Source organism: Macaca nemestrina, chromosome 9 (assembly GCF_043159975.1).
Source record: "Macaca nemestrina isolate mMacNem1 chromosome 9, mMacNem.hap1, whole genome shotgun sequence".
In the NCBI taxonomy this organism is placed as follows: Eukaryota; Metazoa; Chordata; class Mammalia; order Primates; family Cercopithecidae; genus Macaca; species Macaca nemestrina.
This window is the reverse complement of record NC_092133.1, coordinates 95916579-96060757: the sequence shown is the minus strand read 5'-3', so window position 1 is coordinate 96060757 and position 144179 is coordinate 95916579. Positions and strand designations below refer to the sequence as shown.

Genomic DNA, 144179 nt, shown 5'->3' with positions numbered 1-144179 from the left:
ATATTTATAAGAATCAACCATGAAGGAGATGACTGCTGTGTTCAGCATGTGAAGGTGAAGGAATTCCAACCCAGAAAGTGACTCCCCTAGATCCACTGACCTCAGTTACTCTCAGATGCAGTTGAGGTTGGTGAACACAGCCTGGCAGATTAGGAGGCCTTCGTGGAGAGGAGGGAACAGTGCTGCTTTAAGGCCCAGGCCCAACTGCTGGTGAAGGAACCAACAGGGCTCAGCTCATGCTATTTCTCCACTGTGGTGTAAACACAGTGGCCAAAAACAGAGTAGTGCTTTGCCTTGCCTTTGTCAGTGACTTTTCTCATGGGCAGCCTCAGGCATACTCTTTACCTGCACAGTATGTTAAAAACGTCTCCCTTGGAACATCTTTCTATTTTGAAAACTGATCTATCAAAATTAATTTTGTTTTCCTGTTGATTTTATCATAAAGTTGGAATCTCAGGAAAATATGCAAAAAGTGCATACATGAATGAGGAGAAGCCTCTGTAAATCTCCACAAACACAGGTCACCCTGTGGAAGTACTGGTGTCCAGCCCTTAGCCCTTGTCTTTTCACCTATACTTGTGGTCCTGGGGGAGAGTCTCAGGCCTGGCATTGCTATGTGCTGCTTTTCTGTATTTTAAATGTTAATATATACTGTCTGGTTGCCAACCCCTAAATGTGAAACACTTTATAATCCTGATATGCAATGTAGGAGAATTCTGTCCTTCATTCATCATCATGTGAAACATTTATTCACTTAAATTTTTATCAGTCTAAATAGTTTAAATGAGGTGTGTTTTCCCTGTTCACCATTGTTGAAATGTCTTCCCTTTTCATGCTATAAGGAAAGTTGATATTCCTCTATATCTATGCCTATATATCTATGTATGTCTATAGAGATATGTCTAACTGTTTAAACACTTCTCCGAGATTAATGTAATTGTGCTATACCTGTTTTGAAAGGTTTTATTAAGATTTTAAAATAAATTTTTCAAAAGAATTTCCTTTATAAAATATTTGACCCATATAACATACTAAGAAGTGAAAATTATGGGTCAATTTTTTTTTCTTATGAATCACCAGATATTGCTGCATTCTTTTCTTTTTTCTTTCTTCCTTTTTTTTTTTTTTTTTTTTTTTTTTTAAGACAGGGTCTTGTTCTGCAGTGGCAAGATCAAAGCTCACTGCAGCCTTGACCTGCTAGGCTCAAGTGATCCTCCCACCTCAGCCTCTTGAGTAGCTGTGACCAAGCCTCTCTGAGCTTTTAGTTGATTTACCAATCAAGACCACAGGCAATGATGATCCCAAATACCTGCTTTTTCTGTGGCTCCATCTGACACAGCACATACTAGGACACTGACCCTTGAATAAAGTCACAGATATCCCAATGACTTTCAAACACCTCTGGCAATTCTAGAATATCTATTTAAAGAATAGTTATCCAAATGCATATGAGGACCGCTTCCTTATACAAAGATGAATTAGATAAATTGATGAATAGGTGTGTTTGTGTATATCTATTTGCATTTGTCTGATGTGTGTTTTAGTGTTTGGAGAGATGTTGGGTTTTATATACACTTAGATATGAGGATACTGTGTCTGTCTTCTCTGTGAGTGGAGGATTTGGAGTCACAAACTTTTGTACTTGTAGAGAGTACAGAAAAATTTATTTGAAGAATGGAGGTTTGGGATCCTCTGTAATTGATGGAGTATTTTATAAAGACTTGTACACTCTTCCAGAAGAAATTTATTATTTTGTTTTTGGCTGCAGAATGTTTATAACTTAAAGTTTCCCTGGATTGTAGCATCTATTAATGACAAGTAGTCACTATTTCTTTAAAAAAAAAAAAAAAAAGTAGAGGTCTCTGCACAAAACAAACAGAAACTCATATAATTTCAAATGATATTACAAAAAGCAGAGTATAACCAATAAAAGGGAAACTAAATATGTGCAACAATTAACAATATGTTAAATACTGTGTTTTCTGGCCTTCATCCAATGGAATAAGAAGTTTCATGAATAATTGTTTTAAAAGTCAATTAACTACCTCATTTACACACCCATGTTTATAGCAGCATTTTTCACAATAGCTAAAATATGGAAACAATCCAAGCATCCATGAAGAGGGTAATGGATAATCCAAATGTGATCTATCCATGCGATGAAATAGTATTCAGCCTTCAAAGGAAGGAACACCGGCCCATATTGCAGACCGGATGAGCCTTGAGGGCCGGATGCTCAGTGAAATCAGCCAGACATGAAAAGGTCATCACTGTATAATTCCACTTCTCTAATGTAGTTAGAGTAGTGACCCTTATAGAGAGAGGAAGCCTCTGTGATGGTTGTCAGGGACCGTGGGAGTTATTGTTTAGTGGGTTCAGAGATTCCGTTTTACAAGATGAAAAGAGTTATGGAGATGCATGGTGGTGATGGTTTAACAACATTATGAATGCATTTCATACCATTGAATTGTACACTTGAAAATGTTCAAGATGGTCAATTTTATGTGTATTTTTCAACACTAAAAATAATAAATGAGAAAAAACAATTAACAAATAACGTTTTGTATATGAAAAGGTGTTGCTGTTGGAAGCTCAGAAACATTTAGATCTGAAAAATCACAATGTCATCACATTTCAAATTTTCTGTATTCTAACAAAAGAGTTTCCCAGAGAGACACTTATACAGTTTTTATATATATATATATATATATATATATATATATATATATATATATGCTAGGGAAAGGGGAATATTTGAAATAATCGTCCAGCCTTCAACTCAGAATTTCAAAAATATCAAACATAAATAACAAAAAAGCAAAAACTAAAACTACAGTAAAATTCATATATGTATATAAAACAAGAAAAAAAAATAAGAAAGTGAATTTTTTAAATACTTATAACCTGAAACACATGGGCACATCCATGGAAAAGAGAAATGGAACAAATCACAGGATTAAAACGGGTCACTAAAGATGGACAAGAGACTGGATATAATATTTAGTCATATGACTAATTATAAGCTCAAAATAAAACACAACTCAGAGCCAGAGAGAGATTTCAGTGTGTGTGTGTTGGGGGCGGGAGGGGGGTGGCAGGGCGTTGCAGGGAGGATTTAATTTCAGTGAGAAGAGAATTTTATATTTCATAAATGAGGTTGGGGCCTGGCAGGTGCAGTGGCTCACGCCTGTAATTCCAGCACTTTGGGAGGCTGAGGAGGGTGGATCACCTGAGGTCAGGAGTTCAAGACCACCCTGGCCAACATGGTGAAACCCTGTCTTTACTAAAAATACAAAAATTAGCCGGGCGTGGTGGCAAGCTCCTGTAGTCCCAGCTACTTCGGAGGTTGAGGCCCGAGAATCGCTTGAACCTGGAAGGCGGAGGTTGCAGTGAGTTGAGATCGCCCAATGCACTCCAGCCTGGGCGACAAGGTGAGACTCCATCTCAAAAAAGAAAAAAAAAAAAGAAAAAAAAAAAGGAAATGAGACTGGGCGCGGAGACTCACACCAGGAACCTCCGCACTTTGAAAGGCCAAGACGAGAGGATCGCTTAAGCTAAGAGTTTCAGACAAGCCTGGGTAACATTGGGAGACCCCGTCCCACAAAAAATAAAATTAAAAAAAATTAGCTGGGTGTGGTGGTGTGCACCTGTGCTCCCAGCTACTCAGGAGGCTGAGGTGGGAGGATCGCTTGAGCCTGGGAAGCTGAGGCTTCAGGAAGCCCAGATCGCCCACTGCACCCTAGCCTGGGTCACTCTAGCCTGGGTAACAGAGACAGACCCAGTCTCAAAACAAACGAATAATATAAAAAACAACCCACAGACTGGGGGAAGATTAAAAAAAAAAAAAAAAAAAAAAAAAGAAAGGAAGAAAAAGAAAAAAAAAGCTTATAAGTTTAAAGCTGAAAGTGTGGAGTAAACAAAGTCGGCAAGGGTGGACAGGCACAGCTGACAGGAAGGTCCCTCGCGGGCGGCATCTGGGGGCTGCCAGCCAGGTCTGGCCACGCCTGGTGACGCTGGGCCTGGGGAGGCGTGGGCGGGCAAGCTGCTCCCAAGGCCGCTCTGGGTCCGAGTCCGCGCCCTGAGTGAAGCCGGGAGCCTCCAGCGTCCCAGCGCCTCGGCACTCAGTGGCGCCACCGGCGTCTGAGAACCCAGCAGAGGCTCGGGCGGAGGCCACACCCGGACTCGCTAGAAGGACTAAGCCTGGAGCCCGCCCACAGCCAGGACGCCGAAGGAACCGAGAAGAACGCCGGAGGAGCCAGGAAGAACCTTGCGGCCCCGGAGCTAGAGCGCCGAGGTTCCCGGAACAGCGGCCGCCTCGCCATCGGCCCCGGCGCCCAGGTCTCAGTGGCTCGCCAGCTGCAAGGGGCCCGGGACTGGGGTGGCCTCCAGGCAGCACGGATCTGCCCGCACTACCGCAGCGCCGCCTCCAGGACCAGGTCTCTCAGAACCGGACGCGGCCACCCTGCAGCCACCTGCAGGACAAGAGTGAAGGCCCCCCTGTCCTCAGCGCGGTCCTCAGCGTCGCGTCCGCCCCGCAGCGTCTCTGTCCTTTAAACCCTGTCGCGGCTGGGCCCCTGTCCTGCTCCCGCTGCTTCTGTCAACGGAACCTTTCCCTGCCGCCTCCGCGCTCCTTCCCGGGCAGGTTTCCCCTTGACTACGTCTGGGTTTCCTCTCCTGATGGAAGGGCCTGGGCGTCGGGCTGGAGTGGGAGACCTGCCTCTGGCTCGCCGACTCCGTCCTCCCTTCACAGCCTCCCGCCCAGCTCCTCACACACCCGCACATCATGGGGCTGGGGGAGCCTGAGACTCCAGGACCCTCAGGCAGGGGTTCCACACAGTCCCCACAGTGGGAACCACTCCTTGTCCCTGGGTTGGGGACCTGGCTCCGCCATTGTAGGGACCGGTGCCAGAGGCTCTGTATCTCTTTCTCAGAGAGGAGGCTGCTGCCTGCCCCCGCCCTGCCCCCAGGGTTTTCCCTCCTCTAGGGCAACAACAGGAGCGTGATGTTCACGCTGCAGAGCCAACGCCTACCTCCTCTCCCCACGCGTTCCTGGCACACTGCGATTCTGCCTCCTGCCCAGCAGACCTGCAGTGGACAAAAGGAGCACCAAGAAGCACCTTTCTTAATTGTGGGACAGCCGCAGGAAGGAGGGGAACATGGAGTTCTCCCCTGCAGCCCCTTTTCCCAACGCCCACCTCCAGTCTCTAGGGACAAGTCCAGCCTAGGAGGAAGTCGTGGTCCGAGGGGAGGGCAAAGATGCCTCTCAGCCTGTGGATCTGCAGCTCGCCCAACTCCCAGGATCTGTGTCAGGTGGACCGCCCCTCTCTGCTCCTCCTGGGAAAATAACTCGGGCCGTCCATGGCCTCCCCTGCCCAACCCAATGCCAAGTGGACTTTGAGCTCCACAAAGCTGGCAGAGACCACTGTATCTCCAACAGGGGGTGTGCAGAGCAGGAGCATGTGTGTCTGCAGGTGTCTAAGAGATGGGGCAGGGACAATCTTTGGGCCTGTGTGCAGTGAGGTTATGTGAGAGTGTGCAGAGTGGTCTTCCCCCCATAGTTTCCCCAAAACCCACAGCAAGAGTGGAGGGCCCCTGGGGGAGAGAAGGGCCTTGTCTCCTTCCCCTTCACAAGGAGCTCTTCCTCCTCCTGAGGAAGAAGTTCTTCCTTCCCCCATCTCTAAGTGGAGGAAGCCCAGCTATCTGCCTTTGCAGTGTGCAGGGTAGAAGGTAAAGAGTTGGTGCGGGTAGGTCGGGGAGTCTTTGGGTCTACAGCTTGCTGGGATAAGGGCTGGGGGAAGGCTCTGTCCCTCCAGACATATTTTCTTCCCCCATCTCTGTCTGGGGCTGCAGAATGGGGTGCCAGAAAGACCCTGTGTCCCCCACACTGTGGGTGTCTTACTCTGGGGGCTCTTCCCCCTCATATAAAGCACGCTTGAAACAAGAAAGAGGGTCCCAGGGCTGCAAAACGTGGAAGCACAGCTTCTGCAATGTGTTGGGGAAAGATGGCACTGTATCTCTCTGCTGGTTGGTGGCTATGACAACCCTGGCCAACTTTATTTATCTCTGAGTTTTCTTGCCACCCCTCTGGGTGTCTCCCCAATCATCTTCACCCTGAATCCAACTGTTTCGGGGAGGGGAGGGTCCTTGCTCCCAGAACTCCCAAGATGGTGGTGGGCCACTTCCAAAATAGTGATAGGCCACTTCGAAGATGGTGGCAAGCCTGGTGTTCTCTGACCTCGGGTTCATGGCCTCATGGGTTCCAAGGAATGGAATCTTGGGCCATGCATGAGTGTTATAGCTCTATTAGAAGCCATGGGTCACGGATGAGAACCATAGAACCCAGTGACTAATGTTCAGCTCCCTTAGGACAAACCCAGGCACTTAGCTGTGCAGGAACAATGGCAAGCTTTTAGCCCCATGGGGAGTAGCAATGGGCACCTGGCTGGATCAGGAGCACAGCGGATGGATCCAGAGGGATGCAAGTCAGCAGTGGGTCTGCAAAGGCACAAACAGCAGTGGTGGACTGGAGCGAAAGCTCAGCTCAAGCCATAACAAATACAGACCGGAAGAGTGCAGTTGCAAGATTTAATAGAGTGAAATAGAGTGGAAACAGAGCTCCCAAACAAAGGGAGGGGACCCAAAGAGGGTAGCCATTGTCGGCTGGAATGCCTGGGTTTATATCCCTATTGTAATGTAATAGGGAGCCGAGTAAGAAGACACAAGGCAGATGAGAACTGAGGTAGCCTTTATTGGGCTTGCGGGTGAGGTTCACCGGTCCCCTAGGAGGAGGGCTGAGGAAGTTGCACTCAGGGTGGGTATCCAGGGCCTTTTATAGGGTGAGGTAGGCGGGGTTTGTAGGTTTCAGTTTTCCTGAGTTAGGTTTTGATTTCTGAGGAATGACGTGTCCAGGAGCTTGCGCAGAGCGGAGTTTTTGGGTGGGTGCGGGCTTTTTTCGCACACTGAGAGTCTTAGCAGGAAGTGAATGGTGGGAAGTCCTAACAAAGGGCCTGCGGGAAGACCTAACAAAGGGCCTGCCATGCCAGGTGATACTGCCATGTTGGGTCTAGATTCCTGCCTAACACCTATCATTGTCCCTTCTGCTGTGCTCTCAGGTAACAGATGATTGACTATTTCTTTACCTCCTGTATTTGCCTAATTAGCATTTTAGTGAGCTCTCCTTACTATCTGATTGGTTGGGTATGAGCTAAGTTGCAAGCCCCCTGTTTAAAGGTGGAAGCACTCATTTTCCTAGCTAGAGTTAGGGATTCTTAGTCGGCCTAGAACATCCAGCTAGTTCTGTCTCTCACAACCAAGCCCCACCATTGACCTCTTGTCCCTTTGCACACTTGTACTCCACAGGTGGGACAGGACCTGTTCAACCATCAGTTCATCATGGGTGTTTTTGTCAACTGCTTATTAATTGATTCAGGGATGCTTGCCCCAAATCAGAGGTGAGGAAATGACTGTGGGTGAGGAGTCCTTACCTGACCAATCCCTTTTCCTTTTGAGCCCCAGCCTAGGTGGGGGTGGGTGGAATATCTTATATTGGACAATTTGGGGGCTAGAAAGGCAGAGAATCTCTTGGGGGCAGTGCTGGTGTATTCTGTTTCCTCTTGCACTCAAAGCCCAATGAGGATTTGAGGACCAAAAGTCATGGAATCATCCCCTTAGAGGACATGTGTTTGAGAAAGTAGTGAGTGGAGGGTGGGGAACAGCAGGAAGTGGCTTGTTATGACTCAGCTTAGTTTTCCTTCCCAGTCAAGGCAAGACAGCCATGGAATCTTGCCGCAGGCCCTCCCCCTACTCTTTCTGGCCTCAAAATTGGTGCCATTTTCTGACACACCCCCAGAGAGTATGGACCATCACTGGTGCTGGGGGGCCCAGGGCTGCTGGGCATCTGTTCTTACCAGAACTGTCCATCCCTAGAAGAGCACAGAGCCGTGAGTGCTGAGCTGAGGCCCTGGTCTTCTCTACAGTTCAGAGGTCTTTCAGCAAGTCTACTCCCAAGAAGGAAGATGTCAGAACTAGAATACAAAAGTAATTTTTGTGGACCAACAATTAAATGCAAGAAGCCCGGGGGTGAGAAAAGTGAATTCTCCCAACACTGCTTCCTGTTTTCTCCCATTCATGTCCCTCCAGGGAAAACCACTTTGTTGCTTCATTTCTGCCTTTTGCCCCTGACATATGCACTTTGGGGCCTTTTCTTATAACTGGAAGAAAACAAAATCCCACCGCCACAAACCTGTATTTAAAAAGAAACAGGGCAGGGCATGGTGGCTCACGCCTATAATCTCAGCACTTTGGGAGGCTGAGTTGGATGGATAACCAGGTCAGGTGATCAAAACCTTCCTGGCCAAAACAATGAAAGCCCTTCTCTACTAAAACATAAATAAATAAATAAATAAATAAATAAATAAATAAATAAATAAACAATTTAGTGGGTGTGGTGGCACGCACCTGTAGTCAACTACTCCAGAGGCTGAGGCAGGATAATTGTTTGAACCCAGGAGGCAGAGGTTGCAGTGACTGCACTCCAGGCTGAGCGATAGAGTGAGACTCTTGTCTCAAAAATAAAGAGAGAAAGAAAAAAAGAAAGAGAGAGAGAGAGAAAGAAAGAAAGAGAGACAGAGAGAGAAATGACCATGTGAAATTTGCCTCTGTCTAAATATTTCATCCTTGCACACATGCACGTGCCCCTGTGTGTGTGTGTGTGTGCATGTGTGTGTGTGTTTGTAGCCACCCATTCATTTTTTAGATGGAGTATTGTCTTATTTCTGTCTGTTTTGGTCCCCACCTCATGAGCTTGTGCTCAGGATCAATCTTTCATGTCCTGTTATGATTCTGAACATTTGATTTGACCCACAAGGGAATCTTTCTCCTGGTAACTCAAATAAAATTGTAATTTAAAAATAATAATAATAAATAGGCCGGGCGTGGTGGCTCATGCCCATAACCCCAGCCCTTTGAGAGGCTGAGGTGGGCAGATCACAAAGTCAAGAGATCAAGACCATCCTGACCAACATGGTGAAACCTAGTATCTACTAAAAATACAAAAATTAACTGGGCGTGGTGGTGTGTGGCTGTGGTCCCAGGTACTCAGGAGGCTGAGGCAGGAGAATGGCTTGAACCCGGGAGGTGGTGGTTGCAATGAGCCAATATCTTACCACTGCACTCCAGCCTGGCAACAAAGCAATACTCCCTCTCAAAATAAATAAATAAAGTTTAATACAATAAGTATATAGACAATAAAATAGAAATTGCTGATGACATTAATAGATAAATAATACGATGCATTGTCTTGAGAAATGTAGTTTAATAATCTTTCAATATTAATAAAAGATGAGATTGTGAAGTACAGCATCTCTGTCACTGGTAATAAAAGAAAATCCAAACTTTCTGTGAAGAGTAGTAAACCTCGAATTCTTGGTGTGTTCCAGGAAGCTAAGCGTTCTTTAGATTTGGAAAAATCCACCGTGAAAAAGCTGACTCTTTTTTGTTTGCAAAAATGTGACTCTTCACATATTTGCAGCATGTGAAGGTGGAGGAAGGGGCTTCCAACTTGGTCCAGTGACCTTCAGAGAAAGTCCATGTGGGTGAACAGAGGCTGGCAGCTCAGAAGGCCTGAGTGGAGGGGAGGGAACAGCACTGCTTTAAGACCCAGGCACATTTCTGGAGGAGGGGACAGTAGAGCTCAGCTCTTGGCCTCCAGGGCAGGTTTGGAACAGCTGCTTGTGAGGGGGTGAATCTCATGGCCTATTCCAGGGACTCAGCACTTTTAGCATCTCTGCAAAATTCACCTCTTGTTCTTTGGAGACTTTAAGTCTCTTTTCTTTCAGTGCTTGAACCAGGGCAGTTAATTCTCCCATAAGCATCAAAATTGTCTCTCTTGACATTTACATAAGCATTTATAACGCTGTGTGTAATCAATGACTCTCTCTAGCCTTGCATTCTCTAAAGGTGACTCAATCTCTTCCTGCTCATTTTTGGGAGTACTAAGCTAGTCAGTGAGTGGGCATTCTTCTCCATTTGTGAATCGACTGTTTCCACAGTTTGTTTTTTATATCTTCCATAAAGTCAGCTCTTAACAGGTCTTTGCATTGTGGATGCCCTTCTTGGAATCCTGGCCCTAAACCCCAGATGGTGTTCTCCCTTCGCCCTTCAGGATTCTGCTTCAATGTTGCCTTGCCAAAGTCTTCTCACATTTCTTGTAGCAATTACCCAGTAGGAAAAGGGGTACCCTCTCCACCCCTCACCACCCAACCACCTTCCTGCCTCATCTCTCTTCCCAGCCTCCTCGCTCTCCATGCAAAGTACCATTGTTTGTGTATTGTCTCTCTTTTCTCATTGGATTTAAACTTCATTAAGGCAGAAATTTGTTCCAATTTTGTTCTTGCTGTATGTTTAATACCCATTATTGCCAGGTGCAGTGGCTCAGGCCTGTAATCCCAGCATTTTGGGAGGCCAAGGTGGGAGGACCACTTGAGTCTAGGAGTTTGACACCAGCCTGGGCAACATAGCAAAACTTCATCTCTACAAAAATACAAAAAACTAGCTGAGAGTGGTGATGCATGCCTGTGGTACCAGCTACTCGGGAGGCTGAGGTGGAAGGATTGCTTGAACCCAGGAGGCAGAGGCTGCAGTGACAGAGAGAGGCCCTGTCTCAAAACAAACAAAAAAGTACCTCATAATCACACACACAAAAATATGTGTTGAAAGAATTGCTGTTCCAAGGCTCCAAGGGGCTGCAGCGGGGAGCTGGAGTGGGGATGCCCAAGGGAGCACTGTGGCTCCGGAAAGTCAAGGGACTGAGGCAGCCTGGGTGCCCTTGGAGGCTGCAGCGCCCGCCCCCCCGCATCCTCTTGGCTGCCATGCTCTGGGAGTCCCAGACTTTGGTAGGGCGAGCCAATCCTCCACTGCCACCACCCAGTTCGGCCGTGCCACCCGGCTGCCATCGCCAGCACCCTGTCCGTGGCTGCCTGCAGGACTTCGTGGCTGCCCAGGTTCTGGTTTCCATTTGGAGCCGCGCTGTGAGTCAGAACACCTGGGAGCCGAGAGTAGGCAACTGCCTGAGGTGACCGACCGAGGAGGAGGGTAGTCTGGGACACCTGGAAGGGCCACAGCATGCCGATGACCCTCGCCAGGACCTCATTTGACCCGAACAAGCACCGACCCATCGAGACCTCCTCGGTGCACAGCGACAGCCCGAAAGGTCCTGATGAGGCCATAGGACCAGCAGTCACTTACGTGGCCGCCCAACCTGGGTCGAGCCCTTCCCGCAGCCCCAAGCGAGGCAGGGTCCTCGCAGCACCCAGTCTGCTCTACCACCCCTCATAGTAATGAGGGGCAAGGATTTAAGATCAAATATGAGGCAAAGAGTTTAGGTAAGTATTTTCACTGAGAATTATATCTACTTTTCCTGCAATTGCTTGGTCATCTTTGATTAAATAGATTTGAGAAAAAACATATAAAGTTTTCTTTTCTGAACTAACAGTAATAGAATTAATAAGAATGCCTACTCTTAAGTACTTATTATGTTTGATACATTCAATATCTCATTGTGACTACTTTTCAAGTAAAGTATCATTATTTCCATTTTAAAGATAAGTAAAATGAGGCTTGGACTTTTTCAAGGCCACATATCTAATTAGTGACCAAAGTGAAATTTTCCATGAGTATAAGATAAACTATTCTTCGTGATCCCTGAAATTCCTTAGACCTTTCCATTATAAGATGTCTAATTGTAAGTTAAATCTAGTTATAGAAACATTATAAGAATTACATTTGCCTTATTTTGTAATAATGTGTATGTTGTTTTTAAAGGAATACATAATCTTTTGATTCTGTTATTACTGATTGAATTATATGTCATCTAAGATCTTTACTTAATTGATTGTACTTAATTACACTTGATTATAATTGCATTTAATTCTACTGTAATGATTTGATTTTGGTGACTTTACTTTTTAGTAATGTTTAATTGAATAAATAAATAAGTAAATAAAATATGATAAATTTTTGCTTTTGTCCCACCAGAAGTTAGATAATACAGATTTCAAAATGATCCTACTACTTGTATCCCAGGTTCCTAAAATATATATATATATCTCTCTCAATGAAATCATATGTTTTATTGCACATTGTATGAGATTTAAAGTCAATATCATTTCTTCATTTTGGTAAAATAAGTGAGTAAGAGTGTTTACGAACTGACACACAGAAATAATCAAATAGCTGGAGTAAGGTCCAAAACACCAGGGAAGGGGCTTTGGTCACTTCCCAGTGCACAGAGCTCTGGCACAAGGAGGGAGCTTTAATGCAACTCTCTGGGCACCTGCACTATGGGTTTCTAGGCTGGGACCTTCTCATCCCTCTCTCTCTCCATGCTGAGCTCTGCAGCTGAGTCACAAATGGGAAGGTTTTCACCTGGTACCAAAGCATTTTGAGAGTAGCAGTGTCTTGAGTCTAGTGAGTAGACATCAGACCGTCCTATAGAACTCTACTTTTCTATTTTTATTTATGACAGACTCAGTCTTTTTTTCTTTCTTGAGACAGGTCTTGCTCTGTCACCCAGGCTAGAGTGCAGTGGTGGGATCTTAGCTCACTGCAACCTCCGCCTCCCAGGCTCAAGTGATTCTCCTTACTCAGCCTCCCTAGAAGCTGGGATTACAGGTATGTATCATCACACCCAGCTAATTTTTGTATTTTTGGTAGAGATGGGGTTTCACCATGTTGCCCGGGCTAGTCTTGAACTCCTGAGCTCAGGTGAGCCACCTGCCTCTGCCTCCCAAAGTGCTGGGATTACTGGAGTGAGCCACTGTGCCCAGCCAATAGACTCAGTCTTGATTTAAATTTTTAAAGTCAACATTTAATGGTAATTCAGATACACTGAGAGATACACTAAGGGTATATTTGACATTGCACTTCTTCTATTTCTTTATGGACTCGCTGTCCATGCAAGTATGGTTATGGCCATTGCTTTCTCCCTGTCTTTCTTAAAGCTTATTATGACTGTAGTTGACATCAGACTTAAACAAAAGTCTTTTGATTTCACAACCTATTGTTGGCAACCTGAAGCAATAGCATCACTCTTATTTCTCTCTACTTACCAACTCAACCATATTCCATAACTATAGCCAGCCTTCTACTTCCCACATCTATCTGGCTATCTTCCCACCATATCTACTCCCATGCCACTCCTATTTCTCAGCCTTTAACATAGGTCCTTTTGTGAACATCTTTCGATATTGAATCACCTAGTTTTGTACCATTTTTCTCCAGAGACACTCTTTCGCTGTGGTTGATTGAGATTTCTAGGATCCTGTGGTAGATGCCTTTTATTCTCACCTGATTAATCTCGTCTATTAATTAATTAATCAAACATTTACAAAGTGTTTCACATCATGAAAACTACCAAGTTCTGGCAAGGAGTTCACAGCGTTGTGCAGGAGACAGACAAGCAAGAGTGCAATTAGAACAATGTAGGGCTGGGCACAGTGGTTCATGCCTATAATCCCAGCACTTTGGGAAGCCAAGGCAGGAGGATCACTTAAGCTTAGGAGTTTGAGACCAACCTGTGCAGCACAGAAAGACCTCGTCTCTACCAAAAAAATTTTAAAGTAGCTGGGCATGGTGGCACACTTCTGTGGTCCCAGCTACTCAGTAAGCTAAGTTGGGTAGGTTGGGAGGATCACTTGAGCCCAGGCAATTGAGGCGGCAGTGAGCCATGATCATACCATTGCACTCCAGCCTGGGTGACAGAGCAAGACCTTATCTCAAAAAAAAAAAAAAAAAAAAAAAAAAAAGAACATGGTATATGGTATAATCAGTGCTAGAAAGAGGAATGTATAGAACAGAAACACCTACTTCAGCCCAGGACATCAGAGAGGGCTCCAGAGGAAGTAGATGAAGAGATTTGCCAATCAGTGATAAAAAGATGTGAGTGCATAGAAAGTCTCAATGTTACAAGTCATATTCAATAATTTGAAAGAATTCACCACCGCTTTAGAATAGAGTCAAAAGAGGTAAACATAATAGTGATGAAGCAGGCAGGAATCACTGTGCTCAGGGCCATGGATGCCACCATAAGTTAGTTACGTGTTCATCAAAAGGTAGTGGGAGGCATTGGAAGATTTTACTCCAAAGCCTGAACAGTATGATCAGATTAAAAACACTAATGTGGCTGCAACACGGAAAACATTGGCGGCAGGGAAGACTAAAGAGAGAGAGACCAGATGAAAGAGTAATTTAGGAAGAATATTACTCCCTGAACTAAGGCAATGCCAGTAAGAAAGTAGGAGAGAGGGCATATCAAAGATATTATCAGTATGGGATGGAGTGAATTTGGAGGTCAGCTGGATGTGAGGCAGGAGGGAAGGGATGGGAGAAGCCTTAGAAGCAGTTGTTGGGTTTTTGGCTGAGTGGATCCTTTCATCCCACAGACATTTATTAAGAACTTTCCATGGGACAGATACTGTATTAGGTCCCAGGGATATAGCAGTAAACAAACAAAATCCATGTCTTCATGGAGCCTAATTCTAGTGTTAAGACTCAGACAATAAATAAGTAAAATATGTAATATGTCATATGGTGAAAGGTATGAAGGAGAAAAATAAGGCAGTAAAGTGAATACAGAGTGTCCGTAGGAAGAGGGGCTGACGCTGTCATCAGCAGACTCAGGTATGGAACTCTGGGTGATGAACAAATGAGAGTCCTCATTTGAGACATGTTCAGTTTGAAACCTCTGAATTACCTCCACTGGAGATGCCCACTAAGTGGTCGGAACAGGAATCTGTAGGGCAGAACAGAGGTCTAGACTGAATCTGTGAATATGGGAATTGTTAAGAGACTACTTATAGTTGAAGTAATCAGGATGTATAACAGCAATTGGGGAATTATTTAGAGTGAGATGAAAGGCCTACAGGAGGATTCCTGAGGCCCTTCAGCAATGTCAGGGAAGCCCTGGAGAGAGGCGCCTAATACAGTATTCATTCCAAGAGGAAGAATGATGTGAGGAGTAAAAGGAGAAGAGCTTGGTGTCACAGAAGTCAAGGGACAAAAATGTAAAGAAGGACAATGTGATCATGTTAAAAGCTGTGGATATAAAATAAGAATTTAAAAAGTTATTTGGGCATATAACTGTGAGGTGACTTGGGAGAACATGAGTGCTTTCATAGGATTGAAGAAAGAAGGGTTAAAAGAGAGAAAGAGAGAGACAGACAGAGAGGGAGAGAGAGATTAAATAGGGCAAGATCCCAGAGGAGAAAATAGGATGGGAACTTGATCCAGAGATACAGGAAGATAATATACAGAGGGTAAAATAGAGCATAAAGATGTGGATGAATTTATTAAGGATAGTAACAAATGAAGGGTAACAAATGGAAGGGATTATCATGTAATTGTTTCACTTTCTTTGTAAAATGGAACCTAATGTAGTGTGCTGAGAACCAAGAGGAAATGGGGAAAGTCAAGGGTTTAGGGAATAAAGTTCCAAATGGCTGTTGTAGTTTATATGAAAAGAAATGGGTGAATTGCTTGGCGATGTTGAGATGGGAGAACATATATTTGCAGGGGCATCAATTTCCATGAATGAATGGCTTGAATCAAACACAACTATGGAGTTGGTATTTTGCAAGGGAAGTCTGAAGGAAAGACATGAAGCAAGGGAGTTGGAACTCATGAAAGGGATTTGCAATTTAGAGTTTCAGAGATGGGGGAGTTAGAGGTATTGACAGAATTCAGGATGTGACTATAAGTGGATGAGTGACAGTGGACATAAATGTTGCTAGAGTTGAGCAGATCAAGTATCTGTGTGGCTAAGTGATTGGACAGGTTAATTTCATTGGCATTGTAAGTACATTTACTCCTGTCTGGTTTGTTTGTTGAAAATGCCAAAGAATATTTATTGAAAATAGAAAAGTATTTTTTGATAATACTTTGTTTTTCTAGAAAAGAAGTATTAAAAAGCTCCTTTATCGTCTGGCAAAACATGGCTAATAAATTGTCTCATGCCATTGATCTTGTTTCTCAAATGCATCTAAATCCTGAAGAGATGTAATGAATGAATGCCTCCAGAGTTGTGCAAAGATACATCTGCTTAGTCTTTTGAATACACCACGATCATAGCTCTGCATCATTCTGCTGCACTGAACACTCAGTGGGAAGCTGTAACTGCTAGCATACTTACATGCTTATTGAAGTGGTGGATATTTATTCATGCTTCTGTGATGTTCTGCCCCATGCACCATGCGCCATAAGCATTTGGTTGGCTTTAGGAAAGAATGAAATTTCCAATGAGAATAGTTAGATGGTCTGGCAAATTAAAAAGTGTCACACCTGGTAGCTCCCTCGATAGCAAATTGAGAATTCGTTTGCTGGAAAAGAAAATGAGGATCATAACAGATGAAAGGAAATTGAGACAAATTACAGAGAAGCTGACTTTAAAAGATGATTTGTGTCCTTTGAATGCATCTCCTTCACCAGAGCATAGATTGATTTTAACTGTGTTTGCTGACAGCCTGTGGGGCCAAGGTCTACCTCCATGAAGCTGAGTCTGCTGGGAATGTGACCTCTCCCAACCACTCTGATAATTACCCCCCCGCACGCTGATTGCATTTGGATCTCAGTGGCTCCACTGTAAACATGCATACAGCTGCAATTTGAAGATCAATTTGATATTGAAGTGACACCCAAGTATGTCACTTACATTTTCATTTTTTTTCCTACCCAAAGTTAGTATGTTTTAACTGTCATGTCTCAGGGCAATTCATTTCTTTCAGTAGCACATACTGCAAGGAAATCTAGGGGAAAAGGGAAATGCTTAATAACTCAGGCCTGAAAACACAGTGTACCAGTCACTCTGCCATCAGCAGAGTGGGTTATGTACATGGATACTGTCCCTTGCTAGAAATAAGTAAGGAGTGTAAATGTTTAAAACCACAGTCATCAACTTTAATTTCTCTTTTAATTTTTATTTTAAAATGTAATCTTAGTAAACTTGAATATTTTATATTTTTTCTAACTTATTTGTGAAGAAATACGTGTAGTTGAATCAAACTCCTGTTTCTTCTGTGTACTATGAAATTCAGTAGTTCTCTCTTATCCATGGTTTCATGTTCCATGGTTTCAATGCCCTTGGTAAACAGAGGCCCCCAAAAATAGGTGAGTACAGTACACCAAGATATTTTGAGAGACCACATTTTCATAACTTTTCTTACAGTATACTGTTATGATTGTTCTATTTTATTATTAGTTATTGTTGTTAATCTCTTACTATGTTTAATACATAAAGTAAACTTTATCATAGATACATATATATAGAAAAAAATTGTCTATATGTCTTTATAGGGTTTGGTACTATCCGAGGTTTTAGGCACTCACTGTGGGGACTTGGAATGTATCCACTAAGGAAAAGGAAGAACTACTGTATGCTTATTACTTTAAGTAATAAAACTGTTTAAGAACCAGATAACTATACTTAGAACAATGTCTTTAAATTGCTCATCATATATAAAATAATTAAGCTTTTTTTTTTTCTCTGAGTCTCTAGTGCCAAATCAGTCACTGGATAAAAAGCAAATATGTCTCTTCAGGATTTTGATTTTCTTATTTAAAAATTGAGCAGTAATTTTGCTTGTTGAAGATTCACTATAGTATGGTCATGATAGCATATAACTTAGTATCTAATAGGTCTAGACACAAACCAGGCAAATATTTAATATAGCAAAAGTTCAGAAAGCCTAATTGTAACAATATTTAACTATACCATAGATCATGTTATATCCCGAGTCAAGCTGCACGTAATTCAATTAGCTATCACATCCAGCTAATAAGACATAATTGAACAGTAATTTTCAAGGCCCTGAGATATCAGTTACTGTAGTGAACAGTTTAGTTGATAGTAAAACTAGAAATGGCAGGCGTCCGCACAGTACTCCTTCCAGCTGAGCTTGGGTTCAGTCTTCAGAATCAACACAGGGTTCTAGGCAGGTCAGATGAGTCTACCAGTTTGTTCTTGAGATAAAACTTGCTTGCGACTAATAGCTCTAACGCAGTGTACCAAAAGAATTAATGTGACATTACAGAATATGCCATTTAGTGGTCATCTTGTTTCCCATTATTGGATTGGACTTGTGGTATCACTTCTGTTTACATCAACCCTAGAATTCAAATAATGAGGAAAGCACTAACCATTTTCAGAATTTTAAAAACTTCAATTCATAGTCACTTGGCACCTAAAAGTTTTCACATGTGCTGGCAAAATGAAAAAAACAAAATTTGACATAGAATCTTTCAAATCTTTCCTTCCTTCCTTCCTTCCTTCCTTCCTTCCTTCCTTCCTTCCTTCCTTCCTTCCTTCCTTCCTTCTTTCTTTCTTTCTTTCTTTTGCTCAATGTGGGGGAAGAGTAGCAGGGCAAAATTGTATTGTTGAAAGCATTGGCCATCTAATGCTTCCATATAGAGACAACTTATTCTGTGAGTGGCATCTCCAGGGGCTCTCCAGACACTATCTCACCATCTCTTTTGAAGATTTTAACCTTCAGAATTCCTCTAGCTGTGAAAAAGACTTCATGGAGATCTGGGACTATCATACTTCCGGTGAGTGAAATGTATCTGCTCTCTTTGGGGTGTTTATTTTCGCATGTACTTATTCAGCCTCTGAAGTTTCTTCACTTCCAAGAAAGGCACAAGCATGTCTATACTCTGCAAAGAAGTGCAGATTAATGAGCTTTGGGCAGTACCAGCGATTCTCTTCCTCAATTCTACCATTAACAATGGATGCCCAGAGCCCAGGTGTCATATAGTCTATCCTGGAGGTCACTTGGGGAGAGCAATGGTAGTGTGAAGGCAACCTGTTGCTGCTGAGACATCCCATTGCCACATGCTATTATTTGAGGGGTGTTCTATAGTTTGAGGCAGAGAGAAGGTCATGCATGTCTCCTGGCAGCAGCATAAGGCAGTTATTTGTCACTCTGTTGTCTCAGAGCACTTTTTCAACCAAATAAGCAAGCCTTCCTCATTGTCCCGAGATATCCTTCCCCTAACTGGTTGCATTTTTTTTCACTTCTTCATATATTTGAATATGTTAATTTTCACTCATGTTTTCCTGTTTTCTTGACAGAGATTAACGTTTCTTCATGGGCAAGGTCTTGTTTTTTATTATTTTCTTTGTACACGCAGGACACTTCGAATAGACACTAAAAGAAATCAATCACCTGGACGTATGTATTTAATTATTTGTCTCTCACAGGAGGCATCTTGGGCAGATGCTGTGCAAACACCACTCCTGACAGCATAGACACTTGTAGCAATACTGCCGTGGTCAGGTTTGTCACAGATGACTCTCTGTCTCAGGATTCAGACTGTGATTTGAATCCAGCATGGAAGGTGATTTCATTGATTCATTCAAAACAACATTGAGCACCTGCATTGGACAGACACTGTGCTAGGCACTGGTGTTACAACAGTTTGAAAAACAAAACAAAACATGACCCCTATCTTCTTGGACCTTAATCAAAAATCACAGTGATAAATGAGAAATTACAGCTGTGATCAATGCTATAAGGGAAAATAACTAGTATCACGAGAGATATAATAAAAGGATGAGAGTTATACTGCAGTGCCTGCCTTAAGAAAGTCCTGTAGTTACTCAGAATTTGCATTACTGCAAATCCAACAAACTCAGATGAAATAAAGATCTTGTTTGGAAGAACTGGATACTTACATTAACCTTCTGATTTTCCTGATTTTTTTTGTAAAGATGGGGTCTTGCCTTGGCCTCCCAAAGTGTTGGGATTACAGGCGTGAGCCACCACTCCTAGCTTATTTCTCTGATTCTTTTTTCTTGAGATGGAGTCTCGTTCTGTCACCCAGGCTGGAGTGCAATGGTGCGATGTTGGCTCACTGCAACCTCTTCCTCCCGGGTTCAAGCGATTCTCCTGCCTCAGCCTCCTGAGTAGCTGGGATTACAGGTGTCCACTACCACGCCCGGCTAATTTTTGTATTTTTAGTAGAGATGGGGTTTAACCATGTTGGTAAGGCTGGTCTCGAACTCCTGACCTCGTGATCTGCCCACTTTGGGCTCCCAAAATGCTGGGATTACAGGCGTGAGCTACTGCACCTGACCCATTTTTCCTGATTCTTAAGTTCATTGTATTCATTGGTCTCTCATATTTCTTGGGCCATGATGATAATTAAATTGCTGTCTGTGGACTATCATCCATGGAAGCCAGAGTTAAATATTAATAGAGATAGGAAATGCATGTATATATTCACTAAAATCGTCACCCACATAAATACGGAGAATAATTTTGTCTAGAAGGATAATTTTTAAATACCTGAATTTTGAGAGCTTCTCTGGTGGAAAGAGACACTTCGATTTGATTGGAAGTTTTCTTAGCTTTTTGCCCCTCACATCAGAGTGTGGTGGGGGTCTTCAGGGCTCTGCTGGAACATCTACTTCTCCCAACGAACAGAACCCAAATCCTCATGGCCGGATCTACGAGTGGAGAATCACCATCCCAGAGGGAAGGCGGATCACCCTAAACGTTTAACAACCTGAGGCCGGCCACGCATCCATCCTGCAACAACGAGCATGTGATAGTAAGTGTTCCCTGCGGCCTGAGATGTTATATTCCATCATTTAAGGAGTTTACTGACCCACAAATCGTAGTCAGAAAACTAGGTCAGGAAAATTGCCGTCTATGCAACTATAACTCAGACAAATTCTAAGTATTGTTGGGAGATCAAAACACGGTAAACTGTCAAACTAATTGTAAAAGTTGTTTTAAGAGGCTAACGGCTATCACTCCATGCATCGGGATCATAGAATAAATTTTAAGAGTGAATGATAATGACAAATGGCAAAACTGGGGAGGCTGTGGGAAGCTAAGCCTAAAGCAGCACATAGGTGAATGGGACCAGAGTCACAGCACAAGCCACCACCAAAAGTTCTGAGCAGATGGGTCGTCCTGCATAATGGTTGCTCTCTCCGGGGGTGCAGAGGGACTCCTGGTGGGAGAGCACTGCTACCTGACCTCTATGTCACCAACCTCCAGTGGTTTCAGATGTGCCCTCAGCACTCTCAGCTTCCTGCAGTGAAAGAAAGCAAATGAGATCCCTGAGTGTGAATAACAAATAGATTGTTAACTGTGAAGTGCTATACATACATATGTGTCTGTAGATAGGTAGACTGGATTAATATTAGCACATTTCTCCCCCCAACTTGCCCCTTCTGCAGTATATACTATCTCAGGAAATAATTCCAAACTTCTGGTTGCTAAGGTCAAAAATCTTGATGTCTATTTTGGAATACTTCCTCTCACACCCTATATGGCATCTCCAAGCAAGTCCCATTGGGTGTATCTTTAAAAATATCCACAATCAAACTACTTATTATCCCTACTACTACTACCCCCACTGTTCACTTGGATTATTTTAGCAAGTTCCACCTGGTCCCCCTGCCTCCATTCTCATCTCCCAACATTCTCAACACAGCAGCGTGTGATGGTTTTAAACCTCAATTACATCATATTGCTCCCTTTGAAAATCCTCTAATGGCTTCTCATCTCACTCAGAGGAAAATCCCAAATTGCACCTGTGGCCCACCTGGCTGATATTACCTGCTGCCCCTCCCTCTTCTACCTGTCTGCCTTATTTCAAACTCCCCTCTTCTCTGCTTGCTGGGGTCCAGCCACCTGGCCTCCGTTCCGTTCCTTGAATGTGCTGAGATTCTCCCTGTCCAGCTGTTGCCTTCATCTGGAATGCCCCTGCTCGGATGGTGGCCTGCTCCACACCCTCACTACATTCAGGTCTCTGCTTGAATGCTTTTTAATCCATATAGTGTAAGTACCTTATATTACAGACCCCACCCTGGCCTGACCCTTCTCTGCCATGTTGTTTTACAGCATTTCACACCTGCTGCCATATATCATTTTGATTTGTTCATCAGTTTATTGTCTGCTTCCCCCACTAGAATGTAAGCTCCTTGAGGTCAAGCTATAGTTTCATTCACTGCTGGGGATTCACTGAATCCCCAATGCCTGTACATAATAGAGATAAATACTTGTTGAATGAATGGATAGTAGAGGTACTATCATTATCCCTTTAATAAGAAGCCACTCCTGCTTTCAGTTTAATTGTCTCCTGTTGGGTAGTGAATTTCAAAAATATGAAATATATTTGTATCTTATGACCACTTTGTATTGCCCTAAAATGATCTCATTCAACCTTCAGATTTTATTTCCAAGTTCTAATATCTGAAGGACTGAACTGTTGTCTTTCAGATCTTGAAAATAAGAAACCAAGTGTGTTTTCTTTTGTTTGAGAGCCAGGAAATTTTGGACTAAGGTTGTTTATTATAAAGAAACTTTGTTTCCTATTATTGATTGAATATATATAAACAAAGATGAAGTAGAAAAAAATACTAACCACTCCCACTATACCATATTTTGATGCGTTTTCTCATCTCTTCTTGGCAAAGCATATTTTATATACTTGTAATCATGTGATATAAATCCACTTGAATTCTAATTTTAGTCTGTTTTTCTGGTTATAAATATAATGGATGCTTATTGAGTAATATTTGGAGAGTTCAAAAAATAAATAACAGTTGTTTTTTATCTTTGAAATTATTTTCGTAGTTTAAATCATACGAATATAATGGTTATTAGGAATTTTACAGGCGGAGTATTCACATGTCCTTTAGGAAAGAGAATATGAACATTCATAGTTTTAGAACTCAAATAAAAATAACAGTTGTAGCCACAACCACAAATTCCAAAGCAGATCTTACTTGTTATCTCCTTATCCCTTAATTATCAACTTATAACTCTTGCAGCTACTGCTGGTGGATTTTATGTCATTATTTCTAAATAATATTCCTATTCTACTACTCTTTGCTTTTTTTGGACATTATCTATCCACATCCTACTCTGGAAGATGAGCATTAGCCCTCTGCCACCACAAATGCACATGAAGTACGTACAGTTTATATAATCTCCCAAATGTCTCCCAAAATACATATGTCACAGCTTTTGCTTAAATTGTCATTCAGTTGACATTACCATGATCATGTAAATACCATTCATGACTGAGCCAAGTAGTGTACTATGGCAACACTTGCTTTTGTTTTCCCAAGGAGTAATAATAATTGTGTCCTCTTTATATTTTCTTGGGTTTTACGCATTGATCACTAATTCTTCCACACCCTTTCCACCCTGGGTGTGCATCTTCACCTTCTGTAGTAAAACATATCAGTTCCATTTCTTTTCCTCAGTAATATCCTTCCTTCAGTCTTTGTCCATCAGCTGCAAACCTGATGCTGGCTGTCATTTCAGAATTTCCCTTTGTCTTCAGATTTGCAAGTTCCTTCATTCTGCTCCTGGGCTAGAAAGCTGGCTTTGTGATGCTATGCAAGTCCCTTTCTTGATTAATTTCCTCTTTTGGTGAGGCATACCCTCTTGTAGCTCCCCAAGGACAAGGGCAAGGGCAATACATTTTTTCAGAAATGATATACCTGAAATTATCTTTATTTTACCGTCGTTCTTTGAAAAATATATATTTAAATATTTTATATGTTCACTATATTAATATGTACATGAATATATTAATAGTAACTTTGAAGTTTTGTGTTGCTTATGTGGGGTCAGTTTTCTTCATGTTCCTATCTCCTGTTTACTCATATTGGTCTCTACCTTTTACAATAGTCAATTCCCTAAATGTCTGCTGATCCTTGGCTGTTCATTCATATTTAAGAATGAATTACCGACAGGATGACTGGCATCTCTGTATGCATGAGGGTGCCCTGACTCTTTAAGCAGGGAAACCTACAAATGTCATATCCACAGGTCTTTTCTCTTGGGGAGGTTAAAACTCCAGCAAGGAATCACTTTCAGAATTAATTTTTTTTCTGAATCTTTAGTATAATGTCCACATTCCTTTTTCTATAATATATTTTATCTGTTCAATGTTTATTTTGGTTCCTCTTTACTCTGCTCCAAACAAGGGCATGTGGGTTGGCCTTTGCCCCCACTCTATTTGATTGAGAACTTGCCAAAAAGGGGGAGAAGAAAGATGAAAGGGGGAGAAGAAGGAGAAGGAGGACGAGAAGGAGGAGGAGAAGGGGGAGAAGAACAAGAGGGAGAAGGAGAGGGAGAAGGAGACAGAGGGAGAAGGGGAAGGAGAAAAAAAGAAGAAGGAGAAGGAGAAAAGGAAGAAAAGGAGAAGAAGAAGGAGAAAGAGAAGGAGGAGGAGATTGAGAAGGAGAGGGAGAAAGAGAAAAGAAGAAGGAGAAGAAAAAAAAAGAGAAAAGAGTGAAGAAGAAAGAAGATCTGCCGGTGCAGGGGAGGCAGTTTTAACTTTTATTGCACTGCTTCCTGGCTAATGCCTTATCCAGCTGGTCTGAGACTAAAATTTCTCCAAACCCACCTGCCTATCTGACTCTTACAGACAGAGAAAATGAAAAGCTATGCCACCTGGTGCATCCTACAATACTACCTGTATCTGATTTTGTCCCTGCTTATAGCAAATTTTATAGCCTGTCCTAAATCTCACATGCCTACTTCATTTGTATTCTGAGAGTTGTAGTTTCTGAGTACAAAAGGGATTAGAGGAGAATGATGAGAATTGCATTCTGGTTGCTTCTAACAGCAGAACTCTGATAAATGGATGACGATAACATGTTCAGTCATTGTGATTCTATGCCAAAGGCAGACTCAGATGCAGGATAACGCTATTGATCATGGTTTCCAACATGTCCCGTTAACCTTATAGTTGGTTCTAATCCCTTTTGATTTTAGCAATGTGATGCCCATTCCTGTATTCAGCATTATAGAAATATTTGTCCTCATCTGTTTCTTTATACACTACTTCATGGTTTGGAATCAGAAGGATGGTTTGAATCCCAGTTCTATTATTGCTAGTTATTTGAACTTCAGCAAATTACATCATCTTTCTGAATTCTGGTATCTTAATCTGGAAAACAGGGATACTATTATCTGCCCGGGAGGGTATTGTGCTGATTGGATAAGACAGGCTGAGTAGATGATGAGCAAAGACTGGTATTTTTGTCTGCTCAGTAAATGATAGCAAACTCTTCTTCTGGTCCAGTGAGCCAGAAGACACTTTAGACCAGAAGCCCCAGAGAGCTAAATTTAATTAATTATAGTAAAATTTAAAAGCTGACATCTTTCGTTGTGGAGTGCATTCTCCTACTGCATAACTTTTAGTGCCATAGTCTGAGTCATTATTTCTAATCTCGAGTCATTCAAATCCTTTTAAACACTGGAATATTAATCACTTAATGAATTATTGTTTAGTTATTTCATGTAAATTTTTTTTATTTTGTACAGCATTGGAACAATAGTTTGCCAATTATTGTAACTATGTGAATGACTACAGTTATTATTTAATATTTTGGAGTCAATAATAATTCATTCTTAAAAATTCAAATAAGAAAATTGAAGCTTTGAATCCATAACTAACGAGGAAAGAACTATTATGTTTAATTGCATATGGAGATTGATTTTTCAAATTACTTTTCAAGGTATTAAAAAATATCTGCTTGCCAGGCATGGTGGCTCACACCTGTAATCCAAGCACTTTGGGAGGCCGAATCAGGTGGATCACCTGAGGTCAGGAGTTCGAGACCAGCCTGACCAACATGGTGAAACCCCGTCTCTACTAAAAATACAAAATTAGCTGGGCACAGTGGTGCATGCCTGTAATCCCAGCCACTTGGGAGGGTGAGGCAGGAGAATCGCTTGAACCTGGGAGGCAGAGGTTTCAGTGAGCTGAGCCGAGATCATGCCATTGCACTCCAGCCTGGGCAACAAGAGCAAAACCGCATCTCAAAAAATAAACAAAAATTAAAATATATAAAAATATCTGCTTCATTATATACATCGAATTATCAGAAACTAACATTTAAGCTTCCTTTCCAAATAACAAAAGTCCTGATGCATTGTTAAGAAAAACTGCCCATCAGTGAGCTCTGCACACCACATTGTAAGCATGATGGCTTATCTTCCTTTACATTGGGAGCTCAGCTTCTAGTTCCAAAGTGTACAGCAGCTTTTAATCTATCACCCCATGGCAGGAAGACATTACTGCAATACTTTCACTCTAGTGAAATCATCCTGAGGTCACAAAATGTGTTCAGGGTAACATAGTGGCTTGTGGCACTGGGATAGAAACCTGCATTGTTAGATCATTCATTTTAGGGCAGGGTTCCCATAGAAGGAAGTGGGTCTGGGCTGGGAATATCACCTCCTAGGAAATATGCAGTAAGATGGATTGTGCGTCTAAAGGTTAAACTCTTTCCCAAAGGTATTCAATGGCATTAGAAATAACTCACCCCAGCTAGAGAAACTGTGTAGTAGTGTGAATGTAAGCAGTGAGATTAAATCTTCAGGAAACACAATGAAAGTCATTTTTTTCACATGGATGGATCCAGACCATATGGAGGCTTCACTGCTTCTTATACCTCCAGTGAAGATGCAGATAATGTGGGATGTTGTAAATGTACCTCATTTTGATCAGGTGCATTGCAGATGCCCCCCAGCTACTGCCAATGGCAGCAGAGCCATCCATTTTCGCTTTAGTGATCAAAGTTCACTTGAAATATTTGACATAAGACAAACACATATAAGCAGATCAAAAACTTACTGCAGACAGAAAAAAGCCTTCTGATTTCAGGAAGAAACTGCTGTGGTGAATTTAAAACTTTTAATGCCATTAGATGAACTTCTAGCACAGTTTCAGTCGTGTTACCATGAGGATTGGTGACCTGTCCCATAGTCCTTGGTCAATTATTTGGTGCGGAAAGAGAGCATCTACCTCCTAGAAGGTAGCTTAGTCTCGGAGAGTAATTAATTTTGCTGGGGACAGAACAGGCTTTATTGTTTCTAGCCATCTATTCACACACGTATTTCCAGTGAAAATAAATGGGAGGTTTGATTTGATATAGAATATTTCAAAATTAAGCAAGATATGGTCTCTAATTATAAATATCCTCCTATTTCCTGGATTGGTGCTATTACCTAAGGGTTTTAAAATTTAGAAGTGGAAGTGAATATTAAAAAAAACCCACTAAATTATTTCATTGGTACAAGAAGCATCTATTACTTTATTAAAAGGGGGCAAATTCATTGGTAGGTCAATGTCCTATTATCTGTTTGATTTAAATTAAATTATTAGATCAAGTGGAGAATTGCTAATCAAGACATTAGGACCTGCCACCATTATATTTGGGTATTCCTCTAAATTAAATATTAATGAATAGTAGGCCTCAATATTTTAACTTATTGATACAGAGCCAAACCCCAGCCACCTAATCTACACCAACAGCAAGATAGAGAACTGATTTTTGCACATTTTTCCTTTATAAACTTGCAGAAACTTCCATAATTTGCATGCCTTTTACCCATAATCATAACCCTGACTGCATCTAGAAAAACAAATCAAAGCAGTAATGTTGATGTTTTAGTTACTATTCCTGTATTGTTTATCTCTTCTGTTGTGGCCTGAATCTTACTACTACTTTCTCTGTTGCCTTCTGTTTTCTTAGTGTGTGGTGGGTCTCTTCCAAACACTTCTGAAGGAAACTTTACTTCTCCTGGCTATGATGGAGTCAGGAATTACTCGACAAACCTAAACTGTGAATGAACTCTCAGCAATCCAAATCAGGAAAATTCATCTATTTATAATCATTTTGAAGATTTTTTTACCTAGAAAGTCACCAAGACTGTCAATTTGATGTCCTCGAGTTTCGAGTGGGTGAGTTCTAAGAACACATTCTCCCATTTATATATTCTTTTTACGTTTTTGTTGTTGTGGCTGTTGTTGTTTTGAGATAGGAGCTCACTGTCTTGCCCAGACTGGAGTGCAGTGGTGTGATCATAGCTCACTGAAGCCTCAACCTCCCAGGCTCAGGTGATCCTCCTGCCTCGGTCTCCCAAGTAGCTTGGACTACATGCATGCACCACCATGTACAACTAATTTTTAAAAATTTTTGTAGAGATGGGGTCTCTCTATGTTGTCCAGGCTGGTCTCGAACTCGTGGCCTCAGGTGATCCTTCCTCCTTGGCCTCCCAAAGAGCTGGGGTTGCAGACATGAGCCACCATGCCTGACCTATAATATTCTTCTTATGCTTGGAGACCACCAACAATGAAGGGAGTCAAATGGCTCTAACATAGGTACATATGATACAAAAGAACTCTGTTCAAAGAAAGCCATAATTCTGTGTGTGCCCAGCTGAGGAAAATGAACCCCAGGGACAGTGAGCGAGGCAGATCACTGCACAACTAGACCCTGTGTTACAGTCGCTTGGTTTTCTGCCATGTGAGACTTCCTCAAGGGAGAGTCCACTACTATCAAGACTCCTTTCCAAGGAGACTGGGACTTAGCATGGTCAGCATGTGTTGGTAGTTTCCTGAACTTCCAGGATTTACAAAGCGGCTGTGAAATTCTCCTGAGGGCTTAGGCATTAAAAGAAGTTTTGCAATGTACCAGATGGAGAAACCCATGGAAGCTATTTGGGGAAATAACCCCAAAGCAGTCATTTGTCTTTGTTTTTGTAACAGAAAAGTATTGTGATGTACTCAATAAGCCATAGTTCACTTAAGAATTTTTAAAACTCTGTATTCAAGAAGGATGGATCAATTTTCATTCTTTCTTATAATCAAGGTGTAGTTTATTCATTAGGTTGCTTCTGTGATTACGCTGACATTTTTTTCTCAGTAAATAAACAAGTAGATAGAGAAGACAGTAATATTGTAAATAGTATGTAATCATTCATACTGTCAAAGTTTTGCTGAGTTCTGTGTTATGCCAAAATTGAAAGAAAAGGAGGCTGGGCTTGGCGCGGTGGCTCACGCCTGTAATCCCAGCACTTTGGGAGGCTGAGGCGGGTGGATCACAAGGTCAGGAGATCGAGACCATCCTGGCTAACACAGTGAAACCCTTCTCTACTAAAAATACAAAAAATTAGCCGAGCAAGGTGGCGGGCCCATGTGGTCCCAGCTACTCAGGAGGCTGAGGCAGGAGAATGGCATGAACCCGGGAGGTGGAGCTTGCAGTGAGCCTAGATCACGCCACTGCACTCCAGTCTGGGTGACAGAGCAAGACTCTGTCTCAAAAAAAAAAAAAAAAAAAAAAAAAAAAAAAATGTGCTCTTAAGATAGATAACTTGATTTTCTCTAACCTCTATAGTCTGGAATATTGTCTCTTTGGCCTTTCTGTAAATGCTATATAGACCAATAATATTCTTAACTTTAATTTTGAATTTCTTCATTCATGAATTCTAATTCCATGTACCCAACCTAGCTAGTCCTCTCGCCTGATACCCAAGATGATAAATTTAATTAATTTATTTATTTATTTATGAGATGGTAGTCTCCCTCTGTGTCCCAGGCTGGAGTGCAGTGGCTCATTCTCTGCTTACTGCAATCTCCACCTACCGGGTTGAAGTGATTCTCCTGCCTCAGCCTCCTGAGTAGCTGAGAATACAGGCACGCGCCACCACTCCTGGCTAATTTTTTTTTTTGTATTTTTAGTAGAGATGGGGTTTCAGCGTGTTGGTAAGGCTGGTCTTGAGCTCCTGACCTCATGATCTGCCTGCCTTGGCTTCCCAAAGTGCTGGGATTACAGGCGTGAGCCACTGCACCTGGCCTCCCAGATGATAAATCTTATTGCTTGGTGTATAAAGAAAATGTGGCACATACACACCATGGACTACTATGCAGCCATAAAAAAGAATGAGTTCATGTCCTTTGCAGAGACATGGATGAAGCTGGAAATCATCCAGATCCTACTGCTCCTGCCATGCTGCATCACTGCCACTCACTGCAGTGAGCCCAGCTGTGCAGCTGTAGGCTACAGCCTCCAGCATGCAGCAGGTGGCTCTTTCTTTCCCCCTTCCTTTTTTTTTTTTTCCTCCAAGATGGATTCTTGCTCTGTTACCTGGGCTAGCCTGCAGTGGCGCGATCTTGGCTCACTGCAACCTCCGTCTCCTGGGTTTAAGCGATTCTCCTGCTTCAGCCTCCCAAGTAGCTGGGACTACAGGAGCACCACTCCCGGCTAATTTTTGTATGTTTAGCAGAGACGGGGGTTTCACCATCTTGGCCAGGCTGGTCTCAAACTTGACCTCGTGATCCACCGGCCTCGGCCTCCCAAAGTGCTGGGATTACAGGCATGAGTCACCATGCCCAGCCCCTTCCCCACTTCTAAGCTGGGCACACACCAGCAGAACACATAGAAGCAAAAGAGCCTGGAACGGGCTGACTTCTGCTTAGCAGGCTTTATATACCAAGGTTCCTGGACTACATGTTCTGATTGGATGAGAGCAAGCCTTAGGCTAACCAATCAGAACATGATAGGAAAGCCCAATCAGAATAAGCCTAGAGGTTTTCTTTCATCCAATCAGAACATTGGTGGCGACAACAGAGACTGAAGTGCAGCTGGAGCGGTAAGATGGCGGACTAGCAGCTGGCTCGGTACAGTGCTATAGCGGGAGGAGAAGGTGGTTTCCGCTGACGCAAGCTGGAGGCCGGAGCCTGTGGCACAGCAGCTCGCCTCGCTGAGGCTGGTGGCTGCAACAGAGACGGCACAGCTGCCGGAGTGGTAGAAAGGCGGCCACGGTAGGTGCGTATCCTCAACTGCACTGCCCACTGCGTGGGGGCGCTATTCCGGGCATCACTGCCTGCAGCTGGGAGGGGGTTGGGGTGCTATCCAGGGCTGTGGTGCTATCCAGGGCTGTGGTGCTTGGGGACGGAGGGCGGGTTGGGGCGCTGTTCTAGGCGTCATTTCTTCCGGTATGGGGGCGGGTTGGGGTCGCTATTGGGTGCTCCAGGTGAGGACGGGTTGGGGGCGCTATCGGTGGTTACACTTCCTGGGAGTGTGGGGGTGTTTGGGACACTATCGAGGGCTACACTGCCAGCGGCGGGTTAGGGCCGCGATCAGGGGCTGCACTGCTGGTGGTGGCAAAGGTGGCCGCCACAGCGGTGGCCTCCAAGGAAGGAGCCAGGCTCCAGAATCTAGAGGGAGACCTCCTACTGCTCGTGATTTAGCCCGGTGGGGGCACAGCGTTTCCATGGGAATCATGAGCATGGCAGGGCCCCGACACCCGTCATGGTTCCCGGGTCTGCGTCCTCTTGCTCTGTGTTGAGACAACCTGGGATCCCTGGGCACGGAGTAGCAGGCGTCATGGGGGGACAGGGCCCTGTGGGTGGAGGCGTTAGGAACGGAAACTGGCACTCGGATTGGGCGGGGGGCGCGGGGAGGGGGGGATAGGGCAGGCGGGGTGGTGGTGGCTGGATCTGAGTTCTGCTGTTCTTGCTCGCCGAGGAGCCGCAGCCGTTGGTGGGCCCAACGGCTCCTGTGGATGGGGAGCAGGCCACTGTGGAGTCTCCAGTTAACTGAAACCTGTCACTGCCACCCAGTGGCCACTATGACGAGGTTAGGCTCTAACGTTACCACTCCCTGCATCATGTTCTAGGCTTTTCTGACTTTGTTGGCTCAGCTGCTCCGTGCCAGAAGGAGGAACAACCTGCCACACGCTGGAAAGTGAAGGCTGGAGCCTGGAGCCTGGGACGTGGCGGCTGGCTTCGCTGCGGTGGCTGGTGCTTTGGAGGAGTAGGTAGGAGGGCCACCGTCTGTGGCCAGATTGGGGGGCAGGGCTGTGGCTGTGGCCAGGTGGTAAGAGCCTTGTAGGGAGCGCCAGTGCATCGAGGGCGACAGCAGCGGTGGTTGTATTGGCATTGGCCCTAGTGGTGGCAGCAGCCGCAAGTCTGGGGTCCTGGGAAGTGGGAGTAGGAGCGCTGCGGGGCCACCTGGCCTGGCATGGGTAGGAAGCTGTGGGTGCTGTGCCGTGGGCCTCGGTGGTAGCAGTGGAGGTGCCGTCAGGGCAAGGAGGAGTCCTCCCCCTTCTTCTGTAGAATCTGGAGGGTCCCTTCCTTCTGCTGGCACCTGAGCCAGGCGTGAATGGAGCATTATCTCAGTCTTAACAAAATTTAGGGGGTGATTGTGTATCTTTTTACTTGTTTTGTTGTTGTTGTTGTTGTAAAAAAGTCTTGAACTTTTTCAGTTTTCATGAATCAAGGAGGGGAAAAAAGGTATAATAGGCCTTCTGGTTCCCTCACCTGTTCTTTTTCCTTTCTTCCAGTCTGTTTTATTCTCATCATCATCATCATCTCGTTCCTCTTTACTTGCTTATGCTGCTGCTTCTATTTCTTGTTTCTATTCTTGTTTCACCTTCACCTCCTCCTGCTTTTATTTGCTTTTTCCCAAGCAATGGCATTAACAACAAACCAAAACTGAGTTAAAAATAAACTACTTGTCAGTGTGTTGTACTTTAAAAATAATTGGTCCATTACTATGTCTTAGAGATTTATATAATTATTTAGTTGCTTGAATAGCTATGCTTTCCTGTTCCTGTTAACACATTGTAGGTAGTTATAAAAGTAATAAAAAAAAATGAAGCATCAAATAAAATACTGGTAGGAAACAGCCATTTCATACCTCTTTTATATTAGTCTGGAGATATGCAAGAGGCATGGGGTAATAAGTTCCAATTTAGGAGGTCATTAAGTAAACTATATTCCCTTCATGTTATTTCTCTGCCACTGTTTTCAAGATTATTATCTGCATGAGCAGACCTGGTTTGTCACCACATCTTTACAATAGGAGAAGGAAGGGGAGATCATGTGAATAATGTTTTAAGGCCAGGATTCACAACCAAAAGCAAGGCTTTATTAACTTTTGCCTTTAAGAACCTGCAGTACTGAGCCCTCTTTCCTAGTATTACAACCTTTAGTATGAACCCTTTTTTCAGTGATTGCTCTAGAAGTTCATGCATTTTATTGAATACTTTAAAGAAAAAAATGTATATTGTATCATTTTTCATGCCCACAGAGATGGATTAAGGCTTATAATTTTGACACTTTTAAAATTATTTTTAAGGTTATGGCATGTAAAATACTGTTGATATATGTAAGAATATGCATAAGTACCACCAGATAGCTTATTTTGAAGAGACAGTGTCTAAATTTTTGTCCAGAGTAGATTGGTTGCAGTTTCTTAGGTGTGTTTCTCAGTACATTGCCTCAGTGTTTTAAAGCATGTAGAAATTTGGATTGTTTACTCTCATATAGTCGTTTGTTTATAGGTTGTTTAATACTTCTAGGGACTAAAGACATCACAGCCTCCTTTAAGATTCAGTACTATTAATAAGATTTGTTATATATAGGGTTAGAATCCAACAAACTCAAGAGGAAAATTGTTAAATTATATAGCTGTAGAGCAGGACATAAAACCTAGGTTCTAAGCTCTAAGGGAGCTACCAAACAAGTGCATCAGTGACTGGGCATAGCATAGAGTGGGCAGAATTACAGGATGGTTAAGAGAGTGAGCTGTGCAGCCTAACTCTATGTAAACATGACTTTTTTTTTTTTTTTTTTTAAACAGATTCTCACTCTGTCGCCCAAGCTGGAGTGCAGTGGTGCAATCTGGGCTTACTGCAACCTCCGCCTTTCAGGTTGAAGGGATTCTTTTGCCTCAGCCTTCCGAGTAGCTGAGACTACATAAGTGCATGCCACTACACCTAGCTAATTTTTGTATTTTTTGGTAGAGATGGGGTATCACTCTGTTGGCCAGGTCTGTCTCGAACTCCAGACCTCAAGTGATCTGCCTGTCTTGGCCTCCCAAAGTGCTGGAATTGCAGGCATAAGTCACTGCCTCTAGCCTGGGGAGGGAGGGTTACTGTTGAAGTATTATCTTTGTATCCTAAAACATGCCCTTTTGAAAGCGATGACGTTGATAAAAATCTTCTACTGAAGTCTTTGCAAGGTATCATCTTTTTACCTCCATTTTCCTACATAGTGTTTGTATTTAATGTTTTCTTGTATTCCACAGACTGTGTTTTAGTATTTATAACTATAGTATTATGTATTACTTTTCTACATTGAAAAGGAAAAATTGTATTGACCTTTTCTTAACATATAAATGAACTTGACAAGCAAACATTTTTCAAATCAGTTTTCCCTTTCACGAATCTCAAAGTGGGTACAAGACACACTTTCCCATTTAAGGTAAAGGTGCACATTTATACCTTATCTCAGAATAGTCAGAAGTCGGGTTCTTATTGTGTGGTTAGTAATGCAAATATTAGTAAGTTCATGTACTTAGTATTTAGAAGAATTCTGAAATAGCACTTGTTAATTTGTAACTTTTATGCATTTATTACTTTTTTGTAATTTTTTATAGTGTTCCCAAACTTGACACTCATAGGCTATTAGTAGGTTTTACTTCTATCTCTTCTGGCCTTGAGTACATAAGATGTATTTTCCTTATGTTTAGCATATAGTATAAATTTAATTGTTCAGATTTTAAACAAAAAGGACCTATAGAATTATTGCTTACATTGACACCGGCCCAGTTGTCCCATGGATAGGGTTTTGTTTGGATCAACATAAGAGTTGACCCTGCTGTTAAACCTTGAAACTTGTATCTGTTTTATCTGAGTTCTCTCCTCAAAAAAAGACCTTCAGTAAGTATCAAATAACTGAAAAATATCAGATCTCAGCACCAGCTGCCTCCTGCCCCTCTCTAATTTCTGTTCTCTTACACATTATTACATTTCTTTCCTGACCCTAGTTTTAGTCAGTCAGGGAGATAAATTTGAGACTGAGCCCCTATCTCCTGGGCTGCAGCACCAGGTTAAAGCTTTCTTGCTTGGTAATACTTGTCACCTCAATGACTAGTTACTGTCTGGTGAGCAGCAGGACCTGGACCAAACCCTTGGTGTTCGGGTAGTAACATGAACAACGATCTTAACTGTCATTCTTTACTGAAATTTTACTTTTTAATTACTGGCCTCTTCTTTTTATCTATCATTCCTATGACCTCATATCTCTTTTTTCTTTGATTTTACAGTCAAAGAACTTAATGCTTCCTAAATCCAAATATTAAAGTTAAAAAAAGAGAAAGGAAATGTATGCAGAGAAAGTGTGTTTTACAAGTTAATTAAAGATGGATTCACAGATGTTTGTAGATTTACCTAGAGTTTTGAATTCAGGTGAGTTTTCATAATATGCAGTAAGTTGAAAAGAATCTCAAGATAATTGTGACATAATAAAGCTAGGTATTGAAAACCAAAAAGATTTCACCTCAGTATGGCACTTTTAATTCAAGAACAGTAACCACCAAATGAGTTTTTCAGACTAATCATTACTCTTTAAAAATTAAGAGAAAATGTATGTATAACTTTTATTTTAGCTTTAGTACAGCTTCTGAATTTATTTATCAATAGACAGGACAAAATAGATGAGCATCTGCTTCCCTTCCCCCTAAGCAATGTATTCTTCCGAAATGTAATACATTTTTATTTATACTTGAAGGCAGTGTTTTTCAATCTTTTCCATGTTAGTAGCTCAGATCTTTAAGGGCAGTGGATGTATACTAGGGGCAACTTGTGGTCTTAATCCTACTGGAGCTCTGATAATCTTAGATTCTTTCTTTCCTATTTGTGAATAAACTTCTGCTCCAGTAGGATAAACCTGTTTACCATGTGACTGCCTAACTGATCTGTTGCTTTATGTCCCAGTTTTTAGAAGCAAGCAGATTATATTACCTGGATTAAAATGTTTTCTTGATACTGAAGATAGGATCTTAAATTTTTACTTATGAGTTACTTTAAGTACAACTTTGATTAAATTATGGGGATTGAGTTTCCATAGCTTTCACCATAGTGAAAATGGAAAGCAGGAAGCATTCTACAGCAAACCCTGAACTTATTTATAGAAAGTTAATTAAGTGTCTGAGCAAAGCAAGCATTCACACTTCGGGGTGTGTGTGTGTGTGTGTATGTGTGAGTGAGACAGATGAGCATGGTACTTGAAGCATAATTGTGCTTCTTCAGGTTGCAATATCCAGTAGTTTTATCATACAGTTACAGTAACTAATGTTAAATCCACAAACCTACTTTGGTCTACTCTGTATTTGTATTCTAAAATAATATTTTTTAGCTTCCAAATAGAAGTGTTATAATTTTTTCTAAATTAGAAAGTATTTTTTCCATTGAGTTAAAAAATCATTTTTCATGTTTATTATATCTTAAAAATGATTGCGTTGTTATCTAGATTCTCTTTTGTCTTTCACTGTGAGTTTTTATTGGTTTATTATATGTTTATTTTCTTTTTAGGAAGCCATCATTCTTCAGAAGGCAATGACGGAACAGTACCAGCAGCAACTGAAGGACCAGCAGAAGGTTAAAAGAAAAAGAGATTTTATGTGTTACTGTATTTGTTGTATTTTTATTTTTTATTTTTTTCCTCGAAATGGAGTCTTGTTCCATCACCAGGCTGGAGTGCAGTGGCATGATCTCAGCTCACTGCAACCTCCGACTCCCTGGTTCAAGGGATTCTTCTGCCTCAGCCTCCTGAGTAGCTGGGATTACAGGCGCGCACCACCACACCCAGCTAATTTTTGTATTTTTAGTAGAGACAGGGTTTCACCATGTTGGCCAGGATGGTCTCGATCTCCTGACCTTGTGATTTCGCCTGCCTTGGCCTCACAAAGTGCTGGGATTACAGGCGTGAGCCACCATGCCTGGCCTGTTGTATGTCTATTCTATTTTACAGATTATATTATTCTTAAAACACCTGTCTTGGAAATAAAAGATGATTCTTTTTGGTATGCTTTCCTAGGCAACAAGTTGTTTTAAGTTATAAGAGTTAATATACCTCTTTACTATATTGATCAGTAAAGCCTATGAGGATGAAAACTAAGTGGTAACTGAAGGTCTTCATGATGCAAATACTATTTTTCTGATCATAGTTTTTATTATAAATTGTAACTTCCTAGGTATGTATGCTTCATTACTTGTTGATGTCTAAATCTGGCCTAGTAGTCAGTGCACATGGTAACAGATGGTAACGCTAGGTGACAACCTTTAATAATAGAAAAATAGAACATTCTCTTTAATGCAGATTTATTGACATTTTTAGGTATAACAGTTTCCTGCTGACAGCTTTTCAAGTGCTTGTCCATCTTCTCTGTAATACTGGGGCTTTAGTTAAGGGATACTCGAGTGTTGTCAGTCAATTAGTTTATGTACATAGATGTGTTTTTACAGTTCCTCTTCCTGCATTCAGTGTTTAGTTTTTCAGTTATGCTTCCAATTAAGTTTATTTAATTATTTAATCCCTGAAAGTAGAATTAATTCAACTAAATTAAAGGGGCAAATTTTTAATAAGCATTTAATTCGTATGCTGTTTACAGAAAAACTATCTGGGTTTTAAAAAGTTGCTTTAGATTTTGCCATCTTAGTACGTCCTTATGTGGTGTACTGTTTTGGTGTTTTATTTTTATTTTTTGATAAAATATACATAATACAAAATAACACTTAACCATTTTTAAGGGCACACAGGTCCCTGGTGTTTTAAGCACATCCGCATTGTTAGCCATCACCACTCTCCATCTCCAGAGCTTTGTCACCATTCTAAACTGCAGCTCTGTACCCCATAAGCAATAGCTCCCCATTGAACCCTCCTCCTGGCCCCTGGCAATTACTATTCTATTTTCTGTTTATGAATTTGTTTATTCTAAATACCTTATATAAGTGGACTTGTACAATATTTGTCCTTTTGTGTCTGGCTTATTTCACTTAGCATAATGCTGTCAAGGCTCGTAACACTATCAGAATTTCCTTTTTTAAAAAAAAAATTTTATTTTAGAAGTGAGGTCTTGCCGTGTTGCCCAGGTTGGTCTCAAAATTCTGTGCTTAAGCGACCAGCCCGCCTTGACCTCCCAAAGTGCTAGGATTACAGGTGTAAGCTGCTGAACCCGGTGAGTTGTTTTTTTTTTTTTTTAAATGCCTGAATAATATTCTGCATATGTGTATATTACATTTTCTTTATCTATTCACCTACCGATGGGCATAGGGCTGGTTCTACCTTTTGGCCACTGTGAATAATGCTGCTATTAAACGGGTGTACAAATACCTGTTTGAGTCCCTGCTCTTAGTTCTTTTGGGTATAGAGCTTAAAGGGTGTTGTTGGATCATGTAATTCTATGCTTAATATGTTAACTACCAAACCATTTTCCACAGTGGGCTGTAACATTTTACATTCCAAAAAGCAATCCATAAAGGTTCCAATTTATCTCTATTATTGTTAACAGTTAATATTTTCTGTTTATGTATTGCATTTTTATAGTGTTTGAAATTCATTTAAGGGTTTTCCTGATACCAAAATATTAGAAAATGTTTTTTTAAAAAATGCCTTGTTATAAAGACTTTTACATGTTACTTGATGCCCTGTGATCTATTTTCTCAATAAGAAGAACTTCTCTTCACCCTGCCTCATTCCACTGCACCCACTCTTTTCTGTGTTGGGTTATGCGGGGGAGAAAGGGAGCTTTGTACCACTGTCCTGTGTTGTGGTAGCCCATTACTGAGTCGTAAAGCACCTTGCCTCCTCTTTTACTGGGGAGAAATGCATTGATGCTAGGTGCCATATGGATTTATTTTTGGAGTGATATTTTTCTAACTTTATGGAATTAATACTAGATAGAAAGTTAGCAGATGGATTCTGTATCTGATGAGAGTTTTGGGTAACTTGAATGAATACCTAGTTTCTGAGCCTTATTTTTCCTCTGATGCAAGACCACTGTAAATTAGCCAGCCGGTGAAAAACTCTTACCGCTCTGGATATGGGTTTAGGACCCTGGATTTCTACTACTCATTTTTTTACTACTTGTGCAGGGATCATGGCCCAAGTTGCAGTGTCCCCCCTGCCTGTTGAAGATGAGTTCTCAGAGAGCAGGATGGCTGTGACATTCCTGATGTCAGCTCTCGAGTCCATGATGAGACTTTTTGTTCTAACATTCCATATTTGAGTAGGACTGGGCTGTAGATAAGGTTGATTTGTTTTTTGTAGAACATAATTGTATGTTTTTTTTTTTTTTTTTTAAATAATGAGTAGTTCTTTCTCTTGAATAGTAGCTGTGGTCAAACACTTCCAACCAAATGTGCATGTGGAGATTCTACACCAGTTTTCGGACAATCTGGATACCAACTGGGTATCCCCCAATTGCATTCTGACACTACCTGGAGTTAGTGCCGACCCCTCAGGATAGAGGCTTAGTCCCACAAGACTACCTTCACTTCACATGCCAATTGCAAGTCCTAGGTTGTTAGATGTACTTTTGACCAATCAGTTAGAAACCAGGGTCTCATGACCCCCTTCTTGGGTTGAATCATGTGCTAGAACAGCTTGCAAAACTTAGAAAAACAGGTTATTTTCTTTTGCTAGAACAGCTTGCAGAACTCAGAAAAACAGGTTATTTTCTTTGTTTTTCTGAGATACAGAGACTCACTGTGTTGCCAGGCTGCAATTCAGCTGTGTGATCAAAGCTCATTGTAGCCTTGAACTCCTGGACTCGTGATCCTCCTGCCCCAGCCTCCCAATGAGAGTACAGGCCTGCACCACCATATCTGGCTATGTTATTTTATGTTTTGTAGAGATGGCATCTTGTTATGTTGCCCAGGCTGGTCCCAAATTTCTGGGCTCACATGATCCTCCCATCTCAACCTCCCAAAGTGCTAGGATTATGGGCGTGAGCCACTGGATCTCACCAATTTACTTTCTATTACTGGTTCATTGTAAAGGATATATTTCAGAAACAGCCAATGAAAGAGATGTACACATGCTGGGCTTCTGCCTGTATTCTCAGCACTTTGGGAGACCTAAGCAGGAGCATCGCTTAAGCTCAAGAATTTAAGACCAGGCTGGGCAACACTGTGAAACCCCATCTCTACAAATTTTTTTTTTCTAAAATTAGCCTGGTGCGGTGACATGTGCCTACACTTCTAGTTACTCAGGAGGTTGAGGTGAAAGGATGGCTTGAACTAGGGAGGCATACTGGTTGCAGTGATCCACGATTGTGCCACTCTAACCTGGGAGACAGAGCCAGACCCTGTCTCAAAAAAAGAAAAAGGGAAATAGATGCACAGGGCAGGGTATGTGGGAAGGGGCACAGAGCTTCCATGCCCTCTATTGGGCATGTTACCTCTTGGTATCCCCTTTGTGTTCAGCAACCCAGACATTCTCCAAACCCTGTTGTTTAGGGTGTTTATGAAGGCTTCATTATGCAGGCATGATTGATGAAATCAGTTGACTGTTGGTGATTAAGTCAATCTTCAGCCACTGTTTCTTTCTGGAGCTCAGTAGGTGAGGCTGACAGTTCCAAGCCTCTAATCACATGGTTTGCTCTTCTGGCAACCAGCCCTCCTCCTGAAGCTGTCTAGGAGCTTTCAGTCACCCAGTCATCTCAGTAACATCATCAAATGCATTCTTACTATGGTGGAGATCCCAAAGGTCTTAGAGGTTCTTGTGTTAGAAACCTGGGACTAAGACCAAATATTGATACAGAAGATGCTCCTATCACCTTTATCACTGAGAAGTTTATGAGAACTTTAGAAGCTCTGTGCCGGGATAAGGGCAGAAACCAAATGTGTATTTCTTTTCTTTTTCTTTTTGGACAGAGTGTCTCTCTTTCACCCATACTGGAGTGTAATGATGCAGTCATATCTATCTGCAGCCTCAACCACCTGGGCTCAAAACAATTCTTCCGCCTCAGCCTTTGAAGTATTTGGGACTACAGGTGCACACCATCCTTGCTCAGCTAATTTTTGTATTTTTTTGTAGAGATGGGATCTTGTTACGTTGCCAAGTCTGGTCTCGATCTCCTGGGCTAAAGCGACCCTTTCACCTCAGCCTCTCAAGTAGCTGAAAATACAGATGCATACCACCATGCCCAGCTAATTTTTTCTTTTCTTATTTCTTTTTGTTTTTGTTGTTTAGTTGGGGATCTTGCTATGTTTCCCAGGTTGGTCTTGAACTCCTGGCCTCAAGCCTTTCCCCGCTTTGACCTCCTAAACTGTTGGAATTATGGGTGTGAGCCACGACTACTGTGTCTAGCAGTCACAAGGGTTTTTATAAGAGAAAGAGGGAGGCAAGAGAGTCAGAATTGGAGGAGATGTGATGATGGAAGCAGAGGTCAGAGAAGGAGATTTGAATATGCTTCGCTTCTGGCTTTGAAGATGCAGTTAGGGGCCATGAGCCAATTGAATGGGGGTGGCTTTTAGAAGCTGGGAAAGGCAAGGGAACACATCCTCTCTGGAGCCTCCAGAAGGAATGCAGTCCTGCTGACACCTTGGCTTTAGCCTTAATTGACCTGTTTTGGACTTCTGGCTCCCAGAACTGTTAGGTGGTAGATTTGTGGTGTATTAAGGCACTCAATGTAGGGCAGTTTGTAACAGCTGCAGGAAGAAATGAACATGAACCCAGGGGTGGTGGCCCACACCTATAATTCCAGGTATTTAGGAGGCTGAGGCAGGAGGATTGCTTTGGCCCAGGAGTTCAAGACAAGCCTGGGTAGCATAGTGATGCCGTATATATATTTTTTAAAAATTAGCAGGTGTGGTGGCATGCACCTGTAGTCTTAGCTATTAGAGAGGCTGAGGCAGGACTATTGCTTCACCTATGAGTTCGAGGTCTCAGTTGTGATCATGCCATGGCACACCAGCCTGAGTGACACAGCGAGATTTTGTGGGAAAAAAAAAAAGGAGTGAGCATGGCAGGAATGGGTACAGATGGCAATATTAAATAGAGTGGCCAGGGTCGCCCTAAGTGAAAATTGAGCAAAGACTTGAAGTGGGGGAAGCAGCTGGCCAAGGTGCTGAGGTAGGAACGTTGTAGGCAGAAACAACAGGATAAAGTTGCTAGAAGGGAACTCCGTGATGTGTCTGAAGCTCAGGAAAGAGACCAGTGGGGCCGGGTGGGGGGAGTGGGAGGGGAAGAGAAGTAGGGGAGGAGGCCAGGGAGTTGTTGGGCTGAGATCAGTAAAGATTGTGTAAGCCCTGGGAGGCTATTGCTGGGGCTTTGACTTTTACTCTGACTGGGATGGGAACTGCGGGAGGTTCTGAGCAGAGAGGCAACGTGATCTTTCTTCTGATTTAAAAACATCCCTTGGCTGCTGAGTTGAGAAAGATTGTGGGGAGATTTGGGTAGAAACAGGAGTCCTGAATGTGGCAACATCCAGGCAGGAGATAACGTGTTTCTGACCAGGGTCATGGCAATGGTGAGAGATGGTTGAATTTTTTTTTTTTTTTTTTTTTTTTTTTTTTTTTTTTTTTTTTTTTTTAGACAGAGTCTCTTTCTGTTGCCCAGGCTGGAGTACAGTGGCGTGATCTCAGCTTACTGCAACCTATGCCTCCCGGGTTCAAGCGATTCTCCCGCCTCAGCCTCCCAAGTAGCTGGGAGTACAGGCGCCTGCTAGCCCACCTGGCTAATTTTTGCATTTTTAGTAGAGATGGGGTTTCACCATATTGATCAGGCTGGTCTTGAATTCCTGACCTTGTGATCCGTCCGCCTCAGCCTCTGAAAGTGCTGGGATTATAGGTGTGAGCCACCGCGCCCGGTCCTGAGAGATGGTTGATTCTTGTTGAAATACTAAGTAATAATAATCAGAATAATAAAAAACAGTACTGGCTTTCACAATTATATGAAGTATGGGATGCTAGATTAAAGAAACCTCAAGTCAGGCCGATGCAGTGGCTTATGCCTGTAGTGTCAGCACTTGGGGAGGCAGAGATGGGAGAATTGTTTTAAGTCCGGGAGTTTGAGACCACCCTTGGCAACATAGCAAGATTTCTCTAGACAAATAAAAATTAATAACATGTAATTATCCAGGCATGGTGGTATGTGTCTGTAGAGTCAGTTACTCCGGTTGTCAAGGTGGGCAGATCTCTTGAGGGTGGGAGTTTTGCAACCAGCTTGGGCAACATAGCAAGGTCTCTCTCTCCAACAACAACAACAAAAATAGCTGGGAGTTGTGATGCTCACTTGTAGTCCTAGCTATGGTGAGGCTGAGGCAGGAGGATCCCCTGAGACTAGGAGATCAAGGCTGCAGTTAGCTATGAGTGCACGACTGCATTCCAGCCAGAGTGACAGAGTGAAACTGTCTCAAAATGCAAAGTAAAAAATCTCAAGTCGGACCAGTTCTTTTTTGACCATGCAGCCTTTTCAACCCCATAGCTGCGTGACTGGGTTTGTGTTGCTGGAGATGAGGAGACCTGTGCCCAGTTGTTGCCTGTCTAATCAGTTTATTTTTAAATATATTAGTGAAATTTATTTCATACTTTATGTCCTCATACTGTGTGGTTTTTTGAATTCTCCTTTGAATAGCTTGTAACTAACTATTCAAACATCTTATTGGTTCCATAATTCTTTTCTAACTCGCTTCTTAAAAATCAGAATTGATACTAGACTACCTACTCAGTTTTTATTAATGAGGAGATGGAGTTGTTTGCATGCTTCACCTAAGATTAGTGTCATATTAGCCAAATCAAATCAATACTTGAGCAAATGCAAAATTAGAGCTTCTTCAGCATGGAACTCTCTCATGATTCTTGAAGATGCCATTTCCTTTTTTAGTCTTTAGTAAAGAGCAGCTATCATTTCAGACCCTTTACTATTTAGGCACTTAGGAATTTTTCACTGGAATTCATGTAAAGAAAGACCATGGGCGTTTCTAATGAATTTAACATTCATCATTTAACTTCATGACTCATCCCTAGGGCTGTAGTTTTACTAATGAATTTTTCAGATACTACTCAGCTAGCAACTGAGCCTAACCAGGAACACACCCTCAACCATTTAGTGGTCTTTTTTTTTTTCTTTCTTTATTCCTTCTGAAAGTCGATTACTCTCAGAAGGTGGTGAAAACTTGCATGTCTTCTGTTTTTTTTTTCCTAGAGACAAGCTCTTGCTCTCTCACTCAGGCTGCAGTGCAGTGGCTTGATCATGCCTCACTGCAGCTGGAAACCCCTGGGCTCAAACAATCCCCCAACCTCAGCCTCCCAAATAGCTGGGACTACAGATGTTTGCCCCTATGCCCAGCTAATTTCTTTGTTTTTTTATTGTTGAGATGGGATCTTGCTATGCTGCCGAGGATGGTGTCAAACTCCTGGCCTCAAGTGATCTCTCTGCCTCAGCTTCCCAAAGTGCTGGAATTGTATACAGGCCTGAGCCACCTGTGTTCAACCCCCACTTTCTTTTTTGTTTTTTTTTTTTGAGATGGAGTCTAGCTCAGTTGCCCAGGCTGGTGTGCAGTGGTGCCATCTCGGCTCACTGCAACCTCCACCTCCCTGTTTTAAGCAATTCCCCTGCCTGTTAATATGAAGGCCGCCATGGCTGATGCCAACCAGTTCTGTCCCTGTATGTCCAAGCACCAGACTTCCTTACTGACCCTTTGCAATTTCAGACCCTCCATCAGCCTCCTGTATCCTGCTGGAGATTTTGGAGCGTCTCAGCATCTCTGAGACTGCTCGCGTGCATCAGGGAGGGAAAGGCAACAAAGCCCACACAGACCCTTGCAAGCATCTCAGGATCTCCCAGTGGGATCCTCTTTTCCCCAGCTCATTCCTTAAAATTCTGCTGACTCCCCTACTTCTTCCTCCAGCTCAGCACTTACCTGGAGTTGCCCCAAAGGTGACCACAGGGGAATTTTCACAAGGGACTTCCCCAGACTGTTCTGAGATAAAGGGGGTTAGGATTACAAAGAAGTAAACTCTAAACCCTGGTATCATGATCCCAAAGCATTTCTTAAGGGATGTACCCACAGTGGGCGCTGCAGCTCATCTTATTGGGAGAAAAGGAGACCAAGGATGCTTTTTCTAGATATGTCTGCAGTGAGGGGTCTGGTTATGCAGTTTATAGTAGAGCTTAAGGAATCTGTTCCAGGACCAGGGATACTTTCTTTTAAGTGTTTCGAATTACAACCTAAACACAACACCTTTACTGATGTCTGTGAATGGTCAGGGCCCTGGCTTGGGTTCAGGTCTGCAGGGGAAAGCATGCAGGTGTCCAGGCCATGGAATAACAGAGCAGTCAAGTGTCTGTGTATGCTTGGTCAGAACATACGGAAAATGTGAAGAAACTGCGGAATCCTACTCTATCCTTTCTAGTAAGAATTGATATTAGGAAGTACAAGTCATTTGATTATGTTTTTCTTTTTAAAAAATTGTTTTATGCAATTTGATTTTCTGTACATATATATTGATTTAAAGGAGTGAGAGACTTTCTAATTTCTAAAAAAATACACTTGGAAATTTGAGGGGATTACATTGAATCTGTAAATCAATTTATAGGGTATTGTTATCCGAAGAATATTAAGTATTTTAAAAATTATTGTAGGTATACATAAGTATGGGTTACATGGGATGTTTTGATACAGGCATACAGTGCATAATAATCACTCACATCCTGGAGGGTAGGGTATCCATCCCCTCAAACATGTGTCCTTTGTCTTAGAAACAGACCATCCTTGAACATAAGATGACTTCCAGTTATTTTTCAGTTTATCTTTGATTTCTTTCAGCATTACAAATTGTGTAAAATTCCTGTACCTCTCTTAAATTTTTTCTCTTAATGTTTTTTATTGATACCATTATAAATGGAATTGTTTATTTTATTTTTAATTGTTGGTTGCTTTTATATAAACCATAATCTACTTTGGCATGCCAGTTTTCTGTCTTGTAACATGGATAAATTTGTGTATTAATTCTACTCATATTTTAGTGAATCCCTTTTTTTACAGAAAATTATTTCATTTGCAATAATGACAGTTCTATTTTTATTTTAAATCTGGACAATTTTTTTTCTGTTGTAGAATTTCCCTGGCTAATACCTCCAGTACCCTGCTGAGTAGAGTGGTTAAAGTGGAAATTCTTGCCTTCTCAAACTTTCAGGTAAAGAAGCACAAGTCTGTCACCGTTAAGTATGACGTTAGTTATAGGTTTTTCATAGATACCTCTTAGTGGGTCTCAAAATCTTATTCTATCAGTAGTTTGCTGGGGGTTTTGTCAGGAATGGATGCTTGATTTTTGTAACTTTCTCTGTGCCTATTTACAGGATCATTTTTTGTTCTTTACTAGTATTGGGCATTATCTTGATTGAATTTTAGATATTAAGTCACAACTGCATTTGCAAAACAATCACATTTGGTCTTGGTGTATATTCACATTTTATGTGCCTGGATTTAGCTTGCCTATGTTTTCTGAGGATGTATGTGTCTATATGAATATGGCATATTTGCCCACAGTCCTTCTATTATACTTGTGTCTGGCCTTAGTATTACAGTAATACTGGGCTCTAGAATTAATTGGAAAGTGTTTCCTCTTCTTCATTTTTTGGAAGTATTTTCTGCTGAAGAATTAGCATTAATTATTTATTGAATATTGGTAGAATGTTTTACATAGATTATTTTGCCCTGGACTTTTCTTTGTGAAAGTATTTTAAATTAATATTTCTGCTTTACTTGAGTGACAATTCATAATACATAAATGTATATTTTATATTATACTTTTCAGTTTACTTTTATAATTTGTACATACAAGATATTGATTTCTCAACTGGGTGCAGTGGCTCACACCTGTAATCCCAGCACTTTGGGAGGCTGAGGCGGGTGGATCACAAGGTCAGGAGATCGAGACCATCTTGGCTAACACGGTGAAACCCCGCCTCTACTAAAAATACAAAACATTAGCCAGTTGCAGTGGCAGGCACCTGTAGTCCCAGCTACAGGTGAGGCTGGGAGGCTGAGGCTGGAGAATGGCCTGAACCTGGAATGTGGAGCTTGCAGTGAGCCCAGATCGCGCCACTGCACTCCAGCCTGTGCGACAGAGCGAGACTGTCTAAAAAAAAAAAAAAAAAAAAAAAAAAAAAAAAAAAAAAAAAAAAAAAATTTATTTTCTAATTCGTAATATTCTATGAGTAATAGATTTTCTAGGCTGTTAACGTGAAAAAATCAGAAATAATACAGAGTGAGTCTTCAGCCCAATCAGTGAATGACCCAAAGTCTATTGTAGAATGGATCATTGAAATATAATTTTATCCTTAATGTTTACATTTATTGTGGAGGAAAATAAGGTAGTGATTCTAAAGGAAATTAGTAAAAATACCATTTAACTTTGGATTTTCTCAAGAGGGCAAAGTAGACTTTCTAATTTTTATTGATAATTATATAAGACATAAACACAGTTTTTAATTAGAACAAACAATATGCCATTTGAAGAACAGTATGAAGAGGATAGTTTGATTAATAATTTTGATTAGTATTTGCTTACTATATATAAATATGTTGGGCAAGATTGTAAGCCATTAAACACACACATATATATATAGACATATATAATTGTTTGAAATAAGGAGACCACAGACTCATGACCAGTGAAAAACTGACATATTTTCAACCTTAGTAACTTTAAAACTATCATAAAAATTTACCATTTTGATTTATATTAACTAAATATACATAAAACTATGAAAGAACTTTATTAGAAAGTTTGACTAGTCATGGAGATCAATGTGTTTCACAATTAAAAAGTAACCAAAGACACACATTATTATCAAATACCAAACCAAAGCATTTAAGAAAAGATTAAGACTAAAAGATGCTATGGAATTTGTCACAGCAGAAATACAACAGAGCACACTTCTAGGCACTGTGATACCTTAATAGATACTATCAATTAATGTGTAAACACAGGCCAGTGTGCTCATCATTACATGAAAAACATTTAGAACTGGTAAACTAAGGAAGTTTGCAGGATACTGTATCAATGTAAAGAAAATCAGTTGCATTTTTATACTCCAACAACAAATACCTGGGAAAAATCAAGAAGACAGTTACATTTACCATAACATCAAAAAGAATGAAGTATTAGGTTGGTAATGGCAAAAACCACAATTACATTTGCACCAACCTAATACTTAGGAATAAATATAATAAGGAATGTAAAAGATTTGTGCAACACAAACTGTAAAATATTAATGGAGGCAATTATAGAAAAGACACATTTAAAAATACTTAGTGTTCATGGATCAGAAAAATTAATACTAAAACATTCATACTACTCAAATTGGTGTATTATTTAAAGCAGTCTCTATCCGAATTCCAATAGCATTTTCAACAAAAATTTAAAAAAATCTACAGTTTGTGTGGAATTATAAAAGACTCCAAACAATTTTAAGCAAGAGGGACAAAGCTAGAAGCATTACACTGCCTGATTTCAAGCTATATAGCAAAGCTGTAGTCATCAAAACTGCAAAATATTGGCATAAACACAAACAAATAGACCACTGGAACAGAATAGGGAGCTCAGCTATATGTATCCATCTGTATACAGTCAATGAATTTTCAACAAAGGCATACAGATACACAATGGAAAAAAAATAAACTCTTCAATAAATGGTGTTGGGAAAATGAGATATCCACATACAAAAACAAATTGCACCCAACCTTTACAGCATACATAAAATTAATTTAAAATATATTAAAGATGTAGGCCTCAATATTTGGACATATTGATACTGAGCCAAATCCCAGCCACCTAATCTAAGCCAACAGGAAGGTAGAGAAGTTGTGTTGATTTTTGCACATTTTTTCCTTTATAAACTTGCGGAAACTTCCATAATTTGCATTCCTTTTACCCATAATCCTGACTGCATCTAGAAAAACAAATCAAAGCAGTAATGTTGATGTTTTAGTTACTGTTCCTGTGTTGTTTATCTCTTCTGTTGTGGCCTGAATCTTACTACTACTTTCTCTGTTGCCTTCTGTTTTCTTAGTGTGTGGTGGGTCTCTTCCAAACACTCCTGAAGGAAACTTTACTTCTCCTGACTATGATGGAATCAGGAATTACTCGACAAACCTAAACTGTGAATGGACTCTCAGCAATCCAAATCAGGAAAATTCATCTATTTATAATCATTTTGAAGATTTTTACCTAGAAAGTCACCAAGACTGTCAATTTGATGTCCTAGAGTTTCGAGTGGGTGAGTTCTAAGAACATATTCTCCCATTTATCTACAATATTCTTTTTATGTTTTTGTTATTGTGGCTGTTGTTGCTGTTGTTGTTGTTTTGAGACAGGAGCTCGTTCTCTTGCCCAGACTGGAGTACAGTGGTGTGATCATGGCTGACTGCAGCCTCAACCTCCCAGGCTCGGGTGATACTCCTGCCTCAGTCTCCCAAGTAGCTTGGACTACAGGCGTGCACCACCATGTACAGCTAATTTTTTAAATTTTTTTGTAGAGATGGGGTCTCCCTATGTTGTCCAGGCTGGCCTCGAACTCATGGTCTCAAGTGATCCTTCCTCCTTGGCCTCCCAAAGTGCTGGGGTTGCAGGCATGAGCCGCCATGCCTGGCCTACAATATTCTTCTTAGGCTTGGAGACCACCAACAATGAAGGGAGTCAAATGGCTCCAACATAGGTACATATGACCCAAAAGAACTCTGTTCAAACAAAGCCACAATTCTGTGTGTGCTCAGCTGAGGAAAATGAACCCCAAGAACAGTGAGCGAGGCACATCACCGTACAACTAGACCCTGTGTTACAGTCGCTTGGTTTTCTGCCATGTGAGACTTCCTCAAGCGAGAGTCCACTACTATGAAGACTCCTTTCCAAGGAGACTGGGACTTAGCATGGTCAGCATGTGTTGGCAGTTTCCTGAACTTCCAGGATTTACAAAGCGGCTGTGAAATTCTCCTGAGGGCTTAGGCGTTAAAAGAAGTTTTTCAATGTACCAGATGGAAAAACACATGGAAGCTATTTGGGGGAAATAACCCCAAAGCAGTCATTTGTCTTTGTTTTTGTAACAGAAAAGGATTGCGGTGTACTCAATAAGCCATAATTTTCTTAAGAATTTTTAAAACTCTGTATTCAAGAAGGATGAACCAATTTTCATTTTTTCTTATAATCAAGGTGTAGTTTATTCATTAGGTTGCTTCCACGATTACGCTGACACTTTTTTTTTCTCAGTAAATAAGTAGATAGAGGAAAACAATAATATTGTAAATAGGATGTAATCATCCATACTGTCAAAGTCTTGCTGAGTTCTGTGTTATCCCAAAATTTAAAGAAAAGGAGGCTGGGTCAGGCATGGTGACTCACACCTGTAATCCCAGTACTTTGGGAGGCCGAGGCAGGCAGATCAAGAGGCCAGGAGATCGAGACCATCCTGGCTAACACGGTGAAACTCTGTCTCTACTAAAATACAAAATATTAGCTGACCATGGTGGCAGGTGCCTGTAGTCCCAGCTACTCGGGAGGCTGAGGCAGGAGAATGGTGTGAACCCAGAAGGCGGAGCTTACAGTGAGCCTAGATGGTGCCACTGCACTCCAGCCTGGGTGACAAAGCAAGATCCTGCCTCAAAACAAAAAACAAACAAACAAACAAACAAAAAAAGCTGAAGGGCACCTGGGGCGGCTTCTCCTTCACTGACCTCGGGTCTGCACTGGGCAGCTGCACGGGCCTCCCAGGCCAGGAGGCCCCTGGGGCCCAGTCCCCATTGCACCACCGCACGACTGGTGGCAGTAGGATGCAGAGCTGCACCAAGAGCTGTGCTGCAAGATCCCTGCTGGCGGCTGAGGCTCACTGCCAGGCCCCACTGCTGGCTCGGGCCCATGAGCAAAGAGGTGCAGCTCTGAAAAGAATGAGGGAGACAATGCCAATGCTGCCAGTGCCAACGACGAGGAAAAAGTGTGGCAGCTGCTGGAAAATGGCACGGATCCCTGTGCAAATGACAAGGGCCACACAGCTCTACACTTTGCCTCTTGCAATGGTAATGACCAGATTGTGGCCTGCACCACCCATGACTCTGTCATCACCTTACTGCTACGACGAGGGACCCGGTGGATGCCCTGGACCAAGCTGGACGTATGCCTCCACACCTGGCCAAGACGAAGCTGAACATCCTGCAGGAGGACCACTCCCAGTGCCTGGAGGCTGTGCGACTGGAGGTGAAGCAGATCATCCCGATGCTGAGGAAGAACCCGGTGCACCTACAGTGACGTGAACAGCGGAAATGGTTGGACCACCTCTGCACCCACCTCTAGATGACCAGTACCAAAGAGCAGGTGGATGAAGTGCCCGACCTCCCAGCCAGCTCCACCTCCCTCAGTCTTTGGATACAGAGCATGGAGGAGGTAGCAAGAGATGTTCCCTGGCTTCCTGTCACTGCCCCCACTAGTCTCTGAGTACAAAGAAAAAGCCCAACATCTGGGACTTGGAAGCTGCATTTGTCAGGTGAGGACCTCACCGTCATCCCCAGGTGCTATGGGGTAGAGATGCTCTCTCCACAGCCTCAGGGCCACTCCTGGTGCCACAGTCTCCAGCATCTCTGTGGACTGGGACGATAGCCCCCAGTTTCTTCCTCTGGCTCCTGTGGCACTAGGCCAGGCTCTACAGCCTCACCTCAGCTCCACAGACCTGCACTGTCCTAGCAGACCTCGCTCACCCCATGGCCTCCATGGTGCCCTCACCAGGCCCCAGACCCATCTGTATGTTCCTTCCCAGCCATGGGCTTGTTTCAGTCACCAGGTGTGGCCTAGGTGGGCACCCTCTGGCTGAGGGGACTGTCATGGGGGCTGTTGGCTGGCCCTGTGCCTCTCATCAGAACTTAGATATAGACATGTCATCAGACTTTCAAGGAAACACTGCAGTGGGTGTCTCTGGTTGGAGGAGGGGATTGATGAGGGTTAGACCTTAAAAATACAAGTTTAAGAGGGACCCTAGACCCTAAAAATGCAAAGTTAAGAAGGACCCCAAAGCAAAAAGTCCCAACTGCTTTTCTCCCAATCATTAAAACGCGAGAAGGGTGTAATGGTTTTGCAGCCTACTTGCAGTATTTTGCAGCCTAGCGGTACTAGGCTTATAAGTGGCCTCCCACTATGCCCATATTCTGATCCAGGAACCTGTGAACATTACCTTATATGGTAAAAGAAGCTTTGCAGATGTAAGGAAGTTAAGGACCTTTGGCAGGAAAGATTATCCCAGCTTGTTTAGGTGGCAAGTTGATGTCCTCACTCGGATCCTTGTAAGAGCAGAGCAGGTGATGAGAGAGTGGTGGGAGGTGTAGTGATGGAAGCAAGAATTGGAGTCATTCAAGGAGGGCATCAAAAGTCGAGGATCGGAGGCTGCCTCTAGAGCCAGGAAATGGATTCTCCCACAGAGTCTCTGAAGCCACTTGCCCTGCTCCCACCTTGACTCAGTGGAAGGGAATTTAGAATTCTGGCTTCCAGAACTATAAGAGAATACATATATGTTGTTTAAAGACACTAAGTGTGTGGCTCACGCCTATAATCCCAGCACTTTGGGAGGCCAAGGCGGGCAGATCACTAGGTCAGGAGATTGAGACCATCCTGGCTAACACAGTGAAACCACGCGTCTACTAAAAATACAAAACAGCCGGGCATGGTGGCGGGTGCCTGTAGTCCCAGCTACTCAGGAACTCGGGAGGCTGAGGCAGGAGAATGGCGTGAACCCACAAGGCGGAGCTTGCAGTGAGCTGAGATCGCACCATTGTACTCCAGCCTGGGTGACAGAGCAAGACTGTCTCAAAATAAATAAATAAATATTTCTTGCACCAGCAACAGGAAGCTAGCATTGCAGTGAAGCCTCAAAATCCACCTGAAGAACATTCCCCATGACACATCATTTGGCTGTCTCCCTTGCAACCTCCACACTCTAGGTATCAGCCCTCACATTAAGCCCAAACGTTACATTTTCTTTTATAACATGGCTTGGCCCCAGTAGCGACTGCACAATGGTACTCAATGGCCTTAAAATGAAATCTTTGACTTTCAAATTCAACGAAATCTTGAAAATTTTATCTGCTGCAATGGGAAGTGGACCAAGGTTTCCTATATTCAAACTTTCACTTACCTCCGCTCCTGACCTTCCCTTTGTCAATCTTGCACCTCTTACCAGGCTCTCGACAAACCTATTATCAGAAGGAAACGCACTAGCTGGTTCTGCAGCTAAACAACAGCCCTTAAGCCCCAACCCCTACTACCTGTTTCCCAGCTCAACAGCCCTCATACTCACCAGAAGAAAGCCTCAATCTTTCTGTGGCTGGGGCCACAAACAAGGAGGGCTGGTTCTTTCTAGACAATAAGCTTCTCTTGCCCATGTCCCAGAAAAAATCCATACTCACATTCACAGCCTCTTTCACACCAGCTATCATCCTCTCCTTCAGCTTTTATAACCTCACCTGCAGTCTCCTGCCATGGCCACCACCCTTAACTCACTCAGGCCCATATGATCTGCAACCAAGTTTCTTTCCAGGGAGCACTCAGACCACCCACTTAGCCCAGAAATCAAGCTAAAGGGCACCCTCCAGTGTTCAGAGGCCACTACAAAATTGGAAAATTGATTTCATTCATATGCTGCCTCTCAAGAAACATGACTATATCCTCACCCCTGTTGATCACTTTCAACAGGCAGATCGAGGTCTTTTCCACCACCACCAAGAGGGCAAAAGAGGTTACCTCAATCTTCCTACGACAAATTATCCCAAGGTTTGGACTGCCCACAACCATGCAGTCTGATCGTGGCCCTGCCTTTATCTCAAATGTAACTCGACAGGTCTCCAAGGCCTTAAACATCAAATGGATCCTCCACATCCCTTATTGCTTCCAATCTTTGGACATGGTACAGGGAGCCAGTGGTCTTTTAAAACAACTAACTAAACTTGCCCTGAAGGTTAAGATCCCTGGCCCATGCTCCCACCCAGTGAGCTCATAAGGTTGAAAGCCCTTCCCTGTCAGCCAATAAACCTAAACCCCTTCGAACTCATGTATGGGCGGCCTTTCACCCTACATAGTTTCCCACAAACTACAACTTCCCTCACTGATGAAGTCTGACCCACCCTACATCTCAGGGGCATTCTCCTCAGAGAATACGCTGATGCATTTCTCCCCCAACCAAACCCTGACACCCAGCTCACAACCTTACCCTCCAACTCAGAGACTGGGTATGGGTGGATGAATCTCCACCCCATTACCCTAAATGGAAGGGGCCTTATCAGATGATACTAACCACACCCATAGCAGCCAAAGTTAAGAGCCTAACACATGAGATGTGGCACTCCTAATCTTAAAAGGCATCTCATCCCCATCCCTCCACACCCCCCACATTTCTACCTAAGTATCTTTCATCCCTCACAGGCACAACATCACTCTGCCTAACCACAGTCCCAGAATCTCTGAAAACTGCCTGCACATGACATTGTCATTTTTTAACTTCCAATCTTTTCCTTCCCATCTTGTCCAGGGCCTCAACTGGTACCCACTTCCAGCCCCTATGAACACCCCAGCTTATTTCTCAACCTAATACAAGAACTTTGGCTACAAGGCACATTTCAGGATTTCACCCCAACCCAAATCTTTCTTCTCCTTTTGTTTATTCTTTTTGCAGGAACCTCTTCAACCTGATAGGTGGGTGCCTCATGTCAGTGTCACTCACCAACTATTAAGGCAAACAAAATTATCCTTGTGCTCCAATTGCTGGATTTGTATGTTGGCCCAAACCCAAGGTTCCACTGCTGTTCCAACCCTTCTAACCACTTGGACCAGTTCCAGTATGAATTTACACCTTACCTACTCCACAGATCCACTTCCAAGGATCCTTTCCTCCTCAATCCATTAAATCTGGCCATACTGTCCTACAAAGGATCATAGCTTAGCTCAGACTTACAGCTTCCGGACACCAACTACTCCAGGACCAAGCAAAATCTGTCAGGCTCCCTATTTGGGATCCTATGTCTACTCAAACCAATTTGGCCACTCTTGCTTGCCTCAACTGCTCTTTTAGAAACCCTTCTTAAAGCACCTTTCTCAGGGCCCTCTCAAAACCCCACTGCTAATACGTCCTCAATCTTCAGCTTTCTCAAGGCTATGAAAACATTCAAATTAATCAAAAAATTGTCTCATCCAATATCTGACCAAGCCTATCCAATTCTCTGGTACCCCATCCATTACCGTTAAAATTACATCTCCTTCCTCCCGTACTCCTTTATGCCAGTGACGTCCCCCACCCACCAAAATAGAAGGCTTTCCCTGAAGAGATTGTTTTGACAATCCTACCTGTCTTCCCTTTCTTTCCGTCAATTCCACTACCCCACAGCAGGCACTCATAGACAGCACCCACTTCATTCTCTCTTTCCAAAACCAAACATTTCATTTCCTCACCAGCTAAAATCCATTACCAAACCTCTCATTGGAGCTGCTTTTCCCAGCTCCTATTCAGTATGAAACAAATCATTTTTTTCAGGACAGATTCCAAGAAAATTCTGAAAACAGTGTCACAGTTGCAATACATTTATAGCAACTGCATGTTTTTCATTAAAACAATAATTGAGTCAAAATATAACGCTCTAAACTAAGAAAAAGTTTTCCTTAAATTCACAATCAGTTCTAAAAGCACTAGTACGTACCAGGATCTTTTGTGGGTTCAGATTTTACTCTGCTGGGGACACAGTTACAAGTAGAAGTAAACCCTGATCAAGCCATGAGCTGGTGACAGCCACTCCCACAGCATTTGAATACTCTGGACCTCAAAGTGTAACATCACTCACTTGACCAAGGTGAGTGCAAAACTGACTCAACTGAAAACTGAAATGTTTATTTCTTACATGAATAACACGTGTCAGCTGGATTTGGTACTTTAATTCCAATCTATCTTTTGTGGACAAAAGTACAACAAAATACTAGAAGTGTGTGTTAACTTACAAACCCCGCTCTAAGGCTTTCCAATTCACAGTGTCGCCAATCCCCCAGGGTTTACCTAAGAACACTCTTATTCAAAAATACCAAGTCAAAGAGGGCATGTTCGTAACAACTCCAAATGATTTTCTTGCCTATTAAACTTTGAAATATGTGACATAAGGCCTTTTTTATTATTATTGTACTTTATGTTCTAGGGTACATAAATCTCAATACTTTAAAAACCAAAACATTTTGAAGGAAGGTAGTTAAACAGCAGTAACGAAATTAGATTTTACCTTCCACCTAAAGATATTATTGACATGTCAGCATCTGTTACCGTTACGCGACCACCTATGTACAAAAAAAGGATTAGATTTAACTTTTTCAACATTTCAAATACAACTAATATTTCCAAAGGCTTTACATATAGGATAACTGGGGATTGAACAAGGTTTTGCAGCTCTGAGTCATACAAGAATAAGCACTGTGTTGGTCATCAAAGACCGTACTTTGTTTTGTCCTGTAAAGAAGAGAAATACGAATGATAATAATCTCACAGCTTTTCATCCTTTCTTCCACCTGCACCTTCCTTCCTTTAATGAAAAAGTTCTTATTTTTGTCAATGAGAGAAACATAGAAGCATACCATTCTCTAGTTAAGATAGAATACACAGATAAGACTCTGCTGATGTATACATGACATTATATATATAGAGATTTTTGTTTTGAGACAGGATCTCTCACTCTGTTGCCAAGACTAATGTGCTGGGACATGATCATGGCTCACTGCAGCCTCAACCTCTCCCAAGATCCAGCTATCCTCCCACCTCAGCCTCCCAGCTGGCTGGGACTACAGGTGCACGTCACCACACTCAGCTAATTTCTTTTCTATTTTTTGTAGAGATGGGATCTTTCCATGTTGCCCAGGCTGCTCTTGAACTCCTAGCTTCATGGAAGACTCCCACTTTGGCCTCCCAAAATGCTGGAATTACAGCCATGAGCCATTGTGCCCAACCCTGGAGTGTTACGAATAATTCGTCTGGCTTAGAAAAACTGAAAGGAGTGACTGCTAACAGACACAAGGTATGTGGTGAGAAATACATTCTGGAATTAGTGGTGATAGTTGCACAGCTTGCAAATATACTAAACACTATTGACCTGTACACTTTAAAATGGTAAAGTTTATGTTATGCGAATTCTACCCCAATTTTAAAACTGCAAAAAAAGAAAGAAAAAAGAAAGAAAGAAGAAAGAAAAAGAAAGAATGAAAGAAGAAAGGAAGGAAGGAAGGAAGGAGGAAAGGAAGGAAGGAAGAAACAGTATTTCAAAACACTGAAATACTGACCATCCTCTCTACCAAATGTTGATGAAGATGTACAACAACTAGAACTTTCACTCCCTGCTGGCAGTAATGTAACATGGAAGGATTGCTTTGAAAACTGGTTTGTTGGTTTCTCAAAAAGTTAAACCTAAACCTGCTAGAGGATCCAGCCCTACCAATTTGAGGTATTACCCAGAAGAAAAGAAAACATATGTCCTGATAAAGACTTGCACCCAAATATTCATAGCAGCTTTCTTTATGATTGCCAAGAAATGTAAACCACCCAAATATTTATCACCAACTGAGTAAGCAAAATAATCGTGATTATATCATAATGTAGACAAAAAATTGAAATAACTACACTAAAAAGCTTCTACACAGCAAAATAAACAATCAGCAGAGTAAACAGACAACCCAGACTGGGAGAAAGCCTTCACAATCTGTGTATCTGACACAGGACTAATATCCAGAATCTACGAGGAAGTCAAACAAATCATCAAGAAAACAAACAAACAATTCCATCAAAAAGTGGATTAAGGAGATGAATAGACAATTCTCAAAAGAAGATCTACAAATGGCCAATAAACATGTGAAAAAAATGCTTAACATCACTAATGATCAAGGAAAATGAAAATCAAAACCGCAATACAATACCACCTACTCCTGCAAGAATGACCATTATCAAAAAATCAAAATTGGCATTGATGTGATGAAAAGAAAAACAGTTTCACACTGCTGGTGAGGATGCAAACTATTAAAACCACTATGGAAAACAGTGTGGAGATTCCTTAAAGAACTAAAAGTAGAACTACCATTTGATCCAACAGTCTCACTACTGGGTATCTACCCAGAGGAAAGTAAGTTATTATAAAAAAAAAAAGATACTTGCACACGTATATTTATAACAGCACAATTCTCAATTGCAAAAACATGGAACCAGCCCAAATGCCTATCAATCAACAAGTAAAGAAACTGATTATATAGATACACACACACACACACATATATATATATGTTTATCACATATATAGGATTAAATACTACTGAGTCACTTATAAATGAGAACAGGCAGTATTTGTTTTCTGTGGCTGACTTGTTTTACTTAAGATAATAGTTAAGTCAAAATTGAACAAAAGTCATTGAAATTAAACAACTCGGAAATGAGGAGTCACTCTCCAGTTCCTACTTCATTTAATCTTTGTGGGTGCTCCTGTGTTTTATTTCATAGAGCAGGAAGTATCCTAGTTAAGTTTTTGCTGCTGGTCAAAGAAATGAAAGGAAAAGATAAGAGAAGAAAAGAAAAGAAGATGGTACTATTCTATTCTACCCAAGAATGATCATTCTGTCTGTACTGGTAGAACCTGCCTGATTTCTTCTTCAGTTCTTTTTTTTTTCTTTGTAGAGTTAGGGTCTTGCAGTGCTGCCCAGGCTGGTCTCAAACTTCTGATGTTATGTGATCCTCCCACCTCAGTGTCTTATAGTGCTGGAATTACAGGTATGAATCACTGCACCCAGCCTTTAATCAGTTCAGTGAACTCTACAATGTTTGGTAACATGGGAGCCAGTTTTGTTCACTGCTGTATCCACAATGCCTACAGAGTACCTGACACAGAGTAGGACTCATTATGTATTTATTGAATGAATATGTGACTGCGTTAATTTTTGATGGTGGCTGTAACAAATGACCATGAAATTTAGGGATATCAGATCACACCCAATTTATTATGTTACAATGCTGGAGATCAGAAATCCAACATGGGTCTCGCTGGGCTTAAATCAAGGTGTTTGTGAAGCTGGGTCTCCTTCTGGAGGCTCTAGGAGATAATCTGTTTTCTTTCCTTTTGCAGCTCCTAAAGGCTGCAGAAGATCAAAACGAGATTCTGGGGACTCCAACAGGGGGAAGGTGTGAGAGGAGCAAGGGTTGAAAAACTACCTCTTGGCTACAGTGTTCACTATTTGGGTAATGGGTATACTAGAAGCTTAGTCACCACCATTATGCAATTTACCCGTGCAACAAACAAGCCCATATATGCCCTCTGAATCTAAAATAAAGCTCAGTTTTTAAAAAAAGTAATAGATTTATTTTGTAGAGCAGTTTCAGGTTCACAGAAATATTAATAAAAACATACAGAGTTTCCACAGACCACTTCCCCCAACTGTTTCTCCTATGTTTATACCTTGTATTGGTGTGGTTCATTTGTTACAGCTGATAAACCTATACTGATACATTATTACTAACAGTGCATCACTCTTTGTGATGTATATTCCATGTGTTTTGACTAATGTAAAATAACATGTGTCCATCATTACTGTATCACAGGGAATAGTTTCATTTTCCTAAAACATCCCTGTGCTCTGCCTATTCACCTTTTCCTTCTTCTCCCTGAACCTCTGGAAAAACCAGAAAACTCCTAGAAGATAACATAGGAGAAGAATCTTGGGTTTGGCGTTGACTTTTTACATACAACAGCAAAAGCATGACTCACGAAAGAAAAATTAGTAGATGGGACTTCATTAAAATTAAAAACTTCTAGGCTAGGCAAGGTAGCTCACACCTTTAAATCCTGCACTAAGAGAGGCTGAGGTGGGGGGATCACTTGAACCAGAAGTTCAAGACCATTCTGGGTAGTAATATAATAAGGCCATGTCTACTAAAAATTTTTTAAAAATTATAATAAGTAGCCTAGAGTTGTGACTCATGCCTATAGTTCCAGGTACTCAGGAGACTGAGGTGAGAGGATCACCTGAGCCTGGGAGGCAGAGGTTGCAGTGAGCTGATATTGCACTGCTGCACTTCAGCCTGAGTGACAGAAAGAGACCCTGTCTCAGAAACAACAACAACAACAACAAACAAACAAACAAAACTAACTATCAAAATGGGGCAAGGTGCCTATAATCCCAGAATTTCGAAAGGCCGAGGCAAGAGGATGGCTTGAGCCAAGAGTTTGACACTACTAGCCTGGGCAACAAAGTGAGATTTCATCTCTGCAAAATATTTAGAAATTAGCCCAGTATGGTGGCACCTGTAGTCCCAGCTAATCCAGAGGCTGAGGGGGGAGGATCACTTGAACCCACAAGTTCGAGGCTGCCGTGAGCTATGATTATACCACTGCTTTCCACCCTGGGCAACAGAACCAAGCCCTGTCTAAAAACAAAAACAAACAAAAAAAAAGGCAAAAGAAAACAAACAAACTGATTTTAAAATGGGCAAAAAATCTGAACAGACACCTCACCAAGGAAGATACACAGATGGCGAATAGCATACGAAAATATACTCCCCAACATGTGTCACTAGGGAACTGCAAATTAAAACAAGAGGGAGATACCACTACATTCCTATTCAAATGACTCAACTTCAAAACACAACACTAAATGCTAGCGATGATGTGAAACCACAGGAACTCTCATTCTTTGCTCATAGGAATGCAAAAAGGTAGAGTCACTTTGAAAGATGATATGGCATTTTTCTTACAAAACTAGTTGCAATTTTTTTTAGGTGTGATCTTGCTCTGTCGCCCAGGCTGGAGTGCAGTTGCACGATCATAGCTCACTGCCGTCTCAACCTCCCAGGCTCAAGAAATCCTCCCACCTCAGTCCCACAAATAGCTGGGACTACAGGCATGCACCACCATGCCTGGCTAATACTGTTTTTAATTTTGTGGAGGCGTGATTGTCTCATGTTGCCTAGGCTGGCCTTCCACTCCTGGGCTCAAGTGATCCTTCTGCTTGGCCTCCCAAAATGCTGAGATTACAGGCATGGGCCACGGTGCCCAGCCTTGGTTCTAAATTTTAAATTGGAAAATAAATATATAACTTGTTTGAGGTGTATAGTGCCATAAGCAGATTTTTTAAAAGAGTGAAATAGGCCAGGCGCGGTGGCTCAAGCCTGTAATCCCAGCACTTTGGGAGGCCGAGGCGGGTGGATCACGAGGTCAGGAGATCGAGACTATCCTGGCTAACATGGTGAAACCCCGTCTCTACTAAAAATACAAAAAAACTAGCCGGGCGTGGTGGCGGGCGCCTGTAGTCTCAGCTACTTGGGAGGCTGAGGCGGGAGAATGGCGTGAACCCGGGAGGCGGAGCTTGCAGTGAGCCGAGATCACGCCACTGCACTCCAGCCTGGGAGACACAGCGAGACTCCGTCTCAAAAAAAAAAAAAAAAAAAAAAAAAAGAGTGAAATAAAGCTCAAAAAGCAAGTGATAATAGAAGACAAAGTTCCTGGGGGTAGGACCTGTAGCACAAGGAATACTGTGAGTACCTGGATGATCAGCCCATTTACTGGGCAGTAGCACACCTTTAAGTATATATTGTTGACTCTTCATAATCCAGGCAGAATTAAAACTTCACAGTTCAACAACAAACTGACTGTTCTTAAAGAAAACCATTTTTTGGTGGGGTTGGGGTGGGCCAAGGTATTACTCTGTCTCCCAGGCTGGAGTGCAGTGGCTGCAATCACAGTTCACTGCAGCCTCAACCTCTCAGGCTTAAGTAATCCTCCCACTTCAGTGTCCTAAGTAGCTGGGGCTGCAGATGGTGCTTCATAATGCCTGGCTAATTTTTAAAATTATTTGTATAGGAGGGATTTTTCCATGTTGCCTAGTCTGGTTTTGCACTCTTTGCTTGATCTAGGCAGGATCGTGTCTCTACAAAAATTGTGCTGGGATTACAGGTGTTAGCCACTGTGCCCAGCTGAAGACTATTTTTAAAAAGGCATAACCTAGAGAAGTTCTTTCACATGACCAATTCCATCTCAGTTCATATGTGTCTAAGGGTTTTTTAGGTCAGCGGTCTTCAAAACGTGATCAAAGGAGACCCACGAGGTAAAAATGATTTTGATAAAAATACTAAGTCATTATCTGCCTCTTTCACCCTTGTTCTTTTACAAGTGTTTGGTGGAATTTTCCTACATGAGGTGTGGAAACCACAGATTAAATCCTGATATGAGAACCCACTTGTTTTTTATTATGCCAGACATTCAAGAGAAATGCAACAATGTAAAACAAGTCCACTTTTCTCACTTTTTTGAATTTTGAAAATACAGTTATTTAAAACGTATTATTTATAGCAATATGTAATGGTTTTATTATAATTATGTAATTAAAAATATGTATTTTAAAATTTTTGTTTTAATTTCTAATTTTAATAGAATAATTGATATGAACAAAAAGTCTTAGAGACCTTCAATAAAGTTAAAAAATGTAAAGGGGAGGGTCCACCCCAAAAGTTTGAGAACCAGTAGTTTAGAAATATTCAGAGAAAACCACCTACAATTTGCTACTCATTCAATTTTCTTTTTTCTTTCTTTTTTTTTTTTTTTGTTGTTATTTCAGGAGATGGGGTCTCATTCTGTCACCCAGGCTGGAGTGCAGTAGTGCTATCACAGCTCACTGCAGCCTTGAACTCCTGTGCTCAGGATCCTCCCCCATCAGCCTCCTGAGTAGCTGGGCCTGCAGCTATACACCACTGTGCCTGGTTAATTTTTTTTTTTTTTTTGGTAGACATGAATGAGGTCTCACTTTGGTGCCTATCCTGGTCTCAAACTTCAGACTTCAAGCGATCCTTCCACCTCTGCCTCCCAAAACTCAAGGATTACAGGTACGTATGAACCACCATGCCTAACACTTGCTCAATTTTCTGAAATAAGACTGTGGGATGATAGTAGGAAGATAAAGGTAGAAAAACAGGAGTGAGTTCTAGTATGACTATGCATGCCTACTCATTCTTTTATACCAAGAAGAACTTTCAGTGGATACATTCCTTACAAACAAAGGCAACTGAACAATATTGTACAGGAACTGCATGAACATGGCCAGTGTCATCCTTTCAAACACGTAGAATGCTTCCCTAATTTCTTCTTTACTCTCTTTCTCTGTGTCTTGCATTTTTTGCCATCATTGTCATAAACCACAGAAAGGTAATTGTTCTATTTTATCACCATTTGCTTCATTAATCTGTACTTTGCTTGTATGGAATTTTGCCCAACACACCTCATTACAATTACAGTTTCTAATCTTTTTTTTCTTTTTTTTTTTTTGAGACAGAGTTTCACTCTTGTTGCCCAGGCTGGAGTGCAATGGCGCAATCTCGGCTCACTGCAACCTCCGCCTCCCAGGTTCAAGCGATTCTCCTGCCTCAGCTTCCTGAGTAGCTGGGATTATAGGCATGTGCCACCACGCTTGGCTAATTTTGTATTTTTAGTAGAGACAGGGGTTTCTCCATATTGGCGCGGCTGGTCTCAAACTCCTGACCTCAGATTGTCGGCCAGCCTTGGCCTCCCAAAGTGCTGGGATTACAGGCATGAGCCACTGTGCCCGGCCAAAACATTTTTGTTTCTGAGACAAGGTTTCACTGTGTTTTCCAGGCTGGAGTGCAGTGGTGCTGTCACAGCTCACTGCAGCCACGAACTTCCAAGCTCAAGCAATCCCTTCACCTCAGTGCCCCAAGCAGCTGGAAGTACAGGTGCTTGCCACTATGCCCAACTAATTTTTTTTTTTACTTTCCTACATGTGGGTTCCAGAGGATTTGTGTATACACAGAGATGGTAGGGAGTGGGGCTGGAAACAATCTTCTTTGTATACTGAGGGGCAACCGTATATGTTTATATTAATATAGTTATATGGTAGGACACATACTGTTCTATAGACTTGACTGATATTATTAATGACAAGTAATTTTAAATTGAGTGAAATGATTATAATAACAGTAATAATAATAAAGTAGCAGCTGGCTGGGTGCAGTGGCTCACAACATAATCCCAGAACTTTGAGAGGCCAAGGCAGGAGGATTGCTTGAGGACAAGTGTTGGAGAGCAGCCTGGGCAACACAGTGAGACCCTGTCTCTACAAAAAACAAAAAAAAAAACAAAAAAAACAAGAACTCGCCTAGAGTAGTTGTGTCTGCCTGTAGTTTCAGCTACTTGGGAGGTTGAGGGGAGAGGATCACCTGAGTCCAGGAAGGCAAAGACTGCAGTGACTCATAATCAGGCCACTGCACTCCAGCCTGGGCAACAGAGTGAGACCTTGTCTCAAAAAAAAAAAAAAAAAAATTTAGCTTACTTCTTACCAGGAGCCTGTAAATACTAAGGATTGTTTAGTTCCCCATAACTCTTCCTTATTTCATGTAACCACTCTATCTTAAATTGCTCCCAGATTTCACTGTGCTTGTGCATATGACCTTTTGTTTAGGTTGAATTTTCTCCAAAGGTATCTCCAGAAATGAGATGACTGTGAGTCAGCAGGGCATGGACATTCTTACTACTTTGATGTAAATTGCCAAGCTTTTGGGCATCTCACAGTTATAATCCCAGCACTTTGGGAGGCCAAGATGGGAGGACTGCTTGAGGCCGGGAGTTGGAGAAGGCAGTATGGTGAGACACTTGTCTGTTATTTAAAAAAAAAAAAAAAAAAAAAAAAATTGCCAACCTTTACCCTGGAAGGCTTATATAAAATTCAAATGCCAGTAATAGTATAATAAAGTGCCCATTTTATTGCACCTTTTCCAACACAGGGTATTATAATTTAACCAGCTATTTTTTTGTTTATTTTTAGTAGATAAAAGACCTCACATTACTTTATTTTTATTTATCTGTCACATTTCAGCAACTTTCCTTATGTTAGCTTATTAGCTCTATTTTTTGTCTGTTCATGGTTTTTGTTTTGTTTTTTGAGACAGGGTCTCACCCTGTCACTTGGGCTGGAGTATCGTGGCACGATTATGACCCACTGCAGCCTTCAGCCTTGACCTCCCAGGCTCAAGTAACCCTCCCACTTAAGCTTCTCAAGTAGCTGAGACCACAGACGTTTGCCACCATGCCCAGCTATTTTTTGTTGTTGTTGTGGAGATGTTTATGTTATGTTGCCATATTTCCTAGGATGATGTCAAACTCCTGGCCTCAAGTGCTCTTTCTGCCTCAGTTTCCCAATGTGCTGGGATTATAGGCAGCCATGAGCAACCTGTGCCCAGTCTCCATTTTCATTTTTTAGTAACAATTTTATTGCAGTATAATTCACATACCATACAATTTATCTATCAAAATAGGCAATTCAGGCAGGACACAGTGGCTAATGCCTTAATGCTAGCACTTTGGGAGGCTGATTGCTTGAGCTCAGGAGTTGGAGACTAGTCTGGGCAAAATGGCAAAACCCCATCTTTAGAAACATACAAAAATTAGCCAGGTATGGGGGCTTATGTCTGTAGTCCCAGCTATTTGGGGGCCTGAAGCCAGAGGATTGCCAGATCCTAGGATGCATAGATTACAGTGAGCTGAGATGGCGCCACTGCACTTCAACCTAGGTAACAGGAGAAGACCTTGTCTCAAAAGAGAGAGAGAGAGAGAGAGAGAAAGAGAGAGAGAGAGAAATCCAGTGGTTTTTGGAATACAGAGCTATGCATCCATCACTACAATCACATTTACAACGTTTCATTATGCTGTAGAGAAATCCTCAGCTCTTAGCCACTGCCTTCTACTTCCCCCACGTCCCTGTGTCTTCATAGGCAATCACTGATTTATTTTCTGTCACTATAGATTTGCCTAATCTGGATCTTTTAAAAATGTGATGCTTTGTGACTGGGTTTTTTTTTTTTTTTTTCCTCCTAGGGCAATATTTTCAAAGTTTCTTCTTGTCAGCCTGTATCAGTATGTGTTTCCTTTTATGGCTGAGTAATAGTCCATGTTTATCCATTCATCAGTTCAGAGACATTTGAATTGTTTCTACTTATTGGTCATCATGAATAATGCTGCTATCAAGATTCATGCACAAGTTTTTGTGTGAATATATATTTTTATTTCTCTTAGATTTATATCCAGGAGTGAAATTGTTGCATTATGTGATTACTGTACATTTGTTTTTCCAAACTGGTTACACCAGTCAGGTGTGGTGGCTCATGCCTGTAATCTCAGTTATTCAGGATTCTGAGGTGGGAGGATCATTTTAGCCCAGGAGTTCAGGACCAGCCTGGGCAACATAGAGACTATCATGATTTTTTAATAAATCAAATGACAAGAAAAGAAACACCCAAAATGATTACACAATTTTATGTTCCCACCAGTAATTTATGTGGGTTCCAATTCTTCCACATTTCACCAACTTTTTTTTTTGAGACAGAATCTTGCTGTCATCCAGGCTGAAGTGCATCAGCATGAACATGGCTCAGTACAGCCCTGACCTCCCAGGCACAAGTGACCCTCTCACCTCAGCCTCCTGAGTAGCTGGGAGTTACAGGAGCATGCCATCACGCCTGGCTAATATTTGCTTTTTTTTTTTTTTTTTTTTTTTTTTGGTAGAGATGAGGTTTCGCCATGTAGGCCAGGATGGTGTCAAACTCCTGAACTCAAGTGACCTGCTTTGGCCTTTCAAAGGTCTGGGATTACAGGTGTGGGCCAACCATGCCTGACTGGTGTAACTGCTTTGGAAAACAGCCGCCATGCCTGGCCTTCACCAACATTTGTTATATCTTTTTTTTTTACTTTCTATTGTTTCATTAAAAAATTATTTTATCTGTTGCTTTAATTATAATAAACAACAAATAAATTTGCAGTAGAATTGTGTTCCCCTGAAAGTATTTGTTGTTTAACTGAAATACACGTTTTTTAACCTAGATATTTTGGTTTTATTTTCATTTTATTTTTAATTTTTTTAAAAATTATTTGTTCATTTATTTTTATTTTAGTAGATTTTTGGGAAACATGTAGTGTTTGATTCCATCAATCAGTTATTTAGTGTTGATTTCTAAGATTTTCTAGCACCCATCAACCAAGCAGTGTACATTGTACCCAGTGTATAGTCTTTTATTCTTCACCCCCTCCCACCCTTTCCCCAGAGTTCCCAGAGTCCACCGGGTTATTATGCCTCTGCATCTTCATAGCTTAGTGTCTACTTATGAGTGTGAACACACAGTGTTTGATTTTTCCGTTCCTGAGTTAATTCACTTGTTACTTCACTTAGAATAATAGTCTTCAGTTTCATCCAGGTTGCTGAAAATGCCATTATTTCATTCCTTTTTATGGCTCAGTAGCATTCCATCATATATATGTGAGAGAGAGAGATATATATATGTATGTATGTATGTATGTGTGTGTGTGTATATATGTATATAATTACAGTTTCTTTACTTGTTGATTGATGGGCATTTGGGCTGGTTCCATGTTTTTGCAATTGCAGATTGTGCTGCTATAAATATCCGTGTGCAAGTATCTTTTTTTTTTTTAAATGATAATTTACTTTCCTCTGGGTAGATACCCAGTAGTGAGATTGCTGGGTCAAATGGTAGTTCTACTTTTAGTTCTTTAAGGAATCTCCACACTGTTTTCCATAGTGGTTTTAATAGTTTACATCCTCACCAGCAGTGTAAAACTGCTCTTTTCTTCATCACATCAATGCCAATCTTGATTTTTTGATTATGGTCATTCTTGCAGGAGTAGGTGGTATTGCATTGTGATTTTGATTTTCATTTTCCTTGATCATTAGTGATGTTAAGCATTTTTTTCATATGTTTGTTGGCCATTTGTATATCTTCTTTTGAGAATTGTCTATTCATCTCTTTAATCCACTTTTTGATGGGATTGTTTGTTTGTTTGTTTGTTTTCTTGATGATTTGTTTGACTTCCTTGTAGATTCCAGATATTAGTCCTGTGTCAGATACACAGATTGTGAAGGCTTTCTCCCAGTCTGGGTTGTCTGTTTACTCTGCTGATTGTTTATTTTGCTGTGCAGAAGCTTTTTAGTGTAATTATTTCAATTTTTGTCTACATTATGATATAATCACGATTATTTTGCTTATTCAGCTGGTGATAAATATTTGGGTGGTTTACATTTCTTGGCAATCATAAAGAAAGCTGCTATGAATATTTGGGTGCAAGTCTTTATCAGGACATATGTTTTCTTTACTTCTGGGTAATGCCTCAAATTGGTAGGGCTGGATCCTCTAGTAGTTTTAGGTTTAACTTTTTGAGAAACCAACAAACCAGTTTTCAAAGCAATCCTTCCATGTTACATTACTGCCAGCAGGGAGTGAAAGTTCTAGTTGTTCTACATCTTCATCAACATTTGGTAGAGGGGATGGTCCATCTTTCAATGTTTTATTCTTTCTTTCTTTCTCTCTCTCTTTCTCTCTTTCTTTCTTTCTTTCTTTCTTTCTTTCTTTCTTTCTTTCTTTCTTTCTTTCTTCCTTCCTTCCTTCCTTCCTTCCTTCCTTTCCTTCTTTCCTTCTTTCCTTCTTTCCTTTTCTTTCTTTCTTTCTTTCTTTCTTTCTTTCTTTCTTTCTTTCTTTCTTTCTTTCTTTCTTTCTTTCTTTCTTTCTTTCTTTCTTTCTTTCTTTTCTTCCTTCCTTCCTTCCTTCCTTTTCTTCCTTTCTTTCTTTCTTTCTTTCTTTCTTTCTTTCTTTCTTTCTTTCTTTCTTTCTTTCTTTCTTTCTTGGAGTTTTAAAATTGGGGTAGAATTCACATAATATAAAATTTACCATTTTACAGTGTATAGGTTAATAGTGTTTAGTATATTTGCAAGCTATGCAACTATCACCACTAATTCCAGAACATATTTCTCACCACATAAACCTTGTTTCTGTTAGCAGCCACTCCTTTCAATTTTTCTAAGCCAGACGAATTCTTTGTAGCACTCCAGGATTGGGCACAATGGCTCATGGCTGTAATTCCAGCATTTTGGGAGGCCAAAGTAGGAGTCTTCCTTGAAGCTAGGAGTTCAAGAGCAGCCTGGGCAACATGGAAAGATCCCATCTCTACAAAAAATAGTAAAGGCCGGGCGCAGTGGCTCACGCCTGTAATCCCAGTACTTTGGGAGGCCGAGACGGGCGGATCACGAGGTCAGGAGATCGAGACCATCCTGGCTAACATGGTAAAACTCCGTCTCCACTGAAAAAAAAAAAAAATGGAAAAGAAATTAGCTGAATGTGGTGACGTGCACCTGTAGTCCCAGCCAGTTGGGAAGCTGAGGTGGGAGGATAGCTTCATCTTGGGAGAGGTTGAGGCTGCGGTAATCTGTGATCATGTCCTGGCACACTAGTCTTGGCAACAGAGTGAAAGACCCTGTCTCAAAAAAGAAAAAAAAATCTATATTGTCATTTATACATCAGCAGAGTATTATCTGTGTATTCTATCTTAACTGGAGAAATGGTATGCTTCTGTATTTCTCTCACTGACAAAAATAAGAGCTTTTTCATTAAAGGGATGTGCAGGTGGGAGAAAGGATGAAAAGCTGTGAGATTATTATCATTCATATTTCTCTTCCTTACAGGAGAAAACAAAGTACACTCTGATAACTAACACAGTGCTTATTCTCATATGACTCAGAGCTGTAAAACCTTGTTCAATCCCCAGTTATCCTATATGTAAAGCCTTTGGAAATTTTAGTTATATTTGAAATGTTGAAGAAAATAAATCTATTCCATTTTTTGTACATAGGTGGTCGTGTAATGGTAACAGATGCTGACATGTCAATAATATCTTTAGGTGGAAGGTAAAAATCTAATTTCATCACTGCTGTTTAACTTCCTTGCTTCAAAATGTTTTGGTTTTTAAAGTATTGAGAGTTAAGAATGTTAAAAAGGCCTTATGTCATACATTTCAAAGTTTAATAGGCAAGAAAATCATTTGGAGATGTTACGAACATGCCCTCTTTGACTTGGTATTTCTGAATAAGAGTGCTCTTAGGTAAACCCTGGGGGATTGGTGACACTGTGAATTGAAAAGCCTTAGAACAGAATGGGGTTTGTAAGTTAATACACAACTCTAGTATTTTGTTGTACTTTTGTCCACAAAAGATAGATTGGAATTAAAGTACCAAATCCAGTTGATACGTGTTATTCATGTAAGAAATAAACATTTCAGTTTTCAGTTGAGTCAGTTTTGCACTCACCTTGGTCAAGTGAGTGATGTTACACTTTGAGGTCCAGAGTATTTGAATGTTGTGGGAGTGACTGCCACCTGCTCATGGCTTGATCAGGGCTTACTTCTAATTGTAATTGTGTCCCCAGCAGAGTAAAAACTGAACCCACAAAAGATCCTGGTACGTACTAGTGCTTTTTGAACTGATTGTGAATTTAAGGAAAACTTTTTCTTAGAGTGTCATATTTTGACTCAATTATTGTTTTAATGAAAATCAGGCAGTTGCTATAAATGTGTTGCAACTGTGTTTTCAGGATTTTCTTGGAGTCTGTCCAGAAAAATGATTTATTTGTTTCATACTAAATAGGAGCCAGGAAAGGCAGCTCCAATGAGAGGTTTGGTAATGGATTTTAGTTGGTGAGGAAATGAAATGTTTGGTTTTGGAGAGAGAGAATGAAGTAAGTGCTGTCTATGAGTACCTGCTGTGCGGTGGGGGAATTGACAGAAAGAAGGGGAAGACAGATGGGGTGTCCAAACAGTCTCTTTAGGGAAAGCCTTCTATTTTGGTGGATGGGGGGCGTCACTGGCATAAAGGAGTATGGGAGGAAGGAGATGTAATTATAGTGGTAATAGACGGGGTTCCAGAGAAACGGATAGCCTTGGTCAGATATTGGATGAGACAATTTCATGATTGATTTGAATAAACATTCAAACTTTGAGAAAGCTGAAAATTGAGGACGTGTTAGCAGTGGGGTTTTGAGAGGGCCCTGAGAAAGGTGCTTTAAGAAGGGTTTCTAAAAGAGCAGTTGAGGCAAAGAAAGGCACGAGTGGCCAAATTGGTTTGAGTAGACATAGGACCCCAAATAGGGAGCCTGACAGATTTTGCTTGGTCCTGGAGTAGTTGGTGTCCGGAAGCTATAAGTCTGAGCTAAGCTATGATCCTTTGTAGGACAGTATGGCCAGATTTAATGGATTGAGGAGGAAAGGATCCTTGGAAGCAGATCTGCTGAGTAGGTAAGGTGTAAATTCATACTGGAACTGGTCCAAGTGGTTAGAAGGGTTGGAACAGCAGTGGAACCTTGGGTTTGGGCCAACATACGAATCCAGCAATTGGAGCACAAGGATAATTTTGTTTGCCTTAATAGTTGGTGAGTGACACTGACAAGAGGCATCCATCTGTCCGGATGAAGAGGTTCCTGCAAAAAGAATAAACAAAAGGAGAAGAAAGATTTGGGTTGGGGTGAAATCCTGAAATGTGCCTTGGAGCCAAAGTTCTTGTATTAGGTTGAGAAATAAGCTGGGGTGTTCATAGGGGCTGGAAGTGGGTACCAGTTGAGGCCCTGGACAAGATGGGAAGGAAAAGATTGGAAGTTAAAAAATGACAATGTCATGTGCAGGCAGTTTTCAGAGATTCTGGGACTGTGGTTAGGCAGAGTGATGTTGTGCCTGTGAGGGATGAAAGATACTTAGGTAGAAATGTGGGGGGTGTGGAGGGATGGGGATGAGATGCCTTTTAAGATTAGGAGTGCCACATCTCATGTGTTAGGCTCTTAACTTTGGCTGCTATGGGTGTGGTTAGTATCATCTGATAAGGCCCCTTCCATTTAGGGTAATGGGGTGGAGATTCATCCACCCATACCCAGTCTCTGAGTTGGAGGGTAAGGTTGTGAGCTGGGTGTCAGGGTTTGGTTGGGGGAGAAATGCATCAGCGTATTCTCTGAGGAGAATGCCCCTGAGATGTAGGGTGGGTCAGACTTCACCAGTGAGGGAAGTTTTGGTTTGTGGGAAACTGTGTAGGATGAAAGGCTGCCCATACATGAGTTCGAAGGGGCTTAGGTTTATTGGCTGACAGGGAGGGCTTTCAACCTTATGAGCTCACTGGGTGGGAGCATGGGCCAGGGATCTTAACCTTCAGGGCAAGTTTAGTTAGTTGTTTTAAAAGACCATTGGCCCCCTGTACCTTGTCCAAAGAGTGGGAGCAATAAGGGATGTGGAGGATCCATTTGATGTTTAAGGCCTTGGAGACCTGTCGAGTTACATTTGAGATAAAGGCAGGGCCACAATCAGACTGCATGGTTGTGGGCAGTCCAAACCTTGGGATAATTTGTTGTAGGAAGATTGAGGTAACCACTTTTGCCCTCTTGGTGGTGGTGGAAAAGACCTCAATCTGCCTGTTGAATGTGGTCAGCAGGGGTGAGGATATAGTCATGTTTCTTGAGAGGGAGCATATGAATGAAATCAATTTTCCAGGTTTGTAGTGGCCTCTGAACATTAGAGGGTGCCCTTTAGCTTGATTTCTGGGCTAAGTGGGTGGTCTGAGTGCTCCCTGGAAAGAAACTTGGTTGCAGATCATATGGGCCTGAGTGAGTTAAGGGTGGTGGCCATGGCAGGAGACTGCAGGTGAGGTTATAAAAGCTGAAGGAGAGGATGATAGCTGGTGTGAAAGAGGCTGTGAATGTGAGTGAGTATGGATTTTTCCTGGGACGTAGGAAAGAGAAGCTTATTGTCTAGAAAGAACCAGCCCTCCTTGTTTGTGGCCCCAGCCACAGAAAGATTGAGGCTTTCTTCTTGTGAATACGAGGGCTGTGGAGCTGAGAAACAGGTAGTAGGGGTCGGGGCTTAAGGGCTGTTGTTTAGCTGCAGAACCAGCTATTGCATTTCCTTCTGATAGTAGGTATGTTGAGAGCCTGGTAAGAGGTGCAAGATTGACAAAGGGAAGGTCAGGAGTGGAGGTAAACGAAATATTGAATATAAGAAACCTCAGACCTTTTGCCATTGAAGTGGATAAAATTTTCAAGATTTCGTTGAATTTGAAAGTCAAAGATTCCATTTTAAGGCCATTGAGTACCATTGTGCAGTCACTATCGGGCCCAGGCCATGTTACAAAAAAAAATATTTAATGTTTGGGCTTAATGCGAGGGCTAGTAATACTAGCTTCCTATTGCTGCTGCCACAATTTATTTATTTATTTATTTATTTATTTATTTATTTATTTATTTATTTATTTTTGAGATGGAGTCTCGCTCTGTCACCCAGGCTGGAGTGCAGTGGTGCGATCTCAGCTCACTGCCAGCTCCACCTCATGGGTTCACACCATTCTCCTGCCTCAGCCTCCAGAGTAGGTGAGACTCCAGGCACCCGCCACCACACCTGGCTAATGATTTGTGTTTTTAGTAGAGTCGGGGTTTCACTGCGTTACCCAGGATGGTCTCAATCTCCTGACCTAGTGATCCGCCCGTCTTGGCCTCCCAAAGTGCTGGGATTACAGGTGTGAGCCACGTATTTAGTATCTTTAAACAACATATGTGTATTCTCTTACAGCTCTGGAGGCCAGAATTCTAAATTCCCTCCCACTGAGTCAAGGTGGGAGCAGGGCAAGTGGCTTCAGAGACTGTGTGGGAGAATCCATTTCCTGACTCCGGAGGCAGCCTCCACTCCTCGACTTTTGATGCCCGCCTTGAATGACTCCCAATTTCTTGCTTCCATCACTACACTTCCCACCACTCTCCCATCACCTGCTCTGCTCTTACAAGGATCCGAGTTAGGACATCAACTTGCCACCTAAACAAGCTTAAGGTGGCAAGTCCTTAACTTCATCACATCTGCAAAGTCCTTAACTTCATCACATCTGCAAAGCTTCTTTTACCATATAACGTAATATTCACGGGTTCCTGGATCAGAATATGGACATCTTGAGGGGCCACTTATAAGCCTAGTACCGCTAGGCTGCAAAATACTACAAGTAGACTGCAAAACCATTACACTCTCTGGCGTTTTAATGATTGGGAGAAAAGCAGTTGGGACTTTTTGCTTTGGGGTCCTTCTTAACTTTGCATTTTTAAGATCTAGGGTCCCTCTTAAACTTGTATTTTTAAGGTCTAACCCTCATCAATCCTCTCCTCCAACCAGAGACACCCACTGCAGTGTTTCCTTGAAAGTCTGGTGACATGTCTATATCTAAGTTCTGATGAGAGGCACAGGGCCAGCCAACAGCCCCCGTGGCAGCCCCCTCGGCCAGAGGATGCCCACCTAGGCCACACCTGGTGACTGAAACAAGCCCATGGCTGGGAAGGAACATACAGACGGGTCTGGGGCCTGGTGAGGGCACCATGGAGGCCATGGGGTGAGCGAGGTCTGCTAGGACAGTGCAGGTCTGTGGAGCTGAGGTGAGGCTGTAGAGCCTGGCCTAGTGCCACAGGAGCCGGAGGAAGAAGCTGGGGGCTATCGTCCCAGTCCACAGAGATGCTGGAGACTGTGGCACCAGGAGTGGTCCTGAGGCTGTGGAGAGAGCATCTCTACTCCATAGCATCTGGGGGTGATGGCGAGGTCCTCACCTGACAAATGCAGCTTCCAAGTCCCAGATGTTGGGCTTTTTCTTTGTACTCAGAGACTAGTGGGGGCAGTGACAGGAAGCCAGGGAGCATCTCTTGCTACCTCCTCCATGCTCTGTATCCAAAGACTGAGGGAGGTGGAGCTGGCTGGGAGGTCAGGCACTTCATCCACCTGCTCTTTGGTACTGGTCATCTAGAGGTGGGTGCAGAGGTGGTCCAGCCACTCCCCCTGTTCACGTCACTGTAGGTGCACCGGGTTCTTCCTCAGCATTGGGATGATCTGCTTCACCTCCAGTCGCACAGCCTCCAGGCACTGGGAGTGGTCCTCCTGCAGGATGTTCAGCTTCGTCTTGGCCAGGTGTGGAGGCATACGTCCAGCTTGGTCCAGGGCATCCACCGGGTCCCTCGTCGTAGCAGTATGGTGATGACAGAGTCATGGGTGGTGCAGGCCACAATCTGGTCATTACCATTGCAAGAGGCAAAGTGTAGAGCTGTGTGGCCCTTGTCAGCTTCTCAGGGATCCGTGCCATTTTCCAGCAGCTGCCACACTTTTTCCTCGTCGTTGGCACTGGCAGCATTGGCATTGTCTCCCTCATTCTTTTCAGAGCTGCACCTCTTTGCTCATGGGCCCGAGCCAGCAGTGGGGCCTGGCAGTGAGCCTCAGCTGCCAGCGGGGATCTTGCAGCACAGCTCCTGGTGCAGCTCTGCATCCTACTGCCACCAGTCGTGCGGTGGTGCAATGGGGACTGGGCCCCAGGGGCCTCCTGGCCTGGGAGGCCCGTGCAGCTGCCCAGTGCAGACCCGAGGTCAGTGAAGGAGAAGCCGCCCCAGGTGCCCTTCAGCCTTTTTTTTTTTTTTTTTTTTTTTTTTTTTTTTTGAGGCAGGGTCTCTGTTTGGCCCAGGCTGGAATGTAGTGGCACTACCTGTGCCCACTGCACCCTCTGCCTCCTGTGCTCAAGCCATCTGCGCTCCTTAGTCTTCCAAGTAGCTGAGACTACAGGTTCACTCCACTAGGCCTGGCAAAGTTTTGTATTTTTGGTAGAGATGGGGGTTTCACTATGTTGCCCTGAGCTCAAAGCAATCTCCCCGACTCAGCCTCCCAAAATGCTAGGATTACAGGCCTGCATCACCACACCCGGCCACTGTAAAGTCTTATTTCCACACAGCTAAGACATGTTTTAGGAAGTTTGCTAAAATACCCCTGGAGACCTTCTTATTGTGGTCTCCCTTTTTTCGTATTTAATTTGACGGATCTTTTCTGTCGTCCTGCTTTTCAGAAATCTAAAGGCTAAGAAGAGGAATTAAACTTTAAAATTTCTCTTTTTGTCTCCCATTAAACTAATCGTAAGAACCACCAAAAAAGGGGAAAGTTCTTTGGAAAAATTATTTGGAAAACAGTAAAATGATGCAGACTGTTAGGATGTAAAACACGGGATATAAGTCATTATATGTTAGTGCTGCTCTGACATAGGGACCTATTTTTGAGAATCCTTTTGCTCAATTTTCAGAGAAATGGAATGGTTGCATCACTTATCTGTGTAAACAACTGAAGAACTGTCTGAAAGAAAATATGGTATGTTTAAACTGGAAAAGTCCTGTAGTACTTTGTTCATGAGCATTTACACAGTGGATTTACTGTTCATCTTGGGGGTACTGTGGACAAGCCCAGGGCGGCCAGTGAATCGAGTCATCCTTACATGTCTCTCCTTGTAAGGTGCTTTGCAGTGTCTGCCTAAATATTAGAAACATTCTTTGTTTCTAGATTACTGCAAAGCTAAGGAAAAGCTATATTTCTTTAATTATCAGCTAGCATTTCTTTTAAACTTTTAGCATGGATATTTGGGGATTTATTTACATATTTATTGCAAAGTCCTGGATCTTAGAGATTTAATTGAAGATTTTTTGAACTAATAGTTTCTCTGAATCTGTGTGTTAAAATCAGTATTCACCAGGATGGCCCTGTTGTCTCTACTTTTATCTTAATGCATCACTGAGTTGACGTTCAATTTCAAATTCTTCTTTGTTCTTAATACTATTCTATCCTGAAACCACCTTTATATACCAACGAAAGAAGTAAGCAACCTGTTATTATCATCTGTTTGTATATATCAAATGCTCACCTCACAATAGCATCAACCAGTGAAAAGCATCACGTTTTGCTGTTTTTATTTGGATAACTCTTTACTTTGCAATCGACTAGCAAGGTATACAATTGTATGATATGCAGAATTTTAACTGGATTGCTTTAAGTGAACAATTAAACATGATAAGCCATATCAATATTTAGGTTAATACACTTAAAATGAACATGTTTTCTTCATCATGTTTTCATGTTTTCTTCATCAACCTACTCCTCAATGAAAATCTAGAGTTAGAGTAAATTTGCCAATGAATTCAGTAACTTTTCCATAATATTTTTAGTTATTTTGTTAAGGTTCTCTTGGTGTTTCTTTCACTTTTTAATAACTTACCCCTTTTTTGCCTGCATTTTTTATTGGTTTATTTAAAGCAAAAACCTCATAACATGTGCTACCTGGAAGCACTGTAACCTAGTGGCAAGATCATAGGCTCTGGGGACACACTGCCCGGCCACGTCTCTTCTGTCTGAACCTTAGTATCCTCTTTTGTGGTCATGAGAACTGAAGATCTATCCTGAAGACTGGATAAGATAGTAAAGTGCTTCACATTAATTCCTGGCATATAAATACATAATAAATGCTTCCACTTTATCTTGACTCACTGCAACCTCCTCCTCCCGAGTTCAAGCAGTTCTTCTGCCTCAGCCTCCCGAGTAGCTGGGATTACAGGCACCCACCACCATGCCTGGCTAATTTTTGTATTTTTTAGTAGAGACGGAGTTTCACCATGTTGGTCAGGCTGGTCTTGAACAACCGACCTCAGGTGATCCACCAACCTTGGCCTCCCGAACTGCTGGGATTACAGGCGTGAGCCACCATATTCTTAATTTAGTGCTATTCTGAGTAAAAATAATTAGCTATTAGTTTATAAATTTACCATGAGTATTTTATAAATGTCAGTGCTTTCCATAAAGTGAAACAGGTTATGTTGTGGTACTTTTGTCTATACCTTGTGCTGGCCAATCCCTCATTATTGCTGTTCCTGTGTTATAATACTTACTTATACTAAATGTTACCAGTTTATATGTTTGAGTGATTTATGTCTCCTGATTGGACTCTGACAAGTAGAAAATTGATGCTAGGAAGGGTACCAGGAGATAGCCCCACAAAGATGGGATTTGGGCATAGGTTTGGTTATTCAAGTAGCAGCGCTTAGCTTCTTGCCAATGGGAAATGGAATGCTGGTAATTTACAGGAAGTGACCTCACAATGAACCAGGCTCCCGCTTGTGGATTGTGATGAAATGCGCGCTGAGGCACATGCCTTGGGAGCTAAGTGGCAGCTATATTTCACCACTATGGCAGTAAAGATGACTATGAAGACTGGCGGGGGATGGATCCTTTCAAATGTACTTGAGCAGGGATTCCCCAGCTCGTGGAACACAAAGCAGGAGGTGAGCAGTGGCCGGTGACTGAAGCTTCATGTATATTTACAGCCCCTCCCCATCGCTGGCATTATCATCTGAACTCTGCCTCCTGTCAGATCAGAGGCACCATTAGATTCTCATAAGAATGTGAACCCTATTGTGAACTACTCATGCCAGGAAACTAGGTTGTGTTGTCCTTATGAGAATCTATTGTCTGATATCTGTCACTGTCTCCCATTATCCTCAGTTGAGGCTGTATAGTTGCAGGAGAACAAGCTCGGGCTTCCCACTGATTTTTCATTATGGAAAGTTGTATAATTATTTCATTATATATTAGAAAGTAATAATAGTAGAAATAAAGTGCACAATAAATGTAATGCACTCGAAACATACTGAATTTATCCTCCCCATCCATAGTCTGTGGAAAAATTGTCTTCCATGACTTCATCCTCTTCCTTTTTTTTGGTAGAGACAGGGTCTTACTATGCTGCCCAGGCTGATCTCCAACTCCCAGCCTTGAGCAATCCACCCTTCAAAGCCTCCCCAAATGCTGGGATTAGAGGCACAAGTCACCACGCCAGGTCAAGACCACGTTTGTTAAACAAAATAAAAACTTGGTGGGAAGATTGCTTGAGCTCAGAAGGTTGAGGCTGCAGTGAGTACTTATCACACTACTGCACTCCAGCATAGGTGACAGACAAAGATGCTACCTCAAGAAATAAAATAAAATAATCCCACTTGCCCGCATCTTAAAAAAATATATTGTCCGTATCTTCATGACTCTCATTCCTGGCCCTTAAAATTCTCTTCACACTGGACCTTTGTATTCATCCACTTGTTTGACCCCTTCTGGGGCCTGACCTGTTCTAGGAAGAGTCCCCATTTTCCTCCAATGCACTTGTCTTCGAGTCTACCTGGCCAGACACCCAGGAGTTACCTTGAGATGTTACTTTCCTCCCTTCCCACATCCAGCCTAGCAAGGCCTGCTGATTCCGCCCTGAATACAAATCCCCCATCTTCCTTCACTGCCTTCCAGCCCTCAGTCAAAGCCATGCCACAGAGCAGCCAGGTCAGATTCATTGGAAGTAGGAGGTCTGTCATTCTCTGGTGTGTCATCTGTAGTGGCTTCCCACTGTACCTGGAATAACCTCAGCCCCGATCGGGCCTGCAGGGGCGTGGGTGGGCTGCGCCCTGCTGTTCCTCTGCCATCCCATCATCCCCTCTGTGATTGCTTGCTCTGTGCCAGCCAACGTGGTGGTCTCTGTACATTTCTTCCTCTCAGGTTGCAGCCTCCTAGCACTGCCATGCTGAGGGGTGGTGTTTATGGAATGCTCTTTCTTTAGAGTTTTCTGTGCTCTCCTTTCTATTTGTGTCACAGTTTAAACATGACCATATTGGAGAGGTCTCACTGAGCACCATCACACCTCAGCTTTGAGGCTCGCTGACTCATCATCCTTTTATTTTCCACGAAGCGGTGCTAACTGACATTTTTCCTCCTGCTGCAGCACGGTAGCTCTGACAGCCCAGATCGTGCCTATCTTGTTTACTTCTCAAGCAGGTGCTCAACAAACATTCATAGAATGAATCTGTAGCATTAAAGCATTCTCTAAGCCAGTGGAAACGCCTGAGGCTGTTGGTCATGTAGCATGCATTGTGACACTTAGGGGCACAGGAAGGACTGCAGGCACCACACCTGGAAGTGCCACAAGCTGCAGTGGGGATCCACGTTCCCATGACCCTGGGGCTTTCATCTTCTCCTGAAACAGACCCTGTGAGTTTCAGTACACAGAAGTCAAGTCTCCTGGGTGAGGAGCCCTGCCCTCCCTATGGATTTGAAGTGGGGTGCATAGCACTCACTGAGTCTTCAAAGACCAGCTTTTAGGTGCAACTCAGTTGGCAAAGACAAATGTAGATCACTGTTTGTATGTTATTTGCAGGATTCATGTACTTACTTTTTAACTATTTATACTACTTTAAGTCTCTAAAAATTCATATATTGAAAAAATTGAAAATTTTAAGTTTCTCCTCATGATTACTTTTTGTGATATTTGATCTCCCCTAGTACCTGACTATAAATCAGCCAGTAACCAATAAAGAGTCTCTCCCACTTTTCAAGTCATTATATTTTTAAGTCATGCAATAAAATAGGTCAGGTGGTGAACATTGTCTATCATTAGAGATACCACTGTGATGTCACTAGGATTCATGAGGAGATGACATCTGAGAAGAAGGATCTACATGAGAGGCCTCACCTCTGCCCTCTGGTTTGGTTTTTTTTTTTTTAATTGAGCATGGTAAAAAATAATCTGCTGAACTTGGCTGGACATAGTGACTCAAGCCTGGAATCCCAGCACTTTGAGAGGCTGAGGAAGGAGGATGGCTTTAGGCCAGGAGTTTGAGACCAGCCTAGGCAACAGAGACCCCATCTCTGCAAAAGCATTAACAATTAGCCAAGTGTTGTGGCATATACTTGTGGTCCCAGCTGCTCTGAAGGCTGAGATGGGAGGATTACCTGAGCCCAGGAGTTTGAGGCTACTGCACTCCAGCCTGGGCAACTGAGTAAGACCCTGTCTCTAACAAAAAAAAGATAAAGAATCAGCTAAACCTAATAGAATCATTGGCCCTTGCCACCAAGCAAGCTTACTTCTTTCTCATAGAAGGAGGACACTGTCGAGGAGTTATTTTGCCATTGGAAAATATTTTGGCTTTCTATTATAGCTAAAACAATAGCTTATTAATAAACAACAGTTTATTAATCATTTACTTGTAAACAATAAAAGTTAGCTCTCTTTGTACTGCTCATGGCATTAGGTGGATCTCGGAACATGACCACTTGTGAGAAGCCAGCAGTATTTGCTGCTTCCTTTAAGGTTCCTGAAAGGGAGAGAGGCAATCTTAGATCTTTCATTGTTACGAACCACTGCAAGTATTGAGGAAATATTCACTACTTCCAGCGTCATAATCCTGCAGCCATTGGCACCTGTGAGTCAGGTGCCAGGAACTGGGCAGTGCAGAAGGCACTGCGCTGCCCCATGTATTCTGGAGCATTCAATCTTGTAGGAGAACATGCATAGTAAGTAGGAGATACGTAATATATAACAAGTGTGTTAGTGGTCTGGGAAATAAGTAAGTAGAATAAGAGGGATGGGGAGACAGGGGGTTGATTGGGATATCTTTAATGATATGTGATGAGCATGTTCCACAGTTGGCCTCACTTTTTTCTAGAACTTTTGCTTTTCATTCTCAACTCCAAGAGTTTTTTTTTTAATGTAAAGTTTGTTAGAAGTAGGTTTATATATTTTCTTTCAGAATTAACAGAGGAATCACAATTAATATCACTTCCTGATGTGACTGAAAGCCTCTATTCCTTTACTGTTATGTATTTATGAGCACATTTCTTTTAACAGCTATGATAATTACTACATTTTGTGTGGTTTCTCAAAAATACATTTGTTTCTTCTCTCAAAGAGTTTCTGTAATGGAGCCCTTCAGATTTGGTGCTAATAACATGAAGTAGGAATTTAAGAAAGATCTTTTATTTATATTTATATTTATGTTTTTTGAGATGGAGTCTTGCTCTTGTCACCCTGGCTGGAGTGCAGTGGCTCCATCTCGGCTCACTGCAGACTCCTCCTCCCAGGCTCAAGCAAATCTCCTGCAGGGTTTCACCATGTTAACTAGGCTGGTCTTGAACCCCTGACCTCAGGTGATCCACCTGCCTCCACCTTCCAGAGTGCTGGGATTATAGGCGTGAGCCATCGTGCCTGGCCAGTTGCAAAATATTTAAATGTTACATACAGAGGTGCAAGGGAGATCCATATAGTACCATGTAAATTGCTTGAATCTTTTCAGAGTACTGTTTGTATTTGGTTTCAAAGCAGGGATTAGTATATTTATTTTTTATCTTTTAATTACAATTTGTATACCTATTCAAAAGTAGAGAAAATAGTAAAAGTAACAATAAAATACCCATTATTCAATTTCTGTGATCAAGATTGTCCCACATTTTGTCCATCTATCCATTTATCTATCTTTACAGGAATATTATAAAGCAAATCACAAGCATCACTCCATTTTTTTGTGTTCAGTGTGCATCCCTCGACAGCACTAAAGTTTCTTTATTTTTTCTTCAGCTTTTAAGTTCTGGGGTCCATGTACAGGATGTGCAGGTTTATTACGTAGGTAAATGGGTGCCATAGTGGTTTGCTGCACAGATCAACCCATCACTCAGATATTAAGCCCAGTATCGATTAGCTATTCTTCCTGATGCTCTCCCTCCTCCTGCCCCCACAAGAAGTCCCATTGTGTGTTGTTACCCCTCATGGATCTGTGTGTTCTCATCATTCAGCTCCCACTTGTAAGTGAGAATACGTGTTGTTTGATTTTCTGTTCCTGCATTAGTTTTCTGAGGATAATGGCTTCCAGCTCCATCCATATCTCAGCAGAGGACATGATCTTGTTTCTTTTTAGGCCTGCATGATAGTTCATGGTGCACATGTACCACATTTTCTTTATCCAGTCTAACATTGATGGGCATTTTGGTAGATTTCATGTCTTTACTGTTGTGAATAGTGCTGCAGTGAACATACATGTGCACGTCTCTTTATAATATAATGATTTATGAAGGGGTGGCCTGCCCCTCCACACCTGTGGGTGTTTCTCGTAAGGTGGAACGAGAGACTTGAGAAAAGAAATAAGACACAGAGACAAAGTATAGAGAAAGAAAAGCGTGGCCCAGGGGACCGGCGCTCAGCTTACAGAGGACCCACGCCGGCCCCGGTCTCTGAGTTCCCTTAGTATTTATTGATAATTATCTTTACCATCTTAAAGACAAGGGAGTGGCAGGACAATAGGATCAAAGAAAAAAGAGGAAATCGGCAGTAAGACATATGAACAAAAACCTCTGTGACATGAATAAGTTCAAAGGAAAATGCTGTGCCTTGAGATGCATATGCAAACATCTCCATAAACCTTTTAGCAGCATAGTTTCAGTCTATCACATGGGGAGAAACCTTAGACAATACCTAGCTTTCCTAGGCAGAGGTCCCTGCGACCTTTGGCCGCGTACGTGTCTCTGGGTAGTTGAAATTAAGAGAATGGTGATAACTTTTAACCAGCAAGCTACCTTCAGGCATTTGTTTAACAAAGACACATCCTGCACAGCCCAAAATCCATTAAACCTTGAGTCACCGCAACACATGTCTCTTGCAAAGGACAAGGTTGGGGGTAGGGTCACAGATTAACAGCATCACAAATACAGAACAAAATGGAGTCTCTTATGTCTACTTCTTTCTATATAGACACAGTAACAGGCTGATCTCTCTTCCTTTTCCCCACAGATTTATATTCTTTTGGGTGTATACCTAGCAACGGGATTTCTGGGTCAACGGTATTTTTGCTTCTAGATCTTTGAGGAGTCAACACACTGCCTTCCTCAATGCTTGAACTAATTCTTGGCAAGCCTCCCAGCAAGCCTCTGTGTGGGCCTCCTAGCCAGCCAGCCTGAAGACCGGCCTCCCATGCGGCCAGCATTCGGATCAGCGTTTCCGTAAGCCTCCCCCCCTGCCAGAAGGCTCGTGATTCGACCAGCCTCCCATGCAGCCAGGCTCTAGGCCGGCCTCCAAAAAACCGGCCTGCCACCCAGCCTCCCAAGTCACATCCATCTTGCCGGACTCTTCAGCAAGCGTTTTAAGAATCACTTAAGGCGGCCTCTCACACAGCCTCTCCCACAGGCTCTCAGCCAGCCTCCCAGACAACCAGTCTCTGATCCAAACTTTCAGAAAGCCTCTAAGCGAATCTCCCAGACAGTCAGCTTCCAGACTAACCTCCTATGCAGCCAGCGTTTTTAACAGCCATCCAGCAAGCCTCTTGCACAGCCAATCTGCCACTCTGCCAGTTTCCTCGCCAGCCTCTTGGTTAGCCTCTGGTGCAGCCAGTCTCTAGGCTGGCCTCCTAACAAACCAGCCTTGCATTCAGACTCTTAGTTAGATTCAGCCTGCCAGGATCTCAGCAGGCCTTTTAGCAAGCGTTTATGGCAGCTTCTCAGACAGAAAGCCTCTCCCACAGGCTCTCCGCCAGCCTGCCAGCCAGCCAGCCTCTCAGCAAGCCTCTAGGCCACTTTCCAAGAGTCCTTCACTAGACCAGCCTCCCATGCAACCCGCTCCTTCACCAGCCTTCCAGCCAGCCTCTCAGTAAGTCTGTTAGCGAACTAGCTTCAGAACCAGCCTCTTATGCCACCAGTGTCGTGGCCAGCCTCCCAGTAAGCCTCTCAGAGAGCCTCTTAGGTGGCCTCCTGACTAGCCAGCCTCAAATCCAGCCTCCCTTGCAGCCAGCGTTTCCAACCACCTCAGTGGGAGTGAAGGAGAAAGCAGCCAAAATTTGGGGTTGATTTTAAGGTGACCTGGTCCCTCCGCCCTGCAGGGCACCCCCATCTCAGGCCTGGGGGGCTTGCCCAGGAAGAAGTCCCAGACACCGGGGCCCAAGATTTCCGCTTGGCCGCGGACCCACTCTTCCACCTGCTCCCTTCCTCCCCGGGCTCCCCTGACACCCCAGGCTGAAGGGGCGATCCTCCCACAGGAGGATCACCTCCTCCTGCAGCCCCAGCTCAGGCAGGGCATGGCACCTCTTCTTCGCATCTCTTATGTTCAGGTCGATGGTTGTCGTCTTCATCATCATCCCCTGCAAGCTTCCAGGTGTGGCCCTGAGAGGCAGCTCTGTGCATCTTTCTGATGTCCCCATAGTGGATGACTTAAGAGCCTTTGGTCTAGACTAGCTGAGTGGGCGCTCCAGGCTCCTCACGCCCTTGACAGCAGTGGCAGAGAGCCTCTGCATGGCTGCAGCCACCTTTTAAGAGAGAGGCCGCACCTCCCACTCGCCCTTCCCGAGCCCCAGCCCCTGCCGCTTGCCCTTGCCCTTAATCGCCACCACATCCAGCCCAACACCAGTAAAAAGTGCGGTCTGGAGAAGCCCTTGGACACTCCGGCCTCTTTCTGAAGAAATTTGTTGAGTAGAGTCGTGAAGCTTTCACGGGATCTTGTAGCCAGTCTCCTAACAAGAGAACCTGGCACAACCAGGCTCTTAGCCGGACTCAGTCTACCAGGCCCTCAGCAAGCAAAATTAGCAAGAATTTGAGGCAGCCTCTCAGATAGACAGCCTCTCACACGGACTCTCCACCACCCTCCTAGTTGGCCGCCTCTCACCCGGGTTCTTGGCAAGTTTCCCAGCAAGCCTCTGTGTCGGCCTCCTAGCCAGCCGGCCTGAAGACCAGCCTCCCATGCAGGCAGCATTCTGATCAGCGTTCCCGCAAGCCTCTCCCCCTGCCAGAAGACTGGTCACTGGACCAGCCTCCCATGCAGCCAGGCTCTAGGCCGGCCTCCAAAAAACTGGCCTGCCACCCAGCCTCCAAGTCATATTCATCTTGCCGGACTCTTCAGCAAGCATTTTAGGAAGCATTTAAGGCAGCCTTTCAGACAGATAATTTTCTGGAATATTCCATTAAACATTCTTCTCTGATTAAATACCGTGTGCCTCACTATGGCAACATAAATTACTGAAAAACACTGTTTATCCGAAGAATAGTCTCTCAGCTTGTGGGATAAATGATGTATAATTCTTAACCTTCTTGAGGGTAGATATTATGAGAAAAAACATTTAATTATAAGAAAAACATTGCAGAATGATAGCTACAATTTTAAAAATAAGCACATTATAAAGATAAAATTGTAATAAAACTAATTATAATGAACATATAAAAGAAGTCTTCCCATGGAAATTAGTATCATAAAACAATTTGTATTATTTCACCAGCTGTAGATTCACTGTTGGCATGTTACCTTTAATACATACTTCACTTTCGATTCGAAATCATTTCTTCATTAAATCCTATATCTCAACTTTGAGATTAATGTGGTAATGTGATGTAGCCTCTAGTGAAGCCTCAGACACACATTGTTTATTGAGATCAGCCAATTTTTTTGAAGTTGTCTCACAGTGATCTGACATGTTTGTTATTGATTTTGTAAATCATCTTATCAAATTAACAATATTTACTTTCGAAAATATCCCCAAATATATTGGTTCAGCTTATTTATGTGTACACATTCCTGCTTATTACTGAATCCACTTAAGGACACAAGAAGGTATTATCTTCCTGCCAAACTGGTACTCTTTTACTAGACACCAGATTCGTCCCCCTAGTCATTTGTCCCCTAATGAATCTGTAATGCTTCACAACCTACTGAAGTCTCAAGAAAATATGTGGGCAGGACTAGCGGTGGTAAATTCTATGCCGTGGAATGCTTTCCTTCTTTTTTGTTGAAGTACAAATCAACATCAAAGTTCCTCACATATTCAATCACCTGCTGAAATTTTTCCAACAGGTTTCTATCTCAGAATAAAAGTATTTTTGTTTCAAAGGCTTTAGAGGCCCTAGGTAACCTGGTCTCCACATCCCTTCTGACCTCAGCTGCTATGTTTCTCTCCTCTACTCACTTCTTTTGTACTATACATGAACCCTGCCACTCCCCATGAATTGAAAAATGGGGATCCAATGCAAAGCTAATAAATCACAGATGGCTACAGTGATCTTTCTCTGGGACAAAGTTCTACCCACATGACAGTCTTTGAGCTGAGCCTTGAAATAGAAATTATGAGCAAATTATTTGTAACAATATTCAAAGTAAATTATAAATACCAGTGGGATGATTAAGTCAATTTTGATATTGTTAAAATTCACTACATTTGTCCTAAGCTATTATTTAATAAAATGCAGATGCCTTTAAAAAATTAAGTTGTTATAACAATACATATGAGATTCAAGTATGTTCAGATTTAAGTCAAATTGACATAAAATTGTACCAACTGAAATATATAAAAACCTACTTTAAAAAGTAGTATTACAAGATACAGAAATGTACACTTCAAAATGTACTTCAAATACACTTCAGTTCCTCTGGAAAATTTAGAATTAACTGTCAAAGTAAATTGTTGAATCTTAATTTCAAAATACTCATTGCTGATATGGGCATTCCCATTTATCTGCTTCATGGTGGTCATAAAATGTGGCCACAAAGAATGTTAATCTATTAAAAACCTTTAACTTAAATTCTTAAAATTTCATGAGTGACACAATGTCTCAAAGTAAAATATCTCTTAGCTTTAACTTGCATTTGGTGGAAATAAGCCATGTTTCTAAGCTGACATAGCAAATACATTTATCATCTATATTCAACTAGATTCAGCATTTATCTAAGGCCAAATATGACTTCACATTTTCTTTCAGGAAAGTTGAAAAATACATATATATTTTTGGTACTTCTCTTTCAGCTTTCTGTTTTTCATATTGGTATATATATTCTTTTAAATGGTTACAGTCATTAAATGTCTCCTCATTTTTCTCTTTTAGGAGGTGATGTTGCTTTTTCCTTTCAAAACAATGAATATTGTTACTTGCTTTTGTTATCAGCTTTCTTATGCACCTGAACGAATTGCTGTGGAAGCCACATATTTTTGCTTTGTAGTTGAAATACTTTCTGCTCCAGACTCCTGCTGTTCAGTGTATTTGTTCACATTATCTCATTTCTTTTGATACATGTGTTCAGCTTTCTTCATTTGACACTGTGTTTCACTTAGGTCTCCTTGTGCATGTTCTAAAACCTATGTATTTTCTCTTAGAGCATCTCCTGCATAATTGAGATTAATTTTTAGGCTTTTGGATTCCCTTTGAGCTTCAGAAAGTGGTTGATGAAGCTTCTCATTATTATATATTATATTATTCACATCAACATTCATTTTTCCTTGCAAATGAGCACTGTGGAAAGTAAGTTCTTGGTTTTTTCTTGATGTCACACTTTGATCTTGATCTTGTATAGCAGAAGCCAGTCTAGAATGGTGTGATTCAGTTTCTCTCTCCAATATTTCTTTGTCTTGTTTTTCCTTCAATTTAGAAGTGAGCATTGTGTTCTCAGTCATCAGAACTTTAAGCTGCCCACTATATGAGATGCCCTTTTGTTAATGTTTCCTCTTTCAGTTTTAGGGTCATTTGAAGTTCAGCATTCTTTTCCCTTAAAATCTTAATGTCCTCAAAGTATTTATTTTCCTTCTCCTGGTGCTGATGTTTTAGTATGTCCATTTGCAGTTTTAGCATGGCAATTTCCTTTTTCAACATACCATTTTCATGTAAGAGATCATTTTGATTTTCATAAGCATGAGAAACCTAAATAAAACAAAATAAATTTTTAGCTAGCACTCAATAAAATGGCATATCATGGTTCCTCTTAAAGAATAATTTGTACATTTATACACTGAAAGGGTTTCTGTAAGTAGGTATCAGTTGAAGAACCATTGAATCAAAACTTCAAATGCTATAGAGCATAAATTCCCCAAAGTTCAAACATTTATTTGAAGACAATGAATTCATGAAAGTAAAAAAGAAATGACTAGAGAATTTTTAAGAGCTTCAAAATTGAAACAAACTTTCCCTGGATTACAAGACACTCAAAAGCATAAAATAAAAGATTAATCACTTTGACTACATACAAAAATTTGATTTACACCCTGATGTCTAATCTGTACAAGAGGCTCCCATACTAGGAGCCTTAGTGTGTAGGGAGACCCCCTGAAACTATTGCTATGGAACAAAAGATGAAATACTCCTGGTTATTGTAAATACAAAATTGCATGTCGAATTGTGTAAAGACAATGCCAGGTTGGGCTGCCAGAATGAGCCAACAGCACATGATGTGCTCCCCCCTGCAAAAAGCGTATGAATGGATGCACAGACAGGGAGATTTCACATCACTGAGATTCCTATCCCAGAAGAGCAGATGTTCATAGCTCTGGGAATGGAATGTGACTCTTGTGGAGAGCCTATAAACGGATGCATGAGGGGCACCTGTTCATATGGGTAAGTTAGGGCTATAAATGCCCTTATCTTGCCATGGCTCTTCTAGGCCTGTTTAGGGTTAAGGCATACTCCTTTCTGAGAATTTGTGGTCTAACCAGTTGTCTGGCTTCACGTCCTATTTCTATGGATTGTTTGCAACCAGCTTTTGCTGCAACTGTTACTGCTGATCTTGCTAATCCTAGGTTATGGAAAGACTGTGTTTCCTGTTTTAAGGCTCTGTTAGAAATTGCTGATGCACACACTATATTGTAAATTCTTATCTCTGTATACTGTACTTCTGCATACTGATGTTATGTTAAAGAATTACTTCCTCCCCATGTGACCATCTCACTCATAATCAAATGACCCTAAATCCCTCACTAACCTACCCCCGCCCTCACTAAACTTAATAATAAATGCTGGTATATCCAGTGCATTGGTGGCACCACGGGACCAGAAAGTGGTGACCCCCCTGGACCCAGCTTTCACCATCTTGTGTGTGTCTTTTATTTCTCGGCCTGCCAATCTGCTTGGGAACAAAGAAAGAGCCCCGTTGCATTGTGGGCTGCTGGCCAGTTCCCGCAATATTAGTGCTGCATATGTTTAGACAGATACAATTTCCCAAAGCCCTTTCATTTCCCTTTTCCTGAGAATATTCTATAGATATTCTATTTTTAAAAATAGTTAATTTTAAGAATAATATTTATAAATGTTTGATAAGTTGAGACATTGTAATAAGCACTTTTAGTTATCGCAATTCTGAAAGGAAAAGATTAAAAATATAAACAAGTATTTTCTTTGTGTTTCACGCACATTAAGGTTAAAAGTGTATAATTAAAGGAAATTGATTCTTGAGGAGAGAGGAATGGCCATTTTACACTCTTTGTTGAACTGTAAATGAATATAAATTTTCTTGAGAACAATTTAGAAGTAATGAACAAAGAACTCTTTAAAACTTCCTGTAATTTAACCAAATATTTTTATATTGAAGAATTTATTCCAAGTCAATAATTAGAAAGGTAGAAAAATATTTACCTGCAATTATGCCTTGCAGCACTTATAATACAAAAAATTAAAAATCAAAAAAATTAATTTGTTAACTAAATAATGGGATTTCCAAATAATGGCCTTCTATATAACCAGTAAAATTGTGATTTAAATAAATATGCATTTAATTATCAGAAGTATTCAATGTTAAGAACTTGTATTATTTAAAAGAATTTGTCACTCTACAAGACAGATTTTTTCTGCAGTTAAACCTCAGAAGGTAAGTCAGCTATTACAAAAAGTATCCTACATAATTTTAGTATAAATAGTTGAAATATTTATTTTAAACTAGGGTGTCATACCTCACATTGCAGAGCTCTTGTTTCCATTTAACCTTTTGGTTCACTTACTGCAATTTTATTTATTTCGCTTCTGATAGTTCCTTTTGTAGTACACAAAATTTATTTTTCATTTGTTTCATTTTCGCTGTAAGTTGTTCACCGTGATATTTTTTAAGTTCCCTTGCTCTTTCATGAGAAGGAACTGCAGCCAAGAATTTTGATAGGCTAGTTGAATCTGTCTTGAGGAGGAGATAGAAATAAAATATATTAGTACTTTTGGGATATAAAGGACAGCATATTTTAACAATCACTAATTCACACACTGAACAAATATATGTTAATTACCTACCGCACCTGGCTAAATTTTTTGTATTTTTAATAGAGACAGGGTTTCACCATGTTGGCCAGGCAGGTCTCAAACTCCTGACCTCAAATGATCCACCCACCTTTCCCTCCCAAAATACTGAGATTACAAGCATGAGCCACCACGGCCTGCCTCAATAAATAATTTCAATTTAAAAATAATGACAAGCATCAATATTTTTATTTCAAATCTTTTTTAAAACACATTTTCTTACTTTAAAGGCAGTTAGATTTCAGGCTGTTTACATATTGAAAACCAAAACATTTCAAGAGAAAACCTCGCATACGCTCTGTAGATCACATTTAATCTTCATGTGGCTATTGACCGAGTTACTGAGCATGGAAAATCAATCATATTCACAAAAAATTCACTTGTGTGCATATTTCAAAAGGAATTAACTTCAAAGTATCTGCCTTACACTGTAGTCCTCACCAAAAATAATGGGGCATTTCAAACAAAATACGATATGATTAAACATTTAACATATGCACAATTACAGAATTTTTGTTAAAAACTATGCATAGCATTAAGAGAATTTTCAGAGTATGTCATGCAGAGTAGGAATAGAACTCTGTAAAAGCTGTTTCATTTAGGAAAACAAAGGCTTAATAAGAATAATTTTGATACGTTTTTTGCTGATAAAGAACTGCTTGAATAAAATGAAAGATTCATAAAGAAAATATACATTTATGTTATTTTTAAATGAAAGCAATCATTAGATAAAGTATGCAATTCATCCTTAAGACATAACTTCAGAAAAGTAGAGCAAGCTTTCATAAAAAGAGAAAAATAAAAACATATATTCATGAAACATCTAATATGTGCCAGACACATGTTTGCAGATTTTTCTTCACCTTAGAATAATGAGGAGGATGATGATGTTGGTGGTTACCCCATTTTCTGCTTCCTAGTCATTCTAGGTTGTTAAGAACAAAATGATGAACAAATATGGTCCACTGTTCTCTCTGTTCAGAATGTCTTCCTCCTAGACTTTTGTATGGCATAATCCTCATCTTTGAGACGACAGACTGAATGTCAGTCTCAGAAAGATCTACTCTGACCATAGAATTCCACTTCCATTCCAATACCCATGCTAATTATAAAGTTCTTCAATTTTCTCTAACCGAACATTCTCTGTTTTGTTTTTAAGAAAAAGTTATAGTGATTTATAAGTGTTTTTCATTTGTTATTATCTTCCTACTACTACAGCATAATCCCTCATCTTGGATATTCAGAGACTCACTGTCTAGCACACAGTTGTTACTCTGAAAGAAATTACTCCAGGTCAAAACATTGAAAATCTCAACAGGAAAGTCTAATTTTCCAAACTGCTATATTTCTATGGAAAATCTGCAGTAGTAGCCTGCTGAAAGTTACCAACCCCTTACCCAAAATTAGAAATCCACATGCCTGGTCTTACTCCCCATTCCTGTGCTAACAATACTGCTTTCACATAAATGCCACTTTGATCATTTTGTCTTACATTTGGATACAGACTTTCCAGTTTACAAAATGTTTTCACATTTGTTACAACATTATTTCATCACATGCACTTAAGAGGTAGATATGAGCACTGTTTTTATAAATAAGGTTATTGGTACTTGATTAGGTTAAAGGATTTTTTTCCAAGTTCCCATAGATAGTAAGTGACAGAATCAAAATACAGACTTATCTTTTGACATCTACTCATTGCTGTTACCACTATGCAGCTGCTGCTTCTATCTTAAGTGGTGAGGTTTCCTATCTCTTCCACATCCACAGTTGTGACCTTGGGATACATCATTATCATTGGATACTCATGTGGCTGCAAACATGGCTGCCACAAAGGGACTCAAAGAGTTTTTATTTGTGAAAAGAATGTCTACTTATTAAAATACTACTCAACCAAATTGTTGTTGTTATAGTTTTACAGGTGTCCTATTTCTCATGTTTATCCAACTCCTGAAATGTTCCTTCAGATCTATACTGGATAATCAAAATATACCAACACTTTCAAATCCCAGGCATTATCCTCTCAAGTTCCAAGTTGAGCAAGACTAAGACTACAGTTTAAACTCTTTCTCCCTGAATCCAGGTAAAGCTTTCATACATCTAGATATACACAGAATCATATATTTGCCCATAAATGAATGCAGATAAATTATTTTGCTTTTAGACAAACTTAACTTCAGAACTCAAATAGATTCCTAGTGCCTTCCATGCCTTATTTTATTTTGCTCTATTCTACACTGGCTTCGTAAATTAATCCTGCAAATTAGCAGGCTTGCACTATGCAGCTGTTATCTAGTTGGCACATGATTATAAAGTATGTTCTGGTAAACGTCAGTAAATAATTTCTTATGGACACATGCAGAGGTGAGAGAATAAAGTCATCTTTTTATGTTTTAAGATTACTCATTACTTAAGTTTTAAAATAAGAACAACAATACACAGTACCTCAGAAACTGAAGGTGATGTCGTATCTTCTTTTTGTGCTGACTCTGATGTGGGCATCTTATCTACAAAATGTTATTCACAGACACATATATCAGAACACTTATTACTGTAAATTGTAAAAACATATACAAATCTATTTCCATTTATGAACATTTCAAAAATAAAAGTAATAGCAAATATAGAATTTCAGAATCGAAGCAGGTTCAGAAAATGGATAGTATGATGAAAGATAGCAAAAAGTAATTTTTAAGGTAGACATTGTATTTCAGTCTATAAAATTATTTTGTAAATAATAGCATTTAAGCATAGAAACATTTTCAGAGATACTAACTTACCATTTCTATTATTTTGGTATAAAAAATAAAATTGTCATTACTTGTCAGATCTTGTGGAGCTCGTACAATAATGCCAATATCATTTTCTTGTTGCCCAGTTGCTTCCTTCTATTACAAACAAAAACCAAAAAGCACCAAAAAAGAACTTCAGAAAAAATTGTATTTATTCACTCATTCACTCAATTTGTCAGTAAGACAAAACACAAACAAACAAAAAAACCCATACATTGTATCTATCAAATCACAGACACTATCCTGGGAGAAGCAGGAAATATACACAGAAGATAGATTCTGGCCTATGTTCAAGAAATGGTAGAGAGATGTGAAAACAAATAACAGAAAAGTATAATTCACCAGTTCTACAATTTAAGTCAATATACTACATAAGGGCACAAAGGAGAGAACAATCAGTTTTACCTAAAAAGCATAGAAAAAGGTGCCATAATGGGGCCATATTTGGCAGGACAAAGTGCAGAGTCAGGATACAAAGACTCTAGGTGCAATAGCATGTGCAAAATAATAAGGCATGAAAAACATGGCAACTGAGGGGTGCCAAAGTGATGTGGTAAAACTGGAACACAGCCAGAGGAAAGAGATGAAGAGACAAAATGCGGCCAAACCATATAAGATATGTGTCACGCTAGAATGTGAACGTACCCCTTTGTGTAATGGGTATTCACTCAATATGCAGATGAGTTGCATCATTACAAATATATTTTAGAAAGGTGACCCTTGCAGCGGTGTAAAGATAGATGAACATGGGGAGATGGGGCAAAACTAGAAAGGAGTACTTCAAAATTATAGGTAGAGAGTTAATTATGGTAATAAGATATGGAAAATTATAAGAAGGTAGAAAATACAAAATTAGGTGTGTGACTGGATGGGTGACATGGAGAAGGGTTGAAGTTTAGGATGTGGGGCAGGTTGAAGTGCAGGTTGAAGTGCTTGAGCGTTTCATGGCTACTTCCTAGGTGTTATTTCCTAGGATGGGGAAGCCGGATGACAGAGTAGATTACAAAGAGTCAGAAAACAGTCAGGAATAGAATAAAAATGATGCTTTCAGTTTGAGACCTATAAGATTTGGGGCACCCAGGGGCTTGGAATATCTGGACAAATACATTTGGAGTATGAGTAGATGACCTACATGAGGAAAATTACATAGTGATAAGAAGATAAATATTTGTAAGACATGCTAAATGGGTAGAATTAAGTAACACAAACCTATGCAGACTGTTGAATTTTGAATTTTTGAAAATGAAATCAGGCTGGGTGCAATTGCTCACGTCTGTAATCCCAGCACTTTGGGAGGCAGAGGCGGGTGGATCACGAGGTCAGGAGTTCGAGCCCAGCCTAGGCAACATGGTGAAACTCCGTCTCTACTAAATATACAAAATTTAGCTGGGTGTGGAGGCGCATGCCTATAATCCCAGATACTCAGGAGGCTGAGGCAGGACAATCGCTTGAACCTGGGAGGCGGAGGTTGCAGTGAGCTGAGATCAAGCCGTTGCACTCCAGCCTGGGTGACAGGGCGAGACTCCAACTCGAAAAAAAAAAAAAAAGAAAAGAAAATCAAAGGAGAGACAAAAACCTGGGATTAAGTTTCTCAGTTATATATTTCCAAATTTGTTTCAAGAAAATAAATTTTATTTATATAGGTAAATATTTGTGAAATATTATTGCAATATGCATCTTTAAATTGAATGAAAACATTTAATTCTAAAACACCAAGATTCTGCAAAAGGACCTTTATAAAAATTATCTTTGAAATTTTTAATTGTACAAGAGAAAGGCTTACCTAATTATAGAATTATGAGGTATTTTTAAGTACTATTATAAAGTGAGAGAGTAATGTGAAATCCTGTTTTATAATTCACATGCTTTTCTTATGTTCCTGTAAACAATATAATATTAGCTGAAATTGCCTATTTACACCATATAGGATGGTAGTTTAAAATTGGAGAAAATATCTCATATAAAGAAAATTAACCAATAATTATTCAAGTTGAAGATTTAATAGTTTTTACATACATCTATGATTGTCAGGCAGGATCCAGTATTCACAGAAGTGAAGAAAGAAACTATAAAATTCAAGTCGACAGGATTTCTGAGTTTTAGAAATAAACAAGTATGTGTGCAAGGTTTAATAATTATGAAGACTAAAGTTAAGGCTTCCTGGAAATAATATAAAACATCCTGATTGTAAGAGATATATTTAAGAGTAAAAAAATATTCTTCCAATGGTAAGTTTGTTTACTCTGTTAACAATCTTCCCTTACATATGATGCTATAATAATACGTAATTTACTTTTAAAAAAATCACAAAGATTAATTACACTCATTTGATGTGTGCATATAACACCATTACATACAAATATTATGAGCAAAATATGTCAGAATATTTCTAAAGATTAATAATTTCTACATTTATTTCTTTGAGAGTGTTGTAGCTTAAAAGTGATTTTTCTCTTTTAAGAGATACAGGTTAAGAACCTTGCTCATATGATCAGAAAATTTAATTTTAATAACAAGATTAAATAAAATGCTTATTTATTTATACTCTATTAACAAAAATATTCAAAACAGCTACCAAGATTATATCAAGATAAATTAAATAACCTAAGAATATGCCAAACATTAAGTCAGAAATCTTAAACCAGAAACCAAAGAGTCAAAAATTAATAATTCACAATAAAGTTGACAAGGCCTAAAACCAATTTCACTTTGCAGTCTACATTAATATAAGTATGACTAGATTAAATATAAAACATAGTTACTAAAAGAAGTGAGAATTAAATTTTCCTTCCTTGTTTATAATTTTTTTGTTCATACAATATAAATGTACATGTTTTGGGGGTATATATTATAACTTAATACATTCACGTAATGAAATCAGAATAATTGAGATATTAATCACCTTAGGTATTTATCTTTCCTTTATGCTAGAAACTTTCAAATTATTCTCTACTAGGTATTTTAAATAGTACAACAAATTGCTGTTACCTATACTCATCCTTATATTTTCTTTCAGCTTTTTGTTCAAATCAGCTATAAGCCACTTGAAAACATCTGAGCAGTGTTTTATTACCTGGCTATGTTTTCTTAATTTTTATTTTAAATAATTTATATTACATCTTTTATTCTAGAGAGTTCCTGCTCTCATTTAAACCACTATTTTTGCTGTGTTTTTATAACAGTCTGTCTCATCTTGACTCTCTCATGTAGTCTCTATGTTTATCTCTCCCTTCTTCAATGAATAATTTCCTTTCATCTCCTTCATCGAATTTATTATTATACAAATATGGTGGTATCCATTAGGGTTTTTTTAACCAAAATAACCTAGGACAAAAATTTACCATTACATAGATTATAGAATTGTAGAAATAATTAAAATTTAAAAAGTTAAATTACATGTTATATTTTGAAATATCTCTTCACAATTTACAGTTGTATTAATTACCTCTTGTGTGGAAAAATGTGAGAGTTTAGTTTTTAATAGTACCTTATCTAACTGGGTTTGCATTGAAATAGTATAGGTTGTTTCTATTCTGTGTGGAAAAAAGCGAAGTATAAATTATTGTATAAATTCTGATTCTTCCATGAAACAGAGAAAAAAAGAATAAATCATGGGGGGGGGCAATGATTGATTAATGAAAGTAATACATAGCAACTAAATAGAAACCTGTAAATAAATATGCTGACAATTGAGACAGAGATGCCCTAAAAGCAGACACTGAAGAAATGTATTGAGTGAGAAAAAAGTCTGGGGTAAATCATTTTTAAAAAGGTGAAGGAGGAGGGAGAAACAAACAAGAGACCTAACCAGTCAATCAAGTATGAGCTTCAGTCATGAAAGAAAAGGAAAAACAACTACTATATAAGACATGTGATGAAATACAAAAAATACAGACTTCTGTTCATAATATATTCCTATAATGCTGGTCAGTATTTACATTACAATTAGTTATTTTGTTAATACCTGTGTAATAAGGATTTTAGTTTCATTATTATATAATAAGAGACTCAATTAATTAAACATGGTCTTCTGTCAATACCTAAAAGCTAGAACATTTTTACTACAGAGAGAAAAAATTTAAAAAGGAATGTTTCATAAACTTTTCACCTGAAGAAAGTATTGGTAATAGGAATTCTAAAGAGTAATGTATTCCTTAAAATGATATGTTTAGTAGAACATGAGTTGCAGCCAGGTGTGGTGGCTCACGCCTGTAATCCCAGCACTTTGGGAGGCCGAGGCTGGCGGATCATGAGGTCAAGAAATTGAGACCATCCTGGCCAACATGGTGAAACCCTGTTTCTACTAAAAATACAAAAATTAACTGGGTGTGATGGCACACGCCCGTAGTCCCAGCTACGCAGGAGGATGAGGCAGGAGAATTGCTTGAACCCAGAAGGCAGAGGTTGCAGTGAGCCGAGATCATGCCACTGCACTCCAGCCTGGGCAACAGAGTGAGACTCTGTCTCAAAAAAAAAAAAAAGAAAGAAAGAAAAAGAAAAAAGAAAAAAAAAGAACATGAGTTGAGACTACAATATATTAAAACATTTTTAATCTAAACTCCACTTGGAGGATACTAGAAAATACAGTGTAACCTTCTTTCTTATTTACTACATATCTCTGATTTATTGCCTTCTTATTTAAGACATATTTTCTTAAGATAACTCACATGAATTTATGCATTCTAAATATTAAAAGAAAATACAAATGTAAACCATATTTTGAAAATGCATTAGATTTTATTATAAGATACGCATATTACTTGTAACATTTCATTACATACAAATTAATTTGTCTGCTTGTTTATTCACATTGAAAACCTCTTAAAATGCTTTTTATAGGCAAGACTGTATTCTGGGTACACTAGGATGCACACAACTATGTTTTCTAACCTGCAGTATCTCGTAGCGATGCAAGGGCTTCAAAACGATTATTTAAACAACTCAATACAAAATCTTCTGAAATTTAAAATTTTCAAATGTGATAAAAAATCTTTGAACAATATGTTTAAAAATTGCAATTTAAAAATTCTTAAATTAAAATCCTACCATACGCTTAGTAAGAATCTCTGCTTAGTAAGAATCTCTAACTGGTTGTTTATTGGGGTAAAACCTGCATTCTTCATTTAGATGAAGAGTTTAAAATATACTTTTAATGAAATAATTTGGAAAACACACTGGCATGCCTTAATAATACAGGCTCTGAGAAAGAGAATTTACATTTCTAAATTTCTACCATTATTTTTTAAAATTAGAGATAGACCGAGCGCAGTGGCTCGCGCCTGTAATCCCAGCACTTTGGGAGGCCAAGGCGGGCGGATCCACGAGGTCAGGAGATTGAGACCATCCTGGCTAACACGGTGAAACCTCGTCTCTACTGAAAATACAAAATAAATAAATAAATAAATAAATAAAATTAGCCGGGCATGGTGGCGGGCACCTGTAGTCCCAGCTACTTGGGAGGCTGAGGCAGGAGAATGGCATGAACCCGGGAGGCGGAGATTGTAGTGAGCCGTGATTGCGACACCACTCCAGCCTGGGCGACAGAGCAAGACTCCCTCTCAAAATAAATAAATAAATAAATAAATAAATAATAAAATTAGAGATAAGGTCTCGCTATGTTGCCCACACTGATCTCAAACTCTTTGCTTCAAGCGATCCTCCTGCATCAGCCTCTTTGGTAGATGGAACTACAGGCATGCACCACCATGACCAAATAAAATTTCACAATTTCTAATATTATTTTGGTGTAATTGAAGAAGCAAGAAGAGAAACTGAGAAAAAACTCTCTCCTAAAAACTATATTATATCAAAATAATACGTGTGAAAAAAAAAAAAAAACCCTAGATACTATGTGGCACAGTTTTGGAACTGAACAGTATCACAGAGATTCCTTGATTACTATAATAAGTAACTGGATCCATTAAAGACAAATTTAAGCATGAGTTTTTTTAAGAGACAATAGAATAATTTTAAAAGTCACAGTAAGTACTCTTACCCAAATAAGCCTTTACCAGATGTTATATATTCTGTATTGTGGAAAAGTTTTTTCTAATATAATGTTCCTCTCACTATGTATTCTCCAGCCCATTCCTTTTATTGGCACTCACACCCTCAAAGTATTTACCAATCATTTGTTATTTACTAAAGTAAAAAAATAAGTTTTTAAATCAACTACTCATATTTCTATAAAATGTTTTTATCTCACCAACTCTTATTACCAACACGAAATAATGGTACTTACACCACTGCTAAACATGAAAAGTAAATACTATACAGAACTAGTTTCCAACAGAGAAAATCAACTTCACAAGAGACCATTTTACATTGGTAGTAAGATTAAAGTCTTCCTTAACTTTTGTAGACTGTGAATTTTCTTTTTTTTTTTTTTTTTTTTTTTTTTGAGACGGAGTCTCGCTCTGTCACCCGGGCTGGAGTGCAGTGGCCGGATCTCAGCTCACTGCAAGCTCCGCCTCCCGGGTTCACGCCATTCTCCTGCCTCAGCCTCCCGAGTAGCTGGGACTACAGGCGCCCGCCACCTTGCCGGGCTAGCTTTTTTTGTATTTTTTAGTAGAGACAGGGTTTCACCGTGTTAGCCAGGATGGTCTCGATCTCCTGACCTTGTGATCCGCCCAATAGTTTGCTGAAAAGACTTTAGAGAAACAAGATACAACAAAATAAGCAAATTCATATATTTAAAAAGAAAATCTGCTAGTTCATGTCTTGGTGCTCACTCCAAAAAAATAAGAACAAAAAATCTGGGGAAAAATCAGTCTTCTGTATATTAAATCGTGTTTCTTGGTATAATTAAAATATGCCTCTGCTTTAAAAAAAGATTTTAGTTACCTATTTTTGACTCTACCTCCTCAACCTATAACATTCAATGAAGACTCACTCTTAGTTCCATAACAAGTAGTGACAGCCAAAATAACTGGCATACCCTGAGTATAATTCATCCTCACAAACTGTCCTCAATGGTGAACTGAAAATCTACTTAATGGCTGACATAACTTTTGATATCTAAACTGTGGACAAATTTGATAACCTAAAATAAGGGAGAAAGACACATTTACCTTGCTTCTTATCGATTATCTTTCTCTGATTCAAAGACTAATCTGTATCATTGGAAAATGACATTCTTTGTTTTTCAGCATAAAAACCAATTAAGAATGCCCTATTGCTTCCCTTCACCCTAAAACACTACAGAGAGTCCCCTGAAATATTTGAAATGTTGAAAAGCTGAACCTACAAATGTCAAAATACAAATGTATATTTGTTATTGGGAATATTTTTCTCAACAAAACAATGAAACATTAAAAATAATAAAATCTAATTACTTATTTTGTACTTGTCTTTCCTTGTTCAGGTCTACATAAAGTAGCAAAGCCTTAAAAATCTCGTAGGTACTTATACCCAAGGAGAGAGTCTGCTAGAAAAACTGGGTCCTGATAGTTGGATTTCTCTAATTACTATATATACACAGAGAGAAAGATCTGGAAGTGGGAGCCACTGTATATAGTGAAAGTTTCTCCCACTTCCGGATCTTTCTTCTGCAGAGCTTCATGGCAGTCTCCAAACTTTAAATATTCTCCTCATCAAAGCACAGACTACTGAAAAGATAAACTCCATGACCAACCTAGAAGCTCTGTATTTACCTGTTCCTGGAAAACAACTAAACGGAGTCTCAGTCAGTCATTCATCTCCAGCATAAGCATGTTATCAAAAACCCAACTGAACCATGACTTATTTGACAGCCAATCTTACTCCTGCTTTACATGTACATGGGTAGGACATCAGAGGCTTGGAAAAAGAGGCAAAGGGGAGGGGACACCTGCCGTGGGCCACAAGATCTATGTAATTCAGCAACCTTCAATCCCCTAGCACTCAAGGGGCTCTAAGCCACTCCTGTGAGATTTGGGGTGAAAGAACACAATAGGACATTTCTATCTGATTGTAGAGACTTTTCGAAGGGGCTTTTTTTTTTTTTTTTTTTTTTTTTTTTTTTTTTTTTTTTTTTTACCTTTCAATAGAAAGCATGAAATGCATTCATTTCTCCAATTAAACAAGCAAAAAAGCTCCGATAGCAGTAAAACTTGCTGTCTGGCGAAGCTCTTGGACACTCGTCTTCTCCTGGGAGAAATTCGCTGAGCAGCGCCGTTAGGCAGCAACGAATGCGCAGCTCAGCAGTCTCAGAAGACCCGCGCCCTGGCAGCGCTCCCCCGGGCCCCGCGTGTAGGTGGCACCCACCGCTGAGGCACTGTCGGGCTGGCGGGCCTCCCTGGAGCAGAACGTGGGAGACGCCCTGCCACACGACCCGCTTGACATAGCCGCCCCTGGCCCCTTCTCGACCTGCGATCCAGGATCTGGGCCCCGGTGCTGGGCACCTGCAGCCTCCTGGATGGCGCTGAGCGTGGGTTCCCGCCCTCCTGCAGCTGGGGACCCACCCCTGCCTTAGGCTCCCTGGACGTTTCTTATCCAAGGATCCTCGCTGCTGGTGGCGCTGACAGGGTCCGGGTTGGAGCCCCTGCTGCCGCGTGCCAGGTTCAGATGGGAGCTGCAACTGAGTCCACGGTGGAGGCTGCAGGGCTGGGCCCAGACCGCTGAGGGTAGTCGAGTGAACCCGCCCTTCCACCCTGGGCTCGCTCTTCCTTGGCCGGCGCTGGCAGCTCAGGCTCGCGACCTCTGAGCCCCGTACAGCTGCTGGGATGAGGCATTGAGGCAGATTCCCGCCCTCCTGCGGGTGAGGTCCCACCACTTAGGCCCAGTGGCGGCGTCCGACCCTGGGGTGTGCCGCGGCTGGTGGCGAGGTCAGGTTCTGGGGTTGCCAAGCTGCTGCCACGTTCAAACGCCAGCTGCAGCTGAGCCCACAGCGGAGGCTGTAGGGCTGGACACAGAGGGTCTGAGCGTCGCCGTGCGGCACACGCCCTCCCTCTCTAGGCCGTGCACTTCTTGACTCGCGCCCGGAGCGCTGGGTTGCGGGCTTTGGGCATTGTGCAGCCGCCAGGATGGTGCTGAGCAGCAGGTTCCTGCCCTGGTGCAGATATGGGGCGGACCGACTGACGTCAACGCTGTAGCAGTATCTGTTCCTGGTCCGCGCTGACTGGGCCCAAGGGGAAGAAGGGAGTTTAGGGTTGCTCGACCATATTTGCCTGTTCACCAAGTGCAGGTAGAGGCTAAAGCTCAGACAGGGGCACGGATAGCTGGTCCCGTTTGACGGCTTCAGGTTGCTGAGTGTGCCCAGTGCTCGGCCCCAGGGTCCCTTCCTCGTTCACCCACATCTGGAGTATGGCGGTGACACTGGGTAATCTGCAGTCATCCTGGATGGGGCTGAGCTGCGGTTCTCTCCCTTGGGCTGAAAGGGAGACTTAGCTGAGTAGAGCAGATGGAGAAACAGTTAAATTGAACTCATCCTATTTGAAGACTTCCAGGCTGGGTGCAATGCCTCATGTCTGTATTTCCTGCACTTTGGGAGACCAAGATAGGAGGATCACTTGGTCCCAGGAGTTTCAGACCAGCTTAGACAACACAGGGAGACTTCGTCTCTACAAAACTAAAACAGATCAGCCAGGCATGGTGGTGCATGCTAGCTACTTGGGAGATTGATTTTGGGAGGATCACTTGGTTCCGGGGATTTGTGGGTATAGTGATCTGTGATTGTCACAAACAAGGAATGAGAGGCCTTGTTGTTCCGCATCCTAGAAAGCATTTGACATCGCGGTCTTCTAGATTTCCGTTATTATTTGGTTATTTCTGCCCCTGTATTTTAAGCCTGGGCAACACAGACTCTCTAAATAAATAAATAAATAAATAACTTCTAGTCAATATATCATATCTATGTCGCATTCTTTACACACCAAGCTTGCAGAGTTGAAACTCCCAGCGTCCTCTAATTATGTGATAGGGACCATGTGATTAAAGTGGGTGACCATATTCTTGCTTTTGGACATTCCAATAGATGTGCAGTGATAGTTCATTACTGCATTTTCATAAGGAAACATTATATGGACCATCATTACATATGATTATTTTTATTTGCATATTTTATTGGGTGAGATGCCTGTTACAGTCTTTAGTTCACTTTTTAATTGGGTTGTTTATTTATTATTCAATTTTAAGAATATTGGTATATTGTGGAGAAAATTCATTATTCAAATATGTTTTGCAAATATTTTCTTCCAGTCTGTGGCTTGTCTTCTCTTTCAGTGGCTTTAACAGAAAAAAAAATGTGACATTTTAATCGTCTAGCTTATCATATTATTTCTTTTAGGTGCGGTAACTTTGGCATTTTTTTCTAGAGATCATCAAACCCGAGAGAGTCTAGATTTTCTCCTGTTTTTTTTTCCAGAAGTTTTATAGTTTTGTGTTTGACATTTATGTCTATGATTCATTTTGAGTTAATTTTGGTGAGGGGGTAAGATCTGATTCATTTTTTTTTTTCACTTGTGGATATTCAGTTGTTCCAGCACCAATTTCAGAGGAAACCAATCTTTGTTTCATCATATTGCCTTTACTTTTTCATCAAATATTAAATATATTGATTTTTCTCTATTTCTAAACTGTCTTGTTTCATTAATCTGTCTATTTTTTCATCAACATGATACAGCCTTGATTACTGTAGCTTTACAGTAAGTCTTGAAGTTGGGTAGTGCCTGTCTTTCCTCCAATGTTGTTCTCTCCTTCAATATTGTGTTAGCTATTCAAGGTCTTTTTCTTCTCCATATAAGCTTTAGAATTAGCTTTTCTATATCCATAAAATAATTTGCTTCCATGTTGATTAGAAGTGCATTGAATCTCTACATTGGGAAGAGCTGACATCCTGACAATATTCAGTTTTTCTATTCATTCACATAATGTATCTTCTCTATCTGTTCAGTTCTTTTTTGATTTCTGTCATCAGATATGGACATTTTATGAAATTACATAACTCCCTCTAACTTGACCAAAGGACAGTGATGAATTCCTCATTCTACAGCCAACAAGTCACCTGTGAGGGCCATATGTCTAAACATAGACAGAAGGGTAAGAAAATGATAAAGACATCCTGGGAAATATAGGAAATTCATGAATCAGCAACTCTAAGTAACTCCTTTCCATTTCCCCAGGGCACCTGTGGCTTCAGCCAATACCTGCTAGCTTGTGCCAAGGATGCTGGTGCTCCTGGCTTTCCCAGTCCTGCCCCCAAGGCTGCCTTCCGGTGTGTGCCTCTTGATCTTAGTGAGAATGTACTTCATCCCTACCATGGGTGAAATTTTTTCACAAATAAACACTTTTTAAAATAATGTCAAATTTATATGAAACAGAGGTGCTGCATGTGCAGGTTTGCATGTGTCTTTTTGGTAGAGTGTTGTATTTTCTTTGGGTGTACACCCAGTAATGAGATTGCTGGTTCAATTAGTAGCTCTATATTACATTTTTTGAGAAATCTCCAAACTGCTTTCCATAGTGGCTGACCTAATTTACATTCCCAGTGACAGTGAATAGGAGTTTTCTATTATCTGCAGCCTCGCCAGCATCTGTTAACAAATAACCACTTTTATTCCAGGCATAGATCATCTGTTAGTTTGTATTTCAGCACATCCTCTGAAGAAGATAGTCTTTTTAACAACCAAAGATGATTCAACATTTCAAACATGTTTTTTTATTTTTCTGTTTCTGATGCCATGTGAAGCTTTCTGTCTGTCGCAGTTTAAAGTATAGGTTAAGAGCATTGTACCTTGAAGTGACCCATCTCAGTGGCCCCATGCAGTGTTCTGTCCTAGAACTCTTCATAAGCTTTTGCCCTGTGTGACCAGTGTGGAGAGGAGTCCCCCTGATAGTGTTTCACTAGGCAAGTGACCAACTAAAGAATTACCACAATCATGTGTGACTGTTCTCAAGGTTCCCAAACATACAAAAGGGGACAGTTACAGGTAATAAAGCTTTATTAAAGGCAGTAACATCTCAACCCAGCAGAAAACATACCGTGGGCCATGAGAATAGGTTACAATAAATATTGAGGAAGAAAAATTCACCTTAATCAGATATTCACCTCAAAATCCTCTTGCTCAAATATTAAATGTCCTTCCTGCACATGTGGCAATACCAGACTTGCAGAAAGCACACGTGGTGAGAGACAAAGCCTGCTGCCTGTTAGCTTCAGAGTCCAACGAGAGGCAGCAAGCTGTCATCTCTTCTTTCTACACTCCTGCTTTTATTGCACAGTACATTTTCACATATGTTTTATTCTGTTTTTGAATGTTGTATTCCATTGGTCTCTCAGACTCATGATGAAACAATACAGCACAATTTTAATTTCCAAGTCTCTACAATATTTTACAGGGGAAGTCAGTCTGTTTCAATTTTCAGACTTTTCATGGATATTTTAATTTGTTTGCTCTTCTATACAATAAAATTTCTATATTCAGGACACAGATGGTATCTACATTGGAGTTAAACTTATTTTCGTTATTTATTTAAATTTGGTTTTAACCTTAGGGGTACATGTGCAGGATGTGCAGGTTTGTTACACAGGTTTCCACCCTCCTGCAGCTGGGGACTCATCCCCTGACTTGGGCGCCCTGGAAGCTTCTGGCCAAGGATCCGCGCTGCTGGTGATATGGCAGGGTCAGGGATGCAGTCCCTGCTGCCGCGTGTCATGTTCAGGCGGCAGCTGCAGATGAGTTCACGCTGGAGGCTGCAGGGTTGGGCCCAGACAACTAAGGGTCGTCGAGTCCACCAGCCTTTCACCCTGGTCTCTGCTCTACCTTTGCCAAAGCTGGCAGCTCAGGCTCGCGACCTCTGGGTCCTGTACAGCTGCGGGGATGAGGCTTTGCTGCAGGTTCCTGCCCTCCTGCAGCCCAGGGTCCAACGCCTGACTTAGGCACAGTGGCGGCGTTCTACCCTAGGGTTCGTCGCAGCTGGTGGCGCGGACAGATTCTAGGGTTGGCAACGCTGCTGCCACCTTCAAATTCCGGCTGCAGCTGAGCCCACGGTGGAGGCTACAGGGCTGGGCCCAGAAGGCCAGAGGGTCACCATGTGGAACACGCCCTCCCTCTCTAGGCCCTGCTATTCCTTGGCTCGCGCCCACGGTGCTGGGTTGAGGGGTCTGGGCACTGTGCAGCCGCCACGATGGGGCCGAGCAGCCGGTTCCTGACCTGGTGCAGATATGGGGTGGATCAATAGACTTCAGGGCAGCAGCGGCATCTGTCTCTAGTCCGCGCTGCCTGGGCCCAGAGGGGAAGAGGGGAGTCTGAGGTTGCTTGGCCATTTTGCCTGTGCACCAAATGCAGGTAGCCCCTACAACTCAGACAGGCACGGATGGCGGGTCCCGTTTGGACGGCTTCAAGATTTCTGACTGCACCCGCGGCCAGGCCTCAGGGTCCCTTCCTCGTTGACCCGCATCTGGAGCATGACGGTGGAGCTGGGTAATCTGTCCCCATCCTGGATGGGTCTGAGCTGCGGTTCTCTCCCTTGGGCTGAGAAGGAGACTTAGCTGAGTAGAGCAGAGGGAGAAAAAGTTAGATTGAACTCATTCTGTTTAAAGACTTCCAGGCTGGGTGCAGGACCTCATGCCTGTACTTCAGCGCTTTGGGAGACCGAGATTAGAGGATCACTTCATCCCAGGAGTTTCAGACCAGCTTAGACAACACAGGGAAACTTCATCTCTACATAAATAAAACAAATCAGCCAGGCATGGTGGTGCATGCCTGTGGCCCCAGCTACTTGGGAGATTGATTGTGGGAGGATCACTTGGGCCCGGGAGTTCGTGGGTACAGTAAACTGTGCCACAAACAGGGAATGAGAGGGCCTGTTGCTCCACATCCTTGACAGCATTTGACGTTTTCAGTCTTCCGGATTTTGCTTATTGTTTGGTTACTCGTGGCCCTGCGCTCCAAGCCTGGGCAACAGAGAATCTCTTTCAATAAATACATACATACATACATACATACATACATACATGCAAGATTTCTAGTCACTATATCATATCGAAGTCGAATTCTTTACACATCAACTTGCAGAGTTAAAGCCCCCAGCGCCCCCTAATTATGTGATAGGGACCACGTGATTAAAGTGGGTGACCATGTTCTTGCTTTCGGTCATTCCCATAGATGTTCAGTAGTAGCTCATTACTGTATTTCTCTAAGAAAATATTATGTGGAACGTCATTACATATGCTTATATTTTATTTGTACATTTTATTTGGTGAGATGCCTGTTACAGTGTTTAGTTCATTTTTTAATTGGGTTATTTGTTTCTTATTATTTAGTTTTAATAATATTGGTATAATTCGGATAAAATTCATTCATCAAATATGTTTTTCAAATATTTTCTTCCAGTCTGTAGCTTGTCTTCTCTTTCAATGGCTTTAACAGAACAAAAATGTGACATTTAAATCAAGTCTAGCTTATCATATTATTTCTTTTATGTACTGTAACTTTGGCGTTTTCTCTGGAGATCATCAAACCCAAGAGAGTCGAGATTTTCTCGTGTTACTTTCCAGAAGTTTTACAGTTTTGTGTTTGACATTTATGTCTATGATTCATTTTGAGTTAATTTTGGTGAGGGGGTAAGATCTGATTCTTTTTTTTTTTTTCCACATGTGGATATTCAGTTGTTCCAGCATCAATTTCAGAAGAAATCAATCTTTGTTTCATCATGTTGCCTTTACTTTTTCATCAAAGATTAAATATACTGATATGTCTCTATTTCTAAACTCTGTCTTGTTTCATTAATCTGTGTATTCTTTCATCAACACGATACTACCTTGATTACCGTAGCTTTACAGTAATTCTTGAAGTTGAGTAGTGCCTGTCTTTCCTCCAACTTTGTACTCCTTCAATATTATGTTAGCTATTCAAGGTCTTTTTCTTCCACATATAAGCTTTAGAATTAACTTTTCTATATCCGTAAAATAATTTGCTTCCATTTTTATTAGAAGTGCATTGAATCTGTACATTGGGAAGAACTGGCATCCTGATAACACTGAGTTTTTCTATTCATGAATATAATGTATCTCCTCCATCTGTTCAGTCCTGTTTTGATTTCTGTCATCAGATATGGACAGTTTATGAAATTACATAACTCCCTCTTCCTTGACCAAAGAACAGAGATGAATTCCTCATTTTGCAGACACAAGTCACCTCTGAGGGCCATGTGACTAAACATAGACAGGACGGTAAGAAAATAATAAAGACATCCTAGGAAAAATAGGACATTCAAGGAATAACAACTGTGTCTAAGTAACTCCTTCCCATTTTGCCAGAGCACCTGTTACTTCAGCCATAAACCTGCTGGCTTATGCCGAGGATGCTGGTGCTCCTGGCTTTCCCAGCCCTGCCCCCAAGGCTGCCTTCCAGTGTGTGCCTCTTGACCTTAGCGAGAATGTACTTCTTCATCCCTACCATGGGTGAAAATTTTTCACAAACGAACACTTTTGAAAATAATGTCAAATTTATATGAGACAGAAGTGCTGTGTGTGCAGGTTTGCATGTGTCTTTTTGGTAGAGCGTTGTATTTTCTTTGGGTATATACCCAGCAATGAGATTGCTGGTTCAATTAATAGCTCTCTTTTACATTTTTTGTGAAATCTCCAAACTGCTTTCCATAGTGGCTGACCTCATTTACATTGCCAGTGACAGTGAATAGGAGTTTCCTATTGTCTGCAGCCTCTCCAGCATATGTTAACAAATATTTATATTTCAGGCCTAGATTGTCTGTTAGTTTTGATTTAAGCACATCCTGTGAAGAAGATATGTTTTCCACAACCAAAGATGATTCCACTTTTCAAACATATTTTGTTTTTGTTTTGTTTTTGTTTTTGTTTTTCTGATGCTGTGTGGAACTTTCTGTCTTTCTCAGTTTAAGGTATAGGTTAAGAGCATTGTACCTTGAAGTGACCCATCTCAGTGGCCCCATTCAGTGTTCTGTCCCAGAACTCTTCACAAGCTCTTTTCCCCTGTGGTCCCAGTGTGGAGAGGAGCCCCCTGATAGTGTTACACTATTAGTGACCAACCAAAGTCTTACCACAATCATGTGTGACTGTTCTCAAGGTTCCCAAACATACAAAGGGGGACAGTTGCAGGCAACAAAGCTTTATTAAAGGCAGTAACATCTCATTCATGAGAACTCTGCCCCCATGATCCAATCACCTCCCACTAAGCCCCACCTCCAACACTGGGGATTACAATTCCACATGAGATTTGGTGGGGACACGCATCCAAATCACATCAGCATCTTTGGCAGGGATATCGCAGAAACACTGTGTTCTTGTCATGGCACCCTACCTAGGACACACGACTTCCATTTATCCCATCGATAAGGATCTTCACTTTGATCACTGAAGTCTGCCTGGCTTCTCCATTGCCAATGTATTGCTTCCCCCTCTTGTCATTAGTAAATTTAGGAAAGGGAGGAAGGGTACTTTGATACAGTGCCAATATCCTTGTTCCCCACCAAACTCTAAACTTATTCTTGAGTCTTTTGGTCCCCAATCAAGGCAACTTTGTGCACTGCCCCCCCACCCCCATCCCACAAAGGGATATCTGGCAACGTCTGGAGACATTTTGGATTGTAACACCTGTGGCCACTAGAAAATCTAAAATGTCATTGGTGACTGGCATCCTGTCTGCTGGATGACACTAGTCTAAAGCACTGGTATAGCGGGTGAAAGCCAGGGATTGTGACACACATCCTACATCACACAAGGCAGCCCAACCTGTGACAAAGAATTGTCTAATCCAAAAGGTCAACAGCATTGGTATTGGGAGATCACGGTTTATTTAGTTATACTTGTGTGGCTTTGCGGCTTCCTATTTTAGCTGATGGGTTATAATCTATCATTATTATTTACAGTGATACTCAAATTGTCCCTGATTTGGCCAGTATGAGTCCATCCAAGCTGGCTTCTTAGACCTTTCGACACGCCCCCTCATTCTTGCAGCACTTTCTTGCTTTCTGGCACAAGATATTCAAGTTCATCTTGTATTTTTCTGCCACAGCCCTGGAATCAGGCATTTCTCCCATGATCTCTAGTTCCTTTTTGTAGGAAATATTTATAAGCCAAAATCCAGGCACTAGATGTGCTCATTGCTATGGGGGGGGTTAGGTACTTTCGGCCCCTCTGAGTGGTCAGAGCTAGGGAATACACACACTCCTAACACCTATATTGATTTCACTGTCTATTTCTCTTTTTAAACACCCTATCTTCACTCTAATCTACCCAATTCCAATACATCTCAGGGCTCATTCTAGTTTTCTCCCTTCCCATATTTGTAATTCTCTCCTTTAACAGTGGAGAACTCCGCTTCCATGGTCTTTAAACTGTTTACTCATTTAATAAATATCCCTCTAAATAGGTGCGTAAAACAGTTATCTTACAGTGAAACCGGGACAGCTCTATGCTCATTTGCAAGGAAACCCTCGTGCCCACTCTTACTCAAGATAAGGAGAAGCGGGAAAGTTTAAAGTTAAAAATGCCCCTGGTGGTCCCCAGGGCCAGCTTGATCACACCATTCAGGGAGGTGCGGATTGATGCCTTACACCTGGTCACAGGGCCTGGGTTAACTTTGTGACCAAACACAGAAGACAGCGCTCGATGTTTTTGCCCAGTCTCTCCTGACACCAAGATTCCTTGGACACATCTTGATAGTTTATAATCTAGAGACAAAATGTGCCCTGTGCAGCCAACGAGTGGCCCTGGGTTGCCACACCAGTGTGTCTCTTCGGTCACCGATGCTGGCTTGTGCTTTCTTCCTCCAGCTGAATCACCTCCTGTGCTTTTATTAAGTCCTCATTTGAGTAGTCACTGTGGAATCTTGTGAGTCCTTTCAATTATCTAACACGTGCTCCACTGCAGCAACCAATGTCCCCACCACCCCTTCCTCCTCACTCTGCCCTGAACTCAATGCTACTAAACTCCATGCCAGGCCACCCCCACCAGGACACCCTCCTCGCTCTACTCAGGCCCTGACTTGCCCAACCGGCATGGCTGCTCTTCTCACCCACTAAGGTGCCAATGTTCTCCCACAAGCCACCCTCTGAATGCCTCTTTTTTCCTGTCCCATTGATATGGTTAGGCTGTGTCCCCGCCCAAATCTCACCTTGAATTGTAATCCCCACGTGTCAAAGGTGGGGCCAAGTGGAGATAATTGAATCATGGGAGTGGTTCCCCCTTATTGTTCATGTGACAGCAAATAAGTCTCACGAGATCTGATGGTTATATAAATGGGAGTTCCCCTGCACACGCTCTCTTACCTGCTGCCATGTAAGATGTCCCTTTGCTCTTCCTTCATTTCCCACCATCGATCTACCAGCACCATCAAACATCTCAACATGAAGAAATTTCAGTTTCCTACTGAGTTTGCCTAGTTTTACAAATCATTACAGCACTTTTCCTAGCTATATACTATACCTCAGACAGAATAACTGCATTTTCCTCTATCATGCATATCTGTTGAGATGTAAGCTATGGCTGAATCATTTAATATCTGCATGCTAGTGGATATCTATATTCTTTACCTGTTTATTCATGTAGGCTGAGGTCTATACCTTTCTAGAAACCTGAAACATTGGAATTATTCTTTTATTCACAGTAATAGCTATAGCATTCATAGGTTATGTCTTACCATGAAGAGAAACAACAATCACAAATTTACTATCAACTATTCCATACATTGGCACCAACCTGTTAGAATGAATCAGAGGCGGATTTTCTCTTGACAAAGGCACCTTCACACAATTCTTCACCTTTCATTTTATTCTGCCATTCATTGTTTCAGCTCTAGTTATTGTGTACCTTCTATTCCCACATGAAACAGGATCAAATAACCCAAGGAATCTCAACCAATACAAATAAAATCCCATTCCATCACTACCACACAATTAAAGGCATTTTAGGATTTGTTTTTCTACTATCACTTCTACTCAAACTTGTTTTATTCTCCCATGACTTTTTAGGAAACCCAGAATATATTCCAGCAAATCCCCTCAATATACCACCACATATCAAACCAGAGTAATATCTTCTATTTGTCGGTGAAATTTAGGATCTATCTCCAATAAACTAGGAGGTGTTGTAGCCCTTGTGCTCTTATCTTAATTCTAGCAATCATCCCAATCCTTCAGTTATCTAAACAACAAAGCATGATATTCCAGCTACTAAGCCAATGCCTATTCTGGGTTCTAGTATATAATAACCTCATATTCACACAAATTAAAGGTCAATCAGTAGAACACCCTTTCATTATTATTGAACAAGTATATCCATTGTATATTTTTCCCTTGTTCTTATATTAATGCCAATTGCTAGCCTAATCGAGAATAAACTTCAATGAAGAGTTCTTGTAGTTTATTAAATTTGGTTTTGTAAACCAACAATGGAGAGCACCTCTCCCCAGGGCAGTCAAAGAAAAGCTTTTCACTTCACTATCAGCACCCAAAGTTGAAATTCTATTCCCTGATTCTTATACTGAATGCAAAGAGACTGCTCTTGAGTTCTATATCAGTATGGAAAAAATAAGCATAAAATCTAATCACCTTGTGTACACCATGCATTATGTAATTTACCCCATTAATTATGCACTAGTACTATAAACACTTCATCATACATTATACATTTATATCTTATAGTGCTTTAAAATCCATTCCCCATGCATACAAACATGCACATCAAACTAATCACAGTGCATAATACATTAAAAGTCCATATAAATGTATTTAAAAATGAGTGTTGTTCCATACAATAAGTTCTTCATTTTACATAGGACATAATATTATTGACCATACATAGCACAGGAAGTCAAATCCTTTTTTGACAACATGCATATCACCTCCAATAGGATTTCTTATCTACTAAGCTTTGATTAATTAGCAGTCTACTCAGGAAGTGTCCATCTTCTCACTCTGGACTCAGAAAACTTGGGGGTTTCTAGACTGAGACTATACCAGACATGTGGTTCTTACTTAAGGGCCATGAGCTTATAATTATCCAGTCATTCCTCTTAAATAAGACATCTCAATGGACTAATGACTAATCAGCCCATGATCACTCATCACTGTGGTGTCGTGCATTTGGTATTTTTTAATTTGGGGGGATGATGTGATCCGACATGGCTGTCAAGGCCTTGACACAACTTGATTGTAGCTGAACTTAAATTGAATGTTATTTTCCCACATAAAAACCATAAAGTGTTAATTAATCCATGCTCAATGGACATAATAAAAACAAGATACAGTCACAGATGCATAATTATTCCCATTATATATGATTAACTCTGCAAATTCCCTCTAGCCCCTTACTTTGAGCTGTTACAGTATTTATGTAAATATAAATCTTTTATTCTTGCTAAACTCCCCAAACAAAAAATCTTTTATCTGCTGATTATTACCTAAGGCTCTAATATGTACCCACATATTATTAAATTCAATTATAAACTTATCTGGAACATTATTTCAGCCTAACTCCTAATTAAAGCATTTTCTAAAACAAACAAAAAAATCCATAAAAAATTTGATTTTCTAGGCTAAAACTTTGTTTCTTAATAAGATTATCAAAAGTCTCTCAATACTAGAATAACACTTAAATTTAGCAATTTCCCCTTGAGAGAGTATTTTCTAGATACAAGTTGTTGTATCTTAATTCACTAAAGCAAGCCACTGAAAATGCCTGGATGAATTCATGTAACTTCATCAACACACAGCTTTGGTCCTGGCCTTTTTATTAATTCTTAGCGAGATTACATATGCAAGTATCTGAATTCCATTGAGAATGCCCTCCAGATCAGCAAAAGATCAAAAGGAGCAGATACCAAGCACATTAATTAGTATCTCATAATGCCTTGCTCAACCACACTCCCATGAGAAACAGCAGTGATAGAAATTAAGCAATAAACAAAAGTTTGAGCAAGCTACAGTAATTCCCCCTAGGGCTGGTAAATTTCGTGTCAGCCACTGAGGTCATATGATTAACTCAAATCAATAAAACCCAGCACGTTTGTGATTATGTCTAACTAAAGCTGTAAGCCATAAAAGGCAATAGCTAAAATGAAAATAAACTACGAAAGTGACTTTATTATGTTCTGAATTCATAATAGCTAAGGCCCAAACTGGGATTAGATACCCCACTATGCTTATGCCATAAACTTAAATAACTGAATAAACAAAGTTATTTGCCAGAGTACTACTACCAGCAACAGCTTAATCTCAGAGGATTTGGCAGTGCTTTATATTCCTCTAGAGGAGGCTGTCCTATAACTGATAAACTCTGACAAACCTCACCATCTCTAGCCAATTCAGCCTGTATACTGCTATCTTCAGCTAACTCTAAAAAGTCTTAAAAGTAATCACAAATATTTACATAAAAGCATTAGGTCAAGGTGTAGTCTATGAGATGGGAAGAAATGGGCTACAGTTTCTAATTAAAGAACACTCCACCTATAATAACCCCTATGAAACTAAAGTTCAAAGGAGGATTTAGTAGTAAATTAGGAATAGGGAGCTTAGTTGAATGGACATCAACACATCACCTATCAGCCTCCTGAAATACTTTAACAAACCCAAATTTACAATTAACACAAATTTATGTATAAGAGAAGGTAAGTCACAACAAAATAATCCTACTGGAAAGTGTGCTTAGGTAAACCAAAATGTATCTGAATTGAAAACACCTGGCTTACACCCAGAATATTTCATATTAAACTGACCACTTTGAACCAAAACTAACAAAACTCAACAATTATATATATTTAAATGAAAACATTCATTCATAACAAGTATAGAAGAAATTTATTTAGGTGCTATAGAAAGAGTACTGTAAGGGAACAATGCCAAGAATAATTTTTAAACTTCAAAAAAGCAAAGCCACGAGGTAGTGATGCCTTGTAGTTTTCATTTACATTTCCCTAATGATTAATGATGGTTGAATATCTTTTCATGTGTTTGACAGTTGTTTATCTTCTATAGATGACTGTCTATTCAATCCTTTTGCCTATTTATTTATTGGGGTGTTTGTTATTTAATTTTGTGGTATTTTTCTATATTTTGGATACAAGTACTTTATCAGATACAATTTTCAAACATTTTCTTCCAATCAGAGGCTAGTCTTTTCATTCTCTTAATAGTGTCTTTGTAAGACCCAGAGTTTTTAACTTTGATGCATTCCTAATTATTGATTTATTCATCTAAGAAATCTTTACCTAACTCAAGGTCACAATCTTGCTCTCCCGTGTTTTCTTCTACAAGTTTTACAGCTTTAGGTTTTATATTTACATCTATGATCCATTTTGAATTGCCTTTCTTGTCTTTTGTATATGGTACTATATATAGATCACAGTTTACAATTATGTACATGAATATCCACTTGTTTCAGCACAATATATTGATAATACCATCCTTTAGACATTGAATGGCTTCTGCAACTGTGTCAAAAGTCAGTTATCTAATATATGTAGGTCAATTTTTAGGTGGTTTATTTTGTTCTTTTGATCTACTTTTCTGCCTTGATGCCAGTAGCACACTGTCTTGATTACTATGGGTTTGTAAGAAGTCTTAAAATCAGGTAGTGTTTGTTATCCATTTTGTTCTTTCTCAAAGTTGTTTTCATAGTCTAGAGCCTTTGTATTTTTACATGCATTTTAGAAACAGCATAGTTTCTTTTAAAACTATATCAGGATTTTTACTGGGATTGTTGTGAATATATAGATCAGTTTAAACAGAACAGGCATCTTAACAATACCGAGTCTTGCAACTCATGAAGACAGTATGTTTCTCTATTTATTTAGGTCTTAATTTCTCTTAGCAATGTTATGTGGTGTTCACTATACCGACTTGTCACATGTTTGGATAGATTATTCCTAATTATTTCATATTTATTGGTGCTCTTACAAATGCCACTATTTTGAATTACATTTCTGCATATTTTATTTTCACTGAGCTGTCAGTGGCCAAATGTTTAACTGCAGCTGTTAGCTAACTTTCTAGGTTGAGATCTCAGACTATAAAATGGAAAATGTACCTGATACTTAACAAGCATTTGCCTGTGTTTCCATGTCAACTTTCAGAAGTTATTGAAAATGTACTGTAACTACAGGAAAAAATGTCCCAGAGACAAATCAACAGGTCATCTCCAGAAAAATCCATCATAAAGTAGTTTAGTAGATTTCAACTTTATATGTGGTCAGAATTTATCTATTGAATTGTGGGGTTTGTAACCTACTCCCCACCACCAGCAATCCACCTCAATGAATTCCTGGGATCTTAGGTGGTGAGAGAGAGAGAGAACATGTATGTAAGTATGTGGGTATGTATGTGTGCATGAATGTGTATATTGCTGAAGCTGTCAGGAAGATTTATTGTGAGGAATACTTCAGGTTAATTACTGCACTCATATCAGACCAGTTCAGTTCCTAGGACATACTACAAAACAAATCAAAGTGATGCTTATTTTTCTTTTCTGAGCTATCTTGGCCCACATTGTTACCATGGTGACTCAGTGACTGCCGTGAGATTGGGTGAAGAATGAACATTCATTTATGTTTTTTGCTTGAATCACGTATTATTATGATAGTTGTTAAGTGGCTGTTTTCCAATTTTGATATTCCTTCTGGAATTTTTAGTTTGCATTTGAGAAAAAGAGCTTTTTCTTCTCCCTTATTTATCAATGTATTTATTAACATTTATTTATGTCAATATGACTCAGAGATTCCCATGTTCCTCAAAGGGTTGCCCTCTGTAATTAATAGTATATAGTTTTTGTATTAGGCCATTCTTGCATTGTTATACAAAAATACCTGAGATGGTATGAAGAAAAAGGTTTAATTGGCCCACGATTCTATAGGCTGGATAGGAAGCATGGCCCCAGGATCTGCTCAGCTTCTAGGGAAGCCTGAGAGCTTTGAATTGTGACAGAAGGCAAAGCAGTAGCAGGCATGTCACATGGCAAGAGTGGAAACCAGAGAGACAGACAAGGGGAAGGTTTCAGACTTTTAAACATCCAGATCTTGCATGAACTGAGGGAGAACCCTCTTAGCACTAAGGGGATGGCACTAAACCATTCATGAGAAATCCACCCCTATGATCCAGTCACACCCCATCAGGCTTCACCTTCAACAATGGGAATTGCAATTCTACATGAGATTCAGAGGGGACAATATCAAAACCATATCAATATTGGTGCTGAAGTGTTCTCAAAATTGGCCAGTGGGAGCCCCTTGAAGTAGGTCTCATGTCCATTTGAAGCTTCCATAAAATTCTTTGAATATGTACTTGGTCCTCTAAGCCTCTTATCCATGATCTGTAGAAAGGAAGCTCTGATGTCAGCCTCAGAACATCACTTTGAGGGCTTGAAGAGAAAAAGCCTGAAAATAACCTACAGTGTGTGGTACCTAGTAGACCATCAGCAAATGGTAATTCCCCATTCCAACTTGCCTCCTCCATTCTGTCAATGGAATGCCTCTGGCATTAACATAATGGCCTAACTACTAGAGCGAATACTTGGAAATGTAACATCAAGCAGCAATAAGCCCACATTTCCATTATGTGTGAGCTTCAGTGTCACCGCTGTGTGTGGGAGGGGTTCTGGGATGGAGATGAGAAAGAGGAAAAGCATCATTGCACAGCTTCCAGTTAACCGAGTGGGGATAGGCCAGACATCATCGCCCCATCCCCTGCATTTCATGTGTTTTCTCATCCTTTTACTTTCTTCTCTATTCCATGTGCTTTCTTATCCCCTTACTCTCTCTTCTAGTTTAGCATCTGAGACTCTGAAAGCCTCTTAGGTTACTGGAGCAAGAGGAAAGAGACCCAAGTCACATCATGGGGACACTTTAGGCAAGTCATACCTTTCTGCCAACTTTGTCTATCCAACAGGATAATAATCCTCACACCTCTAGACCACCCAGGAATACCCTGAAATTTAAGTGTGATCTCGTGTGGCAATCTGCTTTCTTATGTGGTAGGGAAGAACCAGTGCACTTTCAGCTAATATGTTAACAGAGCAACTGCAGATATCCCAGAACTTTGTATGGTGGGCATTAAACTTATGGTACCCAATTCCGAGCTGTTTAGGTCAGGAGTTTTACAAGTGTGATCTACGGACCACTTCATCAGATTTGTCCACGGTTGCTTGCTAAACTTGCAGATACTTGGGCCCAGCCTAGATCTGCAGAATCAAAACCAGGGAAGTGAGGTGAGAGGTGTCTACGTTTTGAGTAATTTCTTTTGTTGTTTCTGTTACTCATCCATGCTTGAAAAGCACTGCTGTGGATGGCAACACGGTCTATGAAAAGTTCGAATCCTTTGATGTTTAATTTCATTGTTAGTTGCTCCTGCCACTCAGCTTTAAATTTCTGTGTCTTCTCTTCCGTGTCCAGTAGGTAACAATTTTTTCAATTCAGTAATTTTTATTCAGTGATTATGTGTGAGACACTTGAGGAAACATTACAGAGAATAAAACAAGAAGAATCCCTGGAGCTATCATTCTAGTTTGGGGAAACTGGCAAGAAGCAGGTACACAAATCAATGAGTGGGGCAATTTCATATGGGGGTGTTTTGAAAAAAATTAACAGGTAGAGTAGAAAATGACCGAGACAGGGATTATTATACATGGGTTGTCAGTGAGGCTCTTTCTCAGGAAGTGACACTTGAGATGAGTCCTGAACAACAGGAAGAAGCCAGGCATGGAGAGGCCATTTCATCAGTGTCCCTGTGCTGTGTGTGGGCATCACTGATCTAGGAGCAGAGGACAAGTTGGACTGGCTGAAGCTTGGTACATAAGTGCAGACAGGTGGGAGATGAGGTTGAAAGGGCAGACAAGAGCCACATGGTTTGGATCCTATAAGGAGTTTGGGTTTTATTCTGAGTAAGGAAGTTTAGAGTACAGGAGTGACATGATCTAATTCTTGTCAGAAAGTGATTCTGGCCACTGTGTGGAGAATGGACTGGAGAGGGACAAAATAAGGAGTGGGGATAACCATTAGAAGAATATTGCCGAAATTCAGGGAAGAGGCACAGGTGAATGGCACCAGGACTGCAGCTGTGTGCAGAGGAAGGGTTAGACCTGGACAAGTCGTGTTTGGAGGTAGGGCAGGGGGGACCTGCAGTGGCTGTGTGCGTCGGGTTTGTGGGGATAAGGCACAGTCAAGGAGGATGCCTCGGCTGTTTGGCCCTGCAGAGAAATGGTGGGCTGTTTTCTGAGATCAGTCCTTCCAAGTGCTTTTGAGGCATTTTTAAGGTAATTAGTCAACCAACGGTGGTTGTAGTGAAAAAAAAGTGATTTTAAAAATGCATCAGTTGATGACTAATATTCATCACTGAGGGTAGAGGGAGAGAGGAGAGTAAGGATTGAAAACTACCTGTTCAGTAGTATGCGTATTTCCTGAGTGGCAAAATAATCTGCACGCCAAACCCCTGTGACACGCAATTTGCCTGTATCACAAACCTTCACATATACTCCTGAACCTGAAATCAAAGTTAAACAAAAACAAAAATTAAAAAAAATAAGTAAAATCAAAAGCCATATAAGGGCAAAGATAGGTAAATTTGACAGCAAAATTAAAAACAATTATTTAACAAAAGATACCTCAAACAAAGGTAGAGGACTCCAACAGATTGGAGGAAAATATGCCATTTTTATAATAAAGTATGAGTATCTGCATCATAAATAAATAAGAAAAAGGAAAAAGAAGACTCATTTGTAAGGCTATTAAGCTTTATTGAATTTATTGAATTGGCTTGATTTAATCTTCCCACAATGTAAACATCTATCAAAACATTACAGTGTACCCCATAGTATATGCAATTATTTGTCAGTTAAAGTTAACACTTTAAAAATACCCGAGTTAATAAATAGGATTCAGTTGGAAGACTATTAAGCTTTCTTTCCCCAATATCTCTGCCTTAGAATTTTCAAATTAATGTGATCCCTGGCCATTTATATTTTTAAAAACCAGAACACGGAGACTTTTTTAAAATTTAAGTTCCGTGGTACATGTAAAACATGTTTTGTCCTCTATTGTAAGTACTATATAATCCTGATTTTACTGATAAGTCTTTGAGTGATTTTATGGTGAAATAAAAGTATTCAAAGTCACAAGGTTTTTACATGGCAGAACTAGGGTTTGTCTCTAGTCTGTATCCAGAGCCCACACTCCTAATCAGTACACTTAGGAAGAAGAAACAGACACTTGTTGAACTATGTCAGCCCATGGTGGCTGGTGTAACAGTGAGACCATAGCTCTTTTATCTATGTTTCTGTAGTCATTCTACATTGTAGCAGATGGTATTTATTTAAGAAAAAGTAATAATTTTAAAAATAAAAACATTAATAAACATCATAGTTAATTGTACTAGACAACTTGGCTGTTGATGCAGATAATTCCTTGGACTCCCCCATAATGAATGAATTATTTTTCCTTTTAGGAACTCAGAGTGGTTTTCCAGATGGGAATCACATTGCTCTCTGTCCCTGAGATCTTGCAGGAGGCAGGGATACTCAATCCCTCTTTGCCAGGTGAGCATAGATGCAGTGTGGTGACTTACTCAAGGCACCTAGTGTTAGTGGGATAGGTCTGGCACTGTGGCCGAGTATGTCTCCTGTCTCATATCCAGCTGCATGTCCATTATACACAGGTGTATTCATTTGTTTTAACGCTCCTAATAAAGACATACCCAAAACTAGAAACAAAAAAAAAAAGGTTTAACTGGACTTATAGTTCCACCTGGATGGAGAGGCCTCAGAATCATGGTGGGAAGTGAAAGGCTCTTCTTACATGGCAGCAGCAAGAGAAAATGTGGAAGAAGCAAAAGCGGAAACCCCTGATAATCCCATCAGATCTCATGAGTCTCATTAACTGTCACAAGAATAGCATGAGAAAGACTGGCCCCCATGTTTCAATGACCTCCCTCTGGGTCCCTCCCACAACATGTGGGAATTCCAGGAGATACAATCCAAGTTGAGATTTTGATGGGGCCAATGGGGACACAGCCAAACCATATCATTCCACCCCTGACCCCTCCAAATCTCATGTCCTCACATTTCCAAACCAATCATGTCTTCCCAACAGTCCCCCAAAGTGTTAACTCATTTCAGCATTAACCCAAAAGTCCACAGTCCAAAGTCTCATCTGAGACAAGGCAAGTCCCTTCCACCTATGAGCCTGTAAAATCAAAAGTAAGTTAGTTACTTCCTAGATAGAATGGGGATAGAGGTATTGGGTAAATACAGCCATTCCAAATGGGAGAAACTGGCCAAAACAAAGGGATTTATAGGGCCCGTGGAAGTCCAAAATCCAGTGGGGCAGTCAAATTTAAAGGCTCCAAAATGATCTCCTTTGGCTCCAGGTCTCGCATCCAGGTCACACTGATGCAAGAGCTGGGTTCCCATGGTCCACCCCATGACTTTGCAGGGTATAGCTTCCCTCCTGGCTGCTTTCATAGGCTGGTGTTGAGTGTCTGTGACTTTTCCAGGCATATGGTGCAAACTGTCAGTGGATCCACCATTCTGGGGTCTGGAGGATGGTGGTTCTCTTCTCATAACTCCACTAAGCAGTGCCCTAGTGGAGGCTCCAACCCCATGGTTTCCTTCCACACTGCCCTAGCAGAGGTTCTCCATGAGCGCCCAGCCCCTGTAGCAAACTTTTGTCTGGGCATCCAGGAGTTTCTGTACATCTTCTCAAATCTAGATGGAGGTTCCCAAATCTCAATTCTTGACTTCTGTGCACCTGCAAGCTCAACACCACATGGAAGCTGCCGAGGCTTGGGGCTTCCACCCTCTGAAGCCACAGCCTGAGCTGTATTTTGGCTCCTTTCAGCCACAGCTGGGACACAGCGCACCAAGTCCCTAGGCTGTACACAGCATGGGGACTCTAGGCTCAGTCCATGAAACCACTTTTTCCTCCTGGGCCTCCAGGCCTGTGATGGGAGGGGCTCCTGTGAAGGTCTCTGACATGGCCTGAAGACATTTTCCCCACGGTCTTGGGGATTAACGTGAGGCTCCTTGCTACTTATGCAAATATCTGCAGCCAGCTTGAATTTCTCCCCAGAAAATGGGTTTTTCTTCTCTATCACATAGCCACGCTGCAAATTTTCCAAACTTTTGTGCTCTGCTTCCCTTATAAAATGGAATGTCTTTAACAGAACCCAAGTCACCTCTTGAATGCTTTGCTGCTTAAAAATTTCTTCTGTCAGATACCCTAAGTCATCTTTCTCAAGTTCCAAATTCCACAAATCTCTAGGGCAGGGGTAAAATGCTGCCAGTCTCTTTGCTAAAACATAACAAGTCACCTTTACTCCAGCTCCTAAGAAGTTCCTCATCTCCATCTGAGACCACCTCAGCCTGGATCTTATTGTCCATATCACTATCAGCATTTTGGGCAAAGCCATTCAACAAGTCTCTAGGAGGTTCCAAACTTTCCCACAGTTTCCTGTCTTCTTCTGAGCCTTCCAAACTCTTCCAACCTCTGCCGGTTACCCAGTTCCAAAGTTGCTTCCACATTTTCGGATATCTCTTCAGCAACGCCCCCACTCTACCGGTACCAATTTACTATATTAGTTCATTTTCACATTACTGATTAAGACATACCCGAAACTGGGAACAAAAAAGGGTTTAATTGGGCTTAAGTTCCACATGGCTAGGGAGGCCTCAGAATCACAGTGGGAGGCAAAAGGCCCTTCTTACCTGGCAGTGGCAAGGAAGAAGCAAAAGCAGAAACCCCTGATAAACCCATCAGATCTCATGAGACTCATTAACTAGCACAAGAATAGCATGGGAAGTCTGGCCTCCATGATTCAATTACCTCCCCCTGGGTCCCTCCCACAACACATGGGAATTCCAGGAGATACAATTCAAGTTGAGATTTAGATGGGGACACAGCCAAACCACATCAACAGCATTAGCTGTATTCCTATCTGTAGTGCTTCACTTTTCAAGGGCTCAGAGGATATGTGATTCTCTGAGGTTAACCCATGGATAATATACGATAACACTAACTACCATCAAATAAGAAAAAATGGGGTGTTGAATTTTTTATGTAGCCCAAATTGTAATGGGAAATTAGAAGAAAAATTCCTAGAATCACACATCATATTCTCTTTTCTAATTTTTTCATTCAGTCAACATACTCTATGTGAGATTTTCATTTATTGTTGTCTAGAGTAGATCATTCATCATCATTGCTGGATATTGTAACATTGAGTGGATATTTCACAATAAGCATATCTGCTCTGTGGATTTTTTTCTGGTTTTTGCCATTATGAATAATAGCATTATGAATGTCTTGTACATATCTTTGGATAAACATTTATTTTTCTTTCTTTTGGGTGCATACCTTTCCCAGACCTAAGAATGAAATTTCTGAGTTGTAGGGTGTATGTATGATCAGCTCAGTCAATACTGCCAAGCACTTTTTCAAAGTGGTTGTCAAATTTATATTTTCACCAGTGCTGTGAGAATTACACAGCTTCCATATCCTCACCAACACTTGGTGTCTTCCATCTTTTTCTTTTTCTGGTGTACATATGGTGGTATCTCATTATGGTTTTAATTTTACTTTTTTAAAATTTCTCATTAATTTAAATCTCTGGAGTTTTAAATCTCTTTTAATCTAAAGACAGTCCTTTCTCACTTTGCTTTTGCTTTTCAATTTACATAATGAATATCCCTAATCTACAAATCCAAAAGCCTCCAAAATCTGAAAATTTTTTATCATTGACATGATGCTCAAAGGAAATGCTCATTGGAGCATTTCAGATTTTGGATTTTCAGATTAGGGATACTAAACTTGTATTTGCTTATTACACTAGATCTTTGGTTTGTGGAGTTTACATTCTCGATTTTGCTGATGTGTCCCCATTGTGCTGGTACTTACATTGCTCTGGCCCCTCCTATTTTCTGTAAATTAGTAGAGTTAGAGGCTTCATCCGGTTCAAGAGTTTTTGGCAAGAGTACCTCAGATGTGTTACATACTTCCTACATCCTTACACCAAGTCTTAGTTCAGGCTGCTTTACCAAATTACCATAGACTAGGTGGCTTAAATAACAAACATTCATTTCTCATGAGTCTAGAAGCTAGAAATCTAATAAGGGTGGCAGTATGGTTGGGTTCCTGGTAAGGATCCTCTTCCTGGTTATGTCCTCACATGGTCTTTCCTTGGTGTGTGCATGCAGAGAGCAAGGGCTCCACTTTGATGACCTAATTATTTCCCAAAGGTCCTATTTGCAAATACTGTCACACTGGAGAACAGGGTTTCCACATATGAGTTTTGGGAGGACACAAGCGTTCAATTCATGGGCATACCAGGAGCCTCATTGTGTCTGCTTGTCACTCCTACCTTGACATTAAGATTGAGCATTAGGCTCAGGTGTTATTAGACTGATTCATCCATTATGAAATTTCCCATCTGCTTTTTACCTCATGATTTTTTACAATCTCTTAAGATCTTTACCAAGATCTGCATTTCATTAAAAATTCTAAAATGATGATGTTTAGATTCTACAATTTCTTCTGCATTTATTAGCTGGACATTTTCTGTAAGAGAAACTACCCTCCCCACCCCCGCCAACCATTAGGCTTAACTGAGGTATGGCACACACAGGGACAGAAGGACAAATATTGATTCATTTTGAAGTATTTCCAGTTTCAAAAATAAGTACTGTTTCTGTAGGATCCTCCACAGATGAGCAGTGAGTTGGTTTTGTGTTTTTTTGTTTAGAGTGTCATCACGACTCAGAGATTTTTCTGTATGTGATGTGTTTTAACTCACTGTAGGCATTAATGTTTTTGATGTTCAAATTATTCTTTTTTGGTCTGTGGAAGTCCTATCAGGTTGGCTTCTGAGTCTTTTTGACATGTTTGCTGGTACAATCATTCAGTCCAGACTCATCTGGTACACCTCGACCACAGACTTGGATTCAGCCATTTTTCCTTGTGCCATTTAGTGGGTAATATTTTTAAAGGACTCAATCTGGGTACTAGAGTTGCTCATTGCCACTGGGTTGGCCACTATTTCTTTTTAGTGCATCGGACCAGTAAATACATTTTTAAGATAATATACATGATCAGCTTCCATCCTGGGTTGCTACTCTGTTCCCTTATAAGTAATTATTTTTATCAGTTTTTGTCTTAACCTACAAGTTTAAAGAATAGAATATTATATGGATATTAGTTTTCTCTTCTCCTCAGAGGTAAAAAGAGGCATATTCAACCTCAGTCAAATTTCTAGAAGCTCAGAGGTGTGGCGCATGTTGAGATATCCCTTCTGAGGTGAATGATAAAGAGTTGCACCTAGCCTCTCCTACAACCGAAAAAGAAGTACACCATCTGGTGGGCTTCTTTGGATTTTGGAGGCAACATACTCCTCATATGGGTGTGTAACTCTGATCCATTTACTGAATGACCTGAAAAGCTGCTAGTGTTGAGTAGGGCCTAGAAGAAGAGAACACCCTGAAACAGGTCCAGGCTGCTATGCAAGCTGCTGTGCCACTTGGGCCATATGATCAAGCAGATCCAATGGTGCTTGAGGTGTCAGTGACAGATAGGGATGCCACTGGGAACCCTTGGCAGGCCCCCATAGGTGAATGGCAACACAAGCCCTGCCATCTTTCCCAGATAACTACTCTTTTGAGAAACAGCTCTTGGCCTGCTAAAGGGCCTTAGTAGAGACTGGAAACCAAGTTTTCATGTGACCTGAGCTGCCCACCATGACCGTGTGTTATCCAACCCACATAGCCATAAAGTTGGGTATGTACAGCAGCACTGCATCATCAAAGGTAAGTAGTATATATGAAATCGAACTCAAGAAGTCACTGAAAGCATAAGTTACAAGAGGAAGCAGCTCAAATGCCCATGGTCCTCATTTTTGCCACACTCCTTTCTTTCTCCAAGCCTGCACCTATAATCGAAGTTCCCTATGATCAGTTGACAGAGAAAGAGAAGTTTGGTTGACAGATAATTCTGCATGATATGCAGGCACTACTCAAAAGTGGACAACTGTAGCACCCTGAAGGACAATGGTGAATGGAAACTCTCCCAGTGGGCAGAATTTTGAACAGTGTACCTGGTTGATCACTTTACTTGGACAAATGGCTGGACCTGCCATTTCTATATATACTGATTTACGGACTGTGGACAATAGTTTGGCTGCGTGATCAGGAACTTGGAAAGAACATGATGGGAAATCGGTGACAAAGAAATTTTGGGAAGAAGTACTCAGATAGACCAACACTTACACATTGGGAATCAAGTTTTCAACACATAAACTTTAGGGGACACATTCATACTGCAGCATTCTGCCCCCAGTGAGTTGGTGGCTTCAGGACACAATGCCTTAATGAAATTCCATTTACTACTGAGCAGGCATTACGAAGCAATTTATCTGATTTACTTAACTGTTCCTAAATTCCCATAATTTAATCTAAATTATACATTAAATAATAGGCTACTTGAATACATGTTAAGATGAAAAGAGACGCAAATTAGAGCATTTCTTGCTCATACTAGTTTTGTCAACATTAATTTTCTACCCTCCATGTCATCTGTTCCAGAGGAAACACTTGTTGTTCTGTCTGAGGTCCTGCCTGTCATCTTAAAAGCCAGTCAATTCATATGGTCTCCATATCAAGGTCTCTTGTGCCCAGAGAGAGGATTTCATTTCAACCACCACCATCACCACCATCATCATCATCACCAAGAGGGGTTGCTGAGTGAGCATCTGGGGAGGAGGGTAAAATGATCAGTTCCAAAGTTCTAGTGGCCCATCATCTACATAAGAGGTCACTGGGCAGAGGCAGTGTTTCTCTCACCTTCTTTCATTCTTGTCCCTGTTTTGGAAGACTTTTAGACATGTTCTTCCTCACACATCCTTTCTGCCAAGAATGTAAAAATTTAATACCACAGGTAAAGTGGTAACTGTTTATGTATTGCGGTACTTTGCAGGACCACACACCATTGTAATGTCTACCATACTCCTTACCATCAAAAGCCAATTTTCAGCCCCTTGGGCATAATGTTGCCTCTGTTGACAATGCATGAAATACTGTGATGACAGCAAAGGTTGGACCACATTCCTGCCCCTTACTTGATGTGTGACGCTGAAATCCTTTCTTAGGCTCTGTCAGCTTGCCCTTAGTCATCTGTAAAAGGAGACTCACTATGTCTTCCTTATATAACTAGTCTATGGTGTAAATAAGAAATCCTGTACACCATAGATGTCACCTAGTAGGACATCAACAAACGTTCATACTGAGCCACTTTTCTCCTCCCTCCTAAAGAAGTGATGACTGTTACCTAAGCCAAACAGCACAACTGCCATAGAGTCCACCTGGAAACACAGAAGCAGTAAGAAGTTAAACCTACTCACATTTGCATTATGAATGAAGCTTTGGGAACTATTTCTGTATTGCAGGAGGACTTTGCTGAGGGATCGGGGGAAAGGGAAGGAGATAATTAAAACATTTCCTTTAATCCCCTGTCATTTTCTGCCCCCTTGTTTGATCTTCTAGATTGATATTGGAAAAGCAGTTTCTATTGAGCACCCAAATGAAGAGAGAGCGCAGAACAAGAGGCAGGACTCACAAGTCCTTGACCTTCTCATTAGACTCATTAGCACCTACAGGACCCTGCATCAAGATTTCATCTGCATTATCAGCTTCTTCAAAGAGAGAGAGGTTGTTGAGTGAGTACCCACAAGGGCACAGTACTAAAAACATGTAAAATTACAAGTGTGTACGTCCTAAAAGGTTATGATCTATAAAAAAGATAGCTAGGTGTCCTTTGGGGAGGGTAAAGTTAGAATGTCATTTCTGCTCTTTACTAGATGAGTCTGCAAAATTGATTTTACATCAGCTAGTTTAATATAGTAAACTTCAAAATGGTAATGATTTATCCACAGTTATGAGAGAATAATGCAAAATATATGACTACATATTTTAGCTATAAATATATAAATGATATAATAAAGTGCTCTTTTGAAAATTTTTATGCTCTGAAAATAGTATTACTTAGATATATCTAATAAAGTGATTTGATATTCCTTTAGATATGACTAGCCATGCTATCTTGACCATCTTACATATAGGCTGTCTGACCTAAGAGTACAGTGGGTGACAGGTGCCTTGCTTTCTTCTCTCATAGATGTTGCCAAATGTCTCTGCAAAGAGTTTGTACGAATTTATCCTCCCTAGGCCATGTGTGGAGTTTTCATGGCCCCACATTTTCCATTTAAAGAAGATGCAGCATAAACACCAACTCACTGATTGAGTTTTCTCTTCAAACACTATAATTATTCCAGGAAATATTTGGGGCATAAAGTGGGATCATTATCTTTGCATTTCATAATTTAAATGTGAAATATGCCATTTATAGGAAAACAGGAAAATGAAAAATAATCTAACATTCCAACAAAAGTATATCACATTTACAAATACTAATAATATAGTGAAATCCATTATTTGTACAGACCTTGAAAATGAGTGTTCATATCCTGTATTTCATTGTGACAAATTAGTAAAGAGATTTTAAGGTGAATTAGACGAATGTTTAATATTCATGCTCTTTGAGGAAGCAGTGCCATTTGTGGGAACTTATACTCTATAGTTAACAGCCTGAGAGGCCCCTGCCATCATCAATCATGTGTCCCTCCTGCTCAGTGCTGAGCTGACCATTTGCCTAATTGGCCTGGTGCCTTAAGGACTCCCTGACCCTGTTCCATCCATCCTTTTATCCAAAGAGAAAAATAGGTTTTATGGCTGGATGCCCAATTTCAATGGACCATATACTGATCAAACCCAAGGGTTGATATGGAGCAGTGCTCAGATCCTTATTCCTGGAAGGACAAGTAGATCTCTGGCCTCATCCCTATCTGGGATAAATCTCTCTTTCTCTCCTTTCTCTGTGTCCTCAGAGGCCCTCCCTTTCCTACCAGATAACAAGCAGCCCAATCTTTCCCTTAAGTTTTCCTAAAGAATGGAAGAAACTGGAGTCAGACATCTTTGGCTCCCAACCCTGCCATAACCCTCCTCTAAGGCAAGGGGAAGGAACATCAAGCCTGGTTCCTTGCTGGAAATGCAAGGAGGGTAAACATAAGGAGGACAGACATTAAATTCCTCAACAGTATGTGTTCAGATACATTTGCTAAAGATCTGCCACCAGCACTTAAGGTGCCCAGGCTGCCAGTTACTATCCCTGGCTCTGTCAGTTTCTGTGGTGATCAAATCCTTTGCCATTCTACTTTGCCCTTGCTCTTCTGTAGAAGGGGTTTCACAATGCCTTCCTTAGACAAGTTTTCTGTGGAGTAAATGAGAAATCCCACACAAAGTAGATGCCACCTAGTAGAACTTCAATGAATGGCCATCCAGGCCCACATTTTTCCTCCCTCCCAGAGAAGAGATGACTGTTATCTAAACCAAGCAGCATAACTGCCACAGAGACCGCCTGGAGGGGGAGCAGGAAGATGGAGCATGTGCTCACACTTACATTATCCATGAACCTTTGGGGCCATTTCTGTCTTGCAGGATGGTTTGCTGAGATATTGGAGTGAGGTGAGAAGATTGTCAAACCAATCCCCTGTCATTTTCTGACCCTTCATTTGATCTTCTACATTGATTTGGAAAAGCAATTTCTATTAAGCCTCAAATGAAGAGAGGGTGCAGATGAAGAGGAGGCAGGAGTCACAAGCCCTTGACCCTCATACCAGACCCATTACCACCTATAGGGCCTTGCAGTGGGATTTCATCTGCACCATCAGCTCTTTCAAAGAGAGAGAGGTTGTTGAGTCAGTACACATGAGGGCACAATCTTGGCAACATAAAAAACTGTAAGTGTTTAAGTCCTAGATGGTCATCCTCTACAAAAGGAGACAATGTGTTGTCCTTTGAGGAGAGTAAGAGTTACATTCCCACTCCTGATCATTACTAGATGCCTCCACAAAATTGATTTTCCATCAGTGAGTCTTAGTTGGTCATCTGTAAACTAGAAATAATGATGCCTTCCTCAGAGACTTGTGAGAGAATTATGCAAAATATATAACTGTACATTTTCGGCTATAAATATTTGTCCTATCGTAGAGTAAGTGCCCCTTTGTACCTTTTTCCCCTCTGAAAATAGGTTTCTGAGATTTCTCTAATAACGTGATTTGGGGGCTGTTTAAATATTATGAACCCTGACCATTTTTGTACCATTGCCCAGGCTGCTTGATTCTATCCCAGGCTCCATCAGTTTCTGTGGTGAGCAAACTCTTTGCCATCCAGCTCTGTGCTTAGGAGCAAGTGCATTGTAGTCATATACGTCCATGAAGAGAGCATAATCGTACCTCACTAGTAGGGTTGTCATGAGAATTAAATTAAGTCATTAAAGTGAAGAACATGGAGCTGGACCCGCTAAACAATGTGCTCCATCAGTATTAGTTGCCTTTCCTCTCTAGATCAGAAAACTAATGTGGCTCCTAACCTGACCCCTCAGGTAGGACTCCTTCACTTGCATGTACATCAGAATTAGCTTAGAGATCCTTTTTTAAACCTTCAGCAGAAACTCACTTGTTGTTGGAAGTAGGACTTCTGTATCAAAGTCCATTCAAGTGATTAAGCCATAGTAATATGGACCTCAGAAAGTAGATATTTCATTTGACAACTGAGGTGTTATATGAAATCTCATTTCCCCTTCATTCCACCAGTACCAAATATGACCAGCTTTTGCCTTTACCGCCACTCTGATCGCTCATTTCCTTAGACCTGCCCATTGAAAGACTCCCTCAGATAATTGTTAGAGATTCGCAACTCTTGTTCCTCTGTGATATCTCCTGTTTCAAGAACTCAACAGGAAAATATGGCATGCTTCTATAACGTTAACCTGCTGATAAAATGAGAGGACACAAAATAGATTATTATCTGGAAATAGGATGCTGATTTTTAACTCTGACCCCGAACGTCATGAATGAGATGATGAGATGGCAAGTGACTAATGATGCTCTGTTCTTCACAAGATGCCATCAGTTGGAGATGGAAGCCCCAGTGTGGGCTCCTGGGGCTGCCTGTACTTCCCTCACTCCCTGAATTATTTTCTGTGGACTAAGATTTGTGCTCTGTTTGTGGCTCTGATGGTGCTGGTGTGTGCTTTCTGGGAAGTAGGAATGGGGAGAAACGCTAGGGAGGTGTCAGCTGTTAGGGAAGCCCTGAGAGGAGGGGATCCTGATGTAAGAAAGGAGTGAAAACCATGGCCCTAAGTCAGGTTAGTCCGGCATGCACGTGATGTCTAATAATAAGGGTGGCACACTTCCCCTCCTAAGAGGCACCTGAATTTCCTGTCGGGGGATGTCCCTGCCATGTTTGCATGCCTTGGATTTCTGACACTGTAAGGACAGCATTAGTGTTGTCCTCAGAAGGCTGGGTGGTGGGGTGAGGGTGGGGGAAGATTGAATCCTCAGAGCAACTTTAAAGACCCTACTGACAGAGACAAAACAGCCTGGTCCAGATGAGAGGAGGGCAGGAGAGACAACTAGGTGGGCAACAGGTGTCTCTTAAAGCAGGAACCTTACAGTGGTACATGAGGACCTGGACCATCAACTCTGGCTGAGTGAGATGTGAGATGCTGGCCTGAGATGTTAGAGCACTTTTACATGCTTTGATGAGCTGGAGGTAGAACACAGGTGCTGATTGTCAGCTCTGTGCTCTCATGAATAACTGCAAGCTGCCTTTTCAAAGGAAAGGCAGACTTGGTTCTCACTATCTTGGAGACAGTTTCCTAATCTCAAAAAAGGGAACTGACACCACTCCTTTTATAGGGCAGTCCTGAAGATGGACTGCTATCCTGTGTGTGCAGAAAACAAATTCCAAATATAACCCTATTGACATTAATGAGACAGACCCTGGGGTCATTGGAAAATGGAAGGCTCAGCCAATGGTGCCATTTGCTCAGAGCACAGAGTGCTTGGCACACAGGGCTAGAAAGTGTAGGCTGGGTCCATGGTAGGAGGTGCCTCTGGCAGGGAGAGAAGGTGGGTTGCTTTTCAGGATATTTCGAAGGTATGATTATCCACTTTCTTAACAGTGCCAGCATTACCTGGGAGTGCTCTTCCTTCCAGAGACTGTATTTGTGTCTGAGCCTCTGTTGCTATACAAAAGCCACCTCTGAGCTCAGAGCATGATTCAGCGATACTGGTCTGGGCTGCTGCATCCAGAGTCCTGGGGATAAGATGACAGAGAGGGAGTGGGAGAAGGTCTGGGAAGTCTGTACAGGAGTGGAATCTTGGTGTCTGGAATGGTCTGCTGTCTGGGAGGGGCCATCTCTAGAGTGAAGACATGTCAGCCACCACTGATGAGAGACAGAGTGAGTAAAGGAGATGGATCAATGAACAATATATATGGAATAGACATAAAATGAAGCTTATGCTTAGCTTTTAATATACATAGGAATTTTCCAAAAAGAATTGGCAACACATTCTCCAAACCATTTCAGGAATGACTCTAAAGAATAACATCTGTTTGGTCATCTAAAAAATTAGGAGCTTAAATTTTTAAGAAAGGAAAACCAAAATGGTGACAGATGCCCTTTGCCCATAATTGCAGCTCTAGAATTCTCAGATGGGGACTCAGCAAGAGTGGTAGGAGGGGAGTAGGGACCTACACATGATGGTTATCAGCCAGAGCTTCTGGAATTTTCCACACATTATCAATAATCTTCTGTATTCATCACTATCTGGGATCTCTAAGCCGTAAGATAGATAGGAAGCCCAGCCCCTCTCTGAGATGGAGAGAAAGCTGTATCTGGGAGTGTGGATTTGGCATGATAGAGTTTGAGCCCTGAATACACAAATACACACAATGTTGTTGTGTTTCAGCAATAGACACACACACACATACAAGTACATACACACCTACTATGTCTAGGCAATTATTTCAAACTGCTGCTTCTCCCACGAGCAATATGTTTTGTACATATTCCAAAAATAGTAGATGTATGAGTTTTTGTCAAACCATGTACAATTTAGTCTTAAAATTATTACCTCAGTGGTTTTCTTGATTATAACATTTCAAAAAGTAAAAATACATATTTATAAAATGAAATTTACATATATGGAGAGAGGGGAAAGAGAAAGTGATAGAAATTATTACTACAGTGAAGCACAGTAACATATCCATCTATTCATATAGCTATAATTTTTTTGTGAATGCACTTGAAACCTACTCTTTTACCAAATTTACAATGTACATTATATAACTATAGTCATCATGCTGTACATTAGCTCTCTGGGCTTATTTATCCTTCATAGCTTCAATTTTATACCTTTGAACAACAGCTCCCTTCTTCTCCAACTCCCCACTCTGGTAATGACAGCTCTATGCTTCTATGAGCTTGGCTATTTTAGATTCTACATGTAAGTGAAATCATGCATAATTCTTCTATATCTAGCTTATTTTACTTAGCATAATGTCCCCCAGGTTCACTCATGCTATCACAAATAGTAGGGTCTCCTTTTTAAAGGGCAAAATAATATTCCATCGTGTTTGTGTGTGTGTGTATATATATATTATACACACATACATACATATATATATATTTATGATACAATATTCCGTTGTATATATAAAGTCCTTGATATAAAACAGGGTGGTATTCCCATATAACCTATGCATATCCTCCCATATACTTTAAATTATCTCTAGATTACTTATGATACCTAATACAATGTAAGTGCTACGTAAATAGTTGTTATACTAAATTGGTTTTAAAATTTGTATTTTATAGTTGTATTGTTTATATTTTCTTTTCAGAATATTTTCAGACTGAGGTTGGTTGCATTCATGTTTGCAGAATCCACAGATACAAAAGGCTAACTGTACTTATTTCTCACCACAACCTATGAGAAGGATCTATTGTTGTCTGACTTTAGACATAAGGAAACTGAGGTACAGTGAAGACAGAGTTAGCAAGTGGCAAGGCTTAGATTTGAAAACAGGTTGTGTGGCTCCCGAGTAAATTCATCTATCCAGCATATGCTGCTGCCTCTCAAATGATAAGAAAAATCTTTTTCAGGGCGGGCGCAGTGGCTCCCGCCTGTAATCCCAGCTACTAGGATCACCCGGTGATCTCAGTGTTAGATAACACCAGGTAAGCAAAGTGTGGAGTTTGCCTAATGGCTGCTCCTGGACTGTTTGCAATGTTACTGTATTATAGGAAAGCAGGGCATGGTGGCTTACCTTTGGAGGCTGAATCGGGTGGTCAGGAATTCGAGACCAGTCTGGCCAACATGGCAAAACCCCGTCTCTACTAAAAATACAAAAGTAGCCAGGCATGATGACGCATGTCTGTAATCCTAGCTGCTACTCAGGATGCTGAGGCAGGAGAATTGCTTGAACCGGGGAGGTAGACGTTGCAGTGAGCCAAGATTGCACCACTGCACTCCAGCCTGGGCAACAGAGCGAGACTCCATCTCAAAAAAAGAAAAAAAAGAAAAAAAATCTTACTTTTTCATCAGGGCATAGCACAAGAAAACAGTGGGTTAGATTGTGTCCCATCTGATTGGAAATGTGTATATTAAAGCACTTTCTTTTGCTCTTGACCCCAAATCTACCTCGCATTTATAGATTTATCTCTTATTTCATCAGTGTAGGTTAGGTTGGGGTGTTCACAGGGTAGAGGAGTCCCTTCCAGAGAACAGGATGTCTATCCTTCATTAGCCCAACCTGTACAGGCTTTCCAGACCTTTGCCCACCCTTCTTAGTCTCCAGGACACTGTGAACATAGCAGCCCAGACCCCACCCCACTGCCCCTCTCCTCTGTCAGTCACCTCCTGCTGGCCCTGCCCCACCTTATGCCTTCCAGCCAGCAACTATCAAGGGGCAGTAGAGCTACCTGGTGTTCCATCATATGGATGCCCCAGAGTATTTTTTTTTTTTACAATCTTCTTTTGCAGTTTTTTGTTTTTTCAGGCAGAATTTGAATCATTCGAATGATTCCATACAGGTTCATAAGCTGGGTTTTAAGGAGGTATTGTATTTTTTGGTTTTTGCATGCAATTTTTTGCAAAGAAGTTTGATTAATGGAGGTACACTGGTGCCACCTTGTAACAGAAGCCTGAACTGCAGCCTGAACTAGTGTAAGCTGGAAGGTGAAATGGAGGGACTGTCGCCCAAACTTACAAGATAGAACTTTCTGGAAGTCTGGATGTAAAAGGTGGCATACCCAGGCAAAAAAGATATTGGGGGTCTCTAAGTGGGAAGTGCAAATTTTTAGTATGTTAAAGATAAAGATGTTTGTGAGAGGAAATAAAAGATCATTTTAATATTTATGCTTTGAGACTTGTGGTTAAATAGCTAGAAGCCTACATAAGCAAAAATGGGATCAGACCATTTATGATTTTTGTAACCCACTTTTACTGTTATTGTGATCACCTTTCTGTGTAAATACATTGTAAGGATAACATTTGAAATAACTACAACAAATTTTAGTTTCATTTTGTTAATGGCCTGGGTATCATCTCATCATGTGGATGCCCTAAAATTTATTTAATTGATATCCTAATTATAAAAATTTAGTTTCCTGTTTTTTTATATTACAAACAATAGTATACTTAACACTATGCTCATACAGATGCAAATATCTTTGTGAGCATTTAAAATTCCTGAAAATGTCATTTCAAACCCTTTGAACTATATTCTTCAAAATACTATTACTAATTTATATTCCTTATATCACAGTATGAAAATACCTGTTTTTCCACACATGTGAATCATTAATCTCATGTGCAAGAAATCATGTTTCCATCATTATTTTTATTATAATTTGTTTTTGCTACCTTCTAGGATTCCATCCTATGGATGTGATATTATCAGTTTTACAACTCTACGTTATTCAGAGTGTTCTGATAGTTCCTATTGCTGACATTCTGTGGATAAAATATGTTCAGAGTCTGTGCACTGCAGAAGAGCACAGTTCTGGGCACAGTTCCTGTAACTGTTTGTACCAGTGAGCAGAATGTGTCCTCCTAGAATTCTGGTATTGTGATAACAGAACATGATTGTTGTATGAAAGAGAGTCTGTGTGTGCTGACAACTATGTTTCCCTCTTCCTTCTGCCCCTTTATGGCCTTACGTCCCATTTGGTCTCTAAATTCAGGCTCTGCAGTGAAGGAAGGGAATTATCAGGATGAGAGGCCTTATCACTAGATCCTCATCAATATCTTCCACTATGTCCTGAAGATAAACTTCTAAAAGAGAATTGTTGGTGCAAAGGGTGTACACCTATGTAACCCTTTGCTAGGTATTGCCATACTGACACCCATAATGGTAGTTCCATTTAGGCTCCCCAGGTGGAGTCATGTGGCCACAGAAGAATGAAGAAACTAGTAATATTGACACCTAGTCACACAGGGCAGACTCTGGACTTTGTCACGGATCAACTCTCAAGGCACTGCCATAATTGGAGGATGTGGAAGTGATCAGAAGTTATCAAATTTTGCACACAAACAAAATCCAAGGTAGCACAAGGGAAAAGGGTACACTCATTGCTTGGAGGAACACAGGAAAGAGTTAGCAGATTGGGATATAGCAACAGTTGTGTACATTCATGTTTATATGAAGCAAGTACATCATATCAATATCAGAAGGCCAGATCAATACATTTTTAACAGCTTTCTTGCAGCCAAACTTACAGACAATACAATTTATGCATTTAAAGGGTATAATTTGATGAATTTCATTAAATGTATAGAGTTGCTCAACCATCCCATAATTTTTAGACATTTCCATCACTCCAAAAAGTCTCATCATGCTTGAATGCAATTAATCCTTGCTCCCACCCCAAGCCTCAAACCACAGATACACTTGGTGTCTCTGTGGATTTCTTTACTCCAGAAATTTCATATAAATGCAATTATATAATATTTGGTCTTTTGCATATATCTTCTTTCACTTCACATATGTTTTGACAATTCATCTATATTATAGCATATCCATACTTCATTCCTTTTATTGGCAAAGAATAATCATAATATATCATATTTTAAACACATTCATCAATTAGTGGACAGTTGGGTTGTTTCCAGTTTTGGGCTATTGCAAATAAGGTTGCTACATACATTTGTATACAAGCTTTTATGAAGATATATGTGTTGATCTTGGGTGTATACCTAGGAATGGAATTGCTGGGTCATATAACTCTATCCATGTGAGAAACTGCCAGACAATTTTCATAACTGATAGTCTTGAGGATTACAGACTTAGTTTCTCTTGTGATTAGACCAGTGTTACGGGTTTTGAGAAGGAATATCACAGAGTTGAAGTGCTCTTCTTGTCACATCATATCTGGGTTTACATAATGCCCACATGAAGTCACTGGGATAACATTTCCTCACTTGGTTAAAGTGGTGTCTGCCAAGTTTCTAATAACTGTTTTTCATTCCCTACTCTGTTCTTTAGAAGAAAGTCACTAAATCAGTCCTGCCCTTAGCAAGTGGGGTACAGAACTAAGCTTGACCTCAGGGAGAGCAGATAGTTACATATTTCACTTAGAATTATTTGAAAAAGACAATTTTCCTCCTCTCACCCATTTCTTTATTAACTCACACTTTTATTTATATTGGGATGGATTCATGCATACCTATGTTAAATGCTGGGATATTTTATTGAACAAATGCATCGCAATAGAAACTCCAACATTTTGGTATCTGTGGTGCAGATTGGAACTTGAGTGCTAGGGAGATTAGAGCACTCAGATTCCTGGCAGCTGCAGGGCACAAAGCTTTAATGAAATTCCGGGTTCTATTACTGAGCAGGCATTAATAACATAGTTCCCCTGATTTACTTAACCTCTCCTAACTTCCTATAACCCGACCTAAACTATGGATTTCACAACAGGTTACTTGGATGAAGGTTAAGGTTAAAGGATATACAACTTAAGAGTATGATATGATCACATTAGTTTTAAAAACATTAATATTGTCTCTCCCAGAAGAAATACCTGTTGTCTGACTGAGACCCTGTCTGCCATCTCAGAAGACAGTTCACATGGTTCCCATACACAGGTTTCTTGGCCCTAGGGGCAGGATTTCACTTCCATCATCATTATCCTCATCATCACCAGGAGGGGTTTTTAGTGAGCATCCATGAGGGAGTGTAAAATGACTAGTCCCTAAGCCTTGGTGGCTCATCATCCACAGAAGTCCCCGAGTAAATGCAATGTTTCTTAATTTTCTTTCATTATTACGATCCAAAGGAGGCTTTTTAGACATTCATTTTTCCCTCATTAGCTCCTTCCTGTCTGGAACATGAAATTTTAATAGCACAGATACAGCGTTAACTGTTTATGTGCTGTGTGGTTCACTGTAGTGCCACAAACCATTGTAACGTCCACTATTCCCCTACCCTCCAGAATCAATTTTCAGCTCCTTGGGGACAATATCTCCTCTGTTGAGAATGCATGGATATTGTGGTGAGGGCAAAAGCTGTAACTTCATTCCTGTCCCTTACTTGATGTATGACACTGGAATCCTTTCTTAGCCTCTGTCAGCCTGTTCTTGGTCATCTGTAAAACAAACGCACGCCGGGCGCGGTGGCTCAAGCCTGTAATCCCAGCACTTTGGGAGGCCGAGACGGGCGGATCACGAGGTCAGGAAATCGAGACCATCCTGGTTAACATGGTGAAACCCCGTCTCTACTAAAAAATACAAAAAACTAGCCGGGCGAGGTGGCGGACGACTGTAGTCCCAGCTACTCGGGAGGCTGAGGCAGGAGAATGGCGTGAACCCGGGAGGCGGAGCTTGCAGTGAGCTGAGATCCGGCCACTGCACTCCAGCCTGGGTGACAGAGCGAGACTCCGTCTCAAAAAAAAAACAAAAACAAAAACAAAAAAAAACAAAATCACAATGCCTTCCTCACAGAACTGTTCTGTGGGTAAGTTGGAAATCCTGTACAGAGTACATGGCACCTAGTAGGATTTCAACAAATGTTTTTCCTGGCCCACCTTTTCCTTCCCTCTCAGAGAAATGATGGCTGTTACCTAATCCAAACAGCATAACTGCCACAAAGGGTACCGAGAAATGGAGCAGGAAGAAGTAGAACATTATGAATGAAGCATTGGGGCCATTTCTGTGTTGCAGGAGAACTTTGCTGAAGGATGGAGGGAGGCTGAATAAGCTCAATGAACCATTTTCTTTAATTCCTTGTCATTTTCTGCTCCCTTGTTTGATCTTCTAGATTGATATTGGAAAAGCAGTTTTCCATTGGGTCTCAAATTAAGAGAGAGTGCAAATAAAGAGGAGGTAGGAGTAACAAGCCCTTGACCTTCATACTAGACCCATTACCATCTACAGGACCTTGCAGTGGGATTTCATCAGTACCATCAACTTCTTCAAAGAGAGAGAGATTGTTGACTGAGTACACATAAGGGCACAATCCTAGCAACATAAAAAACTATAAGTGTTTAAGTCCTAGACGGTCATCATCTATAAAAGGAGACCATGTGCTGTCCTTAGACAAGAGTAAGAGTTACATCCCCACTCCTGACCATTACTAGATGCCTCTGCAAAACTGATTTTCCATCAGTCTGAGTTGGTCATCTGTAAACTGGAAATAATGATGCCTTCCTCACAAACTTGTTGTGAGAGAATTACACAAGGCATACAATTGTTTCCATACTTTTAGCTAAGTTAGTGCTATTATCCAGCTTTTCATTCTATGAAGATAGTGTTTCTGAGATTTCTCTAATAAGATGACTTTGGGATTGTTTTGATGTGACTAGCCCTGTTGTCATGACCATGCTTGTATACCTTTTCTGGTGCAACACACGTGATTCTCTCTATAGTTCATAATTAAGAGAGTAGCAGCTGATGGGGGCCTCATTTTGTTTTCTCATAGATGGTGCCAAATGTCTCTGCAAAGAGGTTGTACCAATTTGTTCTTCCCCATTAGTGTATAAAGTTCTTTTCACCTATGTTTTCCATTTACATGGCATGTGGTATAAACACACACTATCAGTCATTAGGGTTTATTTCTAAACACAAAAATTATTCTATGATATATCTGAGGCATAAATGTAAACTATGTCATTTATTTAAAAACTTGATAGAAAAAATGAAAAGGAATCTAACATTATAACACCAGGATTATCAGATCAGCAAATACTTAAAAAGTCTTGTGAAACTTACTTGTTCAGATCTGTAAAAGCAGGTGCTCTCTTCTCATTGTTGGTTGGGATACATATTAATAAAAAGATTTTACAGTTCAATTAGACAGTACATCAATGTCAAATTTTCATGATTTTTGAGGAAACAGTTACAATTCTGGGAATTTAGCCTCCTGATATAGCAGGAAGAGCCCTGGCAGTCATCACTCATCTGTCCACATGACTCAAGGGAGAGCTGCCCATTTTCCTAGCTGACTCAGAGCCTTCAAGTCCCCTCTTCCTGAAGCCTTGTTTTACAATGTAAGTTTTATTATTATTTAGGATAGTGAGGCCAAGGGATCAGGAGACAACTGCCATTAAGGAGATAGTTTATTACTCAAAATTCCCAAGAGGAGGCACTCTCTATTCTACATAAGTCCACTCAGTCCACCAATTTAGGCAGGAGGCAGATGGAGCAGGAGGTAAACAGGGAAACTCTAAGACAAAAGGGGAGGAAAAAACAAGGAAGACACAAGAGAAAATTTTACCCTCTGACACCCACAGCTACAAAAATGTGAGAACTCACACTAAAAGCCCATTTACCTCAGTTCCTTTTACCCAATACATCATGCCTGGCTTAGAACGAAATTACAAGGTACTCTGAAAACAAAAAAATACCGGCTAAGGAGAGAAAGCAAAAGAAGCACACTCAGATATAGCAGATATTTTAAAGTTATCTGACTAGGACTTTAAAATTACTATGATTGATATGCTAAGAGCTCTAATAGAAAAAGTAGACAACATGCAAGAAAAGATGGGTAATGTCAGCAGAGACAAAAGCCCTAAGAGAGAATCGAAAGGAAATACTAGAGATCACAAACACTGTAACAGAAATAAAGAGAGCCTCTGACTGGCTCATTAGTAGAATGGATACAGCCAAGAAAAGAAGCAGTGATCTTGAAGACATGTCAACAGAAACTTCCTGAACTGAAAAGCAAAGAGAAAGAAGAAGGGAAAAGTTAAACAGAATATCTAAGAAAATGTGAAAATTATAAAAGGCATAACATGCACATAAAGGGAATATGAGAAGAGAGAAAGGAACAGAAAAAAATGTTTAAATAACTCAGAATTTTCCAAAATTAATGGCAGAGACCCAACCACATATCCAAGAAGCTCAGGGAATACAAAAAAAAGGATAATTACCAAGAAATCTACACCTACATATATCACATTCAAACTATAGAAAGTCAAAGACAAAGACAAAATATTGAAGGAAGTCAGAGGAAAAAAAAAAAAAAAAAAAAAACACCTTACTTATAAAGAAACCAGAATAAAAATCACATTGAACTTCTCTTAAGAAACCATGCAAGCGAGAAGAGAGTGGGGTAAAATATAAAGTGCTGAAGGGAAAAACACCCTCCAATCTAGGATCCTGTATTCAATGAAAGTATCCATCAAATATAAAGAAGAAATACTTTCTCACCAAAATAAGAATTGAAGAGACATAAAATGTGTTAAAAACAAGCTTGTCACAGAGAATAAAAATGATACAGCAGAAAATAGCATCTACATAAAGGAAGAGTGTTAAAGAATGAATAAAAGTAATATAAAATTGTTTGTTTTTCTTATTCTTAATCTAACAGATCACGGATTGTTCAAAATAGTAACAGCAGCAATGTGTTGGTTGATTACAGTTTACGGATAAGTGAAATGAGTGATAGCAATTCTATAAAGGACAGCAGGAAGGAACAGGAAATGTTTGATTTTAAGGCATCTGCACTGGCTCTGAAGTGGCACAGTGTTATTTAAAAGTGAGTCAACATTAATTGTAAATATATATTGCAAACTCGAGGGCTATCATCAAGAAGTTTTTATTCCTTGCCTTATCCTCCTTCTAAAAACAAGAAATTTTTACATGTAAGTTTGCTGAGAGGAGAGAAAATGGAATATGTTGTGAGGAGAGAAAATGAAATCACAAACATGCTCAAAACCATGGAAAGCAGAAAAAGAGTGGAAGACAAAAAAAAAAGAACAAGAATAGAAAATATTTATTATGTAGGTATTAATCTAAGTAATATCAGTGATCACATTAAATGTTGATAACCCAACATGCCAATTAAAAGACTATCAGGGTAGATTTTTCTTAAAAAAAAAACACAGGATCTAATGATACGTTATCTATGAGATATCCACTTTAAATATAAAATATAGAGAGAAATAAATTAAAAGTAAAGGGATGGAGAAAGATAAGTCACACTAAACACTAAGCAAAAGAAAGCTGGAGTAGTCATGTTAGTTTTAGACAAAGCTGACTTCAAAGCAAGGAAGATTATCAGAAATAAAAGGCGGTATTATATGATGATTAAAAGGTAAACTTTCCAAGAAGACACAGTAATCTTTAATGTGTATGCATCTAACAACAGTGTCAAAATAATAAGACAAAAACGTACAGAAATATAAAGAGAAAGAAACAAACCCGCTATTATACTTGGAGACTTCAACGCTCCATTGTATTAATAATTGACAGATCCAGCAGGCAGAAAATCAGTAAGGACAGAGTTAAAAACACACTACCACCATCAATCAACTGGATATAATTGGCATCTATAGACTACCCCATCCAACAGAAAAATATACATTCTTCTGAAGCTTGCACAGAACATTCATCAACATAGACCACATTCTGGGCCATAAAACGCCCCTTAAAGAGAATAGAAATTATATAATATATGCTCTCAGTCCACACTGGAATTAAACTAGAAATCAAACAGAAAGATAGCTGAAAAAGTCCAAAACATCTGGACATTAACCATATATTTCTAAATAACACATGTCAAAGAAATCTCAAAAAATTTTGAAAAATATTTTAATTAAATGAATATACTACTTATCAGAATTTGTGAAGTGTAGGGGCTGGGCACAGTGGCTCATGCCCGTAATCCCAGCACTTTGGGAGGCCGAGTAGGACAGATCACAAGGTCGAGAGATTGAGACCATCCTGGCTAACATGGTGAATCCCCGTCTCTACTAAAAATACAAAAAATTAGCCAGGCGTGGTGGCAGGTGCCTATAGTCCCAGCTACTTGGGAGGCTGAGGCAGGAGAATGGTATAAACCCAGGAGGCAGAGCTTGCAGTGAGCAGAGATCACGCCACTGCACTCCAGCCTGGGTGACAGAGCAAAACTCCGACTTAAAAAAAAAAAAAAAAAAAAGTGAAGCACAGCAAAATCAATGCTAAAGGAAATTTATAGCATTAAATTCATGTATTACAAAACAAGAAAGTTCTGTTAGGTTGGTGCAAAAGTAATGGCTAAACGGCAATTACTTTTGCACCAACCTTATAAAATCAATAATCCAAACTTCTATCCTAGGAAACAAGAAAAATGAGAATGAATTGAACTACAAGTAAACAGGAAAAAAAATTAATAAATATTAGGGCAGAAATCAATGACACTTAAAAGGGGAAATCAATAGAGAAAATCTCTGAGTCCAAAAGCTGATTTTTGGAAAAGATCAATAAAACTGGTAATCCTCTAGGGAGACTAGCTGAAAAAAAAAAAAAGAATTACTAACAACAGAAATGAAAGAAGGGCCATTACTACTGATTTCATGGATATTAAACAGATAATAAAGTAACATTATGAACAACTCTATGTCCAAAAATGTTATAACTTAGATAAAATGGACCAACTGTTGGAAAGGCATAATCTACCAAAACTCACACAGGGAGAAATAGATCATTTTAGTAGGCCTATGTCTATTAAAGAAATTGAATCAAAAATATTAATAACCTTCTAAAATAGAAAGCACATGCCCAGATAGGTTTACTCAGGGATTCTATCAAACATTTAAGGAAGAAATTATACCAATTCTCTACAATGCCTTTCAGAAAACAGAAGCAGACAGAACAATTCCTAACTCATTCTATGAGGTCAGCATTAAGCCAAAGACATTACAAAAAGGAGAAACTACAGAGGAACATCTCTCATGAACATAGATACAAAAATCCTCAACAAAGCTTTTGAAATTAATTCAAAAATGTATTAAGAGTATACACAATGACCAAATGGAACTTACTCCAGGTATGCAAAGGTGGTTCAAATTCACAAATAAAAGCAATCCATCGCTTCAAACAGGCAAAAGAAAAAAATCCATATGATTAATTCC

The 144179-nt window shown here is 40.8% G+C and overlaps 2 long non-coding RNA genes and 3 pseudogenes across 17 annotated transcripts; 2 read left to right on the top strand and 3 right to left on the bottom strand.

Annotated features, from left to right (window-relative positions):
• The first annotated feature begins 27704 nt into the window (after positions 1–27704).
• LOC139356355 (uncharacterized) lies at positions 27705–83243 on the top strand. 15 transcript variants are annotated; one of them, XR_011608110.1, is made up of 12 exons: positions 27706–27771; positions 30420–30637; positions 31491–31631; positions 36192–36257; positions 45725–45803; positions 48685–48891; positions 56505–56686; positions 58327–58419; positions 62424–62520; positions 64110–64291; positions 75603–75667; positions 82938–83243. It is a non-coding gene; the product is annotated as an uncharacterized lncRNA (long non-coding RNA). The 15 variants fall into 15 exon arrangements; XR_011608117.1 differs by lacking the exons at positions 64110–64291; positions 75603–75667 and adding an exon at positions 33458–33838 and having other exon boundaries at positions 27705–27771; XR_011608114.1 differs by lacking the exon at positions 75603–75667 and having other exon boundaries at positions 27707–27771.
• On the top strand, positions 49541–51095 carry LOC139356269 (ankyrin repeat domain-containing protein 54 pseudogene; annotated as a pseudogene).
• LOC139356268 (ankyrin repeat domain-containing protein 54 pseudogene) lies at positions 74147–75221 on the bottom strand (annotated as a pseudogene).
• A 3590-nt stretch (positions 83244–86833) lies between the features above and the next one.
• Positions 86834–90141, bottom strand: LOC139356002 (ankyrin repeat domain-containing protein 30A-like; annotated as a pseudogene).
• A 2349-nt stretch (positions 90142–92490) lies between these two features.
• Positions 92491–94476, bottom strand: LOC139356356 (uncharacterized). 2 transcript variants are annotated; one of them, XR_011608119.1, is made up of 3 exons: positions 94165–94476; positions 92944–93051; positions 92491–92670 (listed from the first exon to the last, which is right to left on the bottom strand). It is a non-coding gene; the product is annotated as an uncharacterized lncRNA (long non-coding RNA). The 2 variants fall into 2 exon arrangements; XR_011608120.1 differs by having other exon boundaries at positions 92985–93051.
• Positions 94477–144179: the final 49703 nt, after the last annotated feature.